Here is a 144,179-nt window from a genome sequence, read left to right as displayed (position 1 = left end):
ATCTTGCGCAAGCATCCTTAGGGCGTCTCAAGTCATCTTGTGCAAGGAAACTTAAGCCGCCTCATAAGAGCAATCGCCATCTTGAGCAAGCATCCCTAGGGAGTCTCGAAAGGAGCCATGTATAGCCGCCATCTTGCGCAAGCATCCCAAGGGTTGTCTCATAAGAACCTATGTATAGCAGTCATCTTGCGTAAGCACTCTTAAGGAGTCATGTATAGCAACCATCTTGTGCAATTAGCGCGAGAGGTGACTGCTGTAGAATTTTTTAAATTACCCGCCACCAAATTTCACAGGTAGTTGCTAAAGAGTGCAGCACTGAGGTTTGCGATACAAGACGGCGGATGACAGCTGTGACGTTGAAATTGCCCACTACTACGATAAAGATAGCAGCACGATGCTCTATTGATTAAAGATGGCTGCTGTCAAAAAGAATTTGTCAATTTGTCCGCCACCACATGTTAAAGGTATGTAGCTAAAGAGGACATCGCGGTGCTCTGTTGATTAAAGATGGCGTGAGACAGCTGTCAGAAAAGCACGTGGCATTGTTTCCAAACAAGAGCACGTGGAATTTTTCAAATTGCCGCCACCACATATCAAAGTTATGTAGCTAAAGATGGCAGCACGGAGCTCTTTTGATTAAAGATGGCTGCTGTCACGTGGAATTGCCTGCCACCACATTTCAAAGTTATGTAGCTTAAGAGTGCAGCACGGTGCTCTGTCGATTAAAGATGGCTGCTGTCAAAAAGCATTTTTCAAATTATACGCCACCACATTTCGAAGATATGTAGCTAAAGAGGCCAGCGTGGTGCTCTGTTGATTAAAGATGACGGATGACAGCTGTCAAAAAAAAGCACGTGGCTTTGTTTACCAATTCAAATCTCGCGCTAGTGAGGTTAAGTAGGCAGCATTGAGGTTTAGGCCCGTTAAGATAGCTACACTGACTTTAGCGATGCGTTGTAGTAGATGATAGCTGTCAAAAAGCACGTGGCTGTCAAAAAAGCACGTGGATTTTTTTACTCATTCAAATCTCGCGCTAGTAAGGTTAAGTTGGCAGCATTGAGGTTTAGGCCCGTCAAGATGGCAGTACTGAGATTAGCGATGCGTTGTTGTCGATGATAGCTGTCAAAAAGCACGTGGCTTTGTTTACAAATTCAAATTTCGCGCTAGAAAGTTTAAGTTGGCAGCACTGGAAGAGACCCCTGGGAAAACCTCCAGGGCGGCGGCGGAGGAGGAGTCCCCTGGGAGCCCGGTGGAGGCGGAGGCGGCCGAATCCCCCAATTATACTACGCCGTCTGGCAGCAGAATTAGCTGACTCCTCCTTATGGAACTACTAAGTCTATAAGGTGAAGAGGAGGAGGATAAGAAGAAGGAATAGGTTTTATTAGGATTATTAAGAGGAGGACGAGGAAGAGGATCACTCCGTTTAGCAGCAGAATTAGCTGAATTCTGCAAGAATAAAAAGCACATGCCACTTAGATAATTTTTCTTTTCACATTAACAAGTCAGATACATTAACGTCATTGATAAATCCTGGAACTGCAACATAAGCTTCAAACGTACGTATGAAATAATACTTTCCATACTATTTACGGTAAGAACACTCAATTAAAGATAAATGATTGAAAATTTTATTTTCAAAGGAGTCGGAATTTTGCCTCGCAATAGTTCTTTTTATGCACTGCGTAGATGCACTGACATGCAGGCTAGCTAGACGACACCTTTTTAGAAAATCTACAACTCTAGCAGCTAAGGTTACACACACGTGCATTGAAGTATGCCAGACTCAGCAAGGCACGGCTATGCTCTAAACTCTTCTACTTAGTTCATTCCCTACATCTCCTCCCACCTATCACATGTAGATTGCTAATGGTACGATCTGAGTCTAAGAAGTTAACCGTTCTGAGTATCAAACACAAGCTTAATTTTCAAACATTGACACGCACGCTGCATTATTGACACAACAGCTCTACACTAGCATTGCAGTAAGCAAGAATCAGCTAACGACCCAGCATTAAACGCGCAGATACAAAAATCCATGGTTCTAGAAGACATCATATATAGTAATCAACACATTTACGTTGCATTACACATACCTATCAAGTCTTAAATTAGCTACGAGCAAAAATACGGGCTTCAATTACATTACAGTATTTAAGAACATTTCGCTTATCATATGTTTTATTTCCGTGATGATGATGGTAGAACTATACTATAACATATAATAATAATAATAACAATAATATAATAATAATTGTTACCGTGTTTTAGTGGTAGGTAGAGGAGAAAGAAGGTGCGGGCGTGAACGGGTCTCAAGCTACGGAAGAGAAACTAAGTAAAATTTAACCAGGTTATATTTTCTTTTCAAAATTAAGTAACAACAAATAGAACAGGTACTTAGTAGCAGAAACACAATTTGAAATATACAACTTACGCGGTTACCCCCTTCGGGGCTTCAAGAATCAGATACATAAGTCTTGAGCAATGAGCCCAACTTTACAATATAAACCATTCAACAAAGGGGCCGAAAACCCCCAATCATGCCAGAAACACCAGTTTCCAATTGCATCGAAAAAGTCTCCTTGAGGCAGAAACCACAACTTTCAAGAAAGGGTTACTTCCCCTTAAAATACAAGCCTATCACAGGCCACTCAGAATTCTACCTTTAAGCTGTCCTCCAAGGACATATACACAGGGGTAAAATACCCAATCTACTGAGGTCTATTAAATGAAAAGCAGGTTAATTGAATGACCTCTAAAACAATTTGAGAGGAGGCGAACTTGCACTCCTAATACACTTTGATTTTAAAACCTACTTTGGCACTAGGCCGTTATTACAAGGGCTAATCCCATACTACAGAGGTGACTTAATAGCAATTTACATTACATTACGGAAGATTTGGTTGAGAGAATAAGTTCACCTCAAGACAATGTGAGTGGGAGCTCGAGAGGGTTAAGCACTCTCTATCCCGATATGTCGTTTTAAAATAGAATAGATACCAGTTGTTTTTACATTTTAGGAAAAGGTTACATGGTTGAACGCTTAGAACCCGCCCCGAAAGTTAAACTGCTGAGCAAGAAAAGAAAGAATTTATTAATCGGCCATTACCTTATTGTTGACCGCCGCCGAGGAAAGAGGCGCTTCCCGCCTCCTGCTATGTACTTAACACACTGAAAGATGGAACAGAAGTGGCCCAGAGACCCAAAAATCAGCAGTTTAAATACTCTCGCGGAAGTTTCTAGGCGTTAGGGGAAAGAAAACACCCGCCCACAATGTTTTTATTGGATAGGACCCCGCAACAGATACAAGTTGGGGGAAGATACACCAGATTGGTCAGAAATTACTAAAAGAAATTCGGGATTGGATAAATCTAAAACAAGGGGAAAAAGAGGGGTATACAGCCAACTTAAACCATAACAGAAAGAACTTTAACAAAACACAAACTTTTGAAATAAAAATTTCTCCAACAAAATAGTTCTTTGACTCCGCACTAGGGTGCACTATTGTTGATCTTCAGTAGTGTCCTCTAGAAGAGAAAGTTCACACTTCTTACTTCAAGCGAAACAAAAACACATCAAAAGTGACACAGTTCAAAAACTCAAAATTTTCCACGTGGTGACATCTTCTGAGAAGGTAGAGAATTAATAGAGTAGATAAAGTTCAACCTTCCTCCAGAAGAGGAGTTTCAACTGGCGCAACTTTTAAATAAACGGTGTAGAGGTGTACCGCCCGGTACAGACCTCCCCCCCCAAAAGTTCCTCCAAGGGGTAACACAGAAGAACATAAACTTTTGTTCGAAAATAAGTTCCAAGTTTTGATGTTGAGATTAAGATAACTTGCAGAAGTATTTGAGAAATTTCTTAATTCGGTTCCAAAATTTTGTTGTTGCAGGAGAAGTAAAGTCTTTATGTTTATAGAAGTTGAATTTCTGAAGATAAGCTTTTAATACTTAAAAGTGAAGGAAAAATTTGCAATGTCCACCAAATATTGCTGTTGAATTCCCAAGTGTAGTTATCTCTTATAGTAACTGTCCATGTAGTTGATGTTGATGAAGTTGGATGGCCGGACCCGCCGTTGCAGCTTGCGTCCAAAGGAGGCCGCTCGGACCCCTTAAGTACCCTGAGATACCGCTCGCCCGCACTATGAGGGGAGCAGAGGTGTTGAAACACGCCGCGCCCGCGGTGAACATATACAGACTGCGGGCCAGTAGCAGGTCGTGCGCCGCACATCCGCCTTGGCCGGGAGGAGAGCTCCGGCTCGCCGTGCACATGTCGGCCTCGCTGGAGAGGAGGGGGCCCATCCCCCTCCCCAGTTACTGCACGGCGCTGCGCGGCTGCGGGGGCACTGAAACATTAAGCTAGGCGGCAGAATTGTGTTGGACCATCATGTTTCTTTTAAGGGCACAGGCATGTAAAGAGATTGAGGGGCCAGCGGCGTGCAGATATCCATGGCATTTCATCTAAGCCAGCCACTGAGTGTAGTGGAGCAGGAGACGGGAGCGTGGTAATGGCCGTGGAAAGGACAGAATGGCAGTTTAACGGGTCGGGACAGGTTTTACAAAAATGCTTACATCTGAAACAAAATATTATAGGTAGTGCAGAATGCCTTAAAAATGAAACTCAAAAAAAAATATAACCTTCATATCCTTTTCAAATTATATGAAGCAAGTTGAAACTAAATTTACACCGGTTTCACCTGTGACAGGTGAACCCTAAATATCCTCTCGGTGGCTGGATTACTTAACAATAAGGTAACCGGCGTAAGAAAATCGAGAATGATACAAGGCCCCTGAAATCTGGGGGCAAGCTTGCCCGCGGGAACAAAATTTTTGACCATTACTTGGTCACCTACCTTTAAAGGGGTGGGTCTCCGTCCACGATCATACCTTTCCCTAACCTTTTCATGAGATACCTTAAGATTGGCTTTAGCCTTCTTCCAAAGATCTTTAATATTATCCGGATCTATTGTCTCGGGCAGAATGTCACTCAGAGACCAGAGGTTAGAGAGCGGCGTGTTGGGAACAAACTTAAACATCAAAGAAGCTGGAGTAAACTTGTGTGATTCATGAACCGCCGAATTCAAAGCAAAAGCTAACCAATGCAGGGACGTGTCCCACCTAGAATGATCTTCATGATGATAGGCAATAAGTGCGGACCTGAGATTACGGTTAACCCGTTCAGCCAGAGATGGTTGAGGGTAATAAGCAGAGGTGGTTACATGAGAGATGGACAAGTCAAAACAGAATTTACGAAAAAGATTTGATGTGAACGCCTTAGCATTATCAGATACAATATATTGGCACGGACCAAAAGAAGCAAAAATAGAATTTAGACAGGTAATGGTGGACTGAGCGGTAGCCAGCTTAGTCGGAAATAACCAAGAAAATCTGGTTAAACCATCTACACATACAAAGATGAATTTGTTAGCATTACCCTTTGACTGGGGGAAGGGTCCTACATAATCGATATACAGACGTTCCATGGGGCGCGACGCTTGATGCGAAGACAAAAGGCCTACCTTGGTGGACATGGTGGGTTTACTGATCAAACAAGTTTTACAAGCTTTTACAAGTTCCCGAATTTCACCGTCCATACCTTTCCAGATGAACATGTCACGAATCTTTTCACGAGTTTTAAAGATTCCAAGATGCCCCCCCAATGGGGTCTCATGATAGTATTTGAAGATCATAGGTACAAGAACTGCTGGAACAACAACTTTCATCATCTTATCATGCCTCGAAGGGCAACATAAAACACCATTCCTCAGAACATAAGGGACAACATGTTCCCCAGAAGAAAGGGTTTCCATTATCGGAGCCAGCGTCGGATCTTCACGTGGGTATTTCTCGATATCCCTAAAAAGCATGGGAGCATCTGTTAGGATGGCATTAACCTCAGATAGCATGGACTCGGAAGGTGATGAACTGTCGACCGGTTCGTGGGTCTCGACGTCGTTATGAAACATACGGCTGAGTCCATCAGCAACAACATTTTCGGTACCTCTGATATGTCTAACATCAAACTGGAAGGCGGAAATACGAATAGCCCAGCGGGCTATACGACCAGTACGACGCGGCCTACCTAAGACCCAGCTTAAGGCTTGATTATCTGTCTCCAGGTCGAATTTAACGTGTTCCAGATAGAGACGGAACTTTTCTAAGGCAAATAAGACTGCCAAACCTTCGAGCTCATAGATGGAATACTTGGCTTCCTGAGCCGACAATGTCCTAGACGCATAGGCGATGGGTCGCCTCCCTAGTTCAGTCTCTTGAAGAAGGACTGCCGCTACTGCTGACGACGATGCGTCGGTTTGGACAATGAATTTCTTCGAGAAATCAGGCATAGCAAGGACAGGGGCATTACAGAGAGCTAATTTCAGATCTTCAAAAGCGGCTTGTTGAGAAGGTCCCCACTCGAATTTGATGCCTTTCCTACGAAGAAGGTTTAAGGGCGCCGCTCTATTAGCAAAGTTAGGAATGAACTTTCTGAAGAAATTCACCATACCAATGAACCTGGCGATACCTTTAATGTCCTTGGGAGGTTTAAAATCACGGATGGCCTGTGTTCTAGAATGATCGACTGCTACACCATCGGGTGACACAATATGCCCTAGGAATGACATAGAGGGCTTAGCAAAGGCAACCTTGGACAACTTAACAGTTAACCCGGCCTTACGAAGGCGATCAAGAACTTCTCGCAGATGATCTAGATGTTCTTCAAAAGTCTCTGAAAATACTACGACATCATCTAAGTAGTGATATAAGTACTCGAATTTGATGTCGGAGAAGACCCTATCTAGCAGCCTAGTGAGCACAGCTGCTCCCGTGGGGAGCCCGAAAGGCACGCGGTTGTATTCATATAAATTCCAGTCCGTGGCAAACGCTGTAAGGTGTTTAGACTCTTCGGCAAGGGGAATTTGATTATAGGCCTGATTTAAGTCCAAGATGGTGAAGAACTTGGCCTTACGAAACCATGAAAAACAAGAATGAAGGTCGGGAAGGGGCACAGATTGTAACACCACCTTCCGATTGAGAGCCCTGTAATCAATGACAGGCCTGAAGCCTCCTTGGGGTTTCGGTACTAGAAAAATAGGCGAAGAATACGCTGACTTAGAGGGCCTAATAATACCGTCCTTCAACATCTGATCGATGATTTCCTTCAGAGCCTTCATTTTAGGTGGAGATAGCCTATACGGTGGAAAACGGACAGGAATCGAATCCGTAACCTCAATTTTGTATTCTATAAGGTCAGTAACACCAAGAGTATCAGAGAACACCTCGGGACACGACTGACACAGTTTGCGAATACTATCAGCCTGCTCCTCAGGTAGATGTCTAAGGTCTAACAACATCTCATCCTGGGTAGGCGAAATAGAAGAACATGACACAAAATTACACTTTAATAGTGGGATTTTACAACTAGAAGCAAATTTGAATGTGCACGACCTAGACTGGAGATCGAGCACAAGACCAGTGTGAGAAATAAAGTCAGCTCCCAATATAATGGGGCAAGACAATTGCTTGGCCACAAACAATTTAACTTTCCATGTAAACTTAAACACACGAATTTTGACCAGTAAGGAACCTAGAATTTCTAATGGAGATGAATTAGCCGAAACGTATTGAACAGGAGAAGAGACATAGTCAGGAAGTTTACAAACCGATTTCAATTTAGAATACCATTCAGCCGCAATAATCGAACAAACACTACCTGAATCTAAGAGAGCTGTTATAGGCTCGTTATTTAACTCAATCTTAAGAAAAGGAACAGGTGCGGGGGTATCCGCCGCAATCCTAAGACATTCTTTAGGGCATTCAAAAGATGAATTTGAAGGCTGATCGTTCTCTGCATTTACAATCTGTTTACTAGGGGCTGAGTCTCGGGAAGATGGATTAGTCGACTCAACCGAAGCCACTAGTCACTTTTTATTATTGGCATAGATGGAATTTGCACCAGAAGTTGAGCAGGAGGGGGTGCTATTTGAGTTCGGACAATTCTTGGCGATATGTGAGAAGGCCCCACATTTAAAACAGCCTTGTGCTGAACCAGCTCCATTATTTGCCCTACTACTTTTGACCAATGGACATTTATTGCGAAGATGGTCAGGCGACCCGCAAGCATAACATTTACGGGGTGTGACTGGTCGGCGAGGTGGAGGCCGAGTGTTACTAAAGGAAGGCGGGGGTTCTTTCGCTACACGCAAGGAATCGGCGTATCTAACTCCTTCCGCTGAGACGGCCAACGCTTCAAGTTCAGAAAAAGTTTGCGGGCACGCCGCAAAACACAAGTATGACCTATAAGATGGTGAAATGCCTTCCACAATAGCTTGTACAATTTGGTCCTCATTGAAGTGAAGAGCAAACACCCTGGTATAAAACTTAATGTCTTGTATGAAATCAGCCAAGTTTTCATCCAACCTCTGTACTCGATAATAGTATTTCTGAATCAGAGATGACCTTGCGCGGGCAGGAATAAAATTAGCAAGTAGATGTGCATGAAAATCTTCGATGGATGACTGTTCAGCTATGGCTCTTACTATTTTGTCGGAGAGAATACCAATAGCATACGGATAGATAATTTGCAAGATTTGACATGGAGACAGAGAAAAAACAAGGGCATGATCCTGAAATTCCACTAGAAATCTTAAAAATGAAATTACGTCACTGGTGGTATTAACAGAAAACTTGGATATACCTCTGAGCAACATTGCCAATGGATGAGGCAAGCTACTAAATCCGGGTGACATAGTAGGTAAAGGTTTCAATGGCAAGGAAGTCAATTCAGAACGGATGTTACTCAATGATGCACGACGTTCAGATTCGTTGTCCAATGGGGCAGGGATAGTTTGAGCAGCAACGGTTATCCTATTAACTTCTCCCTTGGGAGGCGCTTCCTCACTACCTGCATTCACTATGGTGGGTTGATCAGATTTGGGAGGAACTTCCCCAGTTAACAATTGAGTGACCTTACTAGATAATTCAGAAATATTTTCCAGGAGCGTACTAGCTTCCTTCCTCTGAACGTCATTCAGTTTTAGAGACAACAGATCGTTAACCCTATTCGAAAAATGATATAGCCTGCCTTGCACACGCTTAATTTGATTAGGAGACGGATCATTTTCATCAAAAAAACTAACTACAGAAGCTAGCCCAGTAATATTCTCCGTGATCGTGGAAAGAGAGTCGTCAATTTCTTTCTCTCCCAAATTGGGGATGGAAATGGGCAAATCAAGGGACTCTCTAAGCTTGTTAGTGTCTATTGCAACCGTGCCTCCAGATTGCACATTTCTGATAGTTAATTCATAGATCAACTCCTCCTTGCGCAAATAGTTAAGAAGGAGAACATCGCGAGGGCCGGGCATGGTGACAGAACAATTTTGAAAAACTCAAAAAATTCCAGCAACTGGGAAAATAGTTAGAGTTCGGAACAAACAATGTTTAGCCGTCAAAAGGGGCTAAATTGAGACCCATTCAACCACGCTCTGCTACCACTTGTTACCGTGTTTTAGTGGTAGGTAGAGGAGAAAGAAGGTGCGGGCGTGAACGGGTCTCAAGCTACGGAAGAGAAACTAAGTAAAATTTAACCAGGTTATATTTTCTTTTCAAAATTAAGTAACAACAAATAGAACAGGTACTTAGTAGCAGAAACACGATTTGAAATATACAACTTACGCGGTTACCCCCTTCGGGGCTTCAAGAATCAGATACATAAGTCTTGAGCAATGAGCCCAACTTTACAATATAAACCATTCAACAAAGGGGCCGAAAACCCCCAATCATGCCAGAAACACCAGTTTCCAATTGCATCGAAAAAGTCTCCTTGAGGCAGAAACCACAACTTTCAAGAAAGGGTTACTTCCCCTTAAAATACAAGCCTATCACAGGCCACTCAGAATTCTACCTTTAAGCTGTCCTCCAAGGACATATACACAGGGGTAAAATACCCAATCTACTGAGGTCTATTAAATGAAAAGCAGGTTAATTGAATGACCTCTAAAACAATTTGAGAGGAGGCGAACTTGCACTCCTAATACACTTTGATTTTAAAACCTACTTTGGCACTAGGCCGTTATTACAAGGGCTAATCCCATACTACAGAGGTGACTTAATAGCAATTTACATTACATTACGGAAGATTTGGTTGAGAGAATAAGTTCACCTCAAGACAATGTGAGTGGGAGCTCGAGAGGGTTAAGCACTCTCTATCCCGATATGTCGTTTTAAAATAGAATAGATACCAGTTGTTTTTACATTTTAGGAAAAGGTTACATGGTTGAACGCTTAGAACCCGCCCCGAAAGTTAAACTGCTGAGCAAGAAAAGAAAGAATTTATTAATCGGCCATTACCTTATTGTTGACCGCCGCCGAGGAAAGAGGCGCTTCCCGCCTCCTGCTATGTACTTAACACACTGAAAGATGGAACAGAAGTGGCCCAGAGACCCAAAAATCAGCAGTTTAAATACTCTCGCGGAAGTTTCTAGGCGTTAGGGGAAAGAAAACACCCGCCCACAATGTTTTTATTGGATAGGACCCCGCAACAGATACAAGTTGGGGGAAGATACACCAGATTGGTCAGAAATTACTAAAAGAAATTCGGGATTGGATAAATCTAAAACAAGGGGAAAAAGAGGGGTATACAGCCAACTTAAACCATAACAGAAAGAACTTTAACAAAACACAAACTTTTGAAATAAAAATTTCTCCAACAAAATAGTTCTTTGACTCCGCACTAGGGTGCACTATTGTTGATCTTCAGTAGTGTCCTCTAGAAGAGAAAGTTCACACTTCTTACTTCAAGCGAAACAAAAACACATCAAAAGTGACACAGTTCAAAAACTCAAAATTTTCCACGTGGTGACATCTTCTGAGAAGGTAGAGAATTAATAGAGTAGATAAAGTTCAACCTTCCTCCAGAAGAGGAGTTTCAACTGGCGCAACTTTTAAATAAACGGTGTAGAGGTGTACCGCCCGGTACAATAATAATAATAATAATAATAATAATAATAATAATAATAATAATAATAATTGTTCCGAGGTATCTGTGGAACAGCAGAGGTGAAAGAAGGCGCGGGGGTGAACAGGTCTCAGGCTACGAAATGAAAGTTAATTTAAAAATTAACAAGGTTATATTTTCTTTGCAAAATTCAGAAATAACAAGAATGGCAGGTACAGAGTAGCAAGGCAACAAAAGTACAATTACAGTATTTACAGGATTTGGGCTTCGAGCCCCGAACTCACAATTCTTGGGCAACTAGCCCAACTTTACCCCAAAAGAAGATTTAACAGAGGGGCAGAAAACCCCATTCATGCCCATGAGCACTTGCTCTAAATTACACAGAAAAGCCTCCTCGAGGCATACATACTCAATTTTCAAGAAAGAGCCAATCGCTCTCAACTTTAAGCCTATCAAAGGCCACACCAAACTCCACCTTCAAGTTGTCCTCTAAGGACATAGACACTGGGGTAAAATACCCAACCTACTGAGGTCTATTAAGTGAGAAAAAGGTTAATTACATGACCTCCAAAATAACAATTTGAGAGGAGGCGATCTGCACTCCTAATACCTTTTGTTTAAAACCTAATCTGGCTCTAGGCCGCTAATGCAAGGGCTAATCCCATACTAAAGAGGTGACTTTAGAAGGAAACAATTTACATTACGTTAAGGAAGAATCGGTTATGAAAAATAAGTTCACCTCAAAACAATATGAGTGGGAGCTCGAGAGGGTTAAGCACTCTCTATCCCAATATGTAGCTTTAAAAGAGAATAGATACTAAGAGTCTTTACATTTTAGGGAAAGTTACATGGTGGAAACGCTTCGGACCCGCCCCGAGAGTTAAACTGCTGAGCTAGCAAGAAAAGAAGTTATTAAACGGCCATTACCTTGTTCTTGAACTGCTGCCCGAAGAAAGAGGCGCTTCCCGCCCCCTGCTACGTACTTTACACTTTGAAAGTTGGTACTGAAGTGGCGCAGAGACCCGAAAATCAGCAGTTTATATACTCTCGTGGAAAGTTCGAGGCGTTTCGGAAATGAGAACACCCGCCCACAAAAACAATATTGGCTAGGGTTAAGCAAGTTATTCAAGTTGGAGAAGATACATCTGATTGGTCAGAAATTAATTAAAGAAATTCGGGATTGGCTAAATTCAAAACAAGGGGAAGGAAAGGGTTATACAGCCAACTTAAACAATAACAGAAAGAAATTTAACAAGGAACAAACTTTTGAAATAAAAATTTCTCCGAAAAAAACAGTTCTTTCACTTCGCACTAGGGTGCACCATTGTAGTTCTTCAGTAGTGTCATCTAGAAGAGAAAGTTCACACTTCTTACTACAGGTAAAACAAAAATACATCGAAAACGACCCAGTTCAGAAACTCCAAAATTTCCAAGTAGTGACATCTTCTGAGAAACTTGAAAATTAACACAGTAGATAAAGTTCAGACTTCCTCCAGCAGAAGAGTTTCAACTGGCGCAAAGTTTAAATTAGCGGCGTGGAGGTGTACCGCCCGGTACAGACCTCCCCCCCGCCCCCAAAAGTCCCTCCAGGGGTGACACATGAAATTTGTTTGAAAACCAGGTTCAAGTTATGATGTTGATATGGAGATTAATTGCAGAAGCATTTACAAAAATTTACTAAATTTGGTTTGATCCAGTTTCAAAATTCTTTATAGATATTGCTGATGTAATGTCTTTATGTTTGTAGAAGTTGAATTCAGAAGAAAAATCTTTAAATTCTTGAAAGAGAAGAAAATTTTCTAAGTCCACCAGATATTGCAGTAAAATCCAAAAAAGTAATAATTGTTGATGTGAAACTTCCATGTAACTGACTAAATATATCAGTTGCCGATGACTTTGACGGCCAGGCCAGCCGCCGCTGCTTGAGTCCAGAGGAGGCCGCTCGGACCCCTCAAGTACCCTGAGATACCGCTCGCCCGCACTATGAGAGGAGGAGAGGTGTTGAAGCACGCCGCGCCCGCGGCGAACATATACAGGCTGCGGGCAAGTAGCAGGATGTGCGCCGCACATCAGCCTTGGCCGGGAGGAGGGCTCCGGCTCGCCGTGCACAGGTCGACCTCGCTGGAGTAGAGGGGGCCCTTCCTCTATCCCAGTCGCGGCACGGCGCCGCGCGGCTGCGGGGGCAATGAAACATTAAAGCTCGACGGCAGAATTTTTGTTGAACCAGAATGATAGGAGGGTACTTCCATTGTGGTGAGGTTGAGGGGCCAGCGGCGTGGAGAAATTCTTTTCATAAGCAAGCCACTGTGTGTTGTGGAGCAGGAGACGGGAGCGTGGTAATGGCCGTGGCAAGGACAGGATGGCAGTTTAACTGCGCGGGGAGGGTTTACAATAAATGCTTAAATATAAAAAAATATTATAGAAAGGGCAGAAGGCCTTAAAAGTGAAACCCCTCGAAAATATAACCTTCATATTTCTTTCAAAATCATATGAAACAAATTAGTACAGAAATTATACCGGTTTCACCTGCGACAGGTGAACCCTAAATATCCTCTCGGTGGCTGGATTACTTAATAACAAAGTAACCGGCGTAAGGAAATCGAGAATGATACACGGCCCATGAAATCTGGGGGCAAGCTTGCCCGCGGGAACAAAATTCTTGACCATCACCTGGTCACCTACCTTCAAATTGGTGGGTCTCCGTCCACGATCATATCTTTCCCTAACCTTTTCGTGAGACACTTTAAGATTGGCTTTAGCCTTCTTCCAAAGATCTTTAATGTTGTCCGGGTCTATTGTCTCAGGTAGAATGTCACTCAGAGACCAGAGGTTAGAGAGCGGCGTGATGGGAACAACATTGAACATCAAAGAAGTTGGAGTAAACTTGTGAGATACATGAACCGCCGAATTCAAAGCAAAAGCTAACCAATGCAGAGACGTGTCCCACCTGGAATGATCTTCATGATGATAGGCAATAAGCGCGGACCTGAGATTACGATCAACCAGTTCAGCCAAAGATGGTTGAGGGTAATAGGCAGAAGTCGTCACATGAGAGAAGGACAGGTCAAAGCAGAATTTACGAAATGGATTAGATGTAAAAGCCTTAGCATTATCAGATACAATATATTGACACGGACCAAAAGAAGCAAAGATAGAATTTAGACAAGTAATGGTGGACTGAGCGGTAGCCAGCTTATTCGGAAATAACCAGGAAGATCTTGTAAAACCATCTACACATACAAAGATGAACTTGTTGGCATTTCCCTTTGACTGGGGGAAGGGTCCTACATAATCAATATACAGGCGTTCCATGGGGCGCGACGCTTGATGAGATGACAACAGGCCTACCTTGGTGGACATGGTTGGTTTACTAAGCAAACAGGATTTACAAGCCTTTACTAGTTCACGGATTTCACCGTCCATACCCTTCCAGATGAATCTTTCACGAATCTTTTCACGAGTTTTAAAGATACCAAGATGCCCGCCTAATGGGGTCTCATGATAGTACTTGAAGATCATAGGTACAAGAACAGCTGGAACGACAATCTTCATCATCTTATCATGCCTCGATGGGCAACATAAAACACCATTCCTCAGAACATAAGGGACGACATGTTCCCCAGAAGAAAGGGTTTCCATTATCGGAGCCAGCGTCGGATCTTCACGTTGGTATTTCTCGATTTCCCTAAAGAGCATGGGAGCATCTGTTAAGATGGCATTAACATCAAATAGTATGGACTCGGAAGGTGATGAACTGTCGACCGGTTCATGGGTCTCAACGTCGTTGGAAAACATACGGCTGAGTCCATCAGCAACAACATTTTCGGTACCTCTGATATGCCTGACATCGAATTGGAAGGCAGAAATACGGATGGCCCAACGGGCTATACGACTAGTACGACGCGGCCTACCTAAGACCCAGCTTAAGGCTTGATTATCTGTCTCCAGGTCGAATTTGACATGTTCCAGATAGAGACGGAACTTTTCTAAGGCAAATAAGACTGCTAAACCTTCGAGCTCATAGATAGAATACTTGGCTTCTTGAGCCGACAGAGTCCTAGATGCATAGGCGATGGGTCGCCTCCCTAGTTCAGTCTCTTGAAGAAGGACTGCAGCTACCGCCGACGACGACGCGTCGGTTTGGACGATGAATTACTTTGAGAAATCAGGCATAGCAAGGACAGGGGCATTACAGAGAGCTAATTTAAGATCTTCAAAAGCGGCTTGTTGAGAAGGTCCCCACTCAAATTTGATGCCTTTCCTACGAAGAAGGTTTAAGGGCGCCGCTCTATTAGCAAAGTTAGGAATAAACTTCCTGAAGTAATTCACCATACCAATGAACCTGGCGATACCTTTGATGTCCTTGGGAGGTTTAAAATCACGGATGGCCTGTGTTCTAGAATGATCGACTGCAACACCATCAGGTGAGACAATATGCCCTAGAATGACATGGAGGTCTTAGCAAAAGCAACCTTGGACAACTTCACAGTTAACCCAGCCTTACGAAGGCGATTGAGAACTTCTCGCAGATGATCTAGATGTTCTTCAAAGTTTTCCGAAAATACGACCACATCATCCAGGTAGTGATACAAGTACTCAAATTTGATGTCGGAGAAGACCCTATCTAGCAATCTAGTGAGTACAGCTGCTCCCGTGGGGAGCCCGAAAGGCACGCGGTTGTATTCATACAAATTCCAATCCGTGGCAAACGCTGTAAGATGTTTAGACTCTTCGGCAAGGGGAATTTGATTATAGGCCTTATTCAAGTCCAAGATAGTAAAGAACTTGGCCTTACGAAACCATGAAAAACAAGAATGAAGGTCAGGAAGGGGCACAGATTGCAACACCACCTTCCGATTGAGAGCCCTATAATCAATGACAGGCCTGAAGCCACCTTGGGGTTTCGGGACTAGAAAAATAGGCGAAGAATACGCCGACTTAGAGGGCCTAATAATACCATCCTTCAACATTTGGTCGATGATTTCTTTCAGAGCCTTCATTTTAGGTGGAGATAGCCTATATGGTGGAAAACGGACAGGAATCGAATCCGTGACCTCAATTTTGTATTCAATAAGGTCAGTAACACCAAGAGTATTAGAGAACACCTCTGGAAACGACTGACACAGCTTACGAATACTATCAGCCTGCTCCTCAGGTAGATGTCTAAGGTCTAACAACATCTCATCCTGGGTAGGCGAAATAGATGAACATGATGCAGAATTACATTTCAATAATGGAATTTTACAATTAGACGCAAATTTGAAAGTGCACGACCTACTCTGAAGATCGAGCACAAGACCAGTGTGAGAAATGAAGTCAGCTCCCAATATAATGGGGCAAGACAAGTGCTTGGCCACAAACAATTTAATTTTCCATGTAAATTTAAAAATGCGGATGTTGACATTTACAGAACCTAGAATTTCTAATGGAGATGAATTAGCCGAAACATATTGAACAGGAGATGAGCCATAGTCAGGTAGTTTACAAACAGATTTCAATTTTGAATACCATTCAGCCGAAATAATAGAACAAACGCTGCCTGAATCTAATAGAGCAGTTACAGGTTCATTATTTAGTTCAATTTTAAGAAAAGGAACAGGTGCGGGGGTATCCGCCGCAATCCTAAGACATTCTTTGGGGCATTCAAAAGATGAATTTGAAGGCTGGCCTTTCCCTGAATTTTCGACCTCTTTACCAGGGGCTGAGCCTCGGAAAGATGGATTAGTCGACTCAGCCGAAGCCACTAGTCACTTTTTATTATTGGAATTGGTGGAATTTGCACCAGAAGTTGAGCAGGATGGGGTGCTATTTGAATTTGGGCAATTCTTGGCGATATGTGAGAAAGCCCCACATTTAAAACAGCCTTGTGATGAACCAGCTCCATTATTTGCCCTACTAGATTTGATCAATGGACACTTATTGCGAAGATGGTCAGGTGACCCGCAAGCATAGCATTTACGAGGTGTGACAGGTCGGCGAGTTGGAGGCCGATGATCACCAAAAGAAGGAGGAGGTTCTTTCGCGACACGCAAGGAATCGGCGTATCTAACTCCTTCCTCTGAGACAGTCAATGCTTCAAGTTCAGAGAAAGTTTGCGGGCACGCCGCGAAACACAAATATGACCTATAGGATGGTGAAATGCCTTCCACAATAGCCTGTACAATCTGATCTTCAGGGAAATGAAGAGCAAACACCCTAGTATAGAATTTAATATCTTGGATGAAGTCTGCCAAATTTTCACCCAAGCGCTGTACACGATAATAGTACTTCTGAATAAGGGAGGACCTTGCCCTAGCCGGGATGAAGTTAGCTAGCAAGTGGGCGTGGAAGTCTTCAATAGATGATTGCTCGGCAATGGCTCTTACTATTTTGTCTGAGAGAATACCAATTGCATAGGGATAAATGATTTGCAAAATCTGACATGGAGAAAGAGTAAAAACAAGAGCATGGTCCTGGAACTCAACTAAAAATCTTAAAAAGGAAATAACTTCACTGGTAGTGTTAACAGAAAATTTCGAGATACCTCTGAGCAACATTGCCAATGGATGAGGCAAGCTGCTGAACCCAGGTGACATAGTAGGTAAGGGTTTAAGTGGCAAAGACGTTAATTCAGAACGGACATTATTCAACGAGGTTCGGCGTTCAGACTCGTTGTCCAATGGGGCAGAGGTTGTTTGAGCTGCAACGGTTTTCCTATTGACATCTCCCTTAGGAGGCTCTTCCTCGCTACTTACATTCACCGTGGTGGGTTGATCGATTTTGGGAGGAACTTCCCCAGTTAACAATTGGGTAACCTTACTAGATAATTCAGAAAGATTTTCAAGAACCATACTAGCTTCCTTCCTCTGAACGTCATTCAAATTTAGAGACAACAGATCGTTAACTCTATTTGAAAAATGAAATAGCCTGGCTTGCACACGCTTAATTTGATTAGGCGAAGGATCATTTTCTTCAAAAAACTAACTACAGATGCTAGCTCAGTAGTATTATCAGTGATCGTGGAAATAGAGTCGTCAATTTCTTTCTCTCCCAAAGTGGGGATGGAAATGGGCAAATCAAGGGACTCTCTAAGCTTATTTGTGTCTACCGCAACCGTGCCTCCAGATTGCACATTTCTGATAGTTAACTCATAGATCAACTCCTCCTTGCGCAAATAGTTAAGATGGAGAACATCGCGAGGGCCGGGCATGATGACAGAACAATTTTGAAAAAGGAAAAATAAAAATTCCAGCAAGTGAGAAAATAGTTAGAGTTGTAATCAAAGCAATGTTTAGCCGTCAAAATGGGCTAAATTGAGACCCATTCAACCACGCTCTGCCACCACTTGTTCCGAGGTATCTGTGGAAAAGCAGAAGTGAAAGAAGGTGCGGGGGTGAACAGGTCTCAGGCTACGAAATGAAAGTTAATTTAAAAATTAACAGGTTATATTTTCTTTGCAAAATTCAGAAATAACAAGAATGGCAGGTACAGAGTAGCAAGGCAACAAAAGTACAATTACAGTATTTACAGGATTTGGGCTTCGAGCCCCGAACTCACAATTCTTGGGCAACTAGCCCAACTTTACCCCAAAAGAAGATTTAACAGAGGGGCAGAAAACCCCATTCATGCCCATGAGCACTTGCTCTAAATTACACAGAAAAGCCTCCTCGAGGCATACATACTCAATTTTCAAGAAAGAGCCAATCGCTCTCAACTTTAAGCCTATCAAAGGCCACACCAAACTCCACCTTCAAGTTGTCCTCTAAGGACATAGACACTGGGGTAAAATACCCAACCTACTGAGGTCTATTAAGTGAGAAAAAGGTTAATTACATGACCTCCAAAATAACAATTTGAGAGGAGGCGATCTGCACTCCTAATACCTTTTGTTTAAAACCTAATCTGGCTCTAGCCGCTAATGCAATGGCTAATCCCATACTAAAGAGGTGACTTTAGAAGGAAACAATTTACATTACGTTAAGGAAGAATCGGTTATGAAAAATAAGTTCACCTCAAAACAATATGAGTGGGAGCTCGAGAGGGTTAAGCACTCTCTATCCCAATATGTAGCTTTAAGAGAGAATAGATACTAAGAGTCTTTACATTTTAGGGAAAGTTACATGGTGGAAACGCTTCGGACCCGCCCCGAGAGTTAAACTGCTGAGCTAGCAAGAAAAGAAGTTATTAAACGGCCATTACCTTGTTGTTGAATTGCTGCCCGAAGAAAGAGGCGCTTCCCGCCCCCTGCTACGTACTTTACACTTTGAAAGTTGGTACTGAAGTGGCGCAGAGACCCGAAAATCAGCAGTTTATATACTCTCGTGGAAAGTTCGAGGCGTTTCGGAAATGAGAACACCCGCCCACAAAAACAATATTGCTAGGGTTAAGCAAGATATTCAAGTTGGAGAAGATACATCTAATTGGTCAGAAATTAATTAAAGAAATTCGGGATTGGCTAAATTCAAAACAAGGGGAAGGAAAGGGTTATACAGCCAACTTAAACAATAACAGAAAGAAATTTAACAAGGAACAAACTTTTGAAATAAAAATTTCTCCGAAAAAAACAGTTCTTTCACTTCGCACTAGGGTGCACCATTGTAGTTCTTCAGTAGTGTCCTCTAGAAGAGAAAGTTCACACTTTTTACTACAGGTAAAACAAAAATACATCGAAAACGACCCAGTTCAGAAACTCCAAAATTTCCAAGTAGTGACATCTTCTGTGAAACTTGAAAATTAACACAGTAGACAAAGTTCAGACTTCCTCCAGCAGAAGAGTTTCAACTGGAGCAAAGTTTGAATTAGCGGCGTGGAGGTGTACCGCCCGGTACAGACCTCCCCCCCCCAAAGTCCCTCCAGGGGTGACACATGAAATTTGTTTGAAAACCAGGTTCAAGTTATGATGTTGATATGGAGATTAATTGCAGAAGCATTTACAAAAATTTACTAAATTTGGTTTGATCCAGTTTCAAAATTCTTTATAGATATTGCTGATGTAATGTCTTTATGTTTGTAGAAGTTGAATTCAGAAGGAAAATCTTTAAATTCTTGAAAGAGAAGAAAATTTTCTAAGTCCACCAGATATTGCAGTAAAATCCAAAAAAGTAATAATTGTTGATGTGAAACTTCCATGTAACTGACTAAATATATCAGTTGCCGATGACTTTGACGGCCAGGCCAGCCGCCGCTGCTTGAGTCCAGAGGAGGCCGCTCGGACCCCTCAAGTACCCTGAGATACCGCTCGCCCGCACTATGAGAGGAGTAGAGGTGTTGAAGCAGGCCGCGCCCGCGGCGAACATATACAGGCTGCGGGCAAGTAGCAGAACGTGCGCCGCACATCAGCCTTGGCCGGGAGGAGGACTCCGGCTCGCCGTGCACAGGTCGACCTCGCTGGAGCAGAGGGGGCCCTTCCTCTATCCCAGTCGGGGCACGGCGCCGCGCGGCTGCGGGGGCACTGAAAAATTACAGCTCGACGGCAGAATTTTTGTTGAACCAGAATGATAGGAGGGTACATTCATTGTGGTGAGGTTGAGGGGCCAGCGGCGTGGAGAAATTCTTTTCATAAGCAAGCCACTGTGTGTTGTGGAGCAGGAGACGGGAGCGTGGTAATGGCCGTGGCAAGGACAGGATGGCAGTTTAACTGCGCGGGGAGGGTTTACAATAAATGCTTAAATATAAAAAAAATATTATAGAAAGGGCAGAAGGCCTTAAAAGTGAAACCCCTCGAAAATATAACCTTCATATTTCTTTCAAAATCATATGAAACAAATTAGTACAGAAATTATACCGGTTTCACCTGCGACAGGTGAACCCTAAATATCCTCTCGGTGGCTGGATTACTTAATAACAAAGTAACCGGCGTAAGGAAATCGAGAATGATACACGGCCCATGAAATCTGGGGGCAAGCTTGCCCGCGGGAACAAAATTCTTGACCATCACCTGGTCACCTACCTTCAAATTGGTGGGTCTCCGTCCACGATCATATCTTTCCCTAACCTTTTCGTGAGACACTTTAAGATTGGCTTTAGCCTTCTTCCAAAGATCTTTAATGTTGTCCGGGTCTATTGTCTCAGGTAGAATGTCACTCAGAGACCAGAGGTTAGAGAGCGGCGTGATGGGAACAACATTGAACATCAAAGAAGTTGGAGTAAACTTGTGAGATACATGAACCGCCGAATTCAAAGCAAAAGCTAACCAATGCAGAGACGTGTCCCACCTGGAATGATCTTCATGATGATAGGCAATAAGCGCGGACCTGAGATTACGATCAACCAGTTCAGCCAAAGATGGTTGAGGGTAATAGGCAGAAGTCGTCACATGAGAGAAGGACAGGTCAAAGCAGAATTTACGAAATGGATTAGATGTAAAAGCCTTAGCATTATCAGATACAATATATTGACACGGACCAAAAGAAGCAAAGATAGAATTTAGACAAGTAATGGTGGACTGAGCGGTAGCCAGCTTATTCGGAAATAACCAGGAAGATCTTGTAAAACCATCTACACATACAAAGATGAACTTGTTGGCATTTCCCTTTGACTGGGGGAAGGGTCCTACATAATCAATATACAGGCGTTCCATGGGGCGCGACGCTTGATGAGATGACAACAGGCCTACCTTGGTGGACATGGTTGGTTTACTAAGCAAACAGGATTTACAAGCCTTTACTAGTTCACGGATTTCACCGTCCATACCCTTCCAGATGAATCTTTCACGAATCTTTTCACGAGTTTTAAAGATACCAAGATGCCCGCCTAATGGGGTCTCATGATAGTACTTGAAGATCATAGGTACAAGAACAGCTGGAACGACAATCTTCATCATCTTATCATGCCTCGATGGGCAACATAAAACACCATTCCTCAGAACATAAGGGACGACATGTTCCCCAGAAGAAAGGGTTTCCATTATCGGAGCCAGCGTCGGATCTTCACGTTGGTATTTCTCGATTTCCCTAAAGAGCATGGGAGCATCTGTTAAGATGGCATTAACATCAAATAGTATGGACTCGGAAGGTGATGAACTGTCGACCGGTTCATGGGTCTCAACGTCGTTGGAAAACATACGGCTGAGTCCATCAGCAACAACATTTTCGGTACCTCTGATATGCCTGACATCGAATTGGAAGGCAGAAATACGGATGGCCCAACGGGCTATACGACTAGTACGACGCGGCCTACCTAAGACCCAGCTTAAGGCTTGATTATCTGTCTCCAGGTCGAATTTGACATGTTCCAGATAGAGACGGAACTTTTCTAAGGCAAATAAGACTGCTAAACCTTCGAGCTCATAGATAGAATACTTGGCTTCTTGAGCCGACAGAGTCCTAGATGCATAGGCGATGGGTCGCCTCCCTAGTTCAGTCTCTTGAAGAAGGACTGCAGCTACCGCCGACGACGACGCGTCGGTTTGGACGATGAATTACTTTGAGAAATCAGGCATAGCAAGGACAGGGGCATTACAGAGAGCTAATTTAAGATCTTCAAAAGCGGCTTGTTGAGAAGGTCCCCACTCAAATTTGATGCCTTTCCTACGAAGAAGGTTTAAGGGCGCCGCTCTATTAGCAAAGTTAGGAATAAACTTCCTGAAGTAATTCACCATACCAATGAACCTGGCGATACCTTTGATGTCCTTGGGAGGTTTAAAATCACGGATGGCCTGTGTTCTAGAATGATCGACTGCAACACCATCAGGTGAGACAATATGCCCTAGAATGACATGGAGGTCTTAGCAAAGGCAACCTTGGACAACTTCACAGTTAACCCAGCCTTACGAAGGCGATTGAGAACTTCTCGCAGATGATCTAGATGTTCTTCAAAGTTTTCCGAAAATACGACCACATCATCCAGGTAGTGATACAAGTACTCAAATTTGATGTCGGAGAAGACCCTATCTAGCAATCTAGTGAGTACAGCTGCTCCCGTGGGGAGCCCGAAAGGCACGCGGTTGTATTCATACAAATTCCAATCCGTGGCAAACGCTGTAAGATGTTTAGACTCTTCGGCAAGGGGAATTTGATTATAGGCCTTATTCAAGTCCAAGATAGTAAAGAACTTGGCCTTACGAAACCATGAAAAACAAGAATGAAGGTCAGGAAGGGGCACAGATTGCAACACCACCTTCCGATTGAGAGCCCTATAATCAATGACAGGCCTGAAGCCACCTTGGGGTTTCGGGACTAGAAAAATAGGCGAAGAATACGCCGACTTAGAGGGCCTAATAATACCATCCTTCAACATTTGGTCGATGATTTCTTTCAGAGCCTTCATTTTAGGTGGAGATAGCCTATATGGTGGAAAACGGACAGGAATCGAATCCGTGACCTCAATTTTGTATTCAATAAGGTCAGTAACACCAAGAGTATTAGAGAACACCTCTGGAAACGACTGACACAGCTTACGAATACTATCAGCCTGCTCCTCAGGTAGATGTCTAAGGTCTAACAACATCTCATCCTGGGTAGGCGAAATAGATGAACATGATGCAGAATTACATTTCAATAATGGAATTTTACAATTAGACGCAAATTTGAAAGTGCACGACCTACTCTGAAGATCGAGCACAAGACCAGTGTGAGAAATGAAGTCAGCTCCCAATATAATGGGGCAAGACAAGTGCTTGGCCACAAACAATTTAATTTTCCATATAAATTTAAAAATGCGGATGTTGACATTTACAGAACCTAGAATTTCTAATGGAGATGAATTAGCCGAAACATATTGAACAGGAGATGAGCCATAGTCAGGTAGTTTACAAACAGATTTCAATTTTGATTACCATTCAGCCGAAATAATAGAACAAACGCTGGCTGAATCTAATAGAGCAGTTACAGGTTCATTATTTAGTTCAATTTTAAGAAAAGGAACAGGTGCGGGGGTATCCGCCGCAATCCTAAGACATTCTTTGGGGCATTCAAAAGATGAATTTGAAGGTTGACCTTTCCCTGAATTTTCGACCTCTTTACCAGGGGCTGAGCCTCGGAAAGATGGATTAGTCGACTCAGCCGAAGCCACTAGTCACTTTTTATTATTGGAATTGGTGGAATTTGCACCAGAATTTGAGCAGGAGGGTGTGCTATTTGAATTTGGGCAATTCTTGGCGATATGTGAGAAAGCCCCACATTTAAAACAGCCTTGTGATGAATCAGCTCCATTATTTGCCCTACTAGATTTGATCAATGGACACTTATTGCGAAGATGGTCAGGTGACCCGCAAGCATAGCATTTACGAGGTGTGACAGGTCGGCGAGGTGGAGGCCGAGGATCACCAAAAGAAGGAGGAGGTTCTTTCGCGACACGCAAGGAATCGGCGTATCTAACTCCTTCCGCTGAGACAGCCAATGCTTCAAGTTCAGAGAAAGTTTGCGGGCACCCCGCGAAACACTAATATGACCTATAGGATGGTGAAATGCCTTCCACAATAGCCTGTACAATCTGATCTTCAGGGAAATGAAGAGCAAACACCCTAGTATAGAATTTAATATCTTGGATAAAGTCTGCCAAGTTTTCACCCAAGCGCTGTACACGATAATAGTACTTCTGAATAAGGGAGGACCTTGCCCTAGCCGGGATGAAGTTAGCTAGCAAGTGGGCGTGGAAGTCTTCAATAGATGATTGCTCGGCAATGGCTCTTACTATTTTGTCTGAGAGAATACCAATTGCATAGGGATAAATGATTTGCAAAATCTGACATGGAGAAAGAGTAAAAACAAGAGCATGGTCCTGGAACTCAACTAAAAACCTTAAAAAGGAAATAACTTCACTGGTAGTGTTAACAGAAAATTTCAAGATACCTCTGAGCAACATTGCCAATGGATGAGGCAAGCTGCTGAACCCAGGTGACATAGTAGGTAAAGGTTTAAGTGGCAAAGACGTTAATTCAGAACGTACATAATTCAACGAGGTTCGGCGTTCAGACTCGTTGTCCAATGGGGCAGAGGTTGTTTGAGCTGCAACGGTTTTCCTATTGACATCTCCCTTAGGAGGCTCTTCCTCGCTACTTACATTCACCGTGGTGGGTTGATCGATTTTGGGAGGAACTTCCCCGGTTAACAATTGGGTAACCTTACTAGATAATTCAGAAAGATTTTCAAGAACCATACTAGCTTCTTTCCTCTGAACGTCATTCACATTTAGAGACAACAGATCGTTAACTCTATTTGAAAAATGAAATAGCCTGGCTTGCACACGCTTAATTTGATTAGGCGAAGGATCATTTTCTTCAAAAAAAACTAACTACAGATGCTAGCTCAGTAGTATTATCAGTGATCGTGGAAATAGTGTCGTCAATTTCTTTCTCTCCCAAAGTGGGGATGGAAATGGGCAAATCAAGGGACTCTCTAAGCTTATTTGTGTCTACCGCAACCGTGCCTCCAGATTGCACATTTCTGATAGTTAATTCATAGATCAACTCCTCCTTGCGCAAATAGTTAAGATGGAGAACATCGCGAGGGCCGTGTATGATGACAGAACAATTTTGAAAAAGGAAAAAGTAAAAATTCCAGCAAGTGAGAAAATAGTTAGAGTTGTAATCAAAGCAATGTTTAGCCGTCAAAATGGGCTAAATTGAGACCCATTCAACCACGCTCTGCTACCACTTGTTCCGAGGTATCTGTGGAAAAGCAGAAGTGAAAGAAGGTGCGGGGGTGAACAGGTCTCAGGCTACGAAATGAAAGTTAATTTAAAAATAAACAAGGTTATATTTTCTTTGCAAAATTCAGAAATAACAAGAATGGCAGGTACAGAGTAGCAAGGCAACAAATGTACAATTACAGTATTTACAGGATTTGGGCTTCGATCCCCGAACTCACAATTCTTGGGCAACTAGCCCAACTTTACCCCAAAAGAAGATTTAACAGAGGGGCAGAAAACCCCATTCATGCCCATGAGCACTTGCTCTAAATTACACAGAAAAGCCTCCTCGAGGCATACATACTCAATTTTCAAGAAAGTGCCAATCGCTCTCATCTTAATCCTATCAAAGGCCACACCAAACTCCACCTTCAAGTTGTCCTCTAAGGACATAGACACTGGGGTAAAATACCCAACCTACTGAGGTCTATTAAGTGAGAAAAAGGTTAATTACATGACCTCCAAAATAACAATTTGAGAGGAGGCGATCTGCACTCCTAATACCTTTTGTTTAAAACCTAATCTGGCTCTAGGCCGCTAATGCAAGGGCTAATCCCATACTAAAGAGGTGACTTTAGAAGGAAACAATTTACATTACGTTAAGGAAGAATCGGTTATGAAAAATAAGTTCACCTCAAAACAATATGAGTGGGAGCTCAAGAGGGTTAAGCACTCTCTATCCCAATATGTAGCTTTAAAAGAGAATAGATACTAAGAGTCTTTACATTTTAGGGAAAGTTACATGGTGGAAACGCTTCTGACCCGCCCCGAGAGTTAAACTGCTGAGCTAGCAAGAAAAGAAGTTATTAAACGGCCATTACCTTATTGTTGAACTGCTGCCCGAAGAAAGAGGCGCTTCCCGCCCCCTGCTACGTACTTTACACTTTGAAAGTTGGTACTGAAGTGGCCCAGAGACCCGAAAATCAGCAGTTTATATACTCTCGTGGAAAGTTGAGGCGTTTCGGAAATGAGAACACCCGCCCACAAAAACAATATTGGCTAGGGTTAAGCAAGATATTCAAGTTGGAGAAGATACATCTGATTGGTCAGAAATTAATTAAAGAAATTCGGGATTGGCTAAATTCAAAACAAGGGGAAGGAAAGGGTTATACAGCCAACTTAAACAATGACAGAAAGAAATTTAACAAGGAACAAACTTTTGAAATAAAAATTTCTCCGAAAAAAACAGTTCTTTCACTTCGCACTAGGGTGCACCATTGTAGTTCTTCAGTAGTGTCCTCTAGAAGAGACAGTTCACACTTCTTACTACAGGTAAAACAAAAATACATCGAAAACGACCCAGTTCAGAAACTCCAAAATTTCCAAGTAGTGACATCTTCTGAGAAACTTGAAAATTAACACAGTAGATAAAGTTCAGACTTCCTCCAGCAGAAGAGTTTCAACTGGCGCAAAGTTTGATTTAGCGGCGTGGAGGTGTACCGTCCGGTACAATAATAATTAATAATAATAATAATAATAATAATAATAATAATAATAATAATAATAATAATAATAATAATCTTTTCTTAACCTGTTTACCCACCAGGGTTGGTTTTCCCTCGACACAGCGAGGGATAGCACCTCTACCGCCTCACGCGCAGTGTCCTAGAGCGTGAGACTCTTTGCGTTAGGGGCCTTGTAGTGGGATGGAAAGATTGGAACGGATAGACAAGGAAGAGGGAAAGAAGCGCCCGTGGCTGCCTGGAGGGGAATTGGGAAGCACGGTATACCACTTTCAAGGATGGTGCAGGTGGGAATCGATCTTATCTCTACTCAGTTTGCCGTCCCAATGCTGAGTGTTCCCCGTTCCAACCCTCACACCACTATTCAAATTTTTGTGACAGAGCTGGGAATCAAACCCGGACCTAAGGGAATGACAGCTAATCACAACAACAACCACTACACCATCGAGGTGAGTAGTAATATTAGTAATTATAATAATGATTCTGCGGCTCCTCACTCCTTGTAGGGTCACAGGTGCGAACTAATTTACATATGGATTTACCTAGTACAGCGCGTTGTCCGAAGGCGGATTTTTCTTTTGTTTTTTGTTGCAATCAAGGAGTTGGGAATCCCGAGGCACATTTGGCGGCCTCTCTACTCATCTGTATCTGAGACTTAGTGAAACATCACCTCGTAGTCACTAGCGGGGAAAAAACATTCGTCACTGCACTAATAAAAAGTCTAGTAAACTAGTGCTAGTGGGCAAGGCTGGGAGATGGTGGTGTATATGCGTAGATACAAGAAGAAGGCAGCATATTATAGTGAGGAGGGTTGGCAAGCGAGAAAGACGTGCTAGGATGAATTAATGAATTAAGTTTTGTCTTGTGGGCATGGCTGGGACTTGAACTGAAGGGTAGGGAGAGAGTAGGGGTGAGGAGAAGTTCGAGAAGGGCAGAAGAGTTTTGACTGGTATTGAAAGATGGTAGAAGGGGCGGGGAAATAGAGTGGTTGAGATGTGGTGGTGGCTGTCTTGACTGTTGTAAATGCCTAGAGTGCTTGTAGTGGCACCGGATGGCCCTCTCGATGTAGGGGCACCCAGGGAACGACGCAGCATGCTTCCCCTCACAGTTTGCACACCTCGCCTGGTCACGTGTGTGGCGGTGGGGCCCGCCACACCTGTTGGAGTTGGTGCACATCGCAGCAGTGTGATGCAGCTGGAGGCAGTTGAAACATTGAACTACCAGGGAGGGGCGGGGACTGGGAGGGGATTTTGGCGAGGTAGTTGGTTTGGTATTCGAAGAGAGCTTCGGAGCAGGTGTCCGGCGTTTTCTTCTGCGGCGTGTCTGGGTGGCACTGGTGGTCAGGTTTGGGGAAGATTGCTCGGACTTGGTACTGTCATCAAGTATGGGCGGCGGTGTTGATATTGGTGAAAGGGGGGGGGGGTAGTGATTGAACTTCTGGAGTACTCTCTGAAGTGGGATCGGTTTGGATTTCTTGGTCGTGAGTAGCTGGTGGTTGAGAAGAAGTACAAGAACTGACTCGTCTCAATAACTTACTAGATGTATTTTTGGTTAAACCATGGGAAATTGTTGATACAACTGAGGTAATTGAAGGAATAGGTGACCATAAGGCTGTAATAATGGATGTAGGACTGGTACCAAAAAGGCTTAATAATAGGGTCACACAAGACGAGAAATTGTACAGAAAAACTAAAGTTGATGAATTTGGGGCTTACCTTAAATCACAGTTCAGTTGTTGGAAAAGTGGAGGGAGTAATGTGGATACACTTTGGGCTAAATTTAAAGGAATTATTTGGGAAGGAGAGAAGAGATTTGTACCTGTTAAGAAGGGTAAAATGACCTCAGGCCCTGTTTATTATACAAGGGAAGTTAGAAAATTAAAAAGAAAATGTAGAATAGTAAACAGGAAAATCAAAGAGGGTAGGGTGAGTAGAGAAACTAGAAAACAGCTAATGATGGAACTGAATAGAGTGAAAAAGGAAGCAAAAGAGAATTATATGAATGGCATACTTTAAGAGGGTAATGACCACAAAGGGAAATGGAAAAAAGCTGTATTCATATATCAGAAATCAAAAAGGAAAAGGAATCCAAATTCCTACAATGCTGGGAGAAGGGGGTGAACACTATTTAACAGATACTGAGAAAGCAAACCTATTTAGTACGGAATTCAGAGATTCAGTAGAAGATTGTTAGAAACCGAAACAGAAGAAAGAGAGGGAAAGACACATAGGGGAAACAAGAAGCTTCTCATTCACAAATGAAGATATTTTCAGAGAAATCCAACTACTTCAGCAAGGAAAAGCAGCAGGAACTGATCAAATTACTGGGGAGGTATTAAAGACAATGGGGTGGTACATAGTGCCTTATTTAAAATTTCTCTTTGACTATGTCATAAATAATAGTGTAATACTAAAGGAATCTATAATAATAGCAATTTATAAAGGAAAGGGTGATAAAAGGAAACCGGAGAACTATAGACCAATCAGCCTGACCAGTATAGTTTGTTAAATACTGGAGAGTTTAATAGCAAAGTACATCAGAGGGATATGTGATGATAACATTTGGTTCATGAGGAGCCAGTATGGATTTAGAAATTTTCTTGTGAGGCACAACTGGTGGGATTTCAGCAAGACATATCAGATCAGTTGGACTCAGGAGACCAGTTAGATTGCATAGCCATAGATCTTTCCAAAGCCTTTGATAGAGTGGAACATGGAATATTATTAAAGAAACTGGAGGGAATAGGATTGGACGTCAGGGTTACATGTTGGATAAAAATATTTCTAAATTCAAGGGTTCAGAAAGTCAAAGGAGGAAATAATGTATCACAGGAAGAGAAAGTTTCGAAGGGAATTGCACAGGGTAGTATAATTGGTCCGTTACTTTTGTTAATATACGCAAATTATTTAGGGAATAATATAACATCAAAAATAATATTGAGGATTGTTCAGAATTACAAAGGGACCTTGAGATTATCCAACAATGGGTTGAAGAAAATAATATGAAGGTTAATGGAGGCAAATTAACTGTTACAACATTTACAAACAGGAGTTTTAAAACTGAATTCTAATATACTTTGGATGAGGCAGTTATCCCAAAAGATGGCAAGTGCAAATACTTAGGTGTGAGATTTGAAAGTAATTTCCACTGGAAGGGTCATGTGGATGACATTGTTGGGAAAGCATACAGATCGTTACATGTCATAATGAGGCTACTTCAAGGATGCAACAAAGAATTAAAAAGGAATAGTTACTTATGTATGGTTCGTCCATTATTGGAATATGCAAACAGTGTTTGGGATCCTCACCAAGAATACCTAATAAAAGAAATAGATAGTGTGCAGAGGAAAGCAGCAAAATTTGTAACAGGGGATTTCAGGAGAAAGAGTAGTGTATCACAAATGTTAAAGGAACTTGTGTGGAAAACTTTAAGTAAGGGAAGGGAGAAAAGTAGACTTATAGGATTATGAAGAGCCTATACAAGAGAAGAAGAAGCATGGGGAGATATCCATGAGAGGCTTGTTGGAAAATAATTATATCGGCAGGACTGACCACAAATATAAAATTAGAAGGAATTTTAGCAGAAGTGATTGGGGTAAATTTTCATTCATTGGGAAGGGGCATTAAGGAGTGGAACAGTTTACCAGGGGTAGTGTTTGATCCTTTTCCAAAATCTGTACAGATATTCAAGAAGAGAATAAACAGCAACAGAGAAAATAAATGAAATGTTAGAGGGCATTTGACCAGTGCAGGTTATTGTAAATAAAAAATGTGTGTGAATAAACTAATTCCATCCCCTGCTCTAAGGAGTTTGGACAAACAAAGTAGGGGACTGCCTGTAGGGGTGAAGTACAGTGGGGACTTTGAGGGCCCTGGCACCACTACGGTAGCTGTGAAGGCCCTTCAAGGACTGTGAAAAGTGGTGGCAAAAGGTGCTCTGGTTAAGACGCAGCAGATCGTTATGCTACTTAAGTTCCAAAATGGGTAAAAGAAATAAATAAGTAAATAAATACAATGTAAATTTTAATCTTATACCAGTTGTATTGTATTATTTGAAGTAATTCCACATACTGTATATGAGTTGTCTATGTTTGTAAGTCAGGAGATATTATTAGTAGAATTTTTTAAACAATATAAATTAATTAAGGATGAGCTGTGTGTTTAATAGGAACAATTGTTAGCATAAATTGTATATATTGCATTCTAAAAAATGTTCTTCTTCTCTTGTTAATTTAAAATTTAGTGCTTGACAATAATGTATTTTAGTGTACCATTTGCCACCGAGGTAGACACCTCATTTGCAAATAAAGAGATTTGATTTGATTTTTTTTGTAATTTTCAGCCGCATAGTACCGTACCTATAATTTTTTGCTCCTGTTTTTACGGATCCTTTGGATCCCAAATTATTGTCGTTATTTCAAATCAGAGTAAAGGCAACGCGTGTCATGTTGAGTAAAAGCTGACAACCTAGTAAATGAAAAGGTACCTGGTTTTGAACTCTAGACCCCTGTGGTCATTGTAAATCTATATTAATGGTTCGATATTACGCTGAAGGGAAAACATTTTATGTTGCAAGCTTAATGCACTTCATCGTGTAAAATGCACTCTCGCATATAAAGATTTAGGAACTTTTTAAGACTAGCAATTATTGTAAACTGGGAGCTCCTTCTCGCTAGATAATGATTAAGCTTCCAACTTATTATTTTAAATTCCCCTTCCAGATAGATATTCTGATTATCATTTGTTGCTGCTGTTGTTGCTTTGAAATTAGGAACAAATTTCAAAAAGAAAAATAGCTTTGGGAATACATTCAAAATTTATGGTTCTCGTGTGGGCATTTAGTCTGGATACCTAGGCCCTACTTTTTCTGACCATCTGGTGCCCTTGTACCTCGTAAGATTACCGTATTATTATTTATTAATTATTGTTATTTGTAGTACGGTATGCAATGAATAATCATTTAATAATAAATACTATATTATGAAGTGTCATTGTTCAGTTTGCCTCCTTAGTACACATTATATACCCTTTTCAAATCCAGCCTGTTCAACAGGCTTCTTCGTGAAGCGTTTGGTTTGAGTGATAGTAATTTATAATTTACGGTTACTCGTTACTGCACGCCTCACAATATCAGATTTTGTTTCGAAGTGGTAGGTATGTTGTTTTGTTTCGTATGTTGCTTATTGGGGAAACCGTGATATGCTGTAAAGTTTTATTCTGTCAATTGTATTAATTCTAAGTGAATCTTTATGAATTAATTGTGATTTCTGTTATTATACACAGAGTCCGCAACCTCTAACTTAGTGTCTGTACAGTTTAAGGCTCAATAATTTACTTCTGCCGATCTTCTAGACCTCAATAGTGAACTTAATATATCGGGTACATTGTACTCTTTCTTAATCAGGAATCAGGCCAGACGGTTTTAGAATTCCACGCAATTTGTAATAGCTCTATTTTTGTGTTGGTTAAGCATATAACTTGATTTCTTTTTGAAAATTGTTAGCTTTTGCGTTACAAGTGCCGGTAAGTTGTACCGTACCAATATATTTCTGATTTATAACTGCACGCGATATGTAAATTTAATATTAGAAGGAACAATAACATTTAATGAATAATTTTAATTATTGTATTGGAGTGTTACTTATCTCCTGCGAATGCGACTTACGAGGGGTACACTGGATATTGATTTGTTTATAACACTGTAGGATACAAATCATGTTAGTAGTTAGATTCTTGGTTTGAAACCTTGAGATTTGTTCTGTTCAGGTTACGTGTACGATTGTATCTATATTTCTGTAGAATTTGTTGATATATCAATGTTATTTTGGAGATTCTCCTGTATCATATTAATTCCCCACAAGAGCTATATTCAGTTCGTAGCAAATATTTAATTCCTGTGTTTATGTGTGATATGTGAGAAATATCATTGAATGAAGGAAATTCCTCAGGAACTGTAAAACTATTAATATATTAACAGAATAACCACTGGTGGCCAGAACAAGTAAACCTGGTAGCCTGTAGTGTTACCTTTCATTTTGAAATATAAAATTACAAGTAAAATCTTATCTCATATTATGTGTGCGAGAAATTGACGTACCGGTATTCATTTTCTGTACTGAGGACCAACCCATATGCCGTATTAAGTAGGTTTATTTTTATAGCGAGATATCACAAAATGAGTGATATTTTCCAATGTAGCCAGCTGAATGAACACTGCTGCTGGCTGGAATCACTCCCAAAATTCAACGCAGGTTTCATCACCACCTGGGGAATAATCATAATAATAATCTCCTAATCATATAGACCACTGCTCTCTGCTCAGCACCCATAGTGAATCCGAACGGTTCATATCATTGTCTTAGAATATTGTAAATTATAGAAAGTTACGGGGAGAATAAAGTATGGTTACACGAGAGGCCGGATATGTGTTGCATTTCTGTTTGCCTAAGCTTGGAGCTAGAGTCCACGTGTCAGGGTCATTTGATGACGTAATATGGAAGTAATGGAATATTCCACGTTAGAGTGAGCGAAATGTGTGATCGAGGTACTCAGATTTTAAGTTGGCAGCACTTCTGAGTAGCGAATCGGAGCACAGCAAGGCTTAGGTGATGGGGGAAAAGAAATATGGACGCCCATAAGAAAGCCCTCCAATATTGACTAAATCCACTGAGGGACAATGTAGAATCAATTTCAAGCTCTCCCATAGATGAGAATTTAAGACGACATTTTCCTAATGAACTATCGTGACCAATAAATGCAGCCATATACGACGGGATATTGCACCACTGATGAGGGGACTCCCTGAACTTCGTACCTGGAAGCCAGCATGCAAGATGAAGCCCAGCGCTGCTCGGAAGAGACACTCTGCTGCGTGGTTTGGAACGGGTTGGACGGAAGGCGCATGGTGTTCGATGTAGACTAATATTCTGAGCATTTTTCAGCCTAATAACTTTAACTATCGATAGGATATAACTGGATCCGATAGATCTCATCTTCAATTAGATACTGGTGGAAAATCCTGTAAAACTTAGGAAGAAAATCTTACAATATTAACTTTGATAAAGCAGTAAAGACCGGAACGATATCGAGATACGGATGCTTCGCATTGCCACGTGTTGAGAATCGTAGAATATAGCAGAGACGGAGTATGTATTCTTGGTGTAAATAAGTGTGTACTTATAAGTCATTTATGTATATGTTTTGTGTATTTTTAGTGTGATAATGCGTGTGAAGCCGTGTGAAATGTTAAAGCCTGCAAGAGTGAAGAACATGGATATCGAGAAAGGCATTGGTTCACATGTTAATGCCGCCAAAATGATGGAATAAACCTCATCATGGGGCCGATCTGAGGCCAAAATGCTGTGTAGCCGAATATGGGACGTCACCGAAGTCGATAAGTACCTCTGATTCATTATTTTGCTTATACACCATTTGCTGTTAATTTGTAAATAATTTTCATCCACGATAGTTCATTTTATTGTTCTTTTACTGTAGCAAGGGTAGTTACCTGTAGAGAGTAATTTCATACTGATGCCTTGGGGGAGTAATTATGTAAATTAAGAGGCGTGTGTTGAATATGATCTTCTGGAATATTCAGATAACATGTGTATTAATATGATCTTCTATAGTGATAAGATACGTGTGTAGAAATATGATATTTATAGTGTGCAATCTTCTGATAAGATATCTGCGTGTGTGTGAATATTTTAAGTGATATAGATGGCAATCAGTATCAATTTTATAGTCATGGGATAGGACAGGAGTAATGGGATGCTGCATGATATTAAGTTAAGATCATCGAGAGAAATTTCATTGACCATAAAGATACGAACCCTTGGCCGTCCAGGCACATTACAGTGAAATTTTAGAGTTTATTTCATCAGTAAGTAACATGTGTTTTAACCCGTGGATGAAAATGTGCTGTGAGGAAATAGATGTTCTTTTATATGATTTACTTGAGATTTAGTGAGGTTAGCTTCGAAGTAGAACCTTTAAGATACAAATGCCAGTAGCAGGAGACGAACCAACGAGATTGCGGAGTGCAATATGTGAATCAGTACCGGCAAAGTAATATACCTGTTTCTTAATATGTTGAATTTTGTGAGGATGTGGAATTAAATACATGATGTGTGTGTTTGAGTCATCAGTCCATAGACTGGTTTGATGCAGCTCTCCATGCCACCCTATCCTGTGCTAACCTTTTCTTTTCTACGTAACTATTGCATCCTACATCTGCTCTAATCTGTTTGTCATATTCATATCTTGGTCTACCCCTACCGTTCTTGCCACCTACACTTCCTTTCAAAAACCAACTGAACAAGTCCTGGATGTCTTAAGATGTGTCCTATCATTCTATCTCTTCTTGTCAAATTTAGCCAAATCGATCTCCTCTCACCAATTCGATTCATTATCTCTTCATTCGTGATTCGATCTATCCATCTCACCTTCAGCATTCTTCTGTAACACCACATTTCAAAAGCTTCTATTCTCTTCTTTCTGAGCTAGTTATTGTCCATGTTTCACTTCCATACAATGCTATGCTCCACACAAAAGTCTTCAAAAACATCTTTCTAATTCCGATATCAGTGTTTGAAGTGAGCAAATTTCTTTTCTTAAGAAAGCTCTTCCTTGCTTGTGCTAGTCTGCACTTTATGTCCTCCTTACTTCTGCCATCGTTAGTTATTTTACTACCCAAGTAACAATATTCATCTACTTCCTTTAAGACTTCGTTTCCTAATCTAATATTTCCTACATCACCTGCCTTCGTTCTGCACTCCATTACTTTTGTTTTGGACTTATTTATTTTCATCTTGTACTCCTTACCTAAGACTTCATCCATACCATTCAGCAACTTCTCGAGATCTTCTGCAGTCTCAGATAAAATAACAATATCATAGGCAAATCTCAAGGTTTTGATTTCCTCTCCTTGGACTGTGATTCCCTTTCCAAATTTCTCTTTGATTTCCTTTACTGCCTGTTCTATGTAAACATTGAAAAGGAGAGGGGACAAACTGCAGCCTTGCCTCACTCCTTTCTGAATTGCTGCTTCTTTTTCAAAGCCCTCGATTCTTATCACTGCAGACTGATTTTTATACAGGTTGTAGATAATTCTTCGTTCTCGGTATCTGATCCCTATCATCTTCAGAATCATAAATAGCCTGGTCCAATCAACATTATCGAATGCCTTTTCTAGATCTACGAATGCCATGTACGTGGGCTTGTCCTTCTTGATTCGATCCTCTAAGATCAGACGTAAAGTCAGGATTGCTTCACGTGTTCGTACATTTCTTCTGAAGCCAAATTGATCTTCCCCCAACTCAGCTTCAACTTGTTTTTCCATTCTTCTGTAAATAATACGTGTTAAAATTTTGCAGGCATGAGATACTAAACTAATGGTGCGGTAGTTTTCACACCTGTCAGCACCGGCTTTCTTGGGAATAGGTATAACAACATTCTGCCGAAAATCGGATGGGACTTCTGCTGTCTCATACATCTTGCACACTAAATGAAATAACCTTACCATGCTGGTTTCTCCTAAGGCAGTCAGTAATGCAGAGGGAATAACATCAATTCCAGGTGCCTTGTTCCTATTTAGGTCACTCACAGCTCTCTCAAACTCTGACCTCAAAATTGGGTCTCCCATTTCATCAGCATCAACAGCCTCTTCATGTTCCAGAACCAAATTATCTACATCTTTACCTTGATACAACTGTTGGATATGCTCCTGCCATCTTTCTGCTTTATCTTCTTTCCCTAGAAGTGGCTTTCCATCTGAGCTCTTAATATTCATACACCTAGATTTCCCTTCTCCAAAGGTTTCCTTGATTTTCCTGTATGCAGCATCTACCTTTCCCAGGTCCATACAGCCTTCGACATCCTTGCACTTCTCCTTCAGCCATTCTTCCTTAGCTACCTTGCACTTTCTATCCACTTCATTCTTTAATCGCATGTATTCTTTTCTGCCCTCTTCATTTCTAGCATTCTTGTATTTTCGTCGTTCATCAATCAGGTCTAGTATCTCCTGAGTTATTCACTGATTCTTAGTTGATCTTTTCTTCCTTCCTAACATTTCTTCAGCAGCCCTAGTGACTTCATTTTTCATGACTCTCCACTCTTCCTCTACTGTGTTTCTTTCGGCCTTTTCATTTATTCCTTGTGCAACATGTTCCTTGAAACAATCCCTCACACTCTTTTCTTTCAACATGTCTAGATCCCATCTTTTTGCATCCTTTCCTTTCTTCAATTTCTTCAACTTCAGATGGCATTTCATGACCAACAAGTTGTGGTCAGAGTCCACGTCTGCTCCTGGGTAAGTTTTGCAATCCAACACCTGGTTTCTGAATCTCTGCCTAATCATAATGAAGTCTATTTGATACCTTCCAGTGTCTCCAGGTCTCGTCCACATATACAGCCGTCGTTTGTGGTGTTTGAACCAAGTATTGGCGAGGACTAAATTATGATCAGTGCAGAATTCAACCAGCCGACTTCCTCTTTCGTTCCTTTGTCCCAATCCAAATTCTCCTACTGTATTACCTTCTCTTCCTTGGCCTACCACTGCATTCCAGTCTCCCATCACAATTAGATTCTCGTCACCTTTAACATATTGTATTAAATCTTCTATCTCCTCATATATTCTTTCAATTTCTTCATTATCCGCTGAACTAGTAGGCATATAGACCTGCACTATTGTGGTGGGCATTGGTTTGGTGTCTATCTTGGCGACAATAATTCTTTCACTATGCTGGTCGTAGTAACTTATCCGCTGTCCTATTTTCTTATTCATTATTAAACCAACTGCTGCATTTCCCCTGTTTGATTTCGTGTTGATAATTCGGTAGTCGCCTGACCAAAAATCCTGTTCTTCCTGCCAACGTACTTCACTTATACCAACTACATCTAACTTTAGCCTATCCATCTCCCTTTTCAGATTCTCTAACCTACCACAACGATTCAAACTTCTAACATTCCACGCTCCGACTCGCAGAATGTCAGTATCCATCTTCCTGATGATCGCCCCCTCTCGTGTAGTCCCCACCCGGAGATCCGAATTGCCATTTTAGTCTTGCTACTCTCTCTAGGATGTCTGTTACACTAGTTCTTCTCCTGATGTCCTCTGAACAGATCTTATCCCTAAGGGTGATCCCTAGCATCTGTCGCTCCATGGCTCGTTGTGTTTGCTGAAGCTTGTGAGCACTTTCGTTTGTCAGAGTCATCGTTTCCAGACCGTAAGTAGTAACTGGCAACACGCACGTCTTCAGGTTAATTGGAACATCCTTGTTGATGAGGATGAATCTTAGTTTTCGGAATGCAGTCCAACTCATACCTATTCTGCGAGGAATTTCTGCACGTTGGTTGACTTTTCCAAGTTTTATCTTATGTCCAAGATAGATGTACTCATCGACAGCTTCTGTATATTGGTTTCCCATTTTAAGTGGTCGACTGCCTGGGCTTAGTATTTTCGTATAATTAATGTTCATTTCCAAACCAATCATAGCAGAAGCAGTTTTTAATTCTTGGATCATGCTTTCTAGCTCCTCTAAATTTTCACTTATGAGCACAATGTCATCGGCAAAATGCAGGTGGTTCAAATAAAACCCGTTGATTTTTATTCCTTTATTATCCCAATGAAGCTTTATATACCTTGAGTTTACCATGGCATTTTGAAGTGCCTTCATGATTACCCAAATCTCCACTGAGTCAAAAGCTATTTTATAATCAATGAAGGCCAGATGAATCTTGATGCTGTACTCAGTGGTTTTCTCAAGAAGAAGAGGAATAGTCTGGATGTGTTCAACAGTTGAGAAACCATTACGAAATCCCGCTTGCTCGGCAGGTTGATAAAACTCCAGTTCTCTTGTGAGGCGGTTGGTTACAATTTTAGTGAGGAGCTTGTAAAGGTGTGATAACAAACTCACAGGACCATGGTTCTCTAAATTTTCGTTATCACCTTTCTTGAAGAGAAGTATCACTTCAGCATTTTTCCAATTTTCTGATATTCTTCCAGAGTTAATACACTTGTTGATGAGTATTCTCACAGCTTCTACCAGATCTCTTCCACCTAATTTCAGAATTTCATTCGTTATTTTATCCTCCCCGGGGGATTTTTTATTCCTTAGTTTTTCAAGTGCATTTTCAATCTCAGCAGTGGTTACTTCTGGTGTTACTTCATGTGTATAATTCTGGGCTAGTTGTTCATCACTGGATGGTTTATTAATGGTTGATGTATACAGCTTGTAGTAGAAATCTCTAATGACTTCAGTAATGTTTTGCCTATCTCTGACTATTTCTCCATTTTGGTCCTTAAGTTTTGTAATTTTTGGTCTTCCTGTAGACATGTTGTTCTTTAAAATCTTCTTGTTTTTATATTCTTCAATTATCTGCATGATCATGTTATTATTAAATTTCCTTACATCTTTTCTTATTTCCTTGCGAATGGTCTTGTTAAGATTTTTGTATTCTGCTGTATCCCTGTCCATTGTCTTCCTGTCCTTAATGAGCTGCATGGTATTAAGTGAAAGTCGGCTCCTCTTATTAGTTTTCTTCAGTAGGATCTCCTTTGCTGCATTTTGAATACTGACTGTAATTTTCTCATTAAGTTCCTTCACGTCCAAGTATTTCAAATCTTCTGTTGGGTTAAGTTTTTTGGTAAGAGCTTGTTGAAATGATGATTGATGTTTTTCTAAGTCCTCTACTCTTGGAAAAGTGTACCCCCTTGTCATTTTGGACTGTTCAAGTTTGAGGTCAAATGTGAAGGTTGTTCGAACTAGCCTATGGTCGCTTCCTGTATCAAATCTGTTGAGAACAGTAACATCTGTACGATATTTCTTCTTGTTGGTCAGGATAAAATCTATCTCATTCTTGGTTTGTCCATCGGCGCTCTTCCATGTCCATTTTCGTTGAATGGGCTTTTTAAAGAAAGTATTCATGCAATGGAGATTTTCGGCTGAGAGATATTCTAGCAATCTTTTTCCTCTTTCGTTTCGATCGCCTAGTCCATATGTACCAATGTGGAATGAAACATATGAGTTAATTAAAGCGGAGAGAGATATTAATTTGGTGCTGACTAGTAGATTGCCGTGTTAGTGAAATAAACAGATATGAGATGCACTCAAAATAAGATGTTCGTTTTGCCGGCTGGGCATGTATATTAAAGGAGTTTCAAACTGCGTTGATTAGGGTCTTACAAATGAAATGATTAATGTCATTTATTGTACAGTTCTGCTCGAGGAATTTTAGGAACAGCACATTGAAATTAATATGATGGATACACTTCATGACAGTCCATTGTGATGTAGGGAATGATAGGTCACTGTAATTGTTGGGATGTTGAACGTCAGAGGTTGATGCCCGGCCAGGTCAATGATCATGATTTCCTGGTGATTATTTATTTGACTGATGTTGTGTGTGATATATGTTTTTACTGTGTATTGGGCAATGTAAAGTCTGGTTTGTAGTTGCACATTTTCTTGTTGATGTGTGAATTCATTCCACTTATGGTTGATTTAATGCAACAATTTTGGTTCTGTCCTATTGTCATAGAGGCAGTGTAGAATAAGGTGGTTGATTTTAAAATTAGTGTAGGTCCTTTGCTACAGAGTTTGTGTTTATTTTACGTACTATGGAAACAGCTGGTTGTGTATATGAAAAATATTTTTCTTTTAATGATGAATCAGAGTAGTAGGTTAAATTTATTCGCGTCAGGGGTAACTGTCGATTCGGTCACTTTCCGTATTATTCGTATATATATATATATGAGAGGAGGATGCTATAAGAAAGAATGAGTTTCAGATAAATTTTGGACTTAAATAATATTAGGAATGATTTTATAAATTATTGAGAACTTAATAACTGAATGAGTTTACAAATTTGCGAACTTAATAATTCATTGATTTTATAAATTGAATGATTGAATGAATTTAACGATTTCAGAGGTAATGATTGTTTTAGTGATGGAATGACCTCAGACTGTAATGATTATTAATGATTTAATGATTTTAATTTAATAAACTAATGAGTTCATGAATAATACAACAAATGTTAGGATTTAATAATTTCACACAGTTTCACGATATTATGATGGAAAATATTGTAATAAATTAAATAATTGAATAATTATGATTACAAGGCTTATGAATTAATAATTGAATAATTTTGAAAGTATGGAAAGTGGATACAGATTAATTGATTCAGGAATAGAAGGATGAATTTTTGGATTTATATCTTTTTGGATTTCAAAGGTCACTCTGACGAAATAATGCTGCTAGAGGCTTTACGTCCCACCGACACAGATACGTCTTATGGCGACGATAGGATGGGAAAGGCCTAGGAGTTGGAAGGAAGCGGCCGTGGCCTTAATTAAGGTACAGCCCCAGCATTTGCCTGGTGTGAAAATGGGAAACCACGGAAAACCATCTTCAGGGCTGCCGGTAGTGGGATTCGAACCTACTATCTCCCGGATGCAAGCTCACAGCAGCGCGCCTCTACGCGCACGGCCAACTCGCCCGGTGACGAAATAATGGATAAATGATGGTGAATTACATTAAGAGAGAGAGAGAATCCACAAGGGATAGCTGCCCTAGAACAAGGGGTACCGTACGGTAACAGCATCAAATTATTATCTATTTTCGCACTATTTATCTTAGGATAAAATGAGCTTATATATTTTTTAAAAATTTTTTGAATTTCCCCTGTTGTAGCCCTACAGCTATCCCCGATCAGGAAAACTTTATTTTTCTTTACACATACCATACAAATGATGATTTACAATTGCCAAAGGATATCGTAAAACATCTAAACAAATATCTTTTTGATACGAATCGGGAATAGCAAAACGAAAGAAGAAATTCATCGAAAATTTTGTGATAGATCCTCGCGCACCGAAGAGTAAACCAATCACTTCCCAGCAACTGGCAGGTATGTGATACTTTTCTTCAAAGTACTTAAAACAGGGTTCGTAGTGTCTCTTCTTTTCAGAATCAACTTCTTTGGCCTGTGAACTGTTAATCTCAAACCTTATTGTTGGATCAATAACAACACCGATGTTTCTCTTCCTGTCAATCGCGACAATGTCTGCACGTTTACTAGATCCATCACTAGAGATACAGTGCACTTCTACAAAGACTTCAAATCTGCCAGATTTTTTGAGAAGTTCTGCAATACTACTCCTGACCCTATGATGCCTGTTATTTCTTAATAGTTCCCCTTCCGAGCAGAAACCAAGAACATGAGGGAGGGTTTCTATCTCGTTGCAGTGACGGCAACGGTTTTCTTGGCTTCTACCGGGAATGCTTCGGACTGCTATCACATTGCAGTTCATTTTAATGGCATTAGTCCATTGGGAAGTTGAAAGTCCTTTCTTTGTTGTAATCCAGGTGTTTGATTGTGTCCATTCTGTAAAATGCGAGACACCTTTTCCACGGTGTGGTAGATTTTTCCATGTTTCAAACTCTTGATCTCTCAATTCTTCCGAAGAGTCTGTACCTTCGGTTGTTCATCAGGAGCGAAGCCAAGGCTTCTCAGACTACCCTTTATTTCTTGTTGAAAATTTCTTGTTTGTACCAGAAGTGGGTCAACAACAGAGTCCAGTCTGTTACAGATGTTAATGTGTTGAAGGAAAGCTTGCCATGATGCTCTCATAATGCCCAATCCACGAACTTTTTTGAGCTGTAGAGCATACAATCTGGACAATCCGTTGGTAAACCAATTATTTCTTTTACTCTACTTCTGATTAATTTATCGACATCGTCTAAAAATCCGCGTCTGAGTTTCGATAAGAGTGCACACTGTAAAGGATAAATCAAACTCGGCCAAATGTATTGATTTATAATGTTAATTTTCTGATCTGGTTTAAGAAAAATTGAGTTCACAAGTCTTGTTAAATTATCGCTTAGTTTTGTTATAATGTTCCTGCTTATCAATAGATGACACCTGAAGTCCACTGATAGTCATAATAACAACGTTTATCAGTTGCCCATTCACAATAACTATAGCTTTTGATTTAGAAGTATTCAGTGTGAGCCCTACTTTGGAAAGGCATTGGCTTGCTGTGTGTCTCATAAGCGCTGCTGATTTTTTATCTTTAGATATTAACGCAATATCATCAGCAAAACCTAGCGCTGCCACGTTGTCGATATCTTGCACAAGATTGTAGCCGAATTGAGAAGCATGTTCTAAGTCGTTTAACTCCCTTAATATGAAATCAGTTGCCAAATTAAACAGAAGAGGAGATAGAGGCGATCCTTGAGCTACTCCCCAATGAACTTGAATTTCCTTAGTTCGAGTGATCGCGTCTATTTCCACATGAATCGAATTATTCCTGAAAGGAGATATTATTAAAGACTTTAGCTTCTTGGGAACAGATGTCGAATTTAGTGCATATTCCAAATGATTATGACCAATATTATCGAAAGCTATGGATACATCTAGAAAAGTGATGCAACAATTCTTTTTTTTTTAAGTTTCGCGTCTTGAAGACAACTGTTGATGAAAGATGAATTTATGAATGTACGTGGTGTAGACACAAAACCTCTTTGCTGGGTTGATAAGTCAATAAAAGGTCTAATTTTTCTTTCCAGACTTCTTTCGATGATCCTTCCTAAAATAGAATAAATTGTTATTGGACGCCAGTTACTAATTACGTTTGGATCTCCTGATTTAAATAACAGGAGAGTGCGACTTCTTCTGAAACTTCGCGGAACATATTTGCTATAATACTGATGATTTTCGAACATTTGATTTGTTTTATGACCTTAAGAAATACTCGATCAGGGCCAGGAGCAGTATCAACAGTTATTCCCTTCATAGCTTGTCGAATCTCCTCGTCTGTCATGGAACAGTCATATTCGTTATCCTCATCATCAGAAAAAGTGTACTTACTTAGAAAAGCAGGATTTTTTGTGCTGTGATGGTACATATATCACACCCTCGCAGTATATGTAGAAGTGTGAGATATTATTGTCAGTATTTGATGTATTATTATTATTATTATTAGTAGTAGTAGTAGTAGTAGTAGTAGTAGTAGTAGTAGTAGTATTTCATTTGTATATTTTGTCATTTACATTTTTAAGCTGGAAGGTATCCATATATGTAGTATGAGTAATTTGTTTTGCACGAGTGGGAAAACATTGCTATATTGGAACCTGGAAATTTGTATGACTCATGTTTATATCCTAGCCTGATGAGAGGAGCTTGTTGTGATACTGGGAAAGTTCTATGATTCATGTAAAACTCCAGAGTGTTTGTTATTGTCTTGGAACCAAGTATGAGTTCAGGGCATGGTCCTGACTGGAGGATCACTCATGATTGGCTGGTAAAGACCAATCCAGACGTATCATCTGAGAGGAAGGGAGAAGCGGATGTTTATATAAACTTCGACATCATTACGGAAGAGAACCAAAACTGACACACTGTACGAGAAGGAAGTAGTGCTGATACACGGTACTGGAGTGACACGGCTACAAGGGATTGGACTTCAAACGTTCGTGGAACGTAGTCTTGTTATGTTCGTGGAAAGTGGCTGATCGACGGATTGTGGAGTGCTTGCGCATTAAGTATTGTAGTACTTGTGGAGGTCTGGCATTATATGTTGTTGAAAGCTATCTCAGACTTTCCATAATTTATGTTGAAGATCGACAGGCGTGTGTTGCTCAAATGTATATAACTTTACGACAAGTGTTAAAATATGTGAACACAGTATTACAAGGTACAGTATCTGTGTGATGTGATAACTGCCGATTATGAGAATCGGCAAGTCGAATTGATATAGAGACAGTGAAGGGTATTTATGTACATACATGTACATTGTTCATCGGACTATCTACAAATAGTAGCTTAGTTCTCGCTTTCGTTTTCCCACTGTTTTCATTATTGTTGTTGTAAATATGGAGTCTTCCAGCAATCTTTTGTGTGTGTATTAGATGTATAATTTTGTGTTGTTGAGGTGCTCATGCACGGATATTGTTAAGAATATAGTTTGCTATTTTAGAATCAGTAGAGTTATTGATGAACCTAGGTGCAGTTCCTACCTATTTAGTCGTGTTCAGGAGGTTACGTAAGGCCTGCAGCAGATGTACCAGTACGCAGCTTTTATGTACACGCCCTAGGATATGAAGTTTATCATGCTATATCAAAATTCGAGGGATCAATTCTGGTGAACTCTGGCGCCCATACTACGGACATTTCGGTTAATTATTATTTTTATTAATTTAATTTATTTCAAGTATTTTATGAAGTTTTTGAGTAATGTTATTTATTTATATATTTTTATTTATGATTTTATTTATTAGTATTCATGACAATAGTTACAGTGCCTATGGAATTTGAATAGAAGTCATATACTTCCAAAGCAGGAAGTGTACATTGTTTACCTTCAGTATTTGTCATAATATTTTGAACAACCTTCTTTCTTCTATAATAGTAATAATGTTGAATCAGATCATATTTATACTGATTTTGTTTCTTATCCCTAAACCGTTTATCACGGCGCTGATGATTGCTACAAGTAGAATATTTTGAAGGTTCACGTTTAATTTGCCTAGCCTTTCGAGCTCTGAAATATTTTACTGCTGGATGTTCAGGACCTTTGCATTTAGATTTTGCCCTACACAAAAATTCAGTGAACTTCTCTATTACACTGTCAAATTTTTCCTCATCTTTAACTCCATTTTTAATTTCTAAGAACTGTTGTTCCCAAAACATCAGATTATCATCATCGGAATTCGCGTCCGAATTATAAGTTTTGACAGCACGGTGTATCAGATCATCCTGCACCCCATATCGTTGGGTAATGTTTTGCCTGTGTATATCGGGATGAGCACGAACTATATGAATATTGACACAACCAAATGTTTTACCACAATACAAACAAGTATCAGGTTCTTGCAATTCAGGATTACTCTGTTCCCATTTACGATTATGTTGTTCCTCGACGTTGCTGATAGTTTCAAATATATTATTGACAGATGAATTTAAACTATCATCTGATTCTGAATCAGATTCACTATAATTAGGGCGATGATATCTACCCAGGTTAGAACTGTCTCCTGTGTCCAAAGATGATGTTGATGGTGGGTCTAACGTCAATGATGGTAGTAATGATTCAGTGTGGCTAGCATGATAAACTATATTTTCAGAGGTTAATTTGTCTCGATGCGACTTTGATAAGTGTATACGCAGACGAGTAATATTCTTAAAATTCCTTTTACACATTGTACAATTAGCTTGCGACAGCTCAGTATCTCTTCTGCCCATCCTTGGTGTAAGGTTATGCACCCAACATTCATGTAGATAGCATTCAAAATTCAAACAAAGTCAATAAAAACTACGAACTTTCAAAAAGAAATGGAATTAAAACCTCGAAACGAAGCAATCCAAAAGGAAAAACCAATAAAAGGAACCAAGTAACTTATAAAATAGTAATTTTACGAATCTCAACTTCTTTGTTTCGTAGCAATGATGTAAACAAAATGAGCCCTAAAAATAAAATCACATAATAACTTTCTTAAAGCAACGAGCAGAAGACCGCTCTATAAAACATGAAATACATCTCTCTAAAGTCACAAGAAACTCAGTAACGATGTAAAATATCATAAGAAACCACACTAATGATTATAAATAGAGCCAGCATGTAAACAAATCAGCAGTCAGTTCACAGTCTTCCATTATATCCATTATATTAGGCTACTTGTAAATCTAATTAATGTTTCTCTTCCGATGCAGTTTTCACAACAAACAACTCCAATGAAGTTGATACTTTTTTATAGTTTGAAACGTGCTCTCGTACTATTTTATTGCTTGTTGTATATATATAGTGGAGTAAAGTAATGTTGGTAAATGATAATGAGATAAAATAGGAACTAAATTAAGTGATGCATTTGGAGAACATTTTGAATTCATGGATTAGATTGTTGGTATTTCATGGTCAGAGTTGACATATTAGAAACATTAATTTTGATAACTTAGGTTGACGAATTCCTAACAGATGATGACGTATGGAGTGACTTATAGATAATTACGAAGATTGAACAGAATTCAAATGAATTGAATAAGATAATGAATGATGTATCCATATATGGTCCGAATTTTGTTTATTTGTGTAAGAGCATTACTTAGCCAAAGTTAAGCTTTTGATTTCAATAAATCTGTGCTTACTGAAAGGTTCTCACTCACATCTTCTTATTTTATATTTATCTTCTCTCTTATCCTTCCCGCTTAGTAAATTAAGGTTAGTTGGTAATATTTGAAGATGTCTCTGTGAGTAGTACCCAGTCAGCGACCCTGTGATTGTCTCATGCCGGTGCCACATTTGGCTGGAAGGGTAGAGGGTTGAATAGGTTGTGTCATTAGTGAGTACATGTACAGATCAATAAAAGAATGTGCTTGAGTAACGGTTTGTAGCATCGTCCCAGCAAGTGAGCTAGGCAATAATGAAAAGCGAGTATTGCCCTTTGTACCCTGTACAGTGTGCTCTTGCACTGCTAGCTGATGGAGTATACTAAAGTAATACATAGGCCTTTCCTATGGAAATCAAGTTTTTCTCTTCTGTCATTCATATTAGAAATGTTTTTAAGACATTAAGTGTGTCTTGATTGCATGGGAGACTTGAAGCCTGTGATATTGACAAGAGGAGAATGATTTCGAAGAATTTGATCAAAGATGGGGAAAAGAGTGATAGAACACATCTCAAGATACTGGGGATTTATTCATTTGGTTTGATGGGAAGTGCAGAGGTTAAGAGTGGCTGGAGGATACCAGGCAAACTATAAGAAATAGATTACATTATATGTGTGATATTATACTCTGTTACACAGTATGGTGCTGTGGAGAGCTGCATGAACCCAGGATAAGTACCCGGGTGTTCAGGGTGATGAACAAGTAGCCTAGTCACTGGATTTTCATGAAGTTTGTTGCTGCTCTAGTGTCCAAAAGTTAAGCATAAGTTACGATTAAGCAGGGCAACAGGAAATAGACCGCAAATCGCACGACGTATGCACCTACCAACCTTGCGTGTTCGCTCTGTATAGGAAAGGTGTGTTCCCTGCTTTGACTAGTGGCGTAACCGCAAGGTAACACAGCCAGTGCCTGCGCCCCATATTCTCTCAGTCGTGTTTGCCCAGTTATAGGGTGTGGACTATAGCCTCGTAGTGAACGTGACAAGATAATGACGACGCCACCATTTCGACCCCGTTTTGCAGGGTAGAATTCTCGGCCGCCTGGAAGCAGGCCAGACACAGACTGAATGTGCCACAAAGTGTCATTTCCAGGCTTTGGAGAGGATTTTGAGACACAGAAGATGTTAGTCGTAGGCCAGTACCAGGTTGACGAAGGGTAACCACCCCACAGCTGGACCGAAATCTGGCCTTAACCTCCCGACGAAATTGGAGTGCACCTGCAAGACAATTGTCTGCGGAGCTTACAGCCATCTGAGAGGTTGCCGTTTCCTGGCAAACTGTGTACCGGAGGCTCAGAACAGCAGGGTTGTTTGTCCGACATCCAGCTGTGTGCGTCCCGCTCAAACCAGCACAGAGACGGGCCGGTTTACTGGGAAGCCGTCAACATCGAAACTGGACCATGATTGAATGGAGGGATGTGCTCTTCACAGATGAATCCCGCTTCAGTTTGCAGAACGAGTCCCGTTGCACATTAATCTGGAGAGAACCGGGTAGCCGATACAACCACAAGAACATCGTGGAACGGGACCAGTATGTTGGTGGTGGTGTCGTAGTGTGGAGCGGCAACATGTTGAATGGCTGTAAGAACCTGCACATCTTCATGGGTGGTCCGAGGAACACTGTTATGTTTGGAGATACAGGGATGAGGTACTGAGGCCACATGTTCGACTCTTCAGTGGTGTGGTTGGTCCAGACTTCCTCTTAATGGACGAAAATGCCCGACCATATGGCGCTCCTCTGGCAGATGAATTTCTGGCTGGGGAAGTCATTCATTTCATGGTCTGGCCAGCGAGGTCTGTGGATCTGAATCCTATAGAACATGGCTGGGATGCATTGGGGAGGTGAATTGCATCCCGTCAGCCTCCCCAAGGACCCTCCAAGACCTTCGCATTGTCCTTTCGGAGGAATGGGATCGACTGCCATAAGAGCTCTTGGACCATCTGATAGAGAGCATGCCACGTCGCTGCGAAGCATGTGTGGCCGTTAGGGGTAACCGTACACTCTTGTGCCAGTTCACTGTTCTAAATTGATCGTTTATTGGAACAAAAATGGGTGCAATTGCCAATTGCCACGACATGAGTAAATACGGCACATAAACTCAAATCATCTCTGTCAATAAAATATAATGTATGGCGTGATCGAGGCAGGAAAGATCGAGGTGGCAGTGAGTAAGACAAAGTAAAGCCTGGGAATTTTACAAAACTACTATTTAAGTAAACTGAAAATTGAAACAGCAAACCGAGGCAGTGATCGTATTGAAATAGACATACATGCGAACAGCAGATCAAGACTTGAAGGGAATCTTAAGAAAATTTAAAGGAGAAGATTTACTTCGTATAATTTAATGGAGAAACGCAGAAAATAAAGGCCGAAAATAAAGGGGCAAGTTCACAAGGAAGATAGCGAAAAAAGCTTAGGGGTCTACGTCACAACTTCTGATTGGCAAAGGATAACCATTGATAGTTACCAAGAAAGAAATATTTAAGGTACGGGAAATAACTGAATTGACATATAGAACAGCAATTATAACACAAATAGCTGAATTAGGAGCAGACATCCTCGTAATCTACAAGCGGAAATAGAATTAAAGTTAAAAAAGTCAGACTTGATATAGAAATTACCATGTTAGAAGGCTATGAAATCCCTATGATGACGAAATGGACTTCATCTGTATTTATTCTTGTTCCATTTGCGCAAGAAATGGCTGTCAAGATGTGCTAAGAAGACGATGGCCCGATGTCCAGAAGAGGCTAACTTGAGGTGACGGCAAGGGGAACCCTACCTATCCCATGACATCGCAGTGACCATCGAAGAATGTAGCAGCCCTGTCTGATCTATAGATGTCCCATTACACCTAATGCAAACTCCGTTGGAGCAGATAGAAAAAGATAAGTCATATACATTAATGCAGTAAACAGAATAAATCTTTTTGGAATAAAATTATATTTTTTGTGAAATTCGGTGTTCGGCTGTTGTGCAGTGCACACGTCTCGCTCCGGTCACTGGTGCAGCGGCTTTTTCCCGTCTGTAGATAAGTAGAGTGTTTTATGTTTGTGTTTGTATCCTAGTAATTTTTCTTTTGTGTTTGTTCCGGTGCTAGTATAGTGTAATCCCCTTTTGGAATACTATGTCTGTAGATAGTGGCGGTGGCCCTTTAGGACGACCTCCTAATATTGGTAAAGATGCCGTGCGTGAGGACTTACACATGGACGCTAGTAATACTGATACCCAACGAGACAGTTCTCAAGATTCAATACGTGACATGGATCAGCGTCCGCACGTTCCTGTACCTACCTATTCTAACACTCATCTTGGCCCTTACATAGTATTTGTCGAATCGACTGAATCTCAAAATAAAATAGGACATATTCACCCTATGACTCTGGGTCGAATTTTCTACGAGAGGCAAATTGGTGACGTCAAGGCCATCCATAGGAAGGGAAGAAATAGAATTCAAGTTACTTTCATGTCTAGTAAGGCTGCAAACGCCTTTCTTTCTCATCCCATTCTTACAGAAAAGAAATTGACAGCTTTTATTCCATCCTCGAATATTCAGCGAGTAGGGGTAATACGGGGAGTCGACACTACTATTTCCGAATCCGACATTCTCACCTATTTAGACTCACCATATCCTGTAGTGAAAGTACAACGTCTAAATAGACGTTCATCCAAAGAAGGAAAAACTGAATATATCCCTACAGGTACTGTGAAGGTTGTATTTGAAAGTCAACAACTTCCGAAAAGTGTGTCCATTTTTAAAGTCATTTTAGAGGTTCAGGCCTTTATATTCTCTCCTTTATTATGCAAACGATGTCAGCGGTATGGACATACCGCTACTAATTGTCGTTCCAGGGAGCCGAGATGTGGAAAATGTTCCCTTACTCATTCTACTGAAGATTGCACTCACCAAGTCGTTATATGCGCTAACTGTGGCGGAAATCATCCTGCGGGAGCCGAACATTGTGAAATCCACAAACAACAAAAAGAAATTAAACGCATTATGAGTGTTAAAAACAAATCATATTTAGAAGTGAAAAACTATTTTGCCCCATTACAGTCCCTATCTAACCCCCTTCTGATGCCCCAACATTTTCCTCCTTTACCCACTAGACCATCTCAATCGGAAGAAACTCTCCCTCGAAAGCGTAAATTTACTATGGTGGTTAGTAACCCTTCCCGCCCACCCGTTAAACCAGGTTATGACAGGGCATCATATCTCAATTTGATAAGTAATCCGAAGACGGTTCCAGAACATTCTGGCACTCCAGTCGTGCGTTTGATACCTGCTACTTCCAACGAGCCTGCATCTACATCACGGAAGTCAAGTCCCCACGGGCAACCTTCGGATTCCCACGCACCACTTTCAGCATCTCCCTCTGTCCCGGCTTTACACGGTAATTCCAATGTTAATTTTATCGACCAATGTCGCACCTTTTCTAAGAAAATTGACGATTTAATAGCAGACGTGGGACAAAATGTCCGCTTGAAGCATTTGTTACAGTCATTACAGGAAGATATTCTTTTATATTTACCCTCCCCTCCTTCCAAGTAAAACATACGGCTATTGTAATAGAATTGTAGGAGCACTTTCCACACATCCGCCTCCGCCTCAATCGTGTCTGTAAGCTTACACATCTCTCTTGCCTTATTTTTCTTGACAGTACCTTCTGTCCATGTGGCCGAGTAGTCAGTACTGTAACTCCCATCTTTTTTCACTGTCAGACATATGAACATCACCGTCGCGAATGCATACGTCAGCTTTTTCATGAGGGTTACCAACTGCCGTTAAACGTTTCGTGTTTCGTGTCCTAACCGACTTTTCACGTTGTGGACTTAATTATCAATTTTTTTGTTGTATGTAACATCCATTTGTAACCTTTTCCTTTCCTCTGGGTACGGACTTGCACATACTCACCCTTATATGTGGTCCGGTTTTTGTTTGTAGTAAGACGTCGTGACAGACCACACAGACGTGAAGAATTAGAACCCAGTGTCCCAGTGTTTTTGTGTTCTTCCCTGATCGTTTAGCCTATATATCATTGGTATTTTCCTATGTTTCATCATTAACCGTTGCAATTCGCTTTTTTTACATAGCTCTCCCTCCTCTTTCGTAGTGTACTACTTTCTTCTACTGTTGGCACCTCTCCCCGACATTAATTAACCCGCAAACCAGTGACTGGACGTAGCGTCTTACGACGATGTCCAACAACTAACCAAGAAGAAGAAGAAGATATTTTTTGTGTGTGGTGAAGAAATAGTGAGGCAGTGAGATCTTCAACTTAGCTCAGAAATAGTAAATTCTCGTGAATTAATAATATTTGTGTCGAAGTGAAGGGATGATGCGTAGTCATCTATACATATAACCAATCTTTGGGTAGGGTAGGCCTATATGTGAAATATATAACATGCAAGTGCGTTCGTAATGACATTTAGTCAAATGATGAGGTTATCATATGTGAATTGTAAGATCTATAATGACATAATGGTTAATATTGTGAGTGAATGAGAGTTAATATCTTGTAAGATGGAGATAGTACAGTGTCATTTATTGATCATAGTTGGATTTAAGAGGAAATGAGAATGATACGAAGTGAAACAGAAATGGATTAAGAAGGAATGGAATAATCAATTAGATAAATGAAGCTTACAGAGTCCTATGCGTCAAGTCACCGTGTATATGAAGGTTATTTGCTAATGAAAGAAGAAATATGATAACGAGATATGAAGGAAATGGTATATGAATATTGAATGAATATGAAGAAGAGTAATGTAAGTGATAATTATTGTTTTGTCCGCAAAGAAGAAAATGATTTATTGTGAAGATAAAAATAAGAGGGTTGACGCAATTCAGGGTTGGTACTGTACTTGATTCCATTAAGAATGATAGTTCCTAGATATTTCATATCCAACATATTGAAAATATATATTATGTAGGTTATAAGTTATATTGAGTTTAGGCATGTGCAAATCATCAAGATAACTCACTGTAAGGAAAGGTGAGTAGGATGTTAATCAAAATTAACCCAGATCTCTACCATAATGATGATTATTTGATAAATATGTACATGGCACTTATTTTACCACATGCACAAGTATGAGAAGTTTTTCACTTATAAGTGCAGAAGGTAATGATTGTTAGAGTCTTCATAATTAATACTCAGTACCTGTTGTTCATAAATAACAGTGTGTGAGGTTTTGGTATTTATTAATTACATGATGACAGATTTCTTGAGACACATTTATACAGTTGATCTAACTTGTAAGATTTATGAGAGGAATGATATCCAGTTGAGCTATATAATGATAGTAGATATTAATTTAGAAGAGAGCACATGATGTGATTGACTTAATACTTATCTTTACCCTGATGAATCCATGAAAACCAGTTCTTAAGTAATAAATTTATCACCGGGCGGGTTGGCCGTGCGCGTAGAGGCGCGTGGCTGTGAGCTTGCATCCGGGAGATAGTAGGTTCGAATCCTACTATCGGCAGCCCTGAAGATGGTTTTCCGTGGTTTCCCATTTTTACACCAGGCAAATGCTGGGGCTGTACCTTAATTAAGGCCACGGCCGCTTCCTTCCAACTCCTAGGCCTTTCATATCCCATCGTCGCCATAAGACCTATCTGTGTCAGTGCGACGTAAAGCCCCTAGCAAAAAAAAAAATTATCCTCATCCTAGATATTATAAATACTTGAATATTTAAATATTTAAGACTCGAATAAAAACCAAACCCCACGGCACGTAACTCCCTTGAAAGGGCCTTGGCCAGCCAAGCGACCAATCCTCAGCCCGAAGGACTGTAGATTACCAGGGGTCGTGTGGTTAGCACGACGCATCCTCTCAACTGTTATTCTTGGCTTTTGAGACCGTAAGACCTGAATACCTACAACTAAATAATTAAAACAGCATATACAATTTAAGAAGGCAAGTTATTGATGCTGAAATGAATGATTTCCCTGGAAGATCTGAATATATATATATATTTTTTTTACTTCAAATAAAGTAGGAATATTATCTTTTACACAGATGAAAAATGTAACGATTTGATTTCTATTTACATTTTTCAAAATGATTCCAATTATCTATTGTACATAATTATTAATATTTTAACATAATCAAAGATCTTTGATGAAATGATGTTAGATAATTAATCAATTTTAAATGAAGGTAGTCGTTATTTTCAAGAATATTTCATTCTTTTGTTTAATTTGCTGGATTTTTAGTAAATGAATGTGGTGAAATGTTATTGGTATATATATATGTTAGTGTAGGCATTATAATAGCATAGTCATCTTTAGTTTAAGATTTGCAGAACTATTTTTTTACAAGAAAGGCTAGTTGATACGGTGGAGACGTCCATCGGCATTATACGAAATAGCCATCAAACATAACATCATTTGCAATCTCTCCAAATCCACGACAACAAGACAATGTTTGATTGGAAATTAAACATAAATGAGCTAGTCTGGATATCTTCATGACCCACCCTGGATGCAGGAACGGCACACCCTATTAACAGCATATTTTTTTGTGGAAAACATTTCCAAGATATTGTTAGTTGTCAAAGGTGTACCTTAGCTATCAGAACCTTTCTGACACTGTTTTTTTGGGCAAGTTGTGTGATTCAGATTCTGTTTTTTAGCAATCCGTCTGACATTCCTATCAGGTGGGATAGCCTCATTTAGTGATTATGCTTAACTTTTGGACACTAATCTATTTGGTCCTAATCAATAAATGTCGGACCTTTCAAATGAAAGTCATGTCCCTCTGGTTTTATTCTATGTAAATCTCTACATCCTATTGCTATGATAATGATATTTTCAGTATTGTAAAACTTTAAGTCCTATGGTCATCATCACAATATAGGAGGTTATATGATTACGATCACATTACTGACAATCATGAGGAACTGTATGTCATGTAGCCATAATCATGATATCAATTGCCATGTAAAACTGCAAGCTTGTTGCTTATTATTTAGAGTATGACTTAGACAATAATAATATATATTTCTGTGTCATGTTTCAGTGCAGGTTTATAGGAATATATTTACAATCTTAGCACCTTCAAACTACTTCATTTGCATTGTGAAATGGACCAGAAATTACAGATCAAAGAGGAAACAGTCTGGCTTGAAAGAACTGCAGATACTTCAACTGTAAGTATCATTCCAGATACCTTTTACTGAATAGAATTTAATGCTTTTATTCAAATATGGCAGATTACTGTCAGTATAGCACATGTCAATGCAACCATCCTGATGAAGGCTGAGGTTCAGTGGAAGGTTTTGGAGAAGAAAGAAATTCTTTTAATTATATGTCTTTTGCTCTGTTGGTAACTAAAGTGAACACATGCAGTTTTAATCTGCTGATTGTGTGCCTTCCAGTACAATGGCTCTTAATCTTGACAGGAAATGTTTTCCAAATATCAAAATTATGTTAATGTAATTAGTGTCAGTGTCTGAGCTGTAATCCTACAACAGACTTCTTTTTTCTTATGAACATACTGAGTTATCCTAAAGGATTCATTGGATTTATAAATGCCATTAAAGTTACAGACTGTTAAGTCTTTCACATAAAATAATGTTTGGTGTATAATCAGAAATGTACAGATGTGCAGTTCATCTTCCTTTCATCACATGGTATGCATATAGGTGGTAGTCTTGTTAGGGTAATATAAGCTGTAGCATTCCACTGTTGTTGACCATCAGAGAAGCAGTGATACATTCATGGAGGTCATTCATTGTTACTGAAAATTGTGGGTAGTTGCTGACTTAGGAACATTCATGACATGCCTTTTTCCCCTCTCATTCTTTCCTCACTTCACTGTTCACAGACCAGCGTGTTGATGGCCAGTGGGTTTAATATGTTTATTTATGTGACTATGGCATTGTAATAAATGAACAGTGCTCTAAACGTGGTTTGTCCTTACATTTCTAGTATTCAGACACCATCTGGTGGTGGGGCTACAGGTCCCTCTCATGACCTCTGTTGATTATTGTTAGTACGAGAGTTAGGTTAGTGTTTGTTTACTTTGTAGTTCTTACTGTCGGTATCAAAATTAAGCACCTAGATTTTCGGTTCAGGAGTAGAGAGGTTTGGTAGTTTATTACCTGAATTAGAAGACTGGTTTGATATCCACTCAGGCTTCATGAAAAGAATTCGGGGGTTGTCTGACAGGAAGAAGGGACTTTGTTCCAAAAAGTGAAGTATATTGACCAGAGCCTGAAAATGCATTACCATATAATCTGCCAGCCGCATGCTAAACAGTGGTCATTTGGCAGGCAAAGGTCTGCCATGGTTTTAGTTCCATCTAATTTTTTCCTGTTTGAGATATTTTATGATTGAAAACCGCAGCCTATTTACAATAATTCAAATGGGTCACAAATGGAATGAATGAAGTCCTCATCTAGCTGTGAGGATAGGAAATATGCTGGCTGCCGAAACATGTTGCACTCCTCCGGGGCAATGATAAATGACTGACAGGTAAAATGTTAATGGAGAGTGTTGCTGGAATGAAAGATGACAGGGAAAACTAGAGTTTCTCTTCTTCTTTTTCTACTGCTTTTCCCACACCTTTGGGGTCATGGGTGTCAACTGTTTCGCACATGTTGATTTGGCCCTGTTTTCCAGCCGGATGCCCTTCCTGATGACAACCCTATATGGGGAGGAAAACCTGTCTTGCATTCACTTTGCCCAGCACAAATCTCACGTGAAATGACCAGGATTTGAACCACAGTGTCCAGGGCTGCTGCCTGAGCCATGGAGGCTTACTGTCTTTTACTATTAAAGTTGGTTAGTGTGTAAGATTTCATAGGGACCAAGCAAGATAACTACATGATTTGGAACACATAGCTGTCAGCTTGCTTTTGAGAGAGTGGGTTTGAATGCCTCTGTTGGCATCCTTTATGCAGGTTTTCTGTGGTTTCCCATTTCCAAATCTCAATTAAGTCTGCATTTGCTTGTTGCTAGTCCCACCTCCTTCCTACATCATCATTACTATAAGGAATGTCTGTGTTGGTATGATGTAAACCACATAGTAAATAACCATTTGAGTTGTTTCACAGACTAAAGTGTCTGGCTAGGAAAGGGAAGTAACGGGACACTACGTCACTCCTCACTCCTTTAGTATGTCTCCTTGGAGCCTCCTAGGCACTTTATGGCAGTTGATTGTGGACCTGATAAGGATCCAACCAGCTGTATAGCTGGGGACATAACATACAACTTGTGAGATGGAGGAAACATTTTTCATGCTCAGCTCTAGGTATACCTGTAAAATAAAGTGTGGATCTGAATTCTTAAGAATTATTTTCTATAGGATGAGTAGAATAATCTGTCAATATTTGTGTTCATCTTTGCTGATGTCAGTGTTATTTTAAAAAGGGTTGTGTGAATTGTTCCACAATAAAAAGTATCCCTGAGCATTCAAATAGGATTCTGTTCTTCTCCTGAACTGCACTCCTTGGTGTTCAGTATCCTGTATTTGTAGAGAATTTTTAACTCAAATACTGGCAGGTAAAGGATTATCATGCTCATTTGTTGCTGACTATATTGGTAGGTATGTGTGAAGAGCATGCCCAATATGTATGTTTTCCTGCAAGAAAATTTTGAAATTGTATCAGAAATTATCTCTCTGAAACAAGACAGTAAATCAGGGTTAACAGAGCAAGGAAACTCATTCAAGGTAATATACATAATTTTATAAGTGATTGTTTCACAATAGAATTTATGAGAAAATGTCTGACAGATTTCACTCAGGAACATTAATTTCAGTGAATAAGTCCTAGGGAAAATATACATTTTTATAGGATTGACAGTTTTCTTACCTGATTTTCATATTTCCACCAAGTGGTCCCAAGATTTTGCATTTGGTTTCATTTGGCAGATGGTATATTTCTATTATGTTTAGGATTCTTCTCAAAATATGTAGTGAGTGGTAGCTGGTATCATTGCTTCTTACATTATATTGCAGGATTGTTTTGAACTTCATCCTCTCTATGTAGACATTTTCTCTAAACAGTAATTATTTTATTTATTTGTGTCAGAGGTACCAGTATATACAAGAAGGGGATATTGAATATATGTACTTAGTATGAAAAATATACATGAACGAATTAATCGTATTTAGTTATAAATGAAGCACTTGAAAAATGTTCATATGAAGTATAACAAATGGAAGAACGTGCATAAAAATCAAAAAGGAGAAATCAAGTATTACATGAAAATACACTATATATACATTATTTACACTAGTTGTGACCAGTAATTCCAACCCTGTACATGAATCTGGGCATGGACGACAGTGCAAGAGATGCCTAGAAGTCTGTTCCTCTCCATATTCGCACAGTGAATCCCCACCATGCACGATGCCCCATTTCATAAGTTTGTCCTTAGATCTTCCAACGCCAGTCTGCAGTCTGTTTAACGACTTCCATATACACCATCCCTCTTCGTGACCAGGTGGCAACTTTTCTTCAATTTCAACACGTTCCGGATGACCTTTGTTTCCATAGCTTAACCCTGGCCTTTTTGGAGGTCAGAATCAAGTGGAGCAGAAGACTGTAAAATAATTCTTCCTGGACTTGAGTCGAGTTGGTAGTGGCTGCTGTTCATGAAGGGGATGGGCTGAGATGCTACAAACCTTTTGTCTCTCGATATTAGCAGCCACCTCACGTGTAATATCAGGTGGGGCTATACCTGCATGTGAATACAACTTCTGTGTGGGTGTTGGTTTTAAACAGCCTGTGATTAGCCTGCAGGTTTCATTCAAGGCAATGTCGACTTTCTTTGCGTGAGCTAATTTGTACCACACGGGACTAGCATGTTCAGCAGCAGAGTAGCAGAGTGCTAGGGCAGTTGTCCTTACTGTCTAGGGATGGGCACCCCATCCAGAACCAGTTACCTTATGCAGTAGGCAGTTTTGTGATGAAACTTTTGCCTTGAGTTTGGTGCAGTGTGTGGTGAAGGTCAGCGAACGATCCAGGGTAACACCAAGGTAAACTGGAGTATTGCTGTGTTCCAGCTCCATTCCTTTCCAATTCACATGCAGCTTCCGTAGGGCTTCTTTGTTCTTTAAATGAAAGGCGCACACATTAGTTTTCGATGGGTTTGGCTTGAGGTGATTTTCCTCATAATAATCTGAGAGCTTCAAAGCAGCAGTAAGGTTTTGTTCCACTTGCTCGAAGTGTTTACTCTGAGTTGCTAGGGCCAGGTCATCTGCGTACAGGAAGCTCCTTGTATGAGGTGGAAGAGATTGGTCGTTGGTGTATATGTTAAATAGCATTGGTTCTAGGACACTGCCTTGTGGGAGGCCGTTCTTCTGTATTCTCCATCTACTTTGCTGTCCTTGGAATTCAACCAAGAAACGTCGGTTCTGCAACAGCATGGCAATAATCGTTCTGAGTCTGAAATCCATAGTAAGATGGTTAAACTTCCTTAGAACTATCTGGTGTTGTACAGTATCATATGCTGAAGAGAGATCAACAAAAGCCACTCCAGTAATATCACCACACTGAAATCCGTCTTCTATGTGCTGTGTCAGATTAAGGATCTGTGTACAGCAGTTTCTTCCTGGTCTAAATCCAGCCTGCTCTACGATTAGAAGAGGTTTGACCACTGGTGTTATACGGTTCAGAAGCATTGTTTCAAAAATTTTATATAGATGGCACAGGAGTGACATTGGTCTGAAATCCTTTGTATCCTTAGGCTGCTTACCAGGTTTCAGGATTGCAACCACCTTAGTCTTCCTCCAGAGTTTAGGGATATGTCAACATTCCAGGCAATTATTGAAAAGCTGTAGGATCCATTGTTTAGTAGCATTCCCAAAGTGTTGAATCTACTCTATACGCATGTCATCTGGACTGGCTGCCTTGCCAGTTTTGCTCATTTTTATTGCATTTTCCAGCTCGTTCATAGTGAAGGGACTGGACAGACTGGATGTTTTGATATTTCTTTGAAGTGTTGGTGGTCGTTTTTCGCTTATCTGTTTTGCCATTTATTAGGAGCTGATGAGCTATCTGGTTAGGAGTGATGTTGCTAGGTAGAGGACTTTTTGTGGGGTCATTGTTCAGATGTCTAAGTAGCTTCCAAGCTTCTCTGCTGTTTTTTGCCATATCTAGTCCTTCCATCCCTTAAACCAATGTTCTCTCTTTATTTTGCCCATGGACTGGATTAGTTGTTAACCAGCCTCAATAGTGTCCTCACTGAAGGGATTTTCTTCATAAAGCAGTAGGTATTCATTTAATTTATCTACTGTGCTGGCATCTAGACCCTGTATGTACTGAGACCTACAGCCTCTTGGGAATGACATGTGAGAGCATTCTTGGACGGCATCGATGAACACATTCTATACTTCTGGAACAGGTTCGATGTCTGCTACCATTTCATCTAAGCGCTTTGTGTACTTCAACCAGTCAGCTTTCTTAAAATTGTTACACCTTCTGAATGGCACAGATTGTGGATGAACTGCTGAGAAAACTTAGCGCATAATGGGTCTGTGTTGTGTGTTGGGTACAGGTTCACAGACAGACTTCACACACTGCTGTGATATAGCATCGCTGACAAAAATGAGATCTGGGTTGTATCAACGTCTCCACCGACGACTGTTGAAAGAAGTGGGAAGTTTACAATCGTGTATTTAAGGACAGTTGACTAGATTCTGACCACGTAATTACAGCTTCACTGTCTTCATTGTCTTCTCTATATCCCTATAGGCAGCTATGGCTGTTGAAATCGCCCACGATGATACGAAACTTCTCCTCTTGTCCTACAGCTGAATCACTAAAGTGGAATGTAACGCTCAGTGGTTTATAGACAGATGTTATGATACAGTTCGATAGCCCCACTGTTAAGATTTCTATATCATTGTTGTCTGTAGATGAGGTAGATATTATGTTCAGCTCTGGCCTTGTGAATATAGCACTACCATAGTTTTCATGCTGTCTTTCGGCTACCGAACGCATTCCTAATACTCTTGGTCACTTTGGTCACTACTTCTGTGAGTTTCTTGAACAGAGAACGTCACACTTGTGGATTTGGCAAAGTTGTTGTAACAGAGTTTCCTTCTTTGATGTTATGCCTTCTACGTTAACTGATACAACTGTCAGCTTTGGTCCTGAAAAGGGGTTTATTAACCATTGAAATTGATCTTGGTACTTCTGAAGTGAGAGAATCAGCCATCTAGGAAAAGTCCTAGTCCGTTGCCCAGGAGACACCCAGATGTACGGTATATCAATATCACATGCAAATATACCCTACTAGGAGGTTTATCTCGTGTAATGAAATTTTCAAATGAACTCAACTGCAGGCAAGTAATGAATTTTTTGTGGTCATTTGTTTGTGATAAGATTGGTAGATGTGGGTAAATAGCATGTCTAATATAAATATGTCCTTTTCCATAGGTAAATTTTGAACCTGTGTCAGAAAAGATACATCTGAAGCAAGAAATTGAATCAGATTTAACAGAGTCGGTGGTAACACAAGAAAATTCATTCGAGGTAATGTACACAATTAGATAAACCATTGTCAGTAATAGAAATAATGAGGTAATAGGTGAAGAGATTTCATTGGTTGAACATTCTCGCAAAAATTAAACAAATTTCTTACCAGTGACAATTATTTCATATGGAAGCAATACAGTGGAACAACACTCTTGCAAAGGGTGAAAGGCCGGGATCAAAAAATGCCTTGTTAAAACCTAGCTCCCACAAGAATAAGATATGAGTTACCTTAGTTCTATATTTGTTTGGATAATAATTCATAATTTACAATCATTTCCTGAAAAATTAAAAGAAAACAACATGAAGTAATTAAATGTGTCAAATTAAATAACATACACTAGTTCTTTGAAAGAACTGTTTAAGAGTTAGATATTCTTCATTGAACATATAGAAAAATTTCAATTAAATGAATAAGTTTAACTTAATTCTGGAATCCTGGAATTATTGCATTGATATGGTATATTATGCGGTTAATTTAGAAGCATGTCATAGGCAAATTTTATATAAGTTACTTCCTGAAATTATGTATCATATATTGAAATAATCACAATATCAGAGGGTAGACAATTAAGTGATAAACATAAAAATTAAACACTTCAGAATTCAAGTTAGAAATTATGAAGGTAATAAAATTTTAAGGTGACTCGCCCACAGCAAATCGGTGAACATCAGTACCGAGAACCAAATCCTCTATCAATGAAACATGCGAAAAGGAAAAACAATACTTCAGCAAATAAAAGAAAGTATTGGACAAAAAAAATGTAAACAATAAACATAAAGTATATAATCGTATGCAGTTAACCCATTAAGATCTCAGAATAATTTTGAGGTCTCATTTACATCAAGGTTAATTTCAAATTAAGTATCTCTGGAATAAACTCTGTGTTTGTCTTGTCTTGTCTTGCGGACATTTATTTGGGAACCAATATATTCTTTCCCAGTCACGAGTCCAATGAAATATTTCACTTATATCACAACAGCACATGTTTACATCATTAATGACCGGTTTTAGCACGATTACACTTAGATAGATGAACTGAAAGAAGCACTATGATATCGTGTATATGTAAGTTCATAAAAGTATTAAACTATCTGCACTGGTCGAATACACAGATAACCTATTAATCTTGAGCAGTAGAAACGTGTTGCACTGTACAAGATTGGAGAGTAATAAAACTCTTGGTGCAAGATCCACTCACCCAGAACTTCACCAACATGTCGGAAAAAACAACTGAAAATCTAGATCGTAATTACAATTTGATGCGAGTGTTATCAAGGTATTGGTTTAAGATAGCAATGATCTTAGGTGAAGTTTGATACAACAAAGCTGAAAGTCGTGTAGGGAAAGGTACGTGGACGTTAATTAATTTCTGCATTAAAATGGCCTGTTGGCGTGCATATTGGGGGCAATGACAAAATAAATGGTCCCTATCGCCCTGAGGTTCTCCACAGGAACAAGTTGGGTCGTTCGTAATATGAAATCGAGATAAATATACCGGGGTTAAGGCATGATTAAAACGTAATCTGATGATGTTAGTAATGTGACGTTGTGTATACGTACCATTTGCAAACCACGGAAGTGTGGGAATACTCGGTTGAATTTGATAGTAATAGTGGTCTTTCGTACTAGCTGATAAACGCCATTTTGTGCACCATGTGTGTTTAGCTTCATTTTTGATATATGGAAAGAAGTCAGAAATCGGGATTTTGATTTGTAATAAGTTCGCGGTATCTGTACTGGCTTCTTTTGCTGCTATATCAGCCATATCATTGCCTACGTGCCGGTTATGCCCTTTAATCCATATTAACGTTATTGTTACCAAGTTTTTGTGGTAGGTAGAGGTGAAAGAAGGTGCGGGGGTGAACAGGTCTCAGGCTACGAAATTAAAGTTAATTTAAAATTTAACAAGGTTATATTTTCTTTCCAAAATTCAGAAATAACACAAATGGCAGGTACAGAGTAGCAAGGCAACAAAAGTACAATTACAGTATTTACAGGATTTGGGCTTCGAGCCCTGAACTCGCAATTTTTGGGCAACTAGCCCAACTTTACCCCAAAACAAGATTTAACAGAGGGGCAGAAAACCCCATTCATGCCCAGGAGCACTTGCTCTAAATTACACAGAAAAGCCTCCTCGAGGTATACAACACTCAATTTTCGAGAAAGAGCCACTCGCTCTCAACTTTAAGCCTATCAAAGGCCACACCAAACTCCACCTTCAAGTTGTCCTCTAAGGACATAGACACAGGGGTAAAATACCCAACCTACTGAGGCCTATTAAGTGAGAAAAGGTTAATTACATGACCTCTAAAATAACAATTTGAGAGGAGGCGATCTGCACTCCTAATACATTTTGTTTAAAACCTAATCTGGCTCTAGGCCGCTAATGCAAGGGCTAATCCCATACTACAGAGGTGACTTTAGAAAAGAACAACTTACATTACATTAAGGAAGAATCGGTTGTGAGAAATAAGTTCACCTCAAAACAATATGAGTGGGAGCTCGAGACGGTTAAGCACTCTCTATCCCAATATGTAACTTTAAAAGAGAATAGATGCTAAGAGTCGTTACATTTTAGGGAAAAGTTACATGGTGGAAACGCTTCAGACCCGCCCCGAGAGTTAAACTGCTGAGCTAGCAAGAAAAGAAGTTATTAAACGGCCATTACCTGGTTGTTGAACTGCTGCCCGAAGAAAGAGGCGCTTCCCGCCCCCTGCTATGTACTTTACACACTGAAAGATGGTACAGAAGTGGCCCGGAGACCCTAAAATCAGCAGTTTATATACTCCCGCGGAAAGTTCGAGGCGTTTGAGGAATGAGAACACCCTCCCACAAAAACTTTATTGGCTAGGGTTAAGCAACATATCCCCTTTGGAGAAGATACACCTGATTGGTTATAAATTAATTACGGAAATTCGGGATTGGCTAAATTCAAAACAAGGGGAAAGAAAGGGTTATACAGCCAACTTAAACAATAACAGAAAGAAATTTAACAAGAAACAAACTTTTGAAATAAAAATTTCTCCAAAAAACAGTTCTTTCAGTTCGCACTAGGGTGCACCATTGTAGTTCTTCAGTAGTGTCCTCTAGAAGAGAAAGTTCACACTTCTTACTACCGGAAAAACAAAAATACGTCGAAAACGACCCAGTTCAGAAACTCCAAAATTTCCAAGTAGTGACATCTTCTGAGAAACTTGAAAATTAACACCTTAAATAAAGTTCAGACTTCCTCCAGTAGGGGAGTTTCAACTGGCGCAAAATTTGAATTAGCGGCGTGGAGGTGTACCGCCCGGTACAGACCTCCCCCCCCAAAAGTTCCTCCAAGGGGTAACACAGAAGAACATAAACTGTGTTTCGAAATAAGTTCCAAGTTATGATCTTGATATAGACATTAATTGCAGAAGCATTTATAAAAGTTTACTAAATTTGGTTTGATCCAGTTTCAAAATTCTTGTAGTAACTTTTGAAGTAATGTCTTTATGTTTGTAGAAGTTGAATTCAGAAGGAAAATTTTAGTTTTTTAAGGTTGATGAAAAATTTACTAAGTCCACCAGATATTGCAAGAAATCAAAAAAAAGTAGTAATGTTGAACTGGAATTTCCATATAGCTGAATTCGTACTTTAAACGTTGATCAGTTTGACGGCCAGACCAGCCGCCGCTGCTTGAGTTCAGAGGAGGCCGCTCGGACCTCTCAAGTACCCTGAGATACCGCTCGGCCGCACTATGGGAGGAGTAGTGGTGTTGAAGCACGCCGCGCCCGCGGTGAACATATACAGGCTGCGGGCAAGTAGCAGGTTGTGCGCCGCACATCAGCCTTGGCCGGGAGGAGGGCTCAGGCTCGCCGTGCACATGTCGACCTCGCTGGAGTAGAGGGGGCCCTTCCTCTATCCCAGTCACGGCACGGCTGCGGGGGCACTGAAACATTAAAGCTCGACGGCAGAATTTTTGTTGGACCAGAATGATAGTAGGGTACATTCATTGTGGTGAGGTTGAGGGGCCAGCGGCGTGGAGAAATTCATTTCATGTACAAGCCACTGTGTGTAGTGGAGCAGGAGACGGGAGCGTGGTAATGGCCGTGGCAACGACAGGATGGCAGTTTAACGGTTCGGGGAAGGTTTTACAAAAATGCTTACATATAAAACAAAATATTATAGAAGGGGCAGAAGGCCTTAAAAGTGAAAACCTCAAAAAAAAAAAAAAAAAAAAAAAATATATATATATAACCTTCATATTCCTTTCAAGATTATATGAAGCAAGTTAGCACAGAAATTATACAGGTTTCACCTGCGACAGGTGAACCCTAAATATCCTCTCGGTGGCTGGATTACTTAATAACAACGTAACCGGCGTAAGGAAATCGAGAATGACACACGGCCCATGAAATCTGGGGGCAAGCTTGCCCGCGGGAACAAAATTCTTGACCATCACTTGGTCGCCTACCTTCAAATTGGTGGGTCTCCGTCCACGATCATATCTTTCCCTAACCTTTTCATGAGACACTTTAAGATTGGCTTTAGCCTTCTTCCAAAGATCTTTAATGTTGTCCGGGTCTATTGTCTCCGGTAGAATGTCACTCAGAGACCAGAGGTTAGAGAGCGGCGTGTTGGGAACAAACTTGAACATCAAAGACGCTGGAGTAAATTTATGTGATTCATGAACCGCCGAATTCAAAGCAAAAGCTAACCAATGCAGGGACGTGTCCCACCTGGGATGATCTTTATGACGATAGGCAATAAGCGCGGACCTGAGATTACGATTAACCCGTTCAGCCAAAGATGGTTGAGGGTAATAAGCAGAAGTCGTCACATGAGAGATGGACAGGTCAAAACAGAATTTACGAAAAAGATTTGATGTAAAAACCTTAGCATTATCAGACACAATATATTGACATGGACCAAAAGAAGCAAAGATAGAATTTAGACAAGTAATGGTGGACTGAGCGGTAGCCAGCTTAGTCGGAAATAACCAGGAAAATCTTGTAAAACCATCTACACATACAAGGATGAACTTGTTGGCATTTCCCTTTGACTGGGGGAAGGGTCCTACTTAATCAATATACAGGCGTTCCATGGGGCGCGACGCTTGATGAGAAGACAACAGACATACCTTGGTGGACATGGTTGGTTTACTAAGCAAACAGGATTTACAAGCCTTTACTAGATCACGGATTTCACCGTCCATACCCTTCCAGATGAATCTTTCACGAATCTTTTCACGAGTTTTAAAGATACCAAGATGCCCGCCTAATGGGGTCTCATGATAGTACTTGAAGATCATAGATACAAGAACAGCTGGAACGACAAACTTCATCATCTTATCATGCCTCGATGGGCAACATAAAACACCATTCCTCAGAACATAAGGGACGACATGTTCCCCAGAAGAAAGGGTTTCCATTATCGGAGCCAGCGTCGGATCTTCACGTTGGTATTTCTCGATATCCCTAAAGAGCATGGGAGCATCTGTTAAGATGGCATTAACATCAAATAGTATGGACTCGGAAGGTGATGAACTCTCGACCGGTTCATGGGTCTCAACGTCGTTGGAAACCATACGGCTGAGTCCATCAGCAACAACATTTTCGGTACCTCTGATATGCCTGACATCGAATTGGAAGGCAGAAATACGGATGGCCCAACGGGCTATACGACCAGTACGACGCGGCCTACCTAAGACCCAGCTTAAGGCTGGATTATCTGTCTCCAGGTCGAATTTGACATGTTCCAGATAGAGACGGAACTTTTCTAAGGCAAATAAGACTGCCAAACCTTCGAGCTCATATATGGAATACTTGGCTTCTTGAGCCGATAGAGTCCTAGATGCATAGGCGATGGGTCACCTCCCTAGTTCAGTCTCTTGAAGAAGGACTGCAGCTACCGCCGATGACGACACGTCGGTTTGGGCGATGAATTTCTTTGAGAAATCAGGCATAGCAAGGACAGGGGCATTACAGAGAGCTAATTTAAGATCTTCAAAAGCGGCTTGTTGAGAAGGTCCCCACTCAAATTTGATGGCTTTCCTACGAAGAAGGTTCAAGGGTGCCGCTCTATTAGCGAAGTTAGGAATAAACTTCCTGAAGAAATTCACCATACCAATGAACCTGGCGATACCTTTGATGTCCTTAGGGGGTTTAAAATCACGGATGGCCTGTGTTCTTGAATGATCGACTGCAACACCATCAGGTGAGACAATATGCCCTAGGAATGACATGGAGGGCTTAGCGAAGGCAACCTTGGACAACTTCACAGTTAACCCAGCCTTACGAAGGCGATTAAGAACTTCTCGCAGATGATCTAGATGTTCTTCAAAGGTCTCCGAAAATACGACGACATCATCCAGGTAGTGATACAAGTACTCAAATTTGATGTCGGAGAAGACCCTATCTAGCAGTCTAGTGAGTACAGCTGCTCCCGTGGGGAGCCCGAAAGGCACGCGGTTGTATTCATACAAATTCCAATCCGTGGCAAACGCTGTAAGCTGTTTAGACTCTTCCGCTAGGGGAATTTGATTGTAGGCCTGATTCAGGTCCAAGATAGTAAAGAACTTGGCATTACGAAACCATGAAAAGCAAGAATGAAGGTCCGGAAGGGGCACAGATTGTAACACCACCTTCCGATTGAGAGCCCTATAATCAATGACAGGCCTGAAGCCCCCTTGGGGTTTCAGGACTAGAAAAATAGGTGAAGAATACGCCGACTTAGAGGGCCTAATAATACCATCCTTCAACATCTGATCGATGATTTCTTTCAGAGCCTTCATTTTAGGTGGAGATAGCCTATATGGCGGAAAACGGACAGGAATCGAATCCGTGACCTCAATTTTGTATTCGATAAGGTCAGTAACACCAAGAGTATCCGAGAACACCTCTGGAAACGACTGACACAGCTTACGAATACTATCAGCCTGCTCCTCAGGTAGATGTCTAAGGTCTAACAACATCTCATCCTGGGTAGGCGAAATAGATGAACATGATGCAGAATTACATTTCAATAATGGGATTTTACAATTAGACGCAAATTTGAAAGTGCACGACCTACTCTGAAGATCGAGCACAAGACCAGAGTGAGAAATGAATTCAGCTCCCAATATAATGGGGCAAGACAAGCGCTTGGCCACAAACAGTTTAATTTTCCATGTAAATTTAAAAATGCGGATGTTGACATTTACAGAACCTAGAATTTCTAATGGAGATGAATTAGCCGAAACATATTGAACAGGAGATGAGCCATAGTCAGGTAGTTTACAAACAGATTTCAATTTTGAATACCATTGAGCCGAAATAATAGAACAAACGCTGCCTGAATCTAATAGAGCAGTTACAGGTTCATTATTTAGTTCAATTTTAAGAAAAGGAACAGGTGCGGGGGTATCCGCCGCAATCCTAAGACATTCTTTGGGGCATTCAAAAGATGAATTTGAAGGCTGACCTTTCCCTGAATTTTCGATCTGTTTACCAGGGGCTGAGCCTCGGGAAGATGGATTAGTCGACTCAGCCGAAGCCACTAGTCACTTTATATTATTGGCATTGGTGGAAGTTGCACTAGAAGTTGAGCAGGACGGGGTGCTATTTGAATTTGGGCAATTCTTGGCGATATGTGAGAAAGCCCCACATTTAAAACAGCCTTGTGATGAACCAGCTCCATTATTTGCCCTACTAGATTTGATCAATGGGCACTTGTTCCGAAGATGGTCGGGCGACCCGCAAGCATAGCATTTACGAGGTGTGACTGGTCGGCGAGGTGGAGGCCGAGGATTACCAAAAGAAGGTGGGGGTTCTCTCACGACACGCAAGGAATCGGCGTATCTAACTCCTTCCGCTGAGACTGCCAATGCTTCAAGTTCGGAGAAGGTTTGTGGGCACGCCGCGAAACACAAGTATGACCTATAGGATGGTGAGATACCTTCCACAATAGCTTGTACAATCTGATCCTCCGGAAAGTGAAGAGCAAACACCCTAGTATAGAACTTAATATCTTGGATGAAGTCTGCCAAGTTTTCATCCAAGCGCAGTACACGATAATAGTACTTCTGAATAAGGGAGGACCTTGCCCTAGCCGGGATGAAGTTAGCTAGCAAGTGGGCGTGGAAATCCTCGATAGATGATTGCTCGGCAATGGCTCTTACTATTTTGTCTGAGAGAATACCAATTGCATAGGGATAGATGATTTGCAAAATCTGACATGGAGAAAGAGAAAAAACAAGGGCATGATCCTGGAACTCAACTAAAAACCTTAAAAAAGAAATAACTTCACTGGTGGTATTAACAGAAAACTTAAGAGATACCTCTGAGCAACATTGCTAATGGATGAGGCAAGCTACTGAACCCAGGTGACATAGTAGGTAAAGTTTTAAGTGGCAAGGACGTTAATTCAGAACGTACATTATTCAACGAGGTTCGGCGTTTAGACTCGTTGTTCAATGGGGCAGAGTTTGTTTGGGCTGCAACGGTTTTCCTATTGACATCTCCCTTAGGAGGCTCTTCCTCGCTACCTACATTCACCGTGACGGGTTGATCAGTTTTGGGAGGAACTTCCCCAGTTAACAATTGGGTAACTTTACTGGACAATTCAGAAAGATTTTCGAGAACCATACTAGCTTCCTTCCTCTGAACGTCATTCAACTTCAGAGACAACAGATCGTTAACTCTATTTGAAAAATGAAATAGCCTGGCTTGCACACGCTTAATTTGATTAGGCGAAGGATCATTTTCTTCAAAAAAACTAACTACAGATGCTAGCTCAGTAGTATTATCAGTGATCGTGGAAATAGAGTCGTCAATTTCTTTCTCTCCCAAAGTGGGGATGGAAATGGGCAAATCAAGGAACTCTCTAAGCTTATTTGTGTCTACCGCAACCGTGCCTACAGATTGCTCATTTCTAATAGTCAATTCATAGATCAACTCCTCCTTGCGCAAATAGTTAAGATGGAGAACATCGTGAGGGCCGGGCATGATGACAGAAAAATTTTGTAAAAGAAAAATTTAAAAATTCCAGCAACTGAGAAAATTGTTAGAGTTCGAATCAAAGCAATGTTTAGCCGTCAAAAGGGGCTAAATTGAGACCCAGTCAACCATGCTCTGCTACCACTTGTTACCAAGTTTTTGTGGTAGGTAGAGGTGAAAGAAGGTGCGGGGGTGAACAGGTCTCAGGCTACGAAATTAAAGTTAATTTAAAATTTAACAAGGTTATATTTTCTTTCCAAAATTCAGAAATAACACAAATGGCAGGTACAGAGTAGCAAGGCAACAAAAGTACAATTACAGTATTTACAGGATTTGGGCTTCGAGCCCCGAACTCGCAATTCTTGGGCAACTAGCCCAACTTTACCCCAAAACAAGATTTAACAGAGGGGCAGAAAACCCCATTCATGCCCAGGAGCACTTGCTCTAAATTACACAGAAAAGCCTCCTCGAGGTATACAACACTCTATTTTCGAGAAAGAGCCACTCGCTCTCAACTTTAAGCCTATCAAAGGCCACACCAAACTCCACCTTCAAGTTGTCCTCTAAGGACATAGACACAGGGGTAAAATACCCAACCTACTGAGGCCTATTAAGTGAGAAAAGGTTAATTACATGACCTCTAAAATAACAATTTGAGAGGAGGCGATCTGCACTCCTAATACATTTTGTTTAAAACCTAATCTGGCTCTAGGCCGCTAATGCAAGGGCTAATCCCATACTACAGAGGTGACTTTAGAAAATAACAATTTACATTACATTAAGGAAGAATCGGTTGTGAGAAATAAGTTCACCTCAAAACAATATGAGTGGGAGCTCGAGAGGGTTAAGCACTCTCTATCCCAATATGTAACTTTAAAAGAGAATAGATGCTAAGAGTCGTTACATTTTAGGGAAAAGTGACATGGTGGAAACGCTTCGGACCCGCCCCGAGAGTTAAACTGCTGAGCTAGCAAGGAAAGAAGTTATTAAACGGCCATTACCTGGTTGTTGAACTGCTGCCCGAAGAAAGAGGCGCTTCCCGCCCCCTGCTATGTACTTTACACACTGAAAGATGGTACAGAAGTGGCCCGGAGACCCTAAAATCAGCAGTTTATATACTCCCGCGGAAAGTTCGAGGCGTTTGAGGAATGAGAACACCCTCCCACAAAAACTTTATTGGCTAGGGTTAAGCAACATATCCCCTTTGGAGAAGATACACCTGATTGGTTATAAATTAATTACGGAAATTCGGGATTGGCTAAATTCAAAACAAGGGGAAAGAAAGGGTTATACAGCCAACTTAAACAATAACAGAAAGAAATTTAACAAGAAACAAACTTTTGAAATAAAAATTTCTCCAAAAAACAGTTCTTTCAGTTCGCACTAGGGTGCACCATTTTAGTTCTTGAGTAGTGTCCTCTAGAAGAGAAAGTTCATACTTCTTACTACTGGAAAAACAAAAATACATCGAAAACGACCCAGTTCAGAAACTCCAAAATTTCCAAGTAGTGACATCTTCTGAGAAACTTGAAAATTAACACCTTAAATAAAGGTTAGACTTCCTCCAGTAGGGGAGTTTCAACTGGCGCAAAATTTGAATTAGCGGCGTGGAGGTGTACCACCCGGTACAGTTATAACAAAACCGGATGTTTCGAGTTGAAAAATAAGGGGTTTAACTTCGTAGACATATGTATTTTGACTATGGGCGAAGGATTGGAGAGCTTGTAATACACTTTGAGAATCGCTGAATATATTTATTTTTTTGGATTGCAACTGTTGGACATATAAGAGAGCTTGATATATGGCATATAATTCTGCTGTAAAAAATAGTTAAATTATTAGGCAACGGATATTTAAAGCTAGTTTGTATTTGTGGATCATAAAATGCTGCTCCGACTCCAGTAGTCGATTTTGACCCATCGGTAAAAAGGTGATAATCTGGTGAGGTTATTGAACTTTTAAATTTCTTAAGAGTGTATAATTTGGGATGAGGTGCATACATTGATTAGTTTAATGAATCAGAAGGGGCAATGATAATAGAAGGACGGAATGTTTGAATATCATAGTCATATGAATACAAATTTACGCGTGGTGTGCGAAGTAGTCTCAGTAAGATGGTGGTGTTCAGCATACGCCATATATATGGCGGGGTACTGATGATGAGGTGGAGGACGCTGTTGATAGTATTCATATAATAATTTTAATTTAGGGACCATAAGGGAGTTCGATCTGCTAATATGTTTAAGTAGGAATTTCTTTAAAATTTTTATCCTGCGAATATACAGTGGTTCTTCTCTAGTTTGTACTAGTAAAGTGTTAGCTGGTGTTGTTCGGAGGGCACCCACACTGATACGTAGTGCTGAAAATTGTAGACGACCCAAAGCTAGTAACCTGTGTTTAGCGGTTAAATCAATAATATGGGCGCTATAATCAAGTATGGACCGAATGGTTGCACGATATAGTTGTAATGCTGACAAGGGGTCAGCACCCCATGCACGTTTCGTTACCGTTCGTAAGATAGTAATATAACGATCAGATTTCCGAATTAAATACTGGATTTGGGGTTGCCATGTAAGTCTTTGGTCGATATATATGCCTAAATATAAGTGTTGTGGGACAAAGGGGATGCTATAGGTATCAAAGTTAATAGGACTTTTATCAAAGTTTTGCTTATTTGTAAAGATCATCGCTGCACATTTAGCGATTGAAAGTGAAAGTCCATGGGTTGTTAGCCACCGAAAGACTAAACTTAAAACGCGAGATATTGTGGCTGTACAATGGTCAATGTTGGAGTGAGAGCAATAAATAACATAATCATCCGCGTAAGCTAGAATTCGAGCGTGTGGAGTCACAATAGATTCGAGATCTTTCATATAAAAGGCAAACAAAATTCCACTTAGTATCGAATCCTCGAATCAATTGTGTGTTGAGTTGATTTAATGGTTAACCGGCGATTGGTAAATAGTTGATTTATAATAGAAAGGAATTTGATGGGAAATCCAGAAATAAATAATTTCTCGCAGAGAATATGCAATAACACAGCATCATAGGCACCTTTAATATCCAAAAAGACTGCCACGGTAGATTGTTTCCGCCATTTTGCCAATAAGATGTCGAGTAGGAAAATAATGATAGGTTCCTGTGTACTATTACCACGTCTAAAAGCGAACTGATACTTAGGTAATAGCGAGTGATATTCCAATAACCACGCCATTCGTTTCATGAGGATTTTACAGAAGACTTTCCATATACATGATCCCAAAACTATGCCACGAAAATTTTCAGGTTCGGTAGGTCGTTTTGTTGGTTTCAAAATAGGAGTTATGAAAAAATCGTTCCATGTTGTTGGTACGTGTAATGTCTCAAGAATACTATTATAATATTGTAGTAAATAAATTTGGACGTGGGGGGGTAGGGCCCTGAGCATGAGATAAGTAATTGCATCAGGTCTTGGAGACAAGCTATTAACGGTACATAATACAGATTGTAGTTCGTTATATGTAATTGGCTTTAATAACGAAGTAAAAGAACGAGAATTGTCCTGTGAGGTGGGTAGAAATGGCGGATTTACTGATACTGGGGCGAGGGTATATAAAAGTCTTCTAAAACTTGTCACGGATAGGAAGAATAAGTTTGGTATTGGAATGTTCGCGTTATCATGCGGATAACGTTCCAGAATTTCGCTGCTGGTAATTCAGGAGTTAATGTAGAAATAAAAGACTGCCAAGCTTTTCGTTTTTTAGCATTAAAGACAAGCTTTTTTTTTGCAATATGATTTTGCAATTGGAAATAATGCTGCTGAGTCATTGATTGGCGGTATTGTTTAAATAATTGTTTTCGCTGATGAATGAGATCGTGACTTTCTTTATCCCACCATTTTATTTCGTATTCCTGTGGGTGGGTCATCACTTTAAGCGGTCGACATGGATGAAACATATTTAAATATTGGGTTAAATAAGGGAGTAAAGTTGGAAAGGTAATAGGTGACTCGTGTTCCTGCTGCAAGATATGATTGAGATATGATTGATAGTTTGAAATATTGAAATTTTTATAAGATCGGACATTACTTATACATGAAGGTGTCTTAAACTGGGAAGTTATTGGGCGATTACCATATGTTATGATGATGGGGAAGTGGTCACTGGTGTAGGTATCAGATAATGTGTGCCAGGTGGTGACAGGGACCATGGTTGTACGACATAATGTAAGATCTACGGCACTGGGTGGAGATCCAGGCGGAGTTAAAACGGGTCAGGGAACCATCGTTTAAAATAAACAGATTCTGATGATTTGAGGTAGCAAGTAAATTGGAGCCTTTTATTGTATCTATGATACACCCCCATTCAGTGTGATGGCAATTGAAATTACCGAGAATGAAAAGGTGTTGGAATGTTGCAAATTGTTGGAAAAATTGCGTCCATTGATTCTGAGTAATATAAATGTGGAGGGAGCAATAGATATTTATAAAACAAGTATACTATCCCTACTGCATAAGTGTGTGGGATGAAATATTGCAAAGGTAATTGTGTAAAGGGTAATGAAGTTTGTACACACGTGGCGACTCCATCAAAACCGTTACCATCGTATCGGAATACTTGATAACCTCTTAATCTGAAAATGAAATGTGGTTGAAACCACATTTCTTGTAAGCAAATAATATTAGCTTGCGTTTCGTTTATTAATATTTGTAACTCATGTCGTTTAGAGGTGGCACTTCGACAATTCCATTGGAGTAATGTAATCGTGCAAGAATGTTCATGATAGAATCTCGTAATTTATATAATACATGGTGAATCTGAGGCTTGTGGCTCATACTTTGGATTAACATTACCAACAATTGCTGGATTTCTTGTTGAAGTCGTTCCTTGGTAGGAGGATAGCTTATATCTTGGGGGGCTGCGGAAGGTTGCTGCCCATTAGATGGTGACGAACTTGATGGGTATGATAAGTGCAGAGGTTGATGCATGGCACTCAGTGACGGGAATGAATTTACTGGAACCGAAGGCTCATTTCGCAGGATGGCCATATATCCTTGCCGATCAAAGCCGGGCTCGAGTGTAGGAGGGGGAGATTGCATGATGACTTGAGTAAACTTACGTTTACGAGGGTTTGGTGTCGGAGGGGATGGGGAATTCGATGATAGAGGAGGGAACTTATGTTCTTGTTGTTCGGAATGGTAAATTGGAAGGGCAATTCGAGCTTTAGCTTCGGGAAAAGACAGGTATTCAGTACTCATTAACCTTTTAATGTTAACTTGATACTTGTGTTCAGGACAGGTTGAGGAACCCGTAACATGATTTTTCTTACAGTAGGCGCATAGCGTGAATTGCTAAGTACAAGCCTGGGTTTCATGCTGTTGCGAACATTTCCCACAACGTGCGTTTTTGGCTTGATATTGCCGAATTGTATGTCCATAGCGCTGGCATTTGCGACAGCGAATAGGTGAAAAGATGTAAGGTTCAACTGCCATATACACCTTATACAAGGCAACATGGGATGGGAGCGTTCGAGCCCTGAAATCTATTTTTATAGAACCTGTAGGAAGATATTGGGTTTCTCCATCTTGAATTGCATGACGATTAAGACGTTGCACGCTTTTAACTGGTGCCTCAGATTCCAGATACTGTAAGATTTTGTCATTCGATAGGCCTTTTTCCACTCCACGAATAATTCCTACTCGTAACACTTGTGAAGATGGAATATAAACTTTAATTTTTAGGGTTTCAAGAATAGGGTTACTCAAAAAGGCATTGGCTTGAGAAGCCATATGGAAAGTGACTTGTAGTCTATTGCGTCCCTTACATTGTTAGATTTGGCGTTGAGCTTAGTTTCATAGAATCGGCGACCAAGTGCCATAGGGTGTAAACTGCCGATGTTTTGATCGTTAATAGATTCAACGAATACAAAGAAGGGGCCACGATGAAAGCGATTATAATATTCCGGGGGAGAAGCTACTTGGGACACCTCGGATTGATCGTTAAGTTGTTCTGGATTAGAACAGTCTGCCACTTCCGTATTACGCCTTTGTACATTAGTCTCAGATGACTGAGAACCTTGCTGTTGTTTCGTATTACGAGGTGAATCAGTTATGGATTCCTCATCCATAGGTACGACAATCTCACGTTCCACTCGTAGATTATGCCCGTCCACTTTCAACGTTCTGCCACTATCGGTCTCCATAACTTCTCACTCCTTCACCACACTTAAGCAAAATACAATTGATTACCACTGCCGCGCAGCACTGACTCGCACAACTATGGTCGTGTACCGTACAACGATCACTGCGTGACAAACTCTGTGTTTAAATATCAGGCCTGGCCTCAAAATATAGTGAAATTCACAAGAATCGGATAGGAAGAGTTACAAGAAAAGTGTAATTTAATCTGTAATTAAAATAATGCTGTTACCACATGCTTTTCCTTTTTCAGGAAGTTTATAAATTTATTACTCAAAATTAGTTTTGGCTGACTGAAGGTCGTAACAGTTAAAGAAACAGACATAAGCAAGCATTGTATCCAGAATTGTAGCCTTTCTTCATTTGAATCCTTACAACCATCAGAACTGACATTCATTTTCAACTGAGCTACAATTGAAGTGAAGTTATTTTAGAAAAACAATTGCCTTGGTGCATTTTCAGGGCTTCAGATCATTACCACTTTGAGTGCCACCAACGGGAGTGAAAACTTAGTTAAGTTGCATGCTAATAAATAGCGCTCTCACCAGACACATATCATTGCTGATATTATTACGTATAAGTAAACTTAATAATGTTTCACAGGAAAAATTTAACGACGTCCTATGACACTAATTTCAATGTGGACTCCGAAAAAAGACAAAGTTCCTTAGTAATGCCACAATCATTCATTTCAATGCATATGATTTAAATGTCCTATGGAAAATATATATTTGTATATGATTGAGTGTTTTCTTACCTAATTAATATATTTATTTCCTGTGGCTCCTGGATCTTGCATTAGGTATCATGTAGCTGATGGTATAGTTCCAAAGACCTCCACTACATATCATGTGCGAGGTGGTATCATTGCTACTAATACTTTCGGCTGTGTATATATATTTGAACACACAGTTTCTATGAGTCATTGTTCTCTTGTTACTGTTATTGATGGTATCTAAAATATGTGAGGAAACTATTGGAAAGATTTCAATGAGAGACTCCTTATTGAGCCAGGAAATCCTGTGAAATGTAGTTGGTTTTCTAAGCTTGGTAGATTTCCTACATAATATTCCACGTCATCAGCAATCAAGTAGTCTACTAGGTAATGTAATGTGCAGCGAGTACTGTGGGACACTGCTCTATACCATACAGTAGCTGATACGGTTCTACAATTCTTCGCAAAATACATAGTATGTGTCAGCTGGTATCGTTGCTACTAGCGGTATATTGCAGGAATTTTGTATTTGAAGCAGTGGAATGTTAGCTCATTGTTAAGAGACTTGTGTGAATTTTGTATAAGTTGTTGCTTTAATATACAGACTGTATCAGAAATATACCGACAAGAAAATCAGGAATGCTTTTCGTGTTATGTTAAAACATTGACTACCAACTCCGCAGCGGGTGATTTAAACCTCCAGCCCAGCCTTTTTAAATCCACCTATCTCTATAGTGCACTATCTTACATTAAATGTTACTGTACGATAATTGGTAGCAGAGCCTTTCGAGAATCGGCCTAATTTTGTATAGCCTATCAGGATTCCCCTCATAACAACTGCTGTCCTTAAAGTGCAATAAAGGCAATATGTTTTAGAACTAGGTTCGCGCCATGGTTTTTGAAAAATTTGGCAAGCCGAAAATAGTGTCCTCTATCCAGTACATTCTCAGATCTCGTTTTTTAATTATTCTGGTTACAAACATTATTCCTAAAAACTTTTTCATCTCATTTACATCAACCGGTGTCCACATTTGAAAAATAAAATAGGTCTATTTAGTGAATGGACGCGGTGCTGCACTAATAACTTGTTCCGCATAAAGGTTTGTCGAATGGCATACATATTCAAGGAATCCGTCATTTACAAATAAATTGACGAAAGACATATTTTTGTTGCTATTTTGGATGTCAACATTTAATCCTACCTGGCCAGTGAACTCAGTTGCAGATTGGCAATAAGACGGATGCGTATCGAATATTTGAATGTGCTGAATTTTATTCTTCCCAGAGTCTGGTATATCATCATCGGAATTGCTTTCAATATCACTGAAATCAGGGATGAATTCATCACCAGAATCATCGTTGAGTAGTATGACTTCAATTTCCTCACTTCGTATACTGTGTTTGTAACTCGTCATGGTATCACGACACAGTAACTCACCTCTCTACACACCTCACAAGAATACCACGACTGGCTTAGAAAAAAAGAAAGAAAGAATTGGAATGTACCCTCTGTTCAGGTATTCAGGGTGAGGGACTGTTCATTTATATGCCATCTGTGATTTTCAACATGAACTACGACTTCATACGAATTGAGTGTTAAATTCGAAACAACGTTTACAAGGCGCGACCTTAAACATCTTAACTCAGATACAGTCCCCCACATAGGCTGCTCTTAAATGCCTTAAGACGTCTACGGAACTGAGAGTATTAAGAACGATGGCGCAATCGAATAGGCAGAGAGAACTTTCCTTTTACAGGGTTACTTTGTTACTTCTGTTTCACAAACTGACTGTACCTGCCGTGCTTCAGAGGAGGGTGAGGAAATGGTATGTATGATGCTCCACGTGTATGCAGAAGTTTCCTCATCTGACTCCCACGGGATTGTACTTCTCTTTTACAGCCGATATCCACAGTTCATTTATTAAATAGATGTAACTGCACGTACACAGTAGAAGAACATACTGTAATTACAACATACTTGTCTGTCCAGAAATGCGCCAGATCATTTCTCCTCTCGTCTGTTGGACTCAGTCATGTTCTTTATTATTTAACATGCTCAAAGATGCATCACTGGCACCCCACGATTATGTACTCTTTCACTCACAACATTGTAGATGGAATAAAATGCTGAACAAAGGAAACAATATGCCACATGGTTTGATTGCAGTGTATGTCCAATATGCCTGCCTCCTACTTCGATGCACAGTTCACAACTCTGTTCAGGATGTGTGGTGTGCTGTAAATGACCTGGAAATCAGCCTGTATTCTTGAAACAAGTTCATCTTCTCTTTCTCTGCGGTTCATATGGTAGTCAATTTGTGCAGAACAAACTTTATACTGCCTACCGCGGCTGGGAAGCCACTATGCAAAACAAACAATAAACTTGTGCACTCACACTGAGAATTACCTCTGTCTTCCCGTTCCCACTTCCCCTCCCTTCCCACCTCTGATGCACAGCAAACACTACATGTTCATCAATTTGAGCTGCATATCCAGAAGTAACCTCATTTTCTCAAAAAGGAAAATTCTCTTCACCAATCCAAACGCACCATCGTTCTTAACATAACACGAAGAGCATCCTCAATGTTTTTGTCTGTACAGTTCTGATACAACCTGTATACAAGACCATTAATACATTCAGTCATCGATTTCTCATCCACATCGGTATCTATCCAAACCTCAGTGGAAACTTCAGTATCTCCTTTTCACATATTTCTTTCAACCCAGGGCCTTTTTTTTTAATGGTATTGTACCTTGTAGTTACTTTCTGTGCTAAGATGTAAAAATTGCAAGCATTATTTGCACCTACACCAGCAAATAGTGAATGGTGTAATGTTTCCTTAACCACATTTCTGCTCAACTGATTCAAGAACCTGAGATCTGTAATTGCTAGTAACCATCACAGCAGAGGATCTCCAATGCCCGTAACTTTCAGTGTTTGCAAAATTGTAACCTTACATGCCCCTTCTACTGAGCGTTCATTAAATCAGACACTCTACCTTTGTAAAAAACTAAAGCTAATGAACCTAGTGGAATAAGTTGGTAAGTTTGATTGTGCTGTAACAGGTCGTTGGGCAAGTTCTAGTTTGATAATTGAGAACAGGTAAGGAGAACAATAATAATAATAATAATTTATTATTATTCATTTCCACCAACATCATCAACAATTAGCTTCTCCCAATATCAACATTAGGATTCCCATAGCAACAAACACATGCCAGGCTCGTTGTGAAAGGGCCTATCATTGGCCATGAACAACAACAGACATTAACATATTAACAGACAAAAGAAAATCACGACACCGCAAGACCGCAAAAATACCAAACAAAATTAATTATAAATATAATTAAGAAGGCAAAAATGAAAGTAAAATAAAAGGACAATAAGGATGTAATTTCCACACCCTTGTTGTAACTCACTTGATTAGTAACCCTGCCAAAAAATTACACCGACTCCTTATTAGGGCTAGAAGCCTTTACAAAAAAATTAATTAGTAAATATTACAATATCCAAGAATAGAGATGAGATATGTAGATTTACAGTAGATGCAAGTCCATTAGTAATAAACAAGTGGTTTACATAAATGTTTTTTTTTTACCTGATAAAGGTTTAAACTCCAAGATTAAAATATAGAATTTATTTGTTGCAATTTTGAACCAAAGAACACGTGACGCGCACTTATTTTAAAATTTTCAGTTCAAACACATAGAATAAATAAAGAAGTGGCTTAGATAACACATTTGTAGCGTCTTACACGAATCGTAAGGATGCTTGATTAGCATATCCTTACTTACCGTGGAAGAAGTCGTGAGAAGGCACTCAAATAACTTGAAGAAATTTCCAAACAAGATAAATTAAAAGGACCAATAATTATAAAACCTTAAAAATCCATGAGGGCGGAAGCCCTCTCAAACCAAACTTCATCCAGGATCCATGAAGATCTCACAAGCCATCAAGCAGAACGGATAAACATCCCATGCTTCCTCCATCATCAACTACCAAAACGTTAATGGCTGACTACCCAGAAGCCAACTCAAGTGTGACCACAGTAGCAGACTATGTATATTTCCGACCAGCAGGAGGTAACAACTAACAATTTCAGGAATAAATTCCAATGTGAATTTAAGATAAGTTACACAAAAATGTTAGCCCTAGATGCTTAGCTGATTGTATTACAAAAAAAGTGTGTTGAAGACAATTTGAGTAAAACAGTGGAGTTAGGCCATACATATTCATGCATCTCTGCCAGAAAATTTTACGAACACTGATGTGCCAGAAGAATTTATTTGGACAGTAAATAAGTGAAACATATGTTCAGGGGGGAAAAAATAAGCTAATTTAACATGATCAACAATAAAATTCACTGAAAATTTCTCAATGAATGTGGAAGTAGAGGCTGAAATTGTTAGATTCTTATACAAAGTATCCTACGGGTCTATATACCGTGAATGATACAAAGAAATTTTAGCAAGATATAGGATAGGGTGGGGAATGGAGGGAGTTATTAAACCGAGAGACATGACCAGAGAATTTTGTTGCTAAATGCAGGAAGCAATGAGTCAAAAACACACAAAGATTTCCATAATATGTTAAATGTTAGAACTGTTCGGATGCACTGAATGACAATATTGGCCCTACAGCATTTCAAATGTCTGTAGCACACTGACAAAGATTTAAAGATATTGGCCCGTAGACATGTTTGTGAAATTAATAACTGGTTCGATAGAAGGCAATTCGGTTTTAGGAAAGGTTATTCCACTGAAGCTCAACTTGTAGGATTCCAGCAAGATATAGCAGATATCTTGGATTCTGGAGGTCAAATGGACTGTATCGCGATTGACCTGTCTAAAGCATTTGATAGGGTGGATCATGGGAGACTACTGGCAAAAATGAGTGCAATTGGACTAGACAAAAGAGTGACTGAATGGGTTGCTATATTTCTAGAAAATAGATCTCAGAGAGTTAGAGTAGGTGAAGCTTTGTCTGTGATATGAGTAAAGGAGTGGAATCGGAGGTAAGGCTTTTTGCGGATGATGTTGTTCTCTATAGAGTGATAAATAAGTTACAAGATTGTGAGCAACTGCAACGTGACCTCGAAAATATTGTGAGATGGACAGCAGGCAATGGTATGTTGATAAATGGGGCTAAAAGTCAGGTTGTGAGTTTTACAAATAGGAAAAGTCCTCTCAGTTTTAATTACTGCGTTGATGGGGTGAAAGTTCCTTTTGGGGATCATTGTAAGTATCTAGGTGTTAATATAAGGAAAGATCTTCACTGGGGTAATCACATAAATGGGATTGTAAATAAAGGGTACCGATCTCTGCACATGGTTATGAGGGTGTTTAGGGGTTGTAGTAAGGATGTAAAGGAGAGTGCATATAAGTCTCTGGTAAGACCCCAACTAGAGTATGGTTCCAGTGTATGGGACCCTCACCAGGATTACCTGATTCAAGAACTGGAAAAAAATCCAAAGAAAAGCAGCTCGATTTGTTCTGGGTGATTTCCGGTGATTTCCGACAAAAGAGTAGCGTTACAAAAATGTTGCAATGTTTGGGTTGGGAAGAATTGAGAGAAAGAAGAAGAGCTGCTCGACTAAGTGGTATGTTAACATAAATATGAGTCTCCACCTTATCAATACAAAATTAATTTACATTAAGCTGGTAAATATAGTCAAGACTAGTTTCGACCCCTAGGGGGTCATCTTCAGTTGACATGCATTAAAAATGTATTTTTCTACAAAAACATCACTTATAATGGTAAAAGCTTAAATTAATTTGAACCGTTCATAAATGTTGGTATGTCTGGTACATTTGGGCTATTATATGTGTCAATTTCGAGTTTTTAGCACACAGTGTGAAGGTAGTTGATTAACTAGTGTGCATCATCCATGAAGTCACATGTTATTTTTATGCTGTTACCATCCAATTTTTGGGTTAAACAATGTGGAATATACATACATTTGTGCAAATCAACAGTGGCAAGTTTAACAATATACATTTAAAGTTGGTTCATAAATTACACAAATTGGCTATTGATTAGTCATATGGAAATGTAGGACATTGGTTTGAACACTTTTGACTGAAATATCAATGTAACACCTTACTGGCATATATCTTAGATGCTAAAATCAGTTTATAAAGCCTGTTATTCTTGATTGAGTCTTGGAATAGGGTTAAAATTTTTTTATAAAAACTATTTGCTTAGTATAGGCATTAATTAATGCTGTTAAAATGGACATATAACTAAAACAGTGGTATATGTATGCCATATATGCCTGGTTAAAAACACATTGCATTAATGTTATTGATATGTGGAGCTACATGTATATTGTTTTGGAATAAATGGGGTTGACGAATTTTTCACAACAGTCTTAGATATAGTGTTCCGATAAAATGGGTCCGTAAAAATATTTATATGTAAAAACGGTTAGGTAAGTATTTGAAAAATCCGCTTGCAGATCAGGTAATACTTAGTTATATATCTGGAGATATTTTAGGCAGCTACTAATGTTGGAGTTATTAGAAATCTTGAATATCTTAATGGAGCATGTTTTTCCATCCGTATGTTGTGATGTTTTAAGTTGGTGACATTTGTCAGAACGTGTTGAAATTATGCGTCTTGATGCACGTTGATTTTATCATGGAAGCGTATATGTTGTAGAAACAAGGTACCGTATCTGGAAATAGAAATAATAAGTGTGATAATGGTGTGGTATGAAAGTGTAATAGTAAATCGTATGTCGTTTTACTTACGTAAGGTGTTGGAACCGTGCATTCTTTGTAGCTGCCTGTTGAGATCTGATACGTGTTGCTCTGAGATTGTAGTTAGCGGCGGTAGAGGGGAGGTTTGGGGGGATGGGTGGAGTGTTAGTAATGGGAGTGGGGTTGGAGGGGAGGAAGTCTTGGGGCGGTTGATTTGAACTTATAAATTTTTGTTTACTTATTCTTTTGATGTAGAGATCTTTTAATAAGGGAATTACTGCATGAAAAAGAATATTGTTTCTGTCTATACTTTCATTTAAGTTGGAGTTCGGATTGACGTATTTGTCTAAATTTATGTAAAATTCTTCTATTATACTGAGCAAGGGACTTTTTGGATTCATATTGAGGATTTGCATGTCGTTCTTAATGTCCGTAAAATTATGTTTTTGATCGTCAATGTGCTGACCCATAGCTGAGAAATGTCTATGTTTGACGGCGTTGACATGTTCATTATATCGTATTAAAAAACTTCTACCAGTGAGCCCTACATAGCTGGCTCGGCAGTCGTTGCATTTGAGGCGATAGACTCCTGAGTGATTGTATTTATTTATTTTATTAACTGATTTGGAATTGTATAGTATGTTGGTGTTATTGCGTGCAGTTTTGTATGCTATTTTTAGGCCTTGTTTTTTGAAGATATTTGTTATGGGATGTATATGGTTATTGTTGTAAGTAAACAGTGCATATTCTTTTTTATTTTTGGTGATTCTGGTTAGCTTGGTTTTAGGTTGGTTTTTGACTTTGTTGATGATCCGGTTTATCATTTCTCTTTTATATCCGTTTTGTTTTGCTATTTCGTGGATTGTGTTTAGTTCTTTATTTAGATTTTCCTTTGAAAGTGGAATGTTGTATGCTCTGTGAATCATACTATAGTATGCAGCTCTCTTATGAGCATGTGGGTGGGTGGAGTCTATCTTTATTGTATTTGATGTATGGGTAGGTTTTCTATATATGTTGTATGTTAGGTGGTTGTTATGTCTAGTTATGGATATATCTAAATAGTTTATGGTGTTGTTATGTTCAGTGTCCATGGTAAATTTAATATGGGGATCTATTCTATTTAGTTGTTCTAAGATTATGTTTTCATTAGTATGTCTATTGTCCATGATTATAAATGCATCATCGACAAACCTGCACCAATAGATGATATTTTCTATTTTTTTAATTTCTTGGTGTTCTAAGTAATCCATATATATATCAGCTATTATACTAGATATTGGTGATCCCATGGGTAATCCTTTCTGTTGATAGATAGTGTCATGGAACTTGAAATAATTGTTATTGATAGCGAATTGTAAAAGTTTTATAAATTCATCTGTTTCCAATTTGCTTAGCTTACTGTGGTTATAAAGATTGGATTCTATGATAGTGATAGTTTTTTGTGTGGGTATATTAGGATACATGTTTGTTATATCATATGTTGCTAGCTTGTAGAAATGTTCTATTCTTATATTCTTAGTAATATTGCAAAAATCTATTGAGTTTTTTATGGTTTTATTTGCTTGAAAGACATAATGTTATTTGAGGAATTTTTGTATGTATTTGGATAATTTATAAATAGGGCTTGGCCTGTAGTTTATTATGGGTCTCATAGGAATGTTGTCTTTATGGATTTTAGGGTAAGCTTTGGCTGTAGGTATCCCTGGATTCATGGTGATTAATTTTGTAGTTTCCTGTTCGTTCAAAAGAAAATTGATGTTTTTTAGGAGAGTTTTTAAGTTTTTTTGGATACTGTTAGTAGGATCTTTAGTCTTAATTTGAAAAGTTTCATCTTGAAAGCAGGTTTTTGTTTTTGTTATATATTCCTCTTTATCTATAATGACTGTAGTGTTTCCTTTATCTGCCTTTGTTACTATTAGGTTATTTTGCTGGATTTTATTTTTGAGTACCTTAATTTGTGTTTGGTTTGTGATATCTTGATTCTGAGGTTTTTGAGTAATCTTATCAATATATTGTGGTAGTGTTTTTTTAATTTCATATCTAATTTCATTTTGTTTTTCTTGGGGTATTTTGTTTAGAGCATCTTCTGTTTCAGTAATAATAGTGGCAATATTTTCAAAAACTGAATTGTTTTTCCAGTTATGTTTTGGTCCCTTGCTCAGTATAGTTGTTTCTTTTTCATTGAATATTGTGTTAGTTAGGTTTTGGAGTGGGGGATGGAAAATATGTTGGTTGTTGTCAGTAAAAACAGTAGTACGTTGTCTATACTGTGTATGATTGGTTTGGTTTAGTGATGCCTTAAGTGCGTTGAGTTTCTTGTTCAGGGTATTCTGCTTCTGTATGGCTATATTTTCTATCTTTTCGTTGGTTATTTGTTGGAAGTTGTTCCAGTATGTGTGTGGTAGTTCATGTGAGGCTTTAAGGTGTGCTTCATACATTTGTATGTTGAGGTGTTGTTTCTTTCTATACATGAATTTAATTTCTTCCTTAAGCCATATTCGGTTTGTTTTGTTTTGTGTATTTTGGGTTTGATAGGTGCTTCTATGTTTATTATTATATTTCCTAAGAAATTTAGGAGTTAGATTATTTTGTAGACATTGTTTTAAGAAAGTGATGTTTTTGACAATATTTGTGATCTTAATTTTCAGATTTTGATATCTGTGTGCCATTTTTCTTGCCTGGTTGGCTTTTCTACTGTTGTTTATAAGTTTCATTTCCGTATTGATAGATACTACTTTACAAAAAACAATATAAATATGAGTCTCCACCTTATCAATACAAAATTAATTTACATTAAGCTGGTAAATATAGTCAAGACTAGTTTCGACCCCTAGGGGGTCATCTTCAGTTGACATGCATTAAAAATGTATTTTTCTACAAAAACATCACTTATAATGGTAAAAGCTTAAATTAATTTGAACCGTTCATAAATGTTGGTATGTCTGGTACATTTGGGCTATTATATGTGTCAATTTCGAGTTTTTAGCACACAGTGTGAAGGTAGTTGATTAACTAGTGTGCATCATCCATGAAGTCACATGTTATTTTTATGCTGTTACCATCCAATTTTTGGGTTAAACAATGTGGAATATACATACATTTGTGCAAATCAACAGTGGCAAGTTTAACAATATACATTTAAAGTTGGTTCATAAATTACACAAATTGGCTATTGATTAGTCATATGGAAATGTAGGACATTGGTTTGAACACTTTTGACTGAAATATCAATGTAACACCTTACTGGCATATATCTTAGATGCTAAAATCAGTTTATAAAGCCTGTTATTCTTGATTGAGTCTTGGAATAGGGTCACCAACTTAAAACATCACGACATACGGATGGAAAAACATGCTCCATTAAGATATTCAAGATTTCTAATAACTCCAACATTAGTAGCTGCCTAAAATATCTCCAGATATATAACTAAGTATTACCTGATCTGCAAGCGGATTTTTCAAATACTTACCTAACCGTTTTTACATATAAATATTTTTACGGACCCATTTTATCGGAACACTATATCTAAGACTGTTGTGAAAAATTCGTCAACCCCATTTATTCCAAAACAATATACATGTAGCTCCACATATCAATAACATTAATGCATTGTGTTTTTAACCAGGCATATATGGCATACATATACCACTGTTTTAGTTATATGTCCATTTTAACAGCATTAATTAATGCCTATACTAAGCAAATAGTTTTTATAAAAAATTTTGTAGAAAAATACATTTTTAATGCATGTCAACTGAAGATGACCCCCTAGGGGTCGAAACTAGTCTTGACTATATTTACCAGCTTAATGTAAATTAATTTTGTATTGATAAGGTGGAGACTCATATTTATATTGTTTTTTGTAAAGTAGTATCTATCAATACGGAAATGAAACTTATAAACAACAGTAGAAAAGCCAACCAGGCAAGAAAAATGGCACACAGATATCAAAATCTGAAAATTAAGATCACAAATATTGTCAAAAACATCACTTTCTTAAAACAATGTCTACAAAATAATCTAACTCCTAAATTTCTTAGGAAATATAATAATAAACATAGAAGCACCTATCAAACCCAAAATACACAAAACAAAACAAACCGAATATGGCTTAAGGAAGAAATTAAATTCATGTATAGAAAGAAACAACACCTCAACATACAAATGTATGAAGCACACCTTAAAGCCTCACATGAACTACCACACACATACTGGAACAACTTCCAACAAATAACCAACGAAAAGATAGAAAATATAGCCATACAGAAGCAGAATACCCTGAACAAGAAACTCAACGCACTTAAGGCATCACTAAACCAAACCAATCATACACAGTATAGACAACGTACTACTGTTTTTACTGACAACAACCAACATATTTTCCATCCCCCACTCCAAAACCTAACTAACACAATATTCAATGAAAAAGAAACAACTATACTGAGCAAGGGACCAAAACATAACTGGAAAAACAATTCAGTTTTTGAAAATATTGCCACTATTATTACTGAAACAGAAGATGCTCTAAACAAAATACCCCAAGAAAAACAAAATGAAATTAGATATGAAATTAAAAAAACACTACCACAATATATTGATAAGATTACTCAAAAACCTCAGAATCAAGATATCACAAACCAAACACAAATTAAGGTACTCAAAAATAAAATCCAGCAAAATAACCTAATAGTAACAAAGGCAGATAAAGGAAACACTACAGTCATTATGGATAAAGAGGAATATATAACAAAAACAAAAACCTGCTTTCAAGATGAAACTTTTCAAATTAAGACTAAAGATCCTACTAACAGTATCCAAAAAAACTTAAAAACTCTCCTAAAAAACATCAATTTTCTTTTGAACGAACAGGAAACTACAAAATTAATCACCATGAATCCAGGGATACCTACAGCCAAAGCTTACCCTAAAATCCATAAAGACAACATTCCTATGAGACCCATAATAAACTACAGGCCAAGCCCTATTTATAAATTATCCAAATACATACAAAAATTCCTCAAATAACATTATGTCTTTCAAGCAAATAAAACCATAAAAAACTCAATAGATTTTTGCAATATTACTAAGAATATAAGAATAGAACATTTCTACAAGCTAGCAACATATGATATAACAAACATGTATCCTAATATACCCACACAAAAAACTATCACTATCATAGAATCCAATCTTTATAACCACAGTAAGCTAAGCAAATTGGAAATAGATGAATTTATAAAACTTTTACAATTCGCTATCAATAACAATTATTTCAAGTTCCATGACACTATCTATCAACAGAAAGGATTACCCATGGGATCACCAATATCTAGTATAATAGCTGATATATATATGGATTACTTAGAACACCAAGAAATTAAAAAAATAGAAAATATCATCTATTGGTGCAGGTTTGTCGATGATGCATTTATAATCATGGACAATAGACATACTAATGAAAACATAATCTTAGAACAACTAAATAGAATAGATCCCCATATTAAATTTACCATGGACACTGAACATAACAACACCATAAACTATTTAGATATATCCATAACTAGACATAACAACCACCTAACATACAACATATATAGAAAACCTACCCATACATCAAATACAATAAAGATAGACTCCACCCACCCACATGCTCATAAGAGAGCTGCATACTATAGTATGATTCACAGAGCATACAACATTCCACTTTCAAAGGAAAATCTAAATAAAGAACTAAACACAATCCACGAAATAGCAAAACAAAACGGATATAAAAGAGAAATGATAAACCGGATCATCAACAAAGTCAAAAACCAACCTAAAACCAAGCTAACCAGAATCACCAAAAATAAAAAAGAATATGCACTGTTTACTTACAACAATAACCATATACATCCCATAACAAATATCTTCAAAAAACAAGGCCTAAAAATAGCATACAAAACTGCACGCAATAACACCAACATACTATACAATTCCAAATCAGTTAATAAAATAAATAAATACAATCACTCAGGAGTCTATCGCCTCAAATGCAACGACTGCCGAGCCAGCTATGTAGGGCTCACTGGTAGAAGTTTTTTAATACGATATAATGAACATGTCAACGCCGTCAAACATAGACATTTCTCAGCTATGGGTCAGCACATTGACGATCAAAAACATAATTTTACAGACATTAAGAACGACATGCAAATCCTCAATATGAATCCAAAAAGTCCCTTGCTCAGTATAATAGAAGAATTTTACATAAATTTAGACAAATACGTCAATCCGAACTCCAACTTAAATGAAAGTATAGACAGAAACAATATTCTTTTTCATGCAGTAATTCCCTTATTAAAAGATTTCTACATCAAAAGAATAAGTAAACAAAAATTTATAAGTTCAAATCAACCGCCCCAAGACTTCCTCCCCTCCAACCCCACTCCCATTACTAACACTCCACCCATCCCCCCAAACCTCCCCTCTACCGCCGCTAACTACAATCTCAGAGCAACACGTATCAGATCTCAACAGGCAGCTACAAAGAATGCACGGTTCCAACACCTTACGTAAGTAAAACGACATACGATTTACTATTACACTTTCATACCACACCATTATCACACTTATTATTTCTATTTCCAGATACTGTACCTTGTTTCTACAACATATACGCTTCCATGATAAAATCAACGTGCATCAAGACGCATAATTTCAACACGTTCTGACAAATGTCACCAACTTAAAACATCACGACATACGGATGGAAAAACATGCTCCATTAAGATATTCAAGATTTCTAATAACTCCAACATTAGTAGCTGCCTAAAATATCTCCAGATATATAACTAAGTATTACCTGATCTGCAAGCGGATTTTTCAAATACTTACCTAACCGTTTTTACATATAAATATTTTTACGGACCCATTTTATCGGAACACTATATCTAAGACTGTTGTGAAAAATTCGTCAACCCCATTTATTCCAAAACAATATACATGTAGCTCCACATATCAATAACATTAATGCAATGTGTTTTTAACTAGGCATATATGGCATACATATACCACTGTTTTAGTTATATGTCCATTTTAACAGCATTAATTAATGCCTATACTAAGCAAATAGTTTTTATAAAAAAACTTTAACCCTATTCCAAGACTCAATCAAGAATAACAGGCTTTATAAACTGATTTTAGCATCTAAGATATATGCCAGTAAGGTGTTACATTGATATTTCAGTCAAAAGTGTTCAAACCAATGTCCTACATTTCCATATGACTAATCAATAGCCAATTTGTGTAATTTATGAACCAACTTTAAATGTATATTGTTAAACTTGCCACTGTTGATTTGCACAAATGTATGTATATTCCACATTGTTTAACCCAAAAATTGGATGGTAACAGCATAAAAATAACATGTGACTTCATGGATGATGCACACTAGTTAATCAACTACCTTCACACTGTGTGCTAAAAACTCGAAATTGACACATATAATAGCCCAAATGTACCAGACATACCAACATTTATGAAAGGTTCAAATTAATTTAAGCTTTTACCATTATAAGTGATGTTTTTGTAGAAAAATACATTTTTAATGCATGTCAACTGAAGATGACCCCCTAGGGGTCGAAACTAGTCTTGACTATATTTACCAGCTAATGTAAATTAATTTTGTATTGATAAGGTGGAGACTCATATTTATATTGTTTTTTGTAAAGTAGTATCTATCAATACGGAAATGAAACTTATAAACAACAGTAAGTGGTATGTTCCGAGCTGTCAGCGGAGAGATGGCGTGGAATGACATTAGTAGACGAATAGGTTTGAATGGCGTCTATAAAAGTAGGAAAGATCACAATATGAAGATAAAGTTGGAATTCAAGAGGACAAACTGGGGCAAATATTCATTTATAGGAAGGGGAGTTAGGGATTGGAATAACTTACCAAGGGAGATGTTCAATAAATTTCCAATTTCTTTGAAATCATTTCGGAAAAGGCTAGGAAAGCAACAGATAGGGAATCTGCCACCTGGGCGACTGCCCTAAATGCAGATCAGTATTGATTGATTGATTGATTGATTGATTGATTGATTGATTGATTGTCGGTGACTCCCTCAACTCCGTCAGCAACCAAATACTGGAATAATAAGAGAAGATATGTCTCATTATTTCTCTCTATATCTCACCTGGAAAATAGTTGCCGTAAATGAAGCAGAGAACCTGCTCTGTCCAAGATAACTTTCTCGCACTTCCAGTAGGGAAAAGGCTCTCATTCCACCTGCCAGGTTAGGGCAGTGGTACATATTTACACCAATGCAAATTCGTTCCGGATATTACGAGAGTCATGATGAATGGAATGCATATTGTTCCTGAAACATGTTTGGTAGTATAAATAATTTTCAGTCATTAAAAGTGTATTGACAAGGTGGGCCCAGCATTAACTATTTTAAATAATTTCTTTCATACATGTAAACAACTCAATACAGGATCAAATAAAATACCTATTGTTGTTAAGTTTATAAAACATAAAGCAAGTTGTTAAAAAGAATTGAACAGCCACTGGAGTTGTCATAACAGAGCAGGATTTATACTGTGTGGAGTGAGATATTCAGGATGAAACACGGATGTCATAGTTAAGGCTGCCCAGTCACACCAATACACAATGTATACGCCTGTTGCAGCAATGCAGGCTTGAGCTTGCACATGCAAACGATTGTGAAGGTGCCAAATGGCATCCTGCTCCAAGCATCTTGCACCTTTTGATGCAATTCGGCAGTGGTTCTTGCAGGCTCTGGAGAATGTGTAATTTCCCACTATGTCATGTCCTAAACATGTTCAAATGGTGATAGATCCATTGATCTTGGTGGCCAGGGTAGTTGTGTACATCATGTAGAACATACTGTATTGCTTCAAGTGTATGTAGGCGTGCATTGCCCTGCTGCAAAAGTGCATCACCTTCTGGTAGAAGAAATGGCAGTAGCAAAAGGACAACAACTTTTGCAATATAAGGGGCACTGGTTAAGTTAAACGTGCATATGTAATACGCAGACGTCTCGAGCCTGGTTTATGGGTGTGGGAGTGTATCACAGACCACTGCTGAATGAAGAGACATACCACCGATACATTGTGCCCAACATGTGCAGCAGTCTGTCGATATATCCTTCCAGCTCCCCGCAGGCCCACAATAATTTTCAATCATTAAAAGTGTATTGACAAGGTGGACCCAACATAAACTAATTTAAAAAGTTTCTTTCATTCATTTAGACCATTCAATACATGATCAAATAAAATACCTATTGTGGTTAGTTTATAAACATAAAGCAAGTTGTTAAAAAGAGAATTGAACAGCCTCTGGAGTTGTCATAACAGAGCAGCATTTACACTGTGTGCAGTGAGATATTCAAAATGAAGCCGGAAGCATTTATCACAAATTCGGACCAAATGAAACACACATGTCACAGTTAAGGGTGCCCAAACAGTTGCATCAATACACAGTGTACACCCGTGTTGCGGCAATGCAGGCTTGCATTCACACATGCAAATGATTGTAAAGATGCTGAAGGGCTGTAGTTGTTCAACAGGAGCACGTGCTTGTCAACGGGGCATGGTTGTACCCTAGAATGAATGTTGCAAACATTGTTCCCCTCTGTCCCCAGCTCAGTTAGTGCCTGCAAAGTCTAAAACTGGATGCTCACGGACAGCCTCCTGAGTGCCATCTTATCGCCGACATTGGTGGTGAATGAATCACTAACACAACAAGCCCTCAGTATGCACACATTATACCCGGGTGGCACTGAACAGAGTCCTTGAGGGTGTTGCATGTTTTTTTGTTTTTTTTACTGGCAGTGTAGGAGTGCACTCCTGTTGAAGATCTGTAGGTTTCATAATCCCTAATATGTTATTGTGCCAAACTCTAACCTAACATACAAGCATACTCCTGTTCAATGGTTCTAGGTTTGATATTTCTTATAATGTTTCTGTGTCAAACTTCTTCAAATATCAAAGTTACGATAAAGGAATGCCAGTGTTGGAGCTGAAATCTGATAAGAAACTACTGTTTAAAAAATAGTTTGGTACATAATAAGAAATGTACAGGTGTTCAATACAACTTTCTTCCATCACATGGCACACGTTTGTAATACAGGCTGCAGCATTTAGTTGTTCGACATCAGAGCAGCAGTGATCACATGGCACATGTATGTAATACAGGCTACAGCATTTAGCTGTTCAATGTCAGAGCAGCAGTGATGCAGTCCTGGAGGTCATTCATTGTTACTGAAAATTAAGGATAGTTACTGACATTTGAACATTTATATCACGTCATTTTCTCTCTCATTCTTTCCTGACTTGACTGTTTTCGGACCAGTGCTCTGTTGGCATATGGTTTTGGAATAAATCTACAGTGCTCTAATCATGGTGTGTTAAAACATTATTAATACTCATGACACCTTCAGGTGATGGAGCTGTGTATCCCCTCAGTGACCCCTGATGGATACCATTACCGGGAGCATGTAGTTTAGGGTTTGGTTACTTTATACATTGCTGTACAAAACTTAAGGTCAAAAGTAATTTCACATGTTGTGTCACTTCCAAGTATCATAGCTGGATTAAACTTGAACCGTACAAAGGAAGAAATGCTACACTATGGTACAGTAGGCAACTGAAAGGAGTTTGCTATGAGATGAACAGAAATGACACTATTATGCAGAGACAGTAAATTACACTAAGTTACTGCGACTCATCATGGTCCCATGGACATCAAAAAGAAGGGGCATGGTCCTAAAAAGTGTGTGTGATAATCACAGACAGCGATGCATGTTCTGCAAAGTGTTCCCATGATGGCCACAAGATTGGTAAGGAGTTCTTGTGGTAGGGGATTCCATTCCTTCACCAGTGTTTTTGACAACCGCTGGATGATCGTTGGAACATGTGGACATTATGCAATATATCTACCCTGCGTGTCCCACACATGCTTGATAGGATTTAATTCAGGAAATGGGTAGGCCAGTCTATTCGCCCAATATTCTCTCATTCTAAGAGCTCCTCCACCTGCGCTGTTGGATGCGGTCGTGCATTGTCATTAATAAGTGTAAGGTCAAGGCCGAATGCACCCCTGAAAAGAAAGATGCACGTGGGGAAAGAATACACTGTCGCAATAACGTTGACCAGTGAGTGTACCCGAGAAAAGACTTGGAGGTCGGTATGCCCATGCAACATTATGCCTCCCCACACGATAACACTTGGACTGCCAAAACGACCATGTTAACCATTTTCATGTTTGTGGGTTACTGTAGTCACGTCCTAGTTCGTGAACCATGGGCAAAGGCTGAGTGGCCTAGTAAGTGGTCCTGAGAGTCGGGATACCAGTTGCTATGGAATGGGAGTGGGCATCTCGGACAAATTTTGAGTCATGGCCCTCCTTGTGCTCAGGCGGCTAGGACTATACAATTCACCGGTGGTCCATAACCCGTTAGAGGAGAGATCCTCACTTGGACTATGTGCAAGTAGGGTAGCATCCTGCTTCATGAATTTACCGAACTCAGAACATTTTAAGCAAGCCTCGGACCTATGGGAGTTTGACGGGCGAGGGACTCCTTGGAAACTACTTGGCGAACGAAATAGAATTTGATAGGGAGCCGTCAATATTAATGGGGCTTACGGAAGAAAGAAAGTAGAACTGGCTGAGTCAGCAAAGAGGATGCATTTGGATGTGCTAGGAGTAAGTGATATTCGGGTAAGGGGAGATAACGAGGAAGAGATAGGAGATTATAAAGTGTCCTTGACAGGTGTTAGAAAGGGAAGGGCAGAGTCTGGGTTAGGGCTCTTTATCAGGAATACCTTTGCACGCAACATAGTTTCTGTTAGGCACATAAATGAGCGAATGATTGTGTTCGTGTATTCACCATGTGAGGGTGCAGATGAGGATGAAGTTGACAAGTTTTATGAAGCATTGAGTGACATCGTGGTCAGGGTCAACAGCAAGGATAGAATAGTGCTAATGGGCGATTTCAATGCGAGAGATGGGAATAGAACTGAAGGATACGAAAGGGTGATTGGTAAATGTGGGGAAGTTATGGAAGCTAATGGGAATGGGAAGCGTTTGCTGGCCTTCTGTGCTAGTATGGGTTTAGCTGTTACGAATACATTCTTCAAGCTTAAAGCTATTCACCGCTACACATGGGAGGCTAGGGGTACCAGATCCATAATAGACTATATCTTAACCGACTTCAAATTCAGGAAATCTGTTAGGAATGTACGAGTTTTTCGCTGATTTTTCTATGATACAGACCACTATCTGATCTGTAGTGAACTAAGTATCTCTAGGCCTAGTGAAATCTGTCTACAAATGAATAAGGGTAAAAAATCTCCAGGACGAGGAAATTAGACAGAAGTACATGGATATGATTAGTGAGAAGTTTCAAACAGTAGACAGTAAGCAGGTTCAGGATATAGAAAGTGAATGGGTGGCATACAGGGATGCTGTAGTAGAAACAGCAAGGGAATGCCTAGGAACAGCTGTGTGTAAAGATGGGAAAAGGCGAACATCTTAGTGGAATGATGAAGTGAGAGCAGCTTGTAAACGTAAAAAGAAGGCTTATCAGAAATGGCTCCAAACAAGGGCCGAGGCAGACTGGGATTTGTATGTAGATGAAAGAAACAGAGCAAAACAAATAGTTGTTGAATCCAAAAAGAAGTCAAGGGAAGATTTTGGTAACAACCTGGAAAGGCTAGGTCAGGCAGCAGGGAAACCTTTCGGGACTGTAATAAAGAATCTTAGGAAAGGAGGGAAAAGGAAATGAACAGTGTTTTGAGTAATTCAGGTGCTCATAATAGATCCCAGGAAATCACTGGAGAGGTGGAGGGAATATTTTGAACATCTTTTCAATGTAAAAGGAAATCATCCTGGTGGTGTTGCGAATAGCCAAGCTCATGGGGAGGAGGAAAATGATGTTGGTGAAATTATGCTTGAGGAAGTGGAAAGGATGGTAAATAAACTCCATTGTCATAAAGCAGCAGGAATAGATGAAATTAGACCTGAAATGGTGAAGTATAGTGGGAAGGCAGGGATGAAATGGCTTCATAGAGTAGTAAAATTATCATGGAGTGTTGGTAAGGTATCTTCAGATTGGACAAAAGCAGTAATTGCACCTATCTATAAGCAAGGGAACAGGAAAGATTGCAACAACTATTGAGGTATCTCATTGATTAGTATACCAGGCAAATTATTCACTGGCATCTTGGAAGGGAGGGTGCGATCAGTCATTGAGAGGAAGTTGGATGAAACCCAGTGTGGTTTAAGACCACAGAGAGCTGTCAGGATCAGATTTTCAGTATGCACCATGTAATTGAAAAATGCCACGAGAGGAATAGGCAGTTGTGTTCATGTTTCTTAGATCTGGAGAAAGCATATGAAAGGGTACCGAGGGAAAAGATGTTCGCCATACTGGGGGACTATGGTATTAAAGGTAGATTATTAAAATCAATCAAGGATATTTATGTTGACAATTGGGCTTCAGTGAGAATTGATGGTAGAATGAGTTCTTGGTTCAGGGTACTTACAGGGGATAGACAAGGCTGTAATCTTTCACCTTTGCTGTTCGTAGTTTACATGGATCATCTGCTGAAAGGTATAAAATGGCAGGGAGGGATTCAGTTAGGTGGAAATGTAGTAAGCAGTCTGGCCTATGCTGACGACTTGGTCTTAATGGCAGATTGTGCCAAAAGCCTGCAGTGTAATATCTTGGAACTTGAAAATAGATGCAATGAGTATGGTAGGAAAATTAGCCTCTCGAAGACTAAATTGATGTCAGTAGGTAAGAAATTCAACAGAATTGAATGTCAGATTGGTGGTACAAAGCTAGAACAGGTCGATAATTTCAAGTATTTAGGTTGTGTGTTCTCCCAGGATGGTAATATAGTAAGTGAGATTGAATCAACTTGTCGTAAAGCTAATGCAGTGAGCTCGCATTTGCGATCAACAGCATTCTGTAAGAAGGAAGTCAGCTCCCAGACGAAACTATCTTTACATCGGTCTGTTTTCAGACCAACTTTGCTTTATGGGAGCAAAAGCTGGGTGGACTCAGGATATCTTATTCATAAATTAGAAGTAACAGACATGAAACGAGCAAGAATGATTGCTGGTACAAACAGGTGGGTACAATGGCAGGATGGTACTGGGAATGAGGAGATAAAGGATAATTTAGGAATGAACTTGATGGATGAAGCTGTACGCATAAACGGGCTTCGGTGGTGGGATCATGTGAGGTGAATGGAGGAGGATAGGTTACCTAGGAGAATAATGGACTCTGTTATGGAGGGTAAGAGAAGTAGAAATAGATCAAGACGATGATGGTTAGACTCGGTTTCTAACGATTTAAAGATAAGAGGTATAGAAGTAAATGAGGCCACAATACTAGTTGCAAATCGAGGACTGTGGCGACGTTTAGTAAATTCACAGAGGCTTGCAGACTGAATGCTGAAAGGCATAACAGTCTATAATGATAATGTATGTATGTATGTATGTATGTATGTATGTATGTATGTATGTATGACCATTTTCCTGGGTATATTACATGTTTCCACCTCTTGCCAGATGAGGGTAGGCCTACATCTGGAGTCACTACTCAGACTGAATCTGCTCTCATCTGAGAAGAGCACATGACCTAACTCCTCGTCGGTCCACCGATGTGTGGGTGTCAACAGAACGCACCCTAATGGTCGTCAGACAAACACCACCACAATGCCGTCACCATGGCACTGTGGAGTGTGAGATTCGGTGCCTTGTATTCCTGTTCAACTTTTGCACTCCTATGTCGAGCGGTGCACTAACATTGAAACATTAGACTTGTGGTCCAATGTTGAGTCTCACTCGACATGAAATTGGAGTGTACTTGCAGTGTTCATATGACGACTGTGCAGTGTTCCAGTATTGTAAAGCTATCTAATGGTCTTCGAAAAAACATTTTCCCTAGTTACCATAGTTCGTGGTGATTGTTATGAGTTTGTAACCTCTATTATTGTCAAATGTTTATGAGAGTTCACTTATAATAAAGATTGAATGTAAACATGGCTTCTGCTTCATTTTCACTCACAGAAGTTCATATTTTAGAACAGTTAGTGGAAAATGATAGTGATGATAATGAAGCAACAACTGACTTAAAAGATTTAATAGTGAATAATATAACTGGAAACAAACAGAGTGAACAGAGTGATAATGAAAATGAAACTGGAGTCCAAATCCATAGCGCGAGTGGAGAGGTGGGAATGCTAACTTACCTGTATTCTTATTCAACGAAACAATTTGTGGACCTAAGGTATCATGTAGGAACAATCGTTGAACACTGCAGCTGTAAATGTATTTCAAGTAACATTATTATATTTGTGTTTATCTGTTTTGCAGTGTTCACTTCTTACAGCTTTTCATAGTGCAGAAATGAATTATGATTGGACCAGGAAGTATATGATAAGGGTAATGAAGTTCAAAAGGTTAAATGCGGTAGCAATTGCACCCGCTGTTTGGCGAGAGTCTCTTCTTGCCTGTTGCACAATGTAGCAGTCATCTCCTCTCCTTTGGGTAGCAGTTTGAAATGCTGACCAAACACGTGAAACAATGCTGTGAGCAATATCAAATTCCTGGGCTACACTCGTCACACTTCATCCTTCTTCCAGTTTCTCGATGACTCTTCCCCGTGTGAAGTCTTCCAAATGTTGTCTCCGTTCCATGTTGTAGTGAATAACACCACCATAGTGGACCATAACAGCCTGCTGATTGACTCACACAGTCTTGTCCCATTCCTTCAGCTGCTTCGTTTTGTGGGGCCAGACCCATTTGACACCATAGTCACACTGACCTCACACCAGGTCTCTATGCACGTGTGCAAGAACTCTGGCAACATACTGCACTTTAATTCATTTCCACTGAGTGTTTGACATGTTACGTTGCTTTACGTATTTCATCCTTAAGTTATGCACAGCAGTGTACTTTTTACTGTCAGTATCAAAATTACGCAGCCAGTTTTTCGGTTTCGGTGTAGAGAGCCTTCATGTCTCCTAGAGGGTCTGGGTTTGGTTTGCCCTGTTATGTATTTTTTTTAACCTAAATCAGAGATCTGGTTTGACATTTCATTAGCCTACATGAGGAGTTATGTGATGGGAAGATAGGAGCTCAGATTTAAAAAGTGAAGACCTGTATATTGGTCAGGAGGCTGAACTGCATCCTCGCACAATCTGCTAGCCGCAGCATGAACAGCAGTTATTTCCATGGTTGTAGCATCATATAACTTTTTCTTCGTATGATTTAAATTTCTGCTATTGATATTTAGGTTTCTGTTTTTGACTATTAAGCTTCATTTCATAAGAACCAGGGCTGTGGTCGCTTCTTGCCAGTCCCACTCCTTTTCTATATCATTATCGCTATAAGGAATGTCTTTGTTGGTGTGATGTAACAAAGTAGTATAAAAAAAGCTTCTGTTTTCATGCCAGAGTAATGTGTAATAGCACAGACTTCCTAGAAAAGGAAAGTAACAGGACACTAACTCACTGCTCGTTTCTTGCATATGTCTCCTTGGTGACACGTAGGCTCTCTATGACAGGTAATTTTAGATCTCTTGAGGATCCAACCAGTCTTATAGCTGGGAACATAACATACAACAGGTGAGATGTTTCATGATGATATGTACTAGCCGATGTAAAGTAAATTTTGTTTGACTGAATTTTGATGAATTATTTATTTTAGAATGAGTAGAATAATTATTAGTATCTCCATACATTTATCCTGATAACACCGTAATGTATTAGAGAATTTTATGTGTGAACCCTGAGCATTCAAGTAGGATGCTTTTTGCTCCTGAACTACACCCTCTATGTATAGAAATTTTCCCTAACCATGTGTAAAATTATGAATTTGAATAGTGGGAGGTATTCAATTATCATGTTCATTTGTTAATGATTATAGTGGTAGATATGTGTGAAGAATTTGCATAATAGAATTTTTTCCCACAGGAAAATTCTGAACTTATATCAGAAATGATCCCTCTGAAACAAGAAACCAAATCAGAGTTAACCGAGCTAGGGCCAACACAGGGAATCACATTCAAGTTTTTTTTTTTTTGCAAGTTGCTCTATGTCACTCTGACACATTCAAGTTAATGTTTCTAATTTGATATTGCAGTGTCTGATAATGGAAATAGCAAGAAAATATTTGAGGAAATTCCAGGGGGCAAACATTCATTTCAGTGCATATGACTTAAAGTCCTAGGGAAAATATAAAGTTTTATAAGACTGACAGTTTTCTTACCTTGAAGTTCCAAGTTCTCATATTAGGTATCATGTGATAATTCATACAGCTTCAAAAGCCTCTACTATGTATCAGGTGGGAGCTTGCATTATTGCTACTGATACTGAGTTTCTATGAGTTATTATTGTTTTGTTACTGTTATCACTGCTATGTAGAATAATGTGAGAAAGCTATTGAACTTATTTCAGTGAGAGATTCCTCATTTTGAAGCATTAAGTCTGAAGATCCTCTGAATAGAAGTAGTTTTCATAGGTTTGATGAATTTCCTACATATTGTACTAACTTTCTTTGTGTGGTTCCAGGGCCTTCCACTGGCTACTGTAATGCTCAGCTAGGTGTTGTGTGACAACTAGGATTGTTCTGAGGCCCACTGCTGTATACCATACAAGAGCTGATATAGTCCCATGATTCTTTGTGCTATACATAGTGTTTGACAGCTGATATCATTGCTACTAGAAATGTATTGCAGGAATTATTCTCCTGAAATTCACCTTTTGGTTTTAAGGATCCTGTACAACATTAGTAAAATTTAGAAATGAATTCAAATATTGGCACATAATGAATTATCATGGTCATTTGTGAGTAGATTGGCAGATGTATGCAAAGAGCATGCCAAATATATTTTCTTTTCCACAGGAAGATTTTGAACTTGTATCAGAAATGATATTTCCAAAGCAAGAAATCAAATCAGAGATAACAGGGCCAGTGCCAACACAGGATAATGCACATGTAATATACATAATTCAACAAGTCATTGACTGGTAATGGAAATGGTGAGTAACTGGCTGAACAGGTTTCAATGGGTGAATATTAATTTCAATGCATACAATCAGAATGTCCTAGGAAAAATATTAATTTTTTATAACATTGCCAGTTTTTTACATACTTTTCATTAGCTTACCAGACAAAAAATTAGTCACCCCTGGAGACATTATTATACATACACTGCTGTTCAAAAGTTAAGCATATGTTACAGGTAAGCAGGGCAACAGGAAATAGACCGCAAATCGCACAACATATACAGCTACCAACCGTACGTGTTCGCTTCGTATAGGAAAGGAGTGTTCCCTGCTTCGATTAGTGATGTAACCGCAAGGTAAACACAGCCAGCGCCTGCGTCCCATTTTCCCCCAGTTGTGTTTGCCCTGTTATAGTGTAGCCTTGTGGTGAAGGTGACCCCATAACGGCACAACGATGCCATTTGGATCCCGTTCTCTGCAAGGAGTGCACCTGCGAGTCAATTGTTGTCGGAGCTTGCAGCCATCTCAGGGGTTGCAGTTTCCCAGCAAACCGTGTACCGGAGGCTGCCTGGAAGCAGGCCAGGCACAGACCAAAGTCACCATATCCTTGAATTTGCCACAAAGTGTAATTTCCAGGCTTTGGAGACGATTTCGAGACACAGGAGATGTTAGTCATAGGCCAGTACCAGTATCATTCAAGGTCAAGGACAGTAGAATCAGACCCACGCCCGTAATTTACGGGAAGTAAAGGAAATGAAATGGACAGGGATCGTACAACAAGCTATCCAACCTGATATGTTTATGAATACAATTCTTAATTCAACCAACAACGGATACACCCTTTCTACTTAGAAAAAGATAAACAAGAGGATCAGCCTTTATAGTACAGTACAAAGTGACAAGGAAGAAAAGAAGAAGTCAAGTAAAGAGGAAGCATACTTCGGCAAGAAACATTTCTTCAGGATCACAACACCAATTTTTTAGTTTTTTAAGCAAGTGATTTTATTAAGCCTTCGGGACCTAAAATGATACCAAAAACATTTTAGCTCGTAGATAGTATTTTAAATTCATTTTTAAGTTTAACGTCCCCCCGTCGCACAGTACCTCACCGCTCCAACCCATATGTCCTTTACTAACATTAGCTTTTTTTAAAAGTCAACAAAGATTTAAGCATGCAATTGCTTTATGCTGTTTCAGCTAACGAGGGAACGGTACGAAGTCAGACGGTGAATTTCAATTTGATTGTTACATATTCGTGAAGGTCTTTTTAAGCTGAAACAGGTAGTGAAAGTCTAATTTTTTGCTGGTCCTTTTTAATGGGCCATTTGGTAGCTCAAAGTTGGTGGTGCGCGCAATGAATTGTACAGTACATGCCGGCACACGTCAGCGCTCACAGCCAGCGGCTGTCTTGCCTCGCCTTCCATCTCCACTCCTTCTGTTCTCCTCTCTCCCCTACCACATATGGCTGCCAACAGTTGTGTACAGGGGATTGCGGTTGAAGACCGACGTTATTGGGACATTTTATTTACAAAGATGAATTCATTATGGAATAAATAAACAATAAAAATTGTTTACAAATCACTACTTAACATACAAATAATACATAATCGAATATCATCTGCATCATCATGACATTCAAAGTGTTCAAGAAATGACTTTATTCTAACACAGTCTGGCATTGGTCCATTGTTCATGGCATGATAGTGAAAATCTAACACAAAATGTGAATAACAAAACACAAGACAGCAATGTGCGCACCTTATAAACGAAAAATTGGTACAATCATTTCCAACACACTTTTTATCAGTTAAATCATGAAAATTTGTTTGTGAGAGAGTATGAAATTGCGGTATATTGTCAGTAATGGAATAACCACCCTCTTATCAACAATATTTCAGCATTGGTACAAAACAATCAGCTTGTAATTGGTTATGCGCTAGTATTTGACTGGTTATAATGAAAAGTCTGTTTTTGGGTTTTAATTTTGACTGGCCATGTAAATTCCTTACCCGGCAAATGTTTTCCATTCGATGGACTAAACATTTTAGTTGTCGGCAGATTTCAAGATCACGCGGCTGGCAAAGATACGTAGTTCCTTTCGGTATGTATTCAATTTGTACATGTTTGTTCGTCAGGGATTCAAGTTGTGCATTTTTGCCCTGGCCACTGAATGAATCTATGAGAAGAAGATTTCTTCCGTCTTCCTGTAATTCCAGATGGAAAATGTTTTGAAACCAGTCACGTACATGCCCTTTCCCCATTTTACCGGAAGATGAACAATCAATTACGACATATTTAAAGGCATCCATGTAGGCTTTGATACTTTCTTGTGTTTTAGGTCCAAACTTTCCATTAATTTCTTGGAACAAATGTCCCATTTCTCCAGCTTTAGAAATGTGATATTGCACTGTGTGGGAGTGTGTACAACTATTTCGGCAAACAAGCGTAGCAAGAACGTATTTCACACCACGAAAATCATAACTTCTCTGTGTTGCCTTTTCGTACTCAAATCGGGACTGGTACAAATTCCAGATATTGGCATCCAGGATCTCTTTCTTTTCTTGCAATTCATTAATGAATGTTACAAACTTTTTAGCCACTTCGTGTCGTACTTCTTCGTCTTTTTCAAACGTTTTACTGACTAGTTTGGTTATTTTTCGGACCCGAATTTTCAAACACCTTTTAAGGTTTGTCAAGTATGACTCGCTTTGGAGAGAGTGTTTGGGGCAATACAACTCTCTACCCTCACCAATCCAACGCTCAATGTCCGATTTTGTGACATATAAATAACGCATCCTTGCCTTGGTGAACTCTTCTTTCACATAAGCTCAAACCATCGCACATTTCCTAATTTCTCTATTGTGTTCAACGTGGTTGATGATTCCGTAAATTTGTCTCCGAGTCTTCTTATACTTCCGTATGGCGTACATAGGTCCTCGTTCCTTTATTTTTTGATACATGTCCAACAGTGATTCGGAATCATAATCTTCCACTTACTTACAGAGTCTTCCTTGGCCATCACAAGACTTGTTATCTTCGTTAAACTCATCTCCATGTTTGCGTTTTTTCGGTGTTGTTGTACCCTCCTCAACGCCATCTTTGTCTTCTGAATCAACATAAACGGCTTTTCCTCCTGAATAAATTCGCATTTTCCCTCCAAAATTGCATCAAACGTTGTCTTTATTTGTATATACATGATTTGCTCTTCATCAGAAAGCTCTGTAGGTTCTTGAACATTAACACCGTAGGCATTAATAAGAACTGCAATAGTGTTGCAAGTGGCCATAACAAAGTAAAGAATCCAATGCGATCTCCTGTATGTGGAATAGCCATCAATCGTGGAGAACTTGACCGAATAGAATAGGACTCGCCGTCTCATATACACAACTGTTGGCAGCCGTATGTTGTGGGGGACAGAGGAGAACCGAAGGAGTGGAGAGGGAAGGTGAGGCAGGACAGCCGCTGGCCATGAGCACTGACGTGTGCCAGCATGTACTGTACAATTCAGGGCGCACACCGCCAAATTTGAGCCCCCAAATGCCCCCTTAAAAAAGACCAGTGAGAAATTAGACTTCCACTACCTGTTTCAGCTTAAATGGACCTTCACGAATATGTAAAAATCAAATCGAAATTCGCCGTCCGACTTCGTACCTTCGTACCGTTCCCTCGTAAGCTTTTGTGTATGCTGCTGATGATGATCGCAAAGCTATCGAAACATATTCTGTTATTCTTAATGATTTTATAAATTGCCAAAGGCAAATTAAAAGAAAGGTATCGATTAGGTAGAAATATTTTCTTGTTTTGATTAGGCCAGTACCAGGTTGACCAAGGGTAACCACCCCACAGCAGGACCGGTATCTGGGCTTAACTGCCTGATGAAATCGGAGTGCACCTACAAGTCAATTGTCGGTAGAGCTTGCAGCCGTCACAGGGGTTGCCGTTTTCTGGCAAATTGTTTACTGGAGGCTCAGAACAGCAGGGCTATTTGCCTGACGTCCAGCAGTGTGTGTTCCGGTAACTCCAGCACAGAGACGAGCCCATTTACTGTGGAGCCATCAAAATCGAAACTGGACCATGAATGAATTGAGGCATGTGCTCTTCACAGATGAATCCCGCTTCAGTTTGCATAACGATTCCCGTCACACGCACTTTAATCTGGAGAGAACTGGATAGCCGATACAACCACAGGAACACCGTGGAACAGACCAGTATGGGGGTGGTGGCATCATGACGTAGGGCAGCATCATGTTGAATGGCCGTACGGACCTGCACATCGTCGTGGGTGGTCTGAGGAACACTGTTAACGTTCAGAGATACAGGAATGAGGTACTGAGACCACATGTTTGACTCTTCAGAGATGCGGTTGTCCAGCCTTCCTCTTAATGGACGATAATGCCGACCGCACCAAACTGCTCTGGTGGATGAATTTCTGGCAGGGGAGGACATTCGTCACATGGACTGGCCAGTAAGGTCTGTGGATCTGAATTCTATAGAACATGGCTGGAATTCATTGGAGAGGCGAACTGCATCCCGTCAGCATCCATCAAGGACCCTCCAAGACCTTCACATTGCCCTTTCGGAGGAATGGGATTGACTGCAACAAGAGCTTTTGGACCATCTAATAGAGAGCATGACACGTCGCTGCGAAGCATGCGTAACCGTTAGGGGTAAGCATACACTCTATTAACAGCATATTTTGTTATGGAAGACTTTTCCAAGTTTTGTTAGTTGTTGTTAAAGGTGTACCTTAGCTATCAGAACCTTTCTGACACTTTTTTCTGGACAAGTTTTGTGACATATAGTGTGTGACTCAGCCTCTGGACATGGTAACCACCTGGATTTGGTTGGAAAGTGAGTCCACAAGGGTATGCAGGTCTGTCGCCCCCCTCCAGATTAAGCCACTCGCTGAGGATTTTATCGCATAATTCCACCTAATTGTGTGAATTCTGATGTCAGTATTTTACTCACTGTTCTTACATGTCCCACAGATTTTCAGTGGGTTTCAATTCAGGTGATTTTGCAGGCCAATGTGATGTAACAGGGTGGAGGAGTTCATAAAGCCAGTTACTTATGCGTCTAGAATGATGAACTTTGCTGCTGTCATCTTGGAAACTTGTATTATCAGTGCCATACTCATCATGCAGATGTTGACTGAAAGGCTACACTGATCGTCCAGGATGTTGAAATAGACATGCTGTTTCATGTTGGAGTCATCTCAGTGTGCGGGCCCAATCCATGGCATGGATAACACCCCCAAAGCACCACTTCTGGCTTGAACCTTCCCTTGCACACATCCAGGATGAGCTTCCATTGGCCTTCAGTGCACTGGACAATGTCCATAATTGGAATATAGGCAAAAAGCGATTCATCAGACCATGTTACATTCCACCAGTCAGCTACTCTTCAGATTTGATGTTCATTGCATGCGATATTCTCTCGCTAACAGGTTGGGATGGATCTTCATTCACTGACTGCAGCAATTCCTGTCGGGTATGGAAGCAATTTTGATTCACAAGCCTTGAAACGGGTCTCTTCTCTCTCTCAGTCACAATCGTTTTCCAACCACAATTCTGTCATGTTTCATGGCCATGTGTAGTATACCACTGTTTATAGACATGTTGAACAGTCCCAGCGAAACACTAAGAAATCCAGCAACTTCACGCACCGTATGGCCATGAGCACGACCAAACGTGATTGCCACTTTTTACCACTCTGTCGCATCCTTACATCTACCCATTTTGTCCGGCTCCATGGCTAAATGTGTTGGCCTTTGGTCACAGGGGTCCCGGTTTGATTTCCGGCAGGCTCAGGAATTTTAACTTTAATTGGTTAATTTCGCTGGCATGGGTACTGGGTGTAAGTGTCGTCTTCATTATTATTTCATCCTCATCACGATGTGCAGGTCGCCTACGGGAGTCATAACAAATGACCTGCATCTGGTGACCCGAACTTGTTCTGGGACACTCCCGGCACTAAAAGCCATACGCCATTTTTTATTTACCCACGTTGACATTGACTGCCCACTTGAAACATCAATGTTTCACTGATCGCTACTGTCTTATCCTCACATAGAGGCAGTGCGCATGCAATTTATTATGGGACTCATTCACTGCATCATCTGTACAGGCTTAACAATCCGTCGGTGCCTGCGCACTATGGCGACTAATTTTTTGTCCTGTGACCTTTTCCTTCAAGTAGTTGAAAGATATTGCATTAGGTACATGTTAATAAACTTAACCATGATAGGTTAATATTGTGTTTGGTCCGTATTGACTGGTCTGAATGTATAATATAACTATTTATAATAGTTTATTTAAATCCGCCTTGATCAATACACTCAAATGAAAGAAACATTATTAATTAAACCATACATGTTTCGGGAAATCTCAACCATTCCCTTCATCAGTGGTTAGATCAAAGAATAACACAATATGACACAATCTTTTGTTTTACAATTTGAAGGAGTATTGTGTCCCAATACATCATATCAAAGAGTAAAGAGAACTTATGAAATATTATAAAAATGATCAATACATACAATTTTGGTTGAACTGAATGAGAACACTATACAAATTTAGGATCTTCAAGTTTTTCTTCTTCTCTTCTTCTTTTTGTTCCTTAAATGATTATATGCTAGCCTAAACAGTGGGTTATCTTCTGTACTTTTCTCATTTAAACTTGATTCAGAATTACATTTTTGTGTAAGGTAAATTTCTAAATTTTCCAAAACATTCATCAGTTTTCCCTTTTTGATCGAATGTAATAATTTCATGTCATTATTTATCATTATCATTATATTAATCCATCAAATCGCTCGTAGCAACGGATATTCAGACAGATTTATTAATAGAATGATAAATAAAGTGAAAAATGAACCTAAAACAACTTTAATTAAAGAGCGAAAAGAGAAAAAGAAATTCGTAGTTCTAACTTTTTGAAATAAGCACTCTTATCAACTGGCTAAAATTTTCAGGAAGAAAAACATCAATGTCACATACAAAACGGATAATAATACTAATAAGATAATTTTCAATTCAGATAAAATAGAGAATAAATGTATATTTAATAAATCAGGAATTTACAAATTAACATGCCAAACATGTAAACAACGATACATAGGACAGTCCGGAAGAAGTTTGGCTATAAGGTACAAAGAACACGTTAATGCGGTCAAACATAAAAGATATTCGGCAATGGGAGAACATATGGTTGAAATGAATCATAAATTTACAGACATTTCCAATGACATGAAATTATTACATTCGACCAAAAGGGGAAAACTGATTAATGTTTTGGAAAATTTAGAAATTTACCTTACACAAAAATGTAATTCTGAATCAAGTTTAAATGAGAAAAGTACAGAAGATAAACCACTGTTTAGACTAGCATATAATCATTTAAGGAACAAAAAGAAGAAGAAAAGAAGAAAAACTTGAAGATCCTAAATTTGTATAGTGTTCTCATTCAGTTCAACCAAAATTGTATGTATTGATCATTTTTATAATATTTCATAAGTTCTCTTTACTCTTTGATATGCTGTATTGGGACACAATACTCCTTCAAATTGTAAAACAAAAGATTGTGTCATATTGTGTTATTCTTTGATCTAACCACTGATGAAGGGAATGGTTGAGATTTCCCAAAACATGTATGGTTTAATTAATAATGTTTCTTTTATTTGAGTGTATTGATCAAGGCGGATTTAAATAAACTATTATAAATAGTTATATTATACATTTAGGTACATGTGTCAGATGGTCTATTTCCAGAGTAATCCACTACATATCATGTGATAGCTTGTGTCATTGCTACTAATAATTTTGACTCTGTTAATATCTTTGAATGGAGAGCTTCTGTGAGTTATAGTGGCCGATGACATATATATTGTGCCCCTTTAGCAGCAAGCTTCATCATCATAATCATCATCTGTAAGTTAGTATTTTTTTGTTACTGTTATTGATGCATTATAGAATAATGTGAGGCAAGTATTGTAGATAATTCAAAGAGAGACTTATTATTTTACAGCATTAAGTCAGAATATCCTCTGAAAAGTAGCAGTTCTTCTATCATTGCTAGGTTTTGTGTATAATATAATTTTTTTAAGTAGTTCCAATATCTTCTTCTGTGTACTGTAATGCACATCTAGGTGTTGTGTGTTAACTAGCATTGTTCCAAGGCCCACTGTTCCATATCTTTCAACAGCTGATATGGTTCTGTGAAATATGCAAAATAAATAATCTGTGGCAGCTAGTGTCATAACTACTAGCAGTGTATTGCATAAATTGCCTATTTCAAGCAGTAATATGTTAGCTCGTTATTAGGACAGTAGTTGGAACAACCCGTCTAGTTGGCAATACAGTTAGTATCACGCAGCTGTGAGCTTGCATTTAGGAGATAGTGGGTTCGAACCCTACTGGCAGCAGCCCTGAAGATGGTTTTCCATGGTTTCCCATTTTCACAGCAGGCAAATGCTGGGGCTGTACCTTAATTAAGCCCACGGCCGCTTCCTTCCCACTCCTCCCATCGTCGCCATAAGTCCTGTCTGTGTCTGCACGATGTAAAGCCAGTAGGAAAAAAAAAGAAAAAAAAGCAAATTTTAAATAAAAATAGTTGAATTTTTTGTAAGTTGTTGCACTCAGTTAATTTAGTTTAGTTTAGTTTAGTTTATTGCCTTTCTTATATGGCGGGGCTCAGGCTATAAAGCCTGTTATTATGCCAAACCATATTATACAACAGCTTTATACAATTTACAGAATAATTTACATAAAATCATTTTTACATATATTTATAAAAATCACTGAAATTAATTTACTTAACCTCTATAATTTTGTATCCTTATTGATAATTAAGAGCTAATTATTAAATTCTTACATTAATAAAATCTACTTTTTACATATTTGTGTACCACATTAAACATTTCCTTTTAAATAACTTCAGATTGCCTATGCCTCTAATTTCAGCTGGGATTGAGTTCCAGGAATGTATGGTAGCAGGTATGAATGAGTTGTTGTACGAGTTACTGTGGTGAATGGGAATGGACTAGAGGGAACGTGTGGATGACCTTGAGGGAGCCTATCGGAAGGGGAGAGGTATTTAAAATCTGTTCTAAGATAGTCTGGTTTGTTTGTTTGCAGAATACTGTGGAGAAGGGACACAGTGTGGTATTTACGTCATTCAGTCAATCTTAGCCACGACAGCTGAGAGAGGAAAGGGCTAATATGAGTTTGGATTGGGATATTTAATACGAATCGGGCACAAGCATTGTAGACTCGCTGTAGTCGACATGAAAGTGTTTTGCTCATACTATTATAAACTACATCTCCGTAGTCAAATATTGGAAATATTAGACTCTGTACTAATAATTTTCTTGTGTTTCTTGGAAGGAAGTCCCTCATCCTTTTTGTAGAATGTAATGAGTAGAATACTCTTTGACAAATTTTTGTGACATGTTCCGACCAACTTAAATATTTATCGAATACTACTCCAAGGTTCTTTACATGATCGCTAAATGTTACTGGTATTCCACTGAGCATAACACTGGGTATAGACGTGTTTTGTATTTTAGCATGAGATTTATACGTGCCAATTATAATGGCCTGTGATTTTGATGGGTTCATTTTCAGGCCATGTCTGCTAGTCCAGTCATTAACATTTGCTAAGTCTTCGTTTAACTTAGTGATTGAATTGTTTAAGTCATTAGGCTTTGTGTGAATATATAACTGAATATCATCTGCATACAGGTGATATTTACAGTTGGTCAGCGTCTCAGATAAGTTGTTCATGTACAGTGAGAACAAAAGTGGTGACAATACTCCTCCCTGAGCCACGCCCATCTTAGTGGTTTGCCACGAAGATGTATCGTTTCCCACTGAAACGCGCTGCTGGCGATCACTAAGATAGGAGTGTACTCAGATTAAAGTACTGTAAGAAAATTTCAGTGCCTTAAGTTTAGCGAGTAATATGTCTCTATCTACACAATCGAAGGCTTTGCTTAAGTCCAAGAGAACAAGTAGAGTCATTTGTCACTAGTTGCATGTCATTTGTCACTTTAACTAATGCAGTGGCAGTACTGTGGTTTTGTCTGAATCTCGATTGATATTTGTCAAGTAAGTTGTATTGAATAAGATATTCAGTCATTTGTTTATGTACTATTTTCTCCAACAATTTTCCTAATATAGGAAGGATACTTACAGGACGATAATCTTCGGGACTGTTGGGGTTGTTGTTTTTAGGGAAAGGCCGGATGATTGCATGTTTCCAATTCGAAGGAAATACTCCAGTCATGAGTGAGTTATTAATGATATGTGTGACCGTTGGAAGTATGATGTCTATGAATCTTTTTAAAAGAGACAGGTTGATTCCATCGTGGCCAGTGGACCCTGACTTTATTTCACTGAAGACTTCCCTAACGTCACTGGGGGTCACATGAGAAAAGTAGAACTGCTCGCCATTATGTCTTGTTTTTGAGGATATTCTGTTAATTACTGCTGCTTTGGTCTGTTCGTCAATCTCAGAGGATCGTGAGCTAAAGTATGAGTTTAGGTCAGCTAGTGGTACATTACAGTTGTTGTCATTTGTCTTGTTTTTGCATAATCCCATTTCGCGAAGAGATTTCCAAATCTGACTAGAATGTTGAGTGTTCAAAATATCATAAAAGTGACGTATTTTAGCATTTCTAATTAACTGTATTGTTCTGTTTCGGAGTTTTTTATACTTTCCGAAATTGTCAGATGTAGGATATTTCACGTAATAATTATAGGCTGCGTCTCTTATTTTCATCTGGTCGCGTATTTCTTGGGACAGCCATTGGTTTGAAGGTCTCTTTACCCTAACAGTGCAGCATAGTGGTGCATGTCTGTCATACAGAGTCAGAAGTAGTTCGTTAAAATGATTTACTTTTCCGTCAATGTCATTTATGAACTGAATATTGTGCCATGGTGTATTAAGAGCATCGTCAAAAAATGCGTCTTCATTAAAATGTTTAAAATCTCTATATGTAATTAATTTCGGCTTGAATTTAGGGCACTTCAAGGAATATGCAGCGTAAACCATGTCATGTCAGGAAAGACCGGGAACGGGCATTTGTCCATGAGTTAGGATTCGGTTGGTATTATTAGTAATTATTAGATCGAGGAGCATACGTGAGTTGGCAACATGGTGTGTAGGGTTAAGGGGTAGTATTGTCAAATTAATGGATGAAAACATCTCAGTCAATCGTTTTGTTTCGGTAGATTTGTTTGTCAAGTCTGTATGATAGTCTCCCATTAAAATCAAATGCTCATACCTGGGTGTTAGATCATGTAGGGCTTCCTCTAGATTTGTGATGTCACCAGTCTTCGGTGGACGATACACCACACCAAGCAAGCACTTCGTACCGCAAACTATGAGCTCAATGAACAAGAATTCAGGGCTATTGGAGAACTCACTGGGGGATTTTAATATCACCTTATATTTCACATCATCCCATATATACATACCGACTCCTCCACCGAGCTTACCGCTCCTGTCATTCCTAACTAATGAATAACCAATCATACTAACAAGAGATGAAGGGATAGACTGACGCAACCACGACTCAGAGAATAGTATGGCATGTAGGTTGCAGGTTGAGAATATTTCAGAGAATTCTGGGAAATGTGGGAGAATGCTCTGAGTGTTTACATGAGCTATTTGTAAGGAGGTAGGGTAAGGCGAAAGAATGTCTTGAAGATGATTAGCGGTACTTAGGGTGGGGGCTGAGAGATACAGGCAGTGACCTGCTTGGGACTGTGGGTTGGAGAGGCTGAAACTAGAGGCATTTGTTTCCTGGTTACTTGTTGCTGCCAACTTAAAATTTAACTGTAGATATTAAAGGAAAAACTACACTAGATAAAATTAAGAAACTAAAAATTGAAATTAATGATAAAAATGTAGGCTATAGCTACAGTTGAAATACCGATTAAAGTTCTATACAGCGGTATTTAGTTTACAGAATGTCGGCTCATGGTTAGCGAATACGAACGAGATCTTCGCGGTTTGACACAGGTATTTTACGAGTTCCCTGCTTAACATAAATTATGCCATCCTTCGACCACACGTTCTGCACACTGAACTTGGTTATAGCATCCTGTAGAAGCCGCAGTCTCTCTGGGATTAGGTTCTCTCTAATTGTTTTATTTGTGCCCTTGAGTTTCTTTTTGTTTATAAACATCGCATTTCTTTTCTGGTACGAAACAAACTTAACAATTATGGGTCTTGGACGGCCAGTTTGACTTTTCCCAACCCTATGCGACCTGTCTATTTCGTCCACTGAAAGTTCTACCCCAGTTTCACGAGCAATATCAATGAAAATAGTGTCCGTGTTTTCTCCTGCAGTTTCTTCCACACCAAACACACGCAAGCACTGTCTTCTTTGGTACTGCTCTAAACTGTCTTTTAATTTGTAGCTCTCTTTTTAATTCCCTTATGGTCGTGTCTCTTTCTTCCAGCGTACGCTTTAGTTCCTCGATCACACTCGTATTGAAATTTATGGTTTCCTTCAGTTGCTCTACAACTGTCTTCGTGACCTGATCTTGGATGAGGTTGGCAAGCGTGTTGAGAGTCTCCTTACTGCTCAGTGCTTCCTGCACTGCTTGCTTCACAATGGCTTCCATTGGCACCTATTTAACTTTGGGAGGCATGGTTGTTTTTGTAGATATTTCGCTTCAGGTTTCACTGAACACTTCACGAACACTCTGACGTGAATAACTGTACTAGTTTGAGTAATGTATCACACTTGCGACTGTCAAACTGCTAACATTCACCTCCTAATGCCGCACAAACCACGAGCCTCGTATTTTGTGACTATACACTATGTGCCATTACTCCTGAATTTATTACTAATAGGTTCTTCAGTCTGCAGAAACTATTTCAGAATAACTAAATTTGTAAACTACCTGAAGAGGTAAACATTGTCACAGAATTATATCTGACAAGCAAACAACTGAATTGAAAAGGGTGACAGACACAGCTCTTGGCATGTTTTTGATTATTGGAGTTAAATATGTTTCATAAATTCAATATATTTTTGCTATGAAGATATAATATTTACCAGTTTCTTGTCTATTAATAAATAGGGGCTGGTGACCTAGATGTAAGAACCATTTAAACCAGATTCATCATCATCTATTTATATATTTTCACTTTTGCTTTGTCTCTACTCTATCTTAAATATCTGCCCTTGTTTCTTACTTATAGAATGCTACAGATATTAAGGATGAAATAATCTTAGAAGAACATACAATCGAACAACTGGACCCACATGTCAAAGAAGAAAACAGGTAAGTACAGTTTAGTTTTACACACCTAAAGTTGTACAGCACTGAATGTGTTTACCTATTCATTAGCTGTGTCTGTGGACCAGTCGTCAATTTTCACCCTACGAATCCTAAGGTCTCCATTTCAAACCCGGCAGAGGTATTTGGATTTTTGAATCATTCGAGAATTGATGTTGGTACAATTTACGTGTATAATATATATATGCTGAAACGTGTTGTTTAACCGGTGGAAGAGTAAGATTGATCGTTGGTGTGCTCTGTAAAATTTGTGAAAATGTGGAGGTCAATACATATTTTGGAGTGTATCAAACCAGTTCAGGTAAATAATTAATATTGGTTTTGTTTTTCAACGTTACTGATATTAAGTGCTTGATGGCATTTATGGAAGTGCTAATGGAATATTACTACACCAGTAATTGTTTATTACTTTAGCAGATTCTCGCCATCATCTAGGAATCGTATGGAGTACATGAAAATCAAGTTTTTTCGTCAATAATAAGAATATTAGTAGAGTCAAATGAAGTGACAGTGATTGTGTTTTACATGGTGACAAGTACTACCATCACAATCTAGTGTCATCAACATTGAGGGCTACATTATCCCTACAATTGTTGGCTGAGCGAAGATTGGGGAGAAAACATAAGCAAATAATAACACGTCACCATTAAGAACAAGATAAATCAGAACACTTACCTAAAAATATCCTTCTCCATGTGGAAGACTTGCAGAAGTGCATCCCAAGAAAAGATAAAGAGGTAGAGAAAATAAGAGTTTGCTACCATAAAGGATCAGCATCATCACTAATTCTATCCACTGACATTCACCAAGCACTTCATAATTATCAATTTAATGTCCAAAAATTAAAGTAAGTCCATATAAATGAACAATCAGAATTAATATATAATTTTTTTTATGGGAATAAAAATTTGAAATAATTAAACTGAGAACACAACAGAAATAATTTGTGTTGTTACATGTACTCAAAAATAAATAACTCTAGAAATTAATAAATAATTAATAGGTATTTAAGAAACTCAAAATCAATATTGACAATATCTCGAGATAATTATATGACCTTTCATCTTCCTGAAATATGAGTGGGCCGATGACCTCAGATGTTAGGCGCCTTTAAACAACAAGCAGAAATATGAGTACCATTTAACTTCCTCTCATCGAGTCTGAAGTATCTTATAATAATTCTCAGGCCTCCATAAAATTGAATGCAATTACCATCAAGTTACCAGTAATATGTCTTAATTTTCACCAATATTTCACATAGTTATATATTTTTCCACTTACAGCTTATTTAGCTTTCACTGATTCTTCATTAACTAAAAAGAACCCTTTTGAGACTCGAATACAATACTATAAAGATTGAAGCTATGTCACTTTTTAATTAAATTCCCTGCAAAATATTTAAATTAATTAACAAGCCACACGAATGAGAAATAGCTTCATCAAATAACATAACACATATCACCAAAGCAACAAGTTAAAACTCTAAAGTAATTACTGCCGAAGTTTATATTACAGCAGATGAGGCATAGCAACGGGCACTGATATGCCCATATAAAAACAAACATCCAGTCAAACTTATGCAATTTAATGACAATACACAATGGACAGAGGCATACATAAGATATGTTTCACCATAAAGATAAGAACCCCAAGTTAACGCTCTGCTACAATTACAATTAAAGCAATAACAATTCAGACTGCATAATATTTCACCCTGAACTGAGTTAAAATTTTACATCATAACTATGAGAAGAAATATTCATTACCGATCATAAATAAATGCAGAAAGAAATCATGCAAGTTGACAAAAGTAAAAATAATAATAATAATAAAGTATATTAAATGAAACCAACAAAGTGTTCCCCATAGTACTTTCCATATGATGATCACATCACACATTTATAACTATACTGGTAATTTCCCAATATGTTTCTAAAGAACTATACCAATACTAGAATGTACCACATTTATTTAGTAACATTAAAGATTAAATAACTCATATTTTGTACTTTGAAATTGTCATGCTCAGAAAGAGCACTTCTCTTTTGTTTACCAACCATTCCCATACTTTGCTACATGATACAAGTCATTTCTAGATTTTCCGTAGAGGAGTTGTAGTTATTATCACTCAGATTTCATTTGCAAACTCAAAACAGCATTCTGCATTGGCTGAACGAATGAGACAATACCGTATTTTAGACTTAGAATGAGACTAACTGGTAATTTAGTTCCACCTTTTTTTTTGTCTTCCCCCATTAAAATAAAAGCAGTCGTGATTAATAACTTCAGTCCACTTTTTCCTTTAACTCATTGTCTGACATACTTTAACTTTTCCCCCCATAGTTCCAGATACTTAAGAAAGCTTCTGCTTTAGTATGTTCAGTAGCTCAAGATTTTGAATGACAGGTACATTATTATTTTAAAGAGCAGTCATGATGTTTGAATTTATTATTGTTGAGGGAGATCTGACATACTTCATAATTCTGTTCAGTAGAATATTTTACAATTTGCTTTGGATACATAAAATGCACCCTCCTCTAAATTCCAACGATTTGTTTAATTTATTCAAAGTAATCACTTGTAGTCTACCACTTCTAGCAAAATTTCCCAATGAGTGAGGCTAGGTTCTGCAGAAAGGTGAACATCTGGAATTTTTTTTGCCGCAACTGTATAAGGAGCTTTCGTGAACATTTTTCTACACAGACGAAATACATTTATTCACTTTTTGAAATTCGGATCTTATTTACTATACCTCTCTGTGTAGTCCTTGTGCCAAGCATGTCACATGGATAGGGGAAGGAAAGCCAATGACTGACTGGAGCTAAGCAGTGTAATATAATTACAAATTTATATCAATATGTTGGATGCTTGGTGTAAAAGTCCTCCATATTAAATCTTATTTGCTGCTTTAATTGTGATGGGATGGTGGTGTATGCAAAAGGAGAAATGACATCAGAAATAGTGGTGGCAAATGAATCTTTTCAGGAACATGATTTGAACTGGTGCATGGAATTTACTGAATATTTCAAAAAATTTGGAAGTCGGTCAACAGTATAAACATTCCATTAGAATGTCTTCTACAGATATCAGTATCACCTTAATGTAATTGGGCCAGTATTTGGAAAAGAAGACACCACATTCAGAAGAGCAATCAGTATCTATGGACAGATTGATTGGCATTTACGTTGCACTTTTATGCTGCAGGCAAGTCCTGGAGCAGTTTGCAGTATTTGTTTAAGGAAACTATGCATATTACAGAATTCATTGCAGGCAATTCAAGCAAGCTATTACTGAGGAATTGAAACAAAATATACAAGTATTAGTAATCTAAAAATAGTTTATTTCAAGATGTGTTTGTTTACACAATTTTTAATTAATACAACTATGATTTCAATCAACACATTCTTCCAGAAATTCTACACTTTTCTGACCTTGGAAAGAAGGGTCCAGAAAAGGTGCTGTCAGTATTATTTTAGTGGATGTTCAGGTTATGTAAATCTAGGAAGACTTGTTTTGAGCACCAGTATATCCATGCTGTGTACAACTCCTGATGGAGAACACGTAGATTCTTAGATGAGTATAGGTGGAGATTGTGTAATTTCTGGTGTGCTAGTCTATCCATATTACAACATGACTCCTCTTACTGACTGTCTGATTGAAGCTTGATACATAGTGCAGTTTTTGCTAACTTGAAATGACTATTATGTCCAAGGGATTCTGAAAAGAAAAAACAGTCAAGGGGGGAATGGATTTCCGTTCTGCACTCGTTACACTGTACTGGTAATGAATATTTGTGTTTTTCTTTTGAAAATCAGGAGCCATGGATGGAAGATGATTCCTCTATGATTTTAGGACTTTTATTTTCATTAGAGCACACTATTCATAGATTTAGCCACTGTGTTCTGTTTAATGAAATCAACTGATTGGTGTAGATCAAGTGAACTCTGAAGGAAGCATCAGTGTTAAGATTTCCAATATTCAGCTTTGCTTTGTGATGCCAAATGCTATCTGTTGTTTCGTCAACAGAGATACATTAATAAGAGTGCCAAAAGTCCTTGTATTCTGTGGATAGTTTCTTTTTTTGGCTGGGTTCAAATATGTAACAACTTTGATGGGACTGACTATTGACAGAACTTTTTCAAAAATATTCTGAAATAGATGTTTTGCAGATTTTTAAATGGTGCGACATAAATTGGATTAAATCTAAACTGTATGTTTCCAGTCTACATTTGCATTATGAGAAACATCTTGTAATCACAGTGTGATTTGTCCATTTTCTTCACTGGTCAGTTTTAAATAATGATACCATTCTCTTCAAACACAAACTTTTAGAAGTATGACGTTGATATGGAATATTTTACAGAGAGAGTTCTTAAAAATGTATCTTACAATCCGTCGAGTAACATAACTTTTGACGATTATATTAATACTTTTACGCAATCAAGGGGTGAACTGATTTCAGGTAGAGGAGGTGATGTACGATTGATATTGTAGTCATATTTGTAAGAGTACTGATTTATAAAAACTAGATAATGGTAATAAAATCAGCAAAGAATACAAGAAAAGTGGAAGTCAAGAAGTAGGCTCTGTGGAGCTCAAAGTGCAGTAACAATTTTTCATCATACACATACACTGTGTTTTCACTTATGACCACACCATTTTGTTACCAAGCAAGTGGATGCATGGTTTAAGCCACATAAGTGTGAGCTTGCATTCTGGAGAGACTGGGTTCAAACCCAACTGTCAACAGTCCTGCAGTTAATTACCTTTCTTTCCCATTTTTGCACCTGTAAAATGCCGAGGGCTTTGCCTTAATGAAGGCTCCAGGCCATCCCCTTCCCAATGTCAGAAGGAGACCTATCTATGTCAGTGCATTATATAGTATAACGTAAAATAACTCATTTTAACCCTCAAGCATATGCGCGAGATCTTAGGACGCAGACACACATGTAGGTGTGCTTTTCACCCCACATATCATTGTATTGTAAAAAATTAATTATTGTATTAATTGGAGATTTTAAGATAGATTATGTAAGAGTGACTCTTTCCGCGGGGATCCAGCCAGAAAAGTACAAGAGCGCAGAGAGCACAGAGAAGTTATTTGTACATTTCACTAGGAAATAAAATGACCTGGGGTGGATTCTACCCCATACGTATGTTTTTGAGGGTTAAGATAAAATCAAAAGGGGTGGGGTTCAGATACTTCCCTACTGTGTCGAACATTGTTTGTCTTTCCCAAGGTGGTAAAAGGGAGTGGTTCGTCTTGCAATGTATGCAGAATATACTGTTGAGGAAAATAGTTGACAGATGTGAAAATTATATTATGTAAAACCCTAAGAAGTGGGTTCTGAAACACACAATATGCACTATAAATCTGTAGATCTTACTGTCCCCTGGTGTATTTGCGTTGGAAGGAATAAGTTATTGCCTTAATGGAAGTAGCACATTACAGATGCCCCCATGCACCACAGAGAAAAAAGACACATTAAATCCTGATAACTGGAGTTGAACAAAGAGATTTGCTGTAATGAAAACTAAAAGCAAGTCAGATAACCATGCCCTAATAGTAATATCCAGGGCATTTTAATTGGTATGTGTTCCAATCAAATTACAGAAACTTGAATATGCATAGATGCCCTGTGCATCACTTGAAGTGTTGCCCTTTCCTGTGGAAGCATTAAGATCTGATTCTGTTCAGCATGACCTCTTGTCAACTTAAAATTTATGTTTTATTCTACTGATTAAATAGGAACTAAATTTGACTATTATAGCTGAGTTTCTAACTACAGAGCAAGTTGTGTGCTGTGTGCATCACATAGTTATCAGTTTGTATTCGGGAGATAGTGGGTTTAAACTTCATGGTTGCCAGGCCTGACGAGAGTTTTTGTGGTTCCCACTTTCACACCAGGCAAATGCCTGGGATGTATCTCACTTAAGGCCATGGTTGCTTGCTTGCATGTCTTATCTCATTGTCACCATAAGAACTGTCCATGTCGGTGCGAGAGAACATTGTAGAAAATGGCAAATAGGCAGGTGCACACATTAACGTCATAAAGAATATTTTACATGTCAACTTCTTAAAACATTGCAGGCCAAATTGAATTTTTCTATCCTGGTTGATTCACAAAGTGTCTGCTGCTATTTCATCCAGATCATTCTCGAGTTCTGTGATAGAACATCTGATGTATGTTCCCAAGTAATGGGCTCGATCCTCGCTGAGGTGGTCTAGTTTGGAAAAGCACTCTGAGACCTTGACACAGCATGTCATTCTTGGAATGTTAAAAATATCTGTAGGTGCACCCAATGTCACCCCTAAATCTTAATTTGTGTAGAATTTCACTTTGGATCTGGAGAGCACAATGAACAAGTCACCTAGATAACTCCACTTCAGAGGGACTGTAACATGGTAACTGAGGCATTACAATTATTATTAATAGTTGTATTCTAGATCTAGTCACCCTTTTGTACAAGGACATGTGAGGGTCTCATTCTCAATCCCCTTGCTGTTGACCTTTCTTGCAACATGACTAGCGCACTGAAAAAATTCTGCATCCTGTTAGCCAGGTTTCTTCCCTTGGTCCCGTTAGCTTTCAGATTATTTTTCGTCTTAATATCTTCATGATTTTGTTGTCACCTTTTGTGGCTGGTCATGCTTCAGAGCCCTAAATTCTGATGACATTGAAAATCTTTGTCTTGCTGTTTTTAGGTAGAGATTAGTTGTTAAATTTTTTTAGCCGGAAGATTAACGTGAGAAGTCTGCCTGGATTCTGTCCGTTATTCCACGTTCTGACTCATTAAAAGTAGTTAACCAAGTTCACCATGCTCTTAAATTCCTTTATAAGCTAAACCTTTACTGTATGATTCCCTTAGAAAATCAGACAATCTCTGTTGTGCTTGAACCCATGATCTCAGGATCCTGAAGCTCAAACACAAGCGCTGATCTGCAGAATCACCTATAAATCTGTAGTGTTGTATTCCCTCAGTTGTACTGCATTAATTCTTTCTCACCTATTAAAACACAGCTCGCTGTACTTTGGTGACATTATGTACAGTTGTCTCCATGCTAAGACTTCACTGCTCTCTGCTGGTCAACTTTGTCTCCTACAGTACTCAATCATTCATTACTATCTGAAGGACCACCAAACTAATGACTGAAGTTGGGTAAAAAAATAACCTTTTCAGAAATTGAATTACTTAATGATTAAATTAAGGGAATAACATCAAAACAGACATGTTGAATTTTTAAGAGCACTGCTATGCGAGTTGTCCTTTTGTGCCACATGGTAGCATTTACATCAGTGGCCTCACTTTTTCTGTGTTAAGGCAAGCAAATTCTGTACTGTTGGTGACTCTGCCTTGTTCTTTTCGTTGAATTACTGTGTGAAGAATTCCCATATGTTTGATGTAGCAAGTGTCATTCTCTACTATGTATGTTGTTCTATAGAGTTTAGGTATCGATGCCAAACCTGCACTTCTAGTTTCAGAGAGATTAGTCAAGAAGTTTTCAGGCAATGTGTTGAGGGATATCGCCATTTTCTTTGAAAGTGTTTCATACATTCACAATCTACAACTGGTCAGATTAATGTAGTAGGCAAGTAAGAACTGTACACATACAAGGCGATATTACAAAATTTTTCTGCTGTGGTGGACTTCAATGTACTGAAAAGCTTATTATAAAGATTTTCCAGACTATGGCATTCAATATTAGATTCATTTCTTGCATTGCTCATATAACACAAATATTATGTGTTGGTACTTTTACTCAACTGCCACTGCTACCGTAAGATGTTTCGCTCCCAGTGAAAGTATTCTCATGGATAACTTTTGAAGTAGTCTTACCTTCATTCCCTTACAATTTCCTTCCATTATGCCAGGTTTGACACTAACACAGGCAAGAGACCTTTCCCTGTTTGCCTCTTAAAAACAATTTCTTGCAGTTCTGCTTCTCAGTCTTGTTGTTGACTTTCAACTAATACATTATATTATGCATTACTATTATTAGAGTCATGTTCTTCATAATCACTTGTATTCTCAAGTGATTCAGGAGCATAGTGCATTCTTGCCTCTTGCTATCATTTTCCATATTAGTTCAGAAGTAAGCTCATTGAATGAGCTTTTTAAAATTACTCCAATCATCTTCATTTCAGATGTATTAATTCTAATGTGAATAAAGTATTGTTAATCCACACAACTTCCATATTTGTGCAGAGGTTTGTCTCAGTCATCAAACAGTGTGGCAGATATCGTCGAAATGTCTTAATATGTGGGAAATTGTGCCCCGTTGGGTTCCACATCAACGGAGAATTCGTAGACAGTGCATGGATTTTATACGGAAACGAGATCACTAGTAATGTCAATCTCACCTTGCAATTTCCTGGCATTATACCAGGTTTGATACTAACATGTTTAGCAGGTTTTTCCATGTTTGCCTTGTAAAATCAATTTCTTGATATTCAACAGTCTCATTCCGATCCACATGGAATGCCCGATCTCATGTGAGTGTCTGGATTACATTGTCACTATTTTATTTAATGCCCTCATATACTACTCAGAACATTTTTACCTTTCCTATTAATTTTCTGTTCCTTTTTTCACATTTTAACTAATTATTAACACTACATATTTCACAATCCTGCCTGCTGTCATTTCTTGATGGTTACAGTACTTTTGCATCCATCCCTTGGCTCAGGCCAGAGCAAAATTTAGCTTCCACTGAAGTCCCAGTTTCATCCATGGCTGTGACAATATGGAAGCTGCTGGGGTATGGGTGGTGCTGATTAATGACATTCAGAGCACAACCAGTGTGTCTGAGTGTCATGAAAGGTGTTGCTCATAGGGTTAGTTTTGCTACAATAGCACTGTCTGGCCCAGTGAGGAAAGCAATGGCAAACTACTTCACTCCTCATCTTGCCTAGTACGCCTCATTTTGATACTGCCATTTGTTTTTGTGGTTTCCCTATAACTGCATAGCCTTTGGTGATGCTATTTGAGGATCCAACCAGTCTCTGGGCTGATGACCTAACAGACACATTTCACAATCAGATTATTACTAATATTTTTTTATTCTATGAAGAAAAAAGTTATATCGGCTTCTTAAATAAATTAATGTGGTTTTTACTAATTCTTACATCATTCAAGTTTACCACAGTATAAATTTGAGTTTATTACAGTGCTCCTCACCACCTTACTTTTCTGATCTCTTTGATCACTTCAATTTATAAGGCCATAATATTTTGTAAACAGTTGTGGAATTAGCTAGAGAAGTTCTTGTTCACAATTGGCTTTACATTGCACCAACACAGATAGGTCTTAAGGTGACGAAGCGATTGGAAAGGCCTAGGAGTGGGAAGGAAGCAACCATGGCCTTAATTAAGGTACAGCCCCAGCACTTGCTTGGTGTCGAAATGGCATACCATAGAAAACCATATTCAGGGCTGCCGACAGTGGGGTTCGAACCCACTATCTCCCGGATACAAGATCGCAGCGTCGTGCTCATAACCTCACGGCCAACTTGCCGGTAGAGAAGTTCTCACCACATTGTTCCCCTATAGTATATACTAATGAATGAGATACACAACATTTAGTTTTGAATTTTCCTTCACTTTACAAAATGTTTCTTTGACCCCAGAAAATTAGCATAGACATATTTAATCAAACTATATTTCATGCTTCCTGTTCATTTAAAAACTGAGAGCAGATGAGAAAATTTGTAAATTCTGAAGAACAAAAAACATTACTTGATTGGGGTGCTTAAACATTTCCTTCTAAAAATATGACAGTATTCTGTTTTTCGGAATTTTTTATTATTCTTGTGTGTTTCAGTGTGAAGATGTTTGCATTATCGACCATGCACACTGGAGAGAAGAGGCATTGTTGTACTGTGTGCAGTATGATGTTCTCTCAAGAATTTCATCTAGAGACTCACTTGGAATCTCACTTTGTAAAAAGACTGTACGTTTGTCAAGAATGCAATAAAGCAGTGACATCTAAGAGTAGCCTCCGAGAACACATCGCCAGACATAGGGGAATAAGGCAATTCCAGTGTTACCACTGCAAAAAGACGTTCAATGACAGAAGTGCTTGTCGGAGACACGTTGTAATACATACCGGAGAGAGACCGTTCCAATGTCATGAATGCAAGAAATCGTTTACTGAATCCAGTAGCCTCCGAAAGCATATGGTTTTGCATACGGGTGTTAGGCCATTCAACTGTTCAGAATGCCCTAAGGCGTTTGCCATGCGTTCTAGCCTCCGAAAACATATTAGGGTTCATACCGGAGAAAGGCCCTTCTCTTGTAAGGATTGTGGTAAAGCCTTCACACTACGCGAACATCTGCGTAAACATACGTCAGTTCATACTAATGCTAGGCCATTTTCCTGTCAGAAATGCAAAAAAGCGTTTAAGGACAGAAGTAATCTTCGAAGACACATGCTGACTCATACTAGAGAAGACCCATTGTAGATATGCAATCAGCTGTTCTTTGTGTGGAATAATTTCCGAATACATTTGCTTCCTCAAAACGGACGATCAACGTATCGTTATACAGAATGCGTTAGTACGCGTACACACACCTAGTCTCCAATCTTTCTAAGTAATGTTTACTGGACAAAGGGCGTACCATAACAGGATATGCAATAGTACGTTTATTTAACATAGCAGTCTCCTAATCCACATGCTACTTCATACTTGAGAGACACCATTCTGGTTTCAAGAATTCAACGGTGCCTTTAAATAGTGAAGTGGTCTCTGAGCACACGTAGTTATTCATACTCAACAGAGGCTAGAGTTTTAATGTTTCCTCTAGTATATATTCTCATTCCAATTGTCTCTAAACACTCGTGCCATTGAAAACCTACAACCTGTTTTCCAGTCAATGACCGGGACGGGGATGGAATGAATGAAGCCCCCAATTTGCAGCGAGGATATGAATTGTGCCGGCTGCCGAGGTCTGTCGCACTTCTCTGGGGCAATGATAAATGACTGACAGATGAAGTGAAATGATAGTGCAGAGTGTTGCTAGAATGAAAGATGACAGGGAAAACTGGAGTACTTGGAAGAAAACCTGTCCTGTCTCCGCGTTGTCGAGCACAAATCTCACATTTGAACCACGGTATCCAGCGGTGAGAGGCCGGCGCGCTGCCGCTTGAGACACGGAGGCTCACTCGGGTCAATGCAGTGACGAATTCATCTCCGGAATCACACGGCAGTTCATACTGTAGAAGGGTCTTTCCAAGAAAGTAAAAGGGCGTGCAATCCTACTTTATAATTTAAATTTCAAAGCTTCATATTATAAACATTGCCTTATATATATTATTCTACTTTAAAAATCTACCTTTAAACTTAAGAATGGATTGACTTCTGTACTAATAACATTCCCTTTAGCCCTACATTTTTTACTACAAAGCAGGGTAGAAGAGAAAATTCTCATAAATTTGCAGTTTGACCTCACCTATCCTACTGCAGCAATGACTTTTCTCAGTGTCCACCATCATTAACATTTCGAGGAAACTCTGAAAGAATTCATTATAGATAATATAAACTTACAATATGTTCACTTAAGCATTCCTGTAATGAAACAATAAATAAAGTGGTCCCTGGTTCGAATTACTGCTCTGTCGTTTATTTGTACATTTATTGACTAATACCAGTGGCTCCAGGTCATCGTGCTTTTTCCTTTTTCTGCTTTAGAGTTCATAACATACAGTACTCCATCCTCACAGACGAGCAAGTTTCCTGTAACTCTAAATAATATTAACTGGGGAAGCCTGCTCCAGGCGTCTCTGGAAGAAAATTTAATCATCATAAATAGGAAGTATAGATAAAATAATTCATGATGATTTGCAGAATTCTGGCTTCGATAGTGTATAAACACGCTTGGCTACCATTCCCTGCGATCGACACTTGGCATAGACCGAAAATTTACATGTAAGCTGCTTCCATGGCATGAGGTAGTTGTGAAACATCTAAATCAAAGGATTAGCAGCACAATCACTTACGTTGATACTGTTCCTAACCAGTATTTCACTTAAATAAAAGTCATATTCCTTAGGAAACATGAAAAAGTGATTTGTTATGCTCAAAATCTACCTTGATTATTGCATAGATATCTCCAAGCATAAATAAACCCCTCTGTATAAGACAATCCATTTTAATAAAATCACTTTAATCAGTTAAGTGTGGATTCGATACATTAAAGATATGAATTGTTGTCAAATTAAAAATGATATTGTAGATACATGAAGTTTCCTTCTGGCTTTGCATAACAGCACATTCTACATCTATATTTCCATGTAACATATGAGGAACATAAATAATTCGTATGTATTACCAAAGAATTTAATTATCAATAATTAGTTTGGAACCAATGCAATTATTGGATTGATGAAACATATTTCTTGAAGACTTTGGGGGTAAATAATGACAATCCATATTTTGTAAGCTCTAAGATATAGAGAAATGCATTTTCCACAAAATATTTACTGCTAAAATGTTCAACCTTTGAAATATGTGATCAATACAATAGTACATGTAATCCTTCTTTTATTAGATCCTGGAGAAAAATGCATACAGAACCAGTATTGTAGGTAGTTGGAGTATATTAAATACTGAATGTGCCCACCAATTTGAAGGTTATAATTGTTTACATGTAATATTGCTAAAAGTAATGAACTGACAATACAAGAAAGTTGTGGCTGAAGTGGTTTGTTTACCACCCTAGGAAAGGAAGGAGAATGCTGAATCTAGACTATTATGTTAAATAAAATGAATTAAGAGAATAAATAATGTTATTGATTATACTTCAAACTACCTTCGTGGGTTTCAAACACGCCGAGGTGCCGAAATTTTGTTTCACGGGATCTTTTTAATGTACGAGTAAATCTACTGAGATGATTCTGATGTATTTGAACATCTACATTTATCACCGGGCTAAGCCAGGTTCGACCCTGCAAATTTGAGCTCAGGGGGCTAGTGCTCTACTGCGTAAGCTACCCAGTCCTGTTTGTTGATGAGATTACCATACGTCTCCTTAATTTGACATTGTGTAGTTACCCAGTTGATTTGCAGCAAATGACAGCTGAGCTAATTTTGATAATCACCGGGCGAGTTGGCCGTACGGTTAGGGATGCGCAGTTGTGACCTTCCATCCGGGAGATAATGCGTTAGAACCCCACTGTCAGCAGCCTTGAAGATGATTTTCTGTGGTTTCCCATTTTCACACCAAGCAAATGACGGGTTTGTACCTCAATTAAGGCCACGGCCTATTCCCACTCCTAGCCCTCATCATCGCCATAAGAGCCATCTGTGTTGGTGCGGCGTAAAACAAATTATAAAATTGTAAGAGTACCAGTACATCAACAAGCATAAGTTTTAATCCCCATAGTCGCGTTAAGAAAGTGCAAACAGCAGTTATGTTATCAAAATTTTTCAGTGTTTTGACAGCAGTTAGTAGAACCTGTTAAGATGATTTGGTAATAATCATGAATACTAATACTTTTCTGAAATGTGCTTTATGTCAAACTTGTAAATAGTTACAACCAACATTCAAAACCGCATGGTAAACAGAGCTGCTGGCCATGTGGAAACGTATCTGTTCAATATTTTCTTATGAACTTCCATCATCTTCCAAGATTTCTGTGTGATCAGGATCCTTAAAATATCATCTCTGTCAATATTATTTATATCTTCATTGTTGCTGGACATGCCACTGATGTCCACAGGTGGGAGATTCTATTGTCGGGCTGTGGTAACAGTGAATGATTTCGTGTAGATTGTTGTTCTGTGTACATGAGGCCATAAAACATGGTGCTGCAAGATTGGGTTTTTTGTTATGGTATGTGGAGAGGAGTTTTCTGTGATCACTGATATCAGCTGGTTAAGAATTATTAAGAATATTATGCAAAAATCAAAGAGCATGAAGTGTAAGGCGGTCATGTAAGCAAAACCATCCGAGCCGCGTGTAAAACGGTGTGACATGGTCAGCGTAACTAAACCCACAGGTATATCTCACACAAGCATTTTGAGCACACTCTAACTCTGCCCCTAGGTTGTTGTAAACTATATCACAATTATCAAAATGAGGTATTGCAAGTGATTCAACAATAATTTTCTTATTCTAAAAGGGAAAGTGGTCAAAATTTGCTGAGAAATATAGCGTTCCGTAAATTTTCTACACACAGATATACTTTTGACAGACCAGGATAGATGTTCGTCAAATATTATAGAAACATTCTTTTTGTTCTGGATGTACTGTACGAGAGTGCTATTTATGGACAATTATGGTAACGCTAGTAGTATAAGCTGAGAGTTCTGCGGCATCAAGTATCCGGTGACCCCAGGACGAGGCCTGAACAGGTGAGTGACGTCACAGCGTGGTGCGGGCTTCTAGCTAAGAGTGCGCTCGTGAACTCACAGGCTACGTGTCCAGGCTTAACTTTACAGGCCTCGAGTACAACCGAAGGCCTAAGGGCGTTAACCGTACAGACACTAGTTCGAAGCCTAAGATTATTAGCTTAACCTACGAGACCCAAAGTTCAACAACCGAGCTAACCGCATAGGAGTGCTAGCTTAATCTAACAGACTTCATGTTCGATACCCGGGCTAACTGCAGGCCTAACGTTACACTAACCACGCGTTAATCTAACTTCACCTCCCAGGACTTTGAGCTGAACTTGGAACAAGGTGGCGGTTATAAGGCTTAATACGTACGCTTTATTCATAGGAGGGTGTGTAACATAGGAAAGTGACTTCAGGTAGTTTGGAGCTGAACTTTGAACAAGATGGCGGCTATAAGGCTCAATACTTATGCCTTATTCATTGGGGCGTAGTATCGGAAGGTGACTTCGGGGTCTCAGAGCTGAACTAGGAAGGAGATGGTAGCTGCACATTGGACTAGCTAGATGGTGTAAGGCTTAATACATGTACTTTATTTAGGGGCGTGATATTTATGAAGCATCTTTGGGGGCTCGAAGCTGAACCTAACCTCCCAGGCTAACCGCAAAAAGGTTGTAAGCCTAACTTAACAGAATTTAAGTTCGTTACCCGGAATAACCACATGAAAAGTGCAGGCTTAACTTTACGCTGACCAGGCGAAACCTAGCCGGTTGCGCTTCCCTACTCCCTAGCTAACTGTGCAGGTTTAACCTAACAGGAAGCCCTTCCCTACACGAGCTTAGCAGCTACACGTTGCACTAATAGGACTATGGAGGTGGTGTAAGACTTAACTTTAAACAACTTGGCAGCTGTACAGCTCAATAAGACTCGGCTTTATTTATAGGGAGCATAATGTTGGAAGACACCGTCAGGTGCTTGGAGCTGAACTCCGAACAACCTGGTGGCACGGGACTAGGGAGCTAGGCTTAATACACATGCTTTATTAATAGGGGATGTAAGTTTCGAAAGCGACCTAAGGGAGCTTGGAGCTGAACTGGGAACACGATGGTGGCTGTGCTGACGTGTAACGCTCAGTTCGTTTGTTAGTGTCTGGAACACTCAATTTTTATTTGATCTTTAGCGCTTAGAGATTTGAATTGTACATATTAACACATCTGAGATACAGCTTTAAAACTTAGTACCGGTAGCTTACAATATTGTTGATATATCCGGGTAGTAAACACTTATGTTCAGATCCGAAAACTGTTTTGCGCTACTTACCGGGTACTTAACAAGAGAGGTAAAGACTTACCTGATATATATTGACGACATTTTCAAGACATGTAACTGGAACATAAATAATACCCGTAGCACGTTGCAAATGAAATTACACTGGATAGCTGTGCATATGTTGATTGATGAAAGTAGAATGTAGCTTGCGGTATTAGGAATGGTGAATAAAGAGATAGGCTTATTGAAATAAATAAGTTTTTCTTTAGTTTAACCATCGCCCTCTACTATGACTGCGCTAATACGCCTTCCCATTCGCCCAGTCACACATGTAAACGAGCGAACACGGCGTAGTTACAAGTTCAGGCGCTAGGAGCGCTGAGAAGCTGGCATTAGTCTGCTTGACGAGATACACTCAGTGATCATTGCTAAGAGTACTGGTGTAATTTGAGCCTGTATTTACCTTATTTGGCTTGTTTCTTTGGTCGTGAACCGTTTTAATGTTTATGTTCATAATATTATTTACTGCTGTGTGCCTTAATGTAAGACAAAGAGCAGATCGGCAAGTGGGATTTGATTTCATGAATTTACTTTCAATGAATAACGTCATCAATGGCTAAATATTACTTCAAAACATAATTTCTCGTCGAATTTCAATTCAAGATCACCGAAACGATATATTTGGCACACCGAATAAATCCACACTTTCACGCCACGTAGGAGATATAAACTGCGAGACTGGAATAACACTCTCAGTAAAGGAGCGCCTCTTAGCAGAAAGACAGCGCCTAAATGAAGCAGAGAGATTGTGTTTGTTGGTAGTCCATCGAACAGCGGTTGTTATATGACAAGAAACTCGACACCTTCTTTCAACAGCAAGACGTTTCATTCCATGTTGAGCGAATAAATACTACTCAAGATGATTGTCGTGCAAGCGAAAGTAGAAATCGAATTACCCTAGTCAATAACTTTTCTGTTTTATAATTTCTGCTGTGACTACAAAATAAAGGTTACAGCAGCATTTTTCTTGTTTAGGAGGCTTTTAGGTACAGAGCTATATATTAACACTCAAAACTATAATGGAATTCGAAGCTTGCGGTTTTTTCGTGTTGCGCATTGTGAGTGACAATCGTAAGACTAATGTTAGCAGGATAAGAAGAATGTCTTCTTCAAAACACATTAAACCGAAGATCTGTTATCCTGTTGATAGCGAAATGCCTCTTGCTTTTGACAAATGGCACATTCTGAAAAGTAAGAAATACCCCACACACAAAAAATCTATGTTTGATGTTTCCCAGGATATAAATGGTGATTTTATCAAGAAACTGTATGAGATGCAATCAAATTAAACTGTGAAACAGGTTCATTTTTCTTACATGCAAAAACATCGAGCCGCCTAAGTTTAAGAAAATGAATGTGCTGCGCCCGAAAGATATTTTCGCGACTGAAGTAATAACAGCCTTATAATATTTAAAAGACCATTCGTATACATATATTCACGATTTTTAATGCAGGTACCACTGTCAAATACAAGTTATCGATACAAAATTGATTCGACATACGTGTCCGTAGCAGAAATGTAGCAACATTGCAGCCGGACAAGATGCTTGATTCTTTTGACAAGACCAAGGTGCTCAACAGGGCTAATGGACTTGATTTATAAAAGAGATTAAAACAGCAGGCTGCAGTACCCATCTGATTTGCCACTGTGGATTTTGAAAGTTATTCATGATTTTGTATTGAAAGCACAACCATTTGTGCATAAAAATCCTCTTGCATCTATGAGTGACCATTTAGTGCCTGTGTTGCATGATTTTCCTCACTTCAGTTGTCCTGAAATCGGACATTCATAGTTATTGAGTGAAGTTATTTTTCTTTTTGCTATTTGCTTTACGTCGCACCAACGCAGATAGGTCTTATGGCGACGATGGGACAGGAAAGACCTAGGAATGGGAAGGAAGCGGCCGTGGCCTTAATTAAGGTACAGCCCCAGCATTTTCCTGGTGTGAAAATCGGAAACCACGGAAAACCATCTTCAGGACTGCCGACAGTGGGGTTCGAACCCACTATCTCCCAGATGCGAGCTCACAGCTGTGCGTTCCTAACCGCACGGCCAACTCGCCCGGTAGCGAAGTTATTTGCGAGTGTGCTATTCCTGTATTCTTAAATAACATAGCCACATGAATAACAGAGATCTTTGATAAATTTGAACGCGAGAACGCGAAACACTTCAACAGAAAATTGTGTGAATATAATTCTCTACAGTATTTACTACCAACCGTTAACATTATTTTGTACAGCTTTTCCGCTGCGGAGGGGTACGTTCTTCACTGAATTTCTTTATTAAGGTGTAAGGTGTGATTCATATATGTTTTTAGAGTGAATGGCTATATATTTGAACAGAAATATACTAAACACTTAACGTGTGCTGTAATGAACAATCTTGTTTCAATGCCAGCGAAGCAGCGCTCGGTGGTAGAAATGGGAACTAGGCCCATATCGCTCATATTGCTTGATTGGGAAGGCGTATGAGCGCAGTCATAGTAGAGGGCGATGGTTTAACACACACACATATATATATATATTGACACATCTGAGCCACAGGCTTAAAAGTTCACTGCTTGATTCACGCATTTCTAATGACATCTTACAATGGAAAGGTAGCATTCACCATTGTTGTTGTTTGAGTTATCAGTCCATAGACTTGTTTGATGCAGCTGTCCATGCCACCCTATCCGGTGCTAACCTTTTCATCTCTACATAACTACTGCATCCTACATCTGCTCTAATCTGCTTGTATATTCAAACCTTGGTCTAGCCCTACTGTTCTTACCACCTACACTTCCTTCAAAAACCAACTGCACAAGTCCTGGGTATCTTAAGATGTGTCCTATCATTCTATTCTTCTTCTCAAATTTAGCCAAATCGATCTCCTCTCACCAATTCGATTCAGTATCTCTTCATTCGTGATTCGATCTATCCATCTCACCTTCAGCATTCTTCTGTAACACCACATTTCAAAATCTTCTATTCTCTTTCTTTCTGAGCTAGTTATCGTCCATGTTTCACTTCCATACAATGCCACGCTCCACACGAAAGTATTCAAAAACATCCTTCTGATTCCTATATCAATGTTTGAAGTGAGCAAATTTCTTTTCTTAAGAAAGCTCTTCCTTGCTTGTGCTAGTCTGCATCTTATGTCCTCCTTACTTCTGCCATCGTTAGTTATTTTACTACCCAAGTAACAATATTCTTCTACTTCCTTTAAGACTTCTTTTCCTAATTTAATACACTGACTGACAGAGCAAATGCAACACCAAGAAGGAGTGGTCAGAACTTTATGCCAATTGCAGGGTAGACTGACGTCACTGAGGTATGCTCATGATGTGAAATGCGCCGCTGTGCTGCGCACGTAGCGAACGATAAATGGGACACGGCGTTGGCGAATGGCCCACTTCGTACCGTGATTTCTCAGCCGACAGTCATTGTAGAACGTGTTGTCGTGTGCCACAGGACACGTGTATAGCTAAGAATGCCAGGCCGCCGTCAACGGAGGCATTTCCAGCAGACAGACGACTTTACGAGGGGTATGGTGATCGGGCTGAGAAGGGCAGGTTGGTCGCTTCGTCAAATCGCAGCCGATACCCATAGGGATGTGTCCACGGTGCAGCGCCTGTGGCGAAGATGGTTGGCGCAGGGACATGTGGCACGTGCGAGGGGTCCAGGCGCAGCCCGAGTGACGTCAGCACGCGAGGATCGGCGCATCCGCCTCCGCCGCCAAGCGGTGGCAGCCCCGCACGCCACGTCAACCGCCATTCTTCAGCATGTGCAAGACACCCTGGCTGTTCCAATATCGACCAGAACAATTTCCCGTCGATTGGTTGAAGGTGGCCTGCACTCCCGGCGACCGCTCAGAAGACTACCATTGACTCCACAGCATAGACGTGCACGCCTGGCATGGTGCCGGGCTAGAGCGACTTGGATGAGGGAATGGCGGAACGTCGTGTTCTCCGATGAGTCACGCTTCTGTTCTGTCAGTGATAGTCACCGCAGACGAGTGTGGCGTCGGCGTGGAGAAAGGTCAAATCCGGCCGTAACTGTGGAGCGCCCTACCGCTAGACAACGCGGCATCATGGTTTGGGGCGCTATTGCGTATGATTCCACGTCACCTCTAGTGCGTATTCAAGGCACGTTAAATGCCCACCGCTACGTGCAGCATGTGCTGCGGCCGTTGGCACTCCCGTACCTTCAGGGGCTTTCCAATGCTCTGTTTCAGCAGGATAATGCCCGCCCACACACTGCTCGCATCTCCCAACAGGCTCTACGAGGTGTACAGATGCTTCCATGGCCAGCGTACTCTCCGCATCTATCACCAATCGAACACTTGTGGGATCTCATTGGACGCCGTTTGCAAACTCTGCCCCAGCCTCGTACTGACGACCAACTGTGGCAAATGGTTGACAGAGAATGGAGAACCACCCCTCAGGACACCATCCGCACTCTTATTGACTCTGTACCTCGACGTGTTTCTGCGTGCATCGCCGCTCGCGGTGATCCTACATCCTACTGAGTCGATGCCGTGCGCATTGTGTAACCTGCATATCAGTTTGAAATAAACATCAATTATTCGTCCGTGCCGTCTCTGTTTTTTCCCCAACTTTCATCCCTTTCGAACCACTCCTCCTTGGTGTTGCATTTGCTCTGTCAGTCAGTGTATTTACTGCATCACCTGCCTTCGTTCGACTGCACTCCATTACCTTAGTTTTGGACTTATTTATTTTCATCTTGTACTCCTTACCCAAGACTTCGTCCATACCATTCAGCAGCTTCTCGAGGTCCTCTGCAGTCTCAGATAAAATAACAATATCATCGGCAAATCTCAAGGTTTTGATTTCCTCTCCTTGGATTGTGACTCCCTTTCCAAATTCCTCTTTGATTTCCTTTACTGCCTGTTCTATGTAAACATTGAAGAGGAGGAGGGACAAACTGCAGCCTTGCCTCACTCCTTTCTGGATTGCTGCTTCTTTTTCAAAGCCCTCTATTCTTATCACTGCAGACTGATTTTTATACAGATTGTAGATAATTCTTCGTTCTCGGTATCTGATCCCAATCACCTTCAGAATCGTAAATAGCTTGGTCCAATCAACATTATCGAATGCCTTTTATAGATCTACGAATGTCATGTACGTAGGCTTGTCCACCAAGCAGGATGTATATCGTAAGCAGCGTACGTTGAAAGAAAATTAGATGGTCATGATGAACTACAAAGCGAGCAACTCCCTGTTACAGTATCTTATCAAGTAAGTAAAAACAATTTCTACTCAGCATATATAAAGTTTGAATTTACAAGAGAGAGAGCCTGATAGCGAATAAGTCTAAACATGCATATTCATTACCAGGAGATCACTGCGTTTCAGAAACAGTGTGGCCTCATTATGTTACTTGCTCAGCCCAGTTAGGTTTCGCTAGCAAGTTGATGCGGTTAGTCTGGGTATCGAAGTGAAATTCCGTTAAGTTAAGCTTACACTATTTTCGCAGTTAGCCTGGGAGGTTAGTTTCAGCTTCGAGCCCCAAGCATGCTTCCTAAATATTACACCCCATATGAATAAATTCATGTATTAAGCCTTTTAGCCGCTATCTTGTTCCAAGTTCGTCTCCATGCTCCCTTAAGTCGCTTTCGAACGTTACGCCCCTATGAATAAAGCATATGTCTTAAGACTTACACCATCCCTCTAGTCCTAATAGTTCAAAGTGTAGCCGCTACGCTCGTGTACGGAAGGGCTTCCGGTTAGCTTAATGCCTGGTTAGCGTAAGGTTAAGCCTGCACAATTAGCTAGGAAGTATGGAAGGACACCCGGTTAGGTTTACGCCAGTCAGCGTAAGGTTAAGTCTGCAATTTTATGCAGTTAGTTCGCGTATCGAACTTAAATTCTGTTCAGTTAAGCTCTTACACTATTTTGCCGTTAGTCCCCAAAGATGCTTCCTAAATATTACGTCCCCTATGAACGTAGTACACGTGTTAAGGCTTACACCATCTCCTTAGTCCCACGTACAGCCGCCATCTTGTTCTAAGTTCAGCCCCAAGCTCCCTTGTGTCCCTTTCCAATGTTACGTCCCTATCAATTAAGCATTATAGCAGCCATCTTGTCCCAAGATCAGCTCCAAGCCCTGGGAGGTTAAGTTAGATTAACGCGTGGTTAGCGTAACGTTAGGCCTGCAGTTATCCCGGGTGTCGAACTTCACTCGCACTCTTGTGCGGTTAGCCCGTGCGTTGAACTTTGAATCCCTTAGGTTAAGCTAATACTCTTAGGCTTCGAACTAGCGTCTGTACGTTGAACGCCCTTAGGCCTGTGGTTGAACCCGATGTCTGCAAGGTTAAGCCTGGACCCGTAGCCTGCATAAGGTCATGTGAGTTTACGAGCGCGCTCTTATCTAGGAGCCCGCACCGCTCTTTGACGTCACTCACCAATTCAGGCTTCATCCAGGGGCCACTGGATACCGGATGCCGTAGAACTCTACACATACACTACGAACGCTGTTCGATTGAGTTTGCAAATTAATTTAGGGTAACCGTTAATTATTCCTTGGTAATTTGATAGGTTTAATGTTCATCCGTGATCTTTGACCTTTATGTCTACGGTCATCAATTCTTCAGTCCGGTGAATTGTTTACGATTTCGTGTTTACTATGTATATACACAGATGTATATATGTCATCTTTATGTATGGTGTAGATATAGTCTAGTCTTTTAATTCCTTCTATTCCCATCTTACTTTAATGATACCAAGGTCGTTCACTCTTTGTTGCATTTATACAAGTGCAAATTCATTCAATTCGTTATTTTATATTCCCCATGGCAACTTGTCAACCCTATCTCCTAAAATACTTGTGAATTGCTGCTAGGTTATTATTACATCAGTGTATCTGAAAACAATTTTTCATATGTTATAGGTTAGGTTATGTGTTTAGCTATAATCGTGTGCATTATAAGTCAGGTTACGTTTACCGCTTGTAAATCTAGATGTTTCTAACTCGCCTTAGCTACTACATTGTAATGATAATTCTAGAACACGAAATTAACCAGTACCTCAGGGTATTAATTGTACAATCTTGCACAAATACTATTTCATAAGCAATCAGAATTATTCAGAATATATGTAAAGAGTGATGAGTTCATTGGAGTGAGGGGGAGTTGTAAGTAGTGGAGCAGAGATGCCGTATATCGTACAGTGACTCTATATGTACAGTGTGACCAAGTCAAGTCCCTCCGCCATGTTTTAGCCAAGTTCTCAGTCAGCTGATAGATGAAGGAGAGTGATATTATTATTGTTTCAATAAGAATAGACCAGCTCAATGTTTTAGGATGTTACTTAGAGTGCGTATACTGTGTGTAAATAGGCCTATCAATATTGTTATATTCAGAGCCTGACTACCTGCCGTAAGACTTCAAAATTTAGATTTATACTAGGTATACAAGACACAACTATTTAAGTGGTTTGAAATTTTGTGTTGGTAGGTAGGTATATAATAACATCTATGTTGTAGTACATATGGCATAAAATAGTATAGTCATCGTATTGAATAATGTATGTGCTGACTGTAAAGTTAGCCTACATATAAATTCAAAAAATAACATTACCGTATTAAGGTTTACAAGGTTTTACATATTAGAATACACAACGCAGTATCAACGAACAATACATCGAAATGTACTTTTTTATGTACGACTTATCTGTATATATGTAATATTAACACACGCAGAATATACAAAATAATATGATTAGTTAACCGGTGGGTAGACAAAATTGTATAAGCTAGCTCCGTATTTATGTTAACACAGTAGGCTATAAGTTAACACAATATACTGCGCCATTCTACTCGTGGTACGAATATGAATTATAACGAAAACCTGCTAATCTTTAGCGGTAATAACAAGTAACTGCCGTGGACCCGAGGTAAATTGTACACTGACTTAGCAAATGTCATGGGATAGTCACCTAGCCTCCTCTGGCCCTGTGAACTGCAGTGAGACGCCGTGTAAGTGAGTCGACAAGTCCCTAGTAGTCCTCTGGACGCAGCTGATACCAAATCGTTTGCAGAGCGGCCGCCAATGCTGGTCTGTTCGTGGGTGCAGGATCCATGGCACGGAGCCTTCGTTCCAGGACATCCCAGATATGCTCGATAGGGTTCATATGGGGGCTCCCGGGTGGCCATGGCAGTCGTTGGACCTCCGCTGCATGTTCCTGGAACCATTTCCGGGCGATGTGGGAGCGATGTGGCGGTGCGTTATCATCTTGAAACACCGCAGAACCGTCTGGGCGCTGGAAGGCCAAAAATGGCCGGAGATGGTCTCCGAGCAGCTCAACATACCGCGTACCATTCAAAGTCCCTTCCAGAACAACTAGGGGGCCCATTCCATACCAAGAAAATGCACCCCAGACCATAACAGAGACACCAGCGCCCTGGACCACACCTTCGAGGCAGGCAGGATCCATCGCTTCATGTGGTCTGCGCCATACACGGTGCCTCCCATCGGCATGGTGCAGTTGAAATCGTAATTCGTCCGACCTTATCACGTTACGCTATTGTTCCAGTGTCCATCCCTGGTGACTGGCGACAAATGCGCGTCGTTGTGCCCGATGACGTTGGGTTAACTATGGCACCCGTGTGCGGCGCCGGCTCTCATACCCCATAGAACCCATGTTCCTACGGATTGTCCACTGGGAGACGTGTCTAGCACGGCCTGTGTTGAATTGAGCCGTGATATGTTGCACGGTTGCCCGTCTGTCACTATTGACAATCCGTCACAGATGTCGCCGGTCACGGTCATCGAGGGTGGCTGGACGGCCGGTTGTTCTTCTGTTGTGGACGGTGACACCCGCATTCAACCATTCACGATACACCCTGGACACGGTTGATCGTGTGAATCTAAATTCCCGCACCACTTCCGAAATCCCACTCCCCATCCGTCGGGCACCGACCACCATACCCCGTTCGAACGGTGTCAGCTCACGAAGAGGTTTCATGTTACACCTGTCACATGCACAACCACTGCTAACAATGTCTCCTATACAACTACCGCTGGCACAGGGAGCGTGTGGTGTGCAGACAACACACCTGTGCATCAGTGCTCCGCTATCCCATGATACGACGGCTACGGTTTGATCCCCGTAATGAGCAATTAAATATTTGTATCACTATACAATATAGTTTGAAAAAATGCTACTTGTTCGGTGAAAAGAAGCAGTTGTTTTGGTCCCGAAGTACTTGTATTGAGGACTCGGTTACGATCACCTTCCGTTCGATCCCCGTGATGTGCGATTAATTCTGTGCCCGAGTTCGGTTAGTAGTCCTACTGGTACATATTTTAAACATTCTGTTTGCTACAATCGGTTTTGCTAATACTTTGTTATTACTGAACAGTTAGGTGATGATAACATTATAATTACCTTCTTTATCTACCGCTCTTCCCGCAACTGTGGGGTTGTTAGTGCTAACTGCGTCAGACATGTGGATTTGGCCTTGTTTAACGGCCGAACGCCCTTCCTGACGCTAATCATACATTGAGGGATGCAATCACTATTGCGTGTTTTACTGGTGGTTTGTATTGTGGTGTGTTGTCTGAATATGAAGAGGAGAGCACCCAGTCCCCAAACCCGAACTACTAAAATACCCTACTCTGCAGGGAATCGAACCGGGCACCCTCTGAACCGAAGGGCAGTATGCTGACCATTCAGCCACGATGTTAGACGATTATTGTTATCATTATAATGTATGCGAATACTCAACTTCATGCTAGGTGGTATTTCGAACCACGTCCTTTAAGAGATGAATAGCTATAAAAGCTTGAATTCTAGAATATATCAATCATGATATCTCATACGGTGAAAATGAATGAGACCTAAATGATCTGGAGTGACCCTTCTTGTTACTTGGTATGTACATGTTGTAGATAAACATATGTTTTCGGGGATATTTTGAAATCTATGAATTCTAATATAATCGTGAAAATGTTTTTTTCCTTACACGGTAAAATCGCACGAAACGTACAGTAAAAGAATTATATTCTAAACAACTCTCGTTATGAAGAGATTTCCGATTTGGCGAATACATTCACCGCCTTGGCCTCCATAAAATTACTCCTTCTTAATCAGTTTACCCTCCGGGGTTTGTTTTTCCCTCGGACTCAGCGAGGGATCCCACCTCTACCGCCTCAAAGACAGTGTCCGGGAGCTTGAAACTTCAGGTCGTGGATGAAACTGGGGAAGAGGACCATTACCTGGCCCAGGTGGCCAGACCTGCTATGCTGAACAGGGAACTTGTGGGAAAGTTGTGACATTGGAGGGGATAGAAAAAGAAAGGAGGTGGACATGACCTTAAGTTAGGTACCATCCCGACATTTGCCTGAAGGAAAAGTGAGAAACCACGGAAGACCGGTTGACTGAGGTGGGAATCGAACACACCTCTACTCAGTTGACCTCCCGAAGCTGAATCGACCCCGTTCCAGCCCTCGTACCAAATTTCATGATAGAGCCGGGAACCTCCGGAAGTGGTAGCTAATCACGCTAACCACTACACCACAGAGGCGGACCCATAAAATTACTAACCCATTTTATTATTGTTACCATTATAATCCATGAGACAACTCTACTCGTTACTGGAAGCGATTTATGACGTGCTGTTTCAGAGCTGAAAACAAGAAATTGTCCAATTTGATTTTAAATCCCTTTCCAGTTCTATTTATGAATCCATAAACACAACAGCCTGGCGTAATTTCCTTCAAAACGTAGACCTCAGAAATACATAATTTAACGCACATATTTTCGGTAGTATTAAAGTTAAAACACGTAGCCTGTACTTCGCTGAAATTGCAGAAAGAATCATATTACCGTGTGTGCATAACATACTGTACCAGGAAAAGTTCGGGGTGTAGGGCATGAGAAGGATCTCAGGTAGTGGAAGTTGATTTTGGAGCTGGTACAGAGCAGGATAGAACCGCAGGGCGAATAATAGATGGTTATACCTTTTCCAAACAATCTATTAATAATGTTAAATGATTCAGCACCCTGCAATATCAATATAGGACTCAGATATTTTGTTGAAATCAAAAATGTTAACGTAAATCTTCTTGAATGCAGTTCGTGAAAATAAATAAATCTCACAGATCCTATAGTACTTTGTGAAAACGCGAAGTGTCAGTTCTTCACTTAAAGTCTTTCTAAGTATTAATTCATGAAATGAACACACACTTGTAATTGAAAATTGAAATAAGAATTTGAATTTTTGTTGAAAGTTTCTCAGTTTGTTAGCCTTGAAATATAGAACACTTGAAAATCCTAGAGTTTTTCTATGTAAAATAAATTTATCATTAAAAGATGAATTTTGAGAAATGATGAAAACTACGAAGTATCGTCACACGCAGCACTGAGTAAACCACTGTTCAAGATTGATAAGAAAAGTCGGTCAGTTTGTGACTACTCACTTAATAAAGAAAAGTTGGCTTACAAATGTTGATGAGAATCTGGACCATTCCGCGGGGTGCAGACGAAGACTCGAACTCGATGTTCCACGAAGAAACCACGTTGACGTCCCTCGATGGGTACCATAGATGAGATGATGTTGAAGGTAGCTGGATCTTGTAGAATTTCATCAAGATTTCTGCTGCTCGTGGAGGTGATTTTTACAACACGGAACGTTCATTTAGTGCAAGTAGTATTTACAGATACTATCATTCACTGTTAAACACAGTTCAGTCCGTATGTTAATTTTATGATGTTAAATGAATGATCACAGTCCTTGCTACATAAAACACTATTTTAAATCGTCACTGAGAACGTCCATAAACACACAGTTCAAACATTTGAAAAGTTGCGTGTGATATTTCTCATTACCGTCTCTGACCACAGTCTTTGAATAGTTATCCTAGCAGATAACACTGACTTTCTTGTGGTGATATAATTATATTACTTTAGAAAAAGTTCTTAATTTTCACTAAGTTTATCAGTAGTAAATCATGTCCTAATATGACATGTAAAATAAAGAGACACAGTTCAAGGATGTACTGTATTAGAAAAATGAGTCATAGAGTAGTTAGAGTTATTGTACACGACAGTTTCTGTTTATTGTGGTAATTTAATATTATGTGAAATTAATTAAGTCCACACGTCATGTTCTGGTTTGTGAATGTCCAATATTTAACTTCGTACTTCAATGATTTCACACGTGTTATACTTCGAAATGTCTGTGAATTAGATCGTAGTCGCGGCACGATAAACTAATTATGGTGCGACGTCTTTTACCAGTGCGACGGCGATTGATTATCCTATAATTTCGTCTCCGCGAAACGCGACGGAAAGTACTGTCTTCGAGACTGCACGGACATAATGTACGAGGGTCAGTCTCCCCTCTGTTTTACTCACATACACATACTGCACTGCTCTGCACTAGAGGTGGGCTAAACTGGTATTTGTGTAAAACAGTTTCAACTGTTCCTGTTTCGAACTTGAAACAGTTTTAAAATAACCGTTTCGAATAGCAGTTTTGTTTCTCCTTCCAAATAGCAACGTGACATGATTGCTGCAGTGTTATTGCACAGTAGGTATGGGTTTTATTGAGGGAAAGATTGCATGTTCCCATTCAGCTTGTTATTGTACGATACTTGTTAAACATATTTAAAATAGTGACTTAAAGGCAACTGTACAGAACGAGTTAACGCAAAAATAAATTAAACAGTATAAAGAGTACAGTTTCAGGAACAGTGGTCGTAACAGGGCGCTTTGTGTAACAGCTACATTACGAGACGTTCATGATACCGGGCCACGCAGAGCGACCAATATTTGTAGCGATTAACTAGATAGCAACAGAACAGGTTCAGAAGCAGTGGTCGTAACAGGGTGTTTTGTGAAACAGCTACATTCCGAAACGGTTTCGATACCGAAACAGTTTCAAAATAGCAGTTGCGTTTTTTCTGCCCCATCTCTACTCTGCACTGCCAGACTGTACTGCTGAACTGAACTGG

General features: G+C 39.4%; 1 protein-coding gene across 3 annotated transcripts; it reads left to right on the top strand.

Moving 5' to 3' along the window:
* Positions 1–32,205: 32,205 nt before the first annotated feature.
* On the top strand, positions 32,206–127,699 carry LOC136874725 (zinc finger protein 892). Of its 3 annotated transcripts, none has more exons than XM_067148390.2 (5): positions 32,206–32,223; positions 55,218–55,347; positions 61,588–61,683; positions 115,463–115,545; positions 125,383–127,699. In XM_067148390.2, the coding sequence occupies exons 2-5, from the start codon at positions 55,282–55,284 to the stop codon at positions 126,020–126,022; spliced, it is 885 nt and encodes a 294-aa protein (XP_067004491.2). In that variant the 5' UTR covers positions 32,206–32,223; positions 55,218–55,281; the 3' UTR covers positions 126,023–127,699. The 3 variants fall into 3 exon arrangements, with proteins under 3 accessions (XP_067004491.2, XP_067004489.2, XP_067004492.2); XM_067148388.2 differs by lacking the exon at positions 32,206–32,223 and adding an exon at positions 32,322–32,542; XM_067148391.2 differs by lacking the exons at positions 32,206–32,223; positions 61,588–61,683 and adding an exon at positions 32,322–32,542.
* The last annotated feature ends 16,480 nt before the right edge of the window (positions 127,700–144,179 follow it).

The sequence above is a fragment of the Anabrus simplex genome, chromosome 5 (genome assembly GCF_040414725.1).
Source record: "Anabrus simplex isolate iqAnaSimp1 chromosome 5, ASM4041472v1, whole genome shotgun sequence".
Taxonomy (NCBI): Eukaryota; Metazoa; Arthropoda; class Insecta; order Orthoptera; family Tettigoniidae; genus Anabrus; species Anabrus simplex.
The sequence above is the reverse complement of the archived record's forward strand: the minus strand, read 5'-3'. Positions and strand labels throughout refer to the sequence as shown.

Bases quoted from the DNA above. Each gene is read 5' to 3' on its own strand.
- LOC136874725 (XM_067148390.2), top strand. From the start codon at position 55,282: ATGGACCAGAAATTACAGATCAAAGAGGAAACAGTCTGGCTTGAAAGA. The intron at 55,348-61,587 runs GTAAGTATCATT...CCTTTTCCATAG, and splicing joins GAACTGCAGATACTTCAACT to GTAAATTTTGAACCTGTGTC. The intron at 61,684-115,462 runs GTAATGTACACA...TCTTACTTATAG, and splicing joins CACAAGAAAATTCATTCGAG to AATGCTACAGATATTAAGGA.